The sequence below is a fragment of the Leptodactylus fuscus genome, chromosome 9, assembly GCF_031893055.1.
Source record: "Leptodactylus fuscus isolate aLepFus1 chromosome 9, aLepFus1.hap2, whole genome shotgun sequence".
Taxonomy (NCBI): Eukaryota; Metazoa; Chordata; class Amphibia; order Anura; family Leptodactylidae; genus Leptodactylus; species Leptodactylus fuscus.
Window position 1 is genome coordinate 42,405,189 of NC_134273.1, and position 137,815 is coordinate 42,543,003.

At 44.0% G+C, this 137,815-nt stretch overlaps 4 protein-coding genes across 4 annotated transcripts; 3 read left to right on the plus strand and 1 right to left on the minus strand.

Moving 5' to 3' along the window:
- The first annotated feature begins 712 nt into the window (after positions 1-712).
- LOC142218274 (arf-GAP with dual PH domain-containing protein 1-like) lies at positions 713-44,150 on the plus strand. The gene is made up of 11 exons (XM_075286861.1): positions 713-967; positions 6,430-6,560; positions 16,799-16,890; positions 19,242-19,324; positions 24,194-24,306; positions 26,788-26,934; positions 27,575-27,658; positions 28,322-28,384; positions 29,693-29,764; positions 30,580-30,808; positions 43,923-44,150. Exons 1-11 carry the CDS (start codon positions 877-879, stop codon positions 43,949-43,951), a joined length of 1,134 nt encoding a protein of 377 aa, XP_075142962.1. The 5' UTR covers positions 713-876; the 3' UTR covers positions 43,952-44,150.
- Positions 44,151-44,239: 89 nt separating this feature from the next.
- On the plus strand, positions 44,240-45,621 carry LOC142217841 (urotensin-2 receptor-like). The gene has a single exon (XM_075286161.1). It carries the CDS (start codon positions 44,647-44,649, stop codon positions 45,619-45,621), a length of 975 nt encoding a protein of 324 aa, XP_075142262.1. The 5' UTR covers positions 44,240-44,646.
- A 10,123-nt stretch (positions 45,622-55,744) lies between these two features.
- Positions 55,745-61,894, plus strand: RPS19BP1 (ribosomal protein S19 binding protein 1). Its single transcript, XM_075286229.1, has 4 exons — positions 55,745-55,874; positions 57,505-57,672; positions 60,282-60,379; positions 61,504-61,894. Exons 1-4 carry the CDS (start codon positions 55,820-55,822, stop codon positions 61,633-61,635), a joined length of 453 nt encoding a protein of 150 aa, XP_075142330.1. The 5' UTR covers positions 55,745-55,819; the 3' UTR covers positions 61,636-61,894.
- A 23,010-nt stretch (positions 61,895-84,904) lies between these two features.
- On the minus strand, positions 84,905-88,535 carry ATF4 (activating transcription factor 4). Its single transcript, XM_075287009.1, has 3 exons — positions 88,266-88,535; positions 87,429-87,728; positions 84,905-85,832 (listed from the first exon to the last, which is right to left on the minus strand). Exons 2-3 carry the CDS (start codon positions 87,634-87,636, stop codon positions 85,009-85,011), a joined length of 1,032 nt encoding a protein of 343 aa, XP_075143110.1. The 5' UTR covers positions 87,637-87,728; positions 88,266-88,535; the 3' UTR covers positions 84,905-85,008.
- Positions 88,536-137,815: the final 49,280 nt, after the last annotated feature.

Sequence of the window (137,815 nt, forward strand, 5' to 3'; positions counted from 1 at the left end):
CTGCCTCCACCATCTCCAGTTCTTTACACAATTTAATAGGCACTCCTCCCTTGATTCTGGCACAGGGTTTTTTTTGTACACTACACCATTCCTGAGCAATTACTGCAGTTAGTATTGGAGCCTGATATGTTAATTAGGCTCTGTACTGTCAAGTGGGTGGTCTCAGTCAGAGGCAGACACGGGGGTGTAAGTTTGAGCATTGCCACTATCTGCCTCTGATTGGAGAGACCACCCACATAACAGTAGTGAGACTAAATAGCATATCAAGCCCCAAAACTAACAGCACTAACCCCCCAGGAATGATGGGGGTTAGAAAATACATTCCAACTGAACCAGAATTAGCGATGCAGCGTCTATTATAGGATGTAAATAATTAGAGTTGGTGAAAGGTCCTCTTTAAGTATTAACTTAATATTAAGCCAATTGTGTAAGTTATATGTTATCTGTACACATAGATGTATTATTAGTGACACTGAATGAACATATAATGACATTATAGAGAATAGTGTATCATTTATAGGTGCGAGTGCAGAGTGTGTACAAGTCCTGGCGAATACTGTGTGGCCTCCTTCATGTGTCTAGAGAGACTGAAATGTTGAAAAACAGGTTTACTAATTAAAAACTCCCTCCCCCTTTCCTGCACTCTGTATAAGAGGTTGGATCTTACTTATACATATGGTACTAGTCACCTCGCCCTGTGAGGAGGACATAGACAGGCTTGTTTTCGACACTCTAGAACCCGGACGTAGATAAGCTTTGGCTGCAAGTCTGTACTTGGGCACCTGGGCAGTGCATGGCTATCACATCTGCCATATAAAAATTCCTGTGTAGGAGTGTCACTTTAATCTGAGACTTTGAAATACACCTTCCAATAGAATGTCTGGGGAACAGGACTGGAACAAGAAGTCAGTCAAGATTTTGTCAAAGAAGGACGGAAATTCTAAATGTGCTGACTGCGGAGAACCAGGTGAGAGAAAATGAAAGAAGAGATTGGTGTGAGCAGGACAAGAGGGCAAGTGAGGAGATAATGGAAGGGAGAAGATGAGAGAAGGTCATTCTCTGTGTCCTGTGCTATAAATTGTGGCATTGTTCTTTAGCTTTGTCAGTGTTGTGGAAGTTTTAACCATAAGGTATAAACAATGGCTCTTATCTGATATCTGAACTGTACCTGACTGGGTAGGAGCTGTAAACTTTTGTCTTGTCCAACCCTGCTAAACTTTTTGTAATGGTCCAAGTCAGCGACAAGTCATTTTCTTAATGTACGTGATTAGAGGTAATAGGAAGGTGCTGACATATTGCTCAACATCCTGCTACATCACCTCAGTACACTTCATAGTGACTTAGACCTTATTTACACTTCTGTAACACGACTATGTCTGGAGGTTGTAGATCTGGTGCTAAAAACAAGATCAGATCCTAACAAGAGAATTTAAAAAAAAAATTTTGGAGGAGAAAGGTTTAGGTCTATATATAGCTTAGAGCAGATTTACATTGTTATGAGGGACAGGTCGGGGACAGCCGGCACTGTAGATCTCGGCAGGTTAGCTGCCAGAGAGTCTAAGGCTGCTTACGGATTGTGATCACCACTGGGACCCCCGCCAAGCTAAAGAAATGTACCCCTGTTCTGACCGGAGCACCTGGTCATACAGCACACGTTACTTCGTTCAACTGAAAGGGGACTGCTAGACATATCACTGCCTCCCTTGCTGAGATATCACTGTTCTGTCGATATACAAATGAGCTGTTTGGTGTAACGAAGACGTTGCTGTTGCTCCAAAGAGTTGAGCGTGATTGACTTTACTGTTCCAAAGATATCTTGACAACAGAGGCACCAACTCACATGGGGAAACACACTGTTTGATTCAGGTGACCCTAACCTATCTATCTGCAGGGTGGGGTTAATATGCTGGGATCTGGTGACAGACTCTCTTAACCATCGGACCACCAATAGAGTATTTATGTCCAGTTGTGGCTCTCGTGTTCCACAAAATCATTCAGCTGCAGAAATGGGGATCCTGCTGTTACTACAGGTGGAGCTCCCCTAAAGAAGGCAGGGAGGGTTTATTAACATTCCTAATAGTAAACAAAATGAATCCCAAAGGAAGAAGAGCTATGACTAATAAAAAAAAAAATAATAAAAATTGATGGCAAAGATAAAACTAGTAATTATTGGTATGCATTAAACTAAATACTAGTTTTATCTGCACTAGCTAGTAATGGAAAAAAGAAGCAACATGACCATTCTTGCCATGGAATCCGTGGCTCAATCCGCTACGATATCTGTGGCGCAACACTCTCCTGCCAGCTAGGCCCATTCATTCGGGCCTAATCCGGAGCAGAATACCACGACTGGAGGCGGACTCTGCGTCAACATACGGTCTAAAAATCCCCATCTGAACTTACCCATGCACAATGTGGGGCCTTACCATTAGGCTAAAGCCCCATGTTGCGAAACCGGTATAATATGGGCAGAAAGTCCACAGAGGAAAACTCTATGAAAACACAATGAAAAACGATGTGAAAAAATCTGCAATCTGCAGTTCTGCAGCGTTTTTTGTTCGTGTTTCTTGCAGCATTTTGCTGAGTGAACATAACAATGTTTAAACTTATAGAGTAATAAAAGTTAAATATTTCTGCATATCTAAATAATTAAAAATGTTGCAAAGATTTTCTCTAACCATCTTAGTAGTGACAGTCTGTTGTCTTGATAGGTTGCCAATGCATACCTCCCAACTTTTGAAAAACAGAAAGAGGGATAAAATGTGCAGCTTGTAGTGCGCGCTGAAGTAGATTTAGCTCCACCCACTTTTACACTGATTGCCCATTCTCATTCATTTTTCATGTGCCCCCACACAATATAATCCTCCTACAGTCACCCGTAAATTATATGTCCCCACATTATAATGTCCCCTTCCAAGTGCCCCACAGTATTAAAGGGGTTGGCCACTTTCAGACCAATATTGATAAACAAATGTACAATAAAAAGATATACAATTTTACAATATACTTTCTGTATCAGTTCCTCACGGTTTTCTAGATCTCTGCCTGCTGTCATTCATTCCATTACTTCTAGAGGATAAAACTCTGACCATGGTCATGTGATTTACCGTCCAGGGTCATGTGATGAGCACACAGGTGCCGCTCGTTATAGTCACAGCACAATAATCAGACATCTGCCTGGTAATCAGCTGTGCACCTGTGGGCTCATCACATGACCATGGACCGTAAGTCACATGACCATGGACAGAGTTTTATCCTCTAGAAGTAACAGAATGAATGACAGCAAGCCGAGATCTAGAAAACCGTGAGGAATTGATACAGAAAGTATATTGGAAAACGGTATATCTTTTTATTGTACATTTGTTTGTCAATATTGGTCTGAAAGTGGCCAACCCCTTTAAATCCCTTTCCAGGTTCCCCAGTTTAAACTGGGGGAAACTAGAGGGGACATGAAACTGGAGTAGCTGGAGGAGGACATTAAACAGTGGTGGTAGTTGGAGGGGGTGCAATAAATTAATGGCAGCTGGAGAGAGACATGAACTGGGGGTAACTAGATCCCCCTCCAGCTACTCCCACGGTTTAATGTTCTCCTCCAGTTACCTCCATTGTTTAATATCCCCCTCCAGTTGTCCCCATTTTATTGTCCCTCTTAATCCCCCCAGTTTAATTGCCACCTTCATCTGTCCCAAGTTTAATTTTCCACTTTCATCTGCCCCGTTTAATATCCCCCTTCATCTGCCCCCAGTTTAATGTCCCCCCTCCGTGTCTGCCCATGTATAAAGTCCCCCATCCATCTCTGCCCCAGTTTCATGTGCCCCCTCCGCCTCTGCCCCAGTATAATTCCCCCTCTCTCTGCCCCCAGTATAATGTACCCAATCCATCTCTGCCCCCAGTATAATGTCCCCCCTCCATCTCTTCCCCCAGTATAACATTCCCCTTCCATCTCTGCTCCCAGTATAATGTCCCCCTTCTATTTCTGCCGCCAGTATAATGCTCACCTTTCATCTCTACCCCTAGTATAATGTCCCCCCTCCATCTCTTCCCCCAGTATAACATTCCCCTTCCATCTCTGCTCCCAGTATAATGTTCCCCCTTCTATTTCTGCCGCCAGTATAATGCTCACCTTTCATCTCTACCCCTAGTATAATGTCCCCCCTCCATCTCTACCCCCAGTATAATGTCTCCCCTCCATCTCTTCCCCCAGTATAACGTTCCCCTTCTATCTCTGCCCCCAGTATAATGTTGTCCTTCCATCTCTGCCCCCAGTATAATGTTCCCCATCCATCTCTGCCACCAGTATAATGTACTCCGGATGCAGATGAGTTGAAACCGGGACATACATCCCGCCGACCGGGACTGCGGGACTTGACCCTGAATCTTTGAATGTCCTGCAGAATCCGGGACGGTTGGAACGTATGCCAATAGATACGATCATGAATGTAGAAAGTTTTAAAAGATAAGGCTATCACCTCTAAGGCTGGGTTCACACCAGTGCTGCAACTCAGTTCAGGGACTCTGCTCCTCTCTGTGCTTGAAAAAATGCGGAGAGAAAAGGGCTGCAAGCAGTGCCTTTCTTTCCACATTTTTCTCCCTTTTCGGGCAGAAACACGGCAGACCCCATTATAGTCTATGGGTTTTGAAAAGGCAACGGAATGACTGATGCATGTGGAGTCTCCATATGTATTTGCCTCTAATGTTTAAGACCATAGAAAAACTTTCTTCAAACTTGTTTGTTTATTGTTTCAATGGATGAAAAAGTGCCGCAGGCACTTCCGCCTTTTTTAATATTAGAATGAATGCAGACAGGTTCAGATAAAGGGTGCTCTGTCTGTTTCATTATGTCTGCTTTTTAGTCCATTGTTTTGATCACCTGATGGATCATAACAATAGACTTGAACGAAAGTAGTGTGAACCTAGCCTAAGAAAACCTGTTTAAGGTCAGGGCTCCATGGGTCGGAAACACCGCGATTTGCCTGTGGTGGAGAAGCTGTGGAAAAAATCGCTGTGTTTTACAGTAATGCAAAGTGGATGAGATTCTAGCAAATCCCATGCACACTTTGCGGTAAAAACCGCGGTGCAGACATGCCGCAATTTCCAAAACCGGTGCAGTTTTGGAAATCGCAGCATGTCAGTTATATCTACAGAAACGCTGTCAGTTTCCCCATAGGTATAACTGTGACAGAAAGTCTGCAGAAGAAAACTCCACAAACTTTCTGTTTAAAGTGCTGCAGGAAGAACCGCCATGCATTCCCACTGCAGTTTTTCCCACAGTGCTTTATTGCTGCGGGTCATCCCATGAGGCCTTAGCCTAAGGCTGAAGCCCCATGTGGTGTAAATACTGCAGTTTGGCCTTTTACTGTCCCTGCAAAGTGGATGTGAATCCCATCCACGCATTACAGAAAAATACCGGCAGCGGAAATGCTGTGATTTCCAAAACTGTTGCGCTATTAAAAATCGCAGCATGTGAATGATACCTATGGAAATGCTGGCGTTTTCCTTATAGGTTTAATTAAAGCAGAAAGTCCGCAGAGGAAAACTCTTTGGACTTTCTGTGAAAAGTGATGCGGGAAAAACAATCATGCATTTCCACCGCGCTTTTTTCTACAGCGCTTTTTCACTGTGGCCCGCTACATTTCACCTTAGCTTAGCTAAAAGAAATTGACTTATATCAGTCCAGATACTACTTTTATATGGCAGATCATTTTATTTAAGTTTCAGTGGAATATAGGGTTTAAAGAAGACCTTTCATTTCATCTAAGAGAAGTTGTGTTATATGGCGTTGCAAAGCTAACAGTGCGCTGAATTCAGTTTTGCCATCTCTCTCCCACAGTTCCAGACACATGATGATGTTGAGCTGTGAGGCCAGCCCATCTGACCGAGTGGTGATACTGGTAGCCAAAACTAATGGCACAATATCTCTGGAACCAGGGCAGATCCTGGAAAAAATGAAAATGCGCTGAAATGAGTGCAACACTATATAACACTACATATCTTAGAAGACATAAATGGTCCTCTTTAAGGGATATGATACTATAATATGATAGTAATACTTTAATACTTTAATATGATATGATACTATATAAAACCACCTGTATTTTGTTTTGATATTTAATAGAGATGAGCGAGTACTGTTCGGATCAGCCGATCCGAACAGCACGCACGCATTGAAATGAATGGAAGCACCTGCTATTTCCGCTTTGACGCCGGCCGGCTGCTTAACCCCCCCCGCGTGCCGGCTACGTCCATTCATTTCAATGCGTGCGTGCTGTTCGGATCGGCTGATCCGAACAGTACTCGCTCATCTCTAGTATTTAACGCTTGGTTTGACATGGAATAGTGACTGAGGCCTGATCTAGCATTTTTTCTTTGAGTGCTACATATAGTAATAAAACTCTATTAATCATCTTTTTTTTTTTTTTTTTATTTAAGACCCGCAATGGGCCTCCTATACTTTGGGTGTCTTTGTGTGTGTGACCTGTTGTGGAATTCACCGGAACCTCTCCGAAATCAGTAAAGTCAAGTCATTGACTATGGCCAAATGGGAAGAGGACCAGATTCAGGTATTCTTCCTTCATGTAACTTCTTCCTTACTACTTTATTATAGTCCTGGTTATTCAAAGTATTCTGAGGGACCTTGGATACAAATATATTAACATGATCATTTGTAAGGGGTAGTTGCTAGATTCCTGTTTAAGAATTAATGCATAGCATATTGTTTGAACATAAGACTTTATTTCCAGTACAGAATGGCACAAACACTTGATGGTTTCAAACACTTGGAGTAGCCCAATGATCTTAGTGGTTGCAGATCACACTTGCCAGTTGAACTCCTGGGTCCCAATGCAAAACGGACCACCCACTTATCATGTGCTGTCTATAATACTGGTATCTTCTTATGTTGTAGAGAGGACTTTGGGGCTCCTGAGTCTACTGGACCCAAGAGCAATTGTCACCTCTGCACCCCCTATAGCTACGGCCCTGCTACTAACACTAAATCCTTGCAGAATTGAATTCAAGTCCAATTCTGAGCCGTTCTCTACCAGGGTCTGAAGACCTGGTGCCACCCTCAACTGCAAGTGTTAAAAAGTCACCCATCTATCTGCATGACACATGTACAGTTTGAGACCTGTCCCTTTTAGCAAAGGGTACCAGCTCTTTAACTTCACACAGGTCACGAGCACCACTTTAATGTAACATGAATTAACTCACTTAGAGTGCAACAAGCAACACTGAAAGTTTTTCCTTGACATGGCCAGGGGGATACTCTCTGAACACTATGTTTATCTCCCAAGTACCATTTGGGCTTGTACTCTGCCTCTCAATCTAATCAGTCCACTAGTTTCTAAGGACTGGAAAAACAGACCACTTCCCAGGTTAAAAGGCAGCCAATTTCATCCCTTCTGTAAGTCACTAAATCTTTCACTCAGAGTGTAAGACTCACACAGCCAACATTGACCCCACTAAGACGCCTCAGAGTGGGTAAAGTCTCAAACAACCCACACAGTTGAAGATATGGCTTCCCAGGAGCATACAGTCTACAAGACACTTTCCACAACCAGCACTCCAACTTTCAATCTGGATTTACTGCTCAGTACTCTTTGTTTACTGAGTCAGATGGCATGATCCACAAACACAAAAGGATAATAAAAGAGGCCATAATAACTGAAATCCTCTTTAATTTGTCTTTACTTCACACCCCCTCCCGGAAATCCTGCCCAGAATGAATGGTCAGCCAGTTCTTCATGTGGGTCAGCGAGGTGAACTGACCTATGGTACGATATGGCGACCCAGCTTCTTGATACTCTGGCGCCTTGACTTTGTATCTGCATTCATGTTATATTTGATTCCTGTTGTGTGATCTACTGTGTGATCTGAAATATACTAAGTAGATATGAAAAACAGTATTGGAAATAACTGCCCAATCCCCAGGTGGCATTGATTCCCACACCTACCATAGTATGGATCCCCTCACCAACCGCACTTCAGACTGTCCATTCTCATCTTTTGCACCTGTTACAGAAGAGGAAGTCTCCCAGCTTTCTTTATCTCACCCTACAACCTGCAGTAGTGACCCCTTCCCCTCACACCTTCTCCAATCTGTCGCCTGCTGTCATGACTTACTTTACTAAAATATTTAACCTCTCTCTCTCTTCTGGAATATTCCCATCCTCTTTCAAGCATGCTGTTATAACCCTGCTACTGAAAAAACCCTCCCTGGACCCGTCCTGTGCTGCTATCAACCCGTCTCTAACCTCCCCTTCATCTCTAAACTCTTGGAACGCCTGGTCTATTGTCGTTTAATACGCTATCTCTCTGCTAACTCTCTGCTTGACCCCTTACAATCTGGTTTTCATGCTCTGCACTCTACTAAAACGGCCCTCCAAAAGTCTGCAATGATCTCCTAACGGCTAAATCTAATGGTGACTTGTCTCTTCTTATTCTTCTGGACCTCTCTACAGCTTTTGACCATCAACTCCTCCTCACTATGCTCCGCTCAGTAGGCCTCAACGACACTGCGCTCTCCTGGTTCTCCTCTTATCTCTCAGACCAAACTTTCAGTGTATCATTTGCAGGTTCTGTTTCTTCCCCTCTTTCCTTTGCTGTTGGGGTTCATCAGGGCTCGGTCCTAGGCCCCCTGCTCTTCTCTCTCTACACAGCCCCCATTGGACAAACCATCACCAGATTTGGCTTCCGGTACCATCTTTATGCTGGTGACACCCAATTATACACATCTTACCATGACATCACCCCTGCACTAATACAGAACATCAGCGACTGTCTCTCTTCTGTCTCAAATATCATGTCTTCGCTCTATCTGAAACGAAGTCTCTCTAAGACTGAACTACTACTGTTTCCACCATCTAATCCAGTGGTTCTCAACCTTTCTAATGCCGTGACCCCGCAATACAGTTCCTCATGTTGCGGTGACCCCAAACCAAAAAATAATTTTGGTCGCTACTTCATAACTGTAAAGGCTAGTTCACACAGGGGGTGGTATAGCGGATTAATAGCGGATTTAGGCACTAAGAGTGACGCAGGGCGCCGCAATCACTCTCGGGTCAAAACACGCTTGCCACGACTGTCACGGCTTCCCCCCCGGAGTCGGCTCAAATTAACGGGCCGACTTCGGAGGTTGCGTACGCCAGGCGGACGCCATGGCTCACCGAGACGCGGAATCCGCCTGAAGGGCAGCCTGCTTTTTTTTTCCCGTGAGCGGCAGCATGCCGCTCACGCAAAAAACAAGCCTGGCGGTCTAAATAGACCTCCATTGTGAGGGGGCGGATTATGACATGGATTTCGCGGCATAATCTGCCCCCTCTGTGCCCGTGTAAATGGGCCTTAATTTTGCTACAATTATGATTCGGAATTTAAATACCTGATATGCATTATGTATTCTGAAACACCCCCCCATCTTGCTCACACACAGACTGAACCCCTCTATCATTCTCACACACAGTCTGAACCCCACTATTATGCTCGCACACAGCCTGAACCCCCCTATCATGCTCACATACAGCCTGAACCCCCCATTATGCTCACACAGCCTGAACCCCACTATCATGCTCACACACAGCCTGAACCCCACTATCATGCTCACACACAGCCTGAACCCCACTATCATGCTCACACACAGCCTGAACCCCACTATCATACTCACACACAGCCTGAACCCCACTATCATACTCACACACAGCCTGAACCCCACTATCATGCTCACACACAGCCTGAACCCCACTATCATGCTCACACACAGCCTGAACCCCCCTATCATGCTCATACACAGCCTGAACCCCTCTATCATACTCGCACACAGCCTGAACCCCTCTATCATACTCACACACAGCCTGAACCCCACTATCATGCTCACATACACAGCCTGAACCCCACTATCAGACTCACACACAGCCTGAACCCCTCTATCATACTCGCACACAGCCTGAACCCCTCTATCATACTCGCACACAGCCTGAACCCCTCTATCATACTCGCACACAGCCTGTACCCCTCTATCATACTCACACACAGCCTGTACCCCACTATCATGCTCACATACACAGCCTGAACCCCACTATCATGCTCACATACACAGCCTGAACCCCACTATCATGCTCACACACAGCCTGAACCCCACTATCATGCTCATACACAGCCTGAACCCCACTATTATGCTCACATACACAGCCTAAACCCCACTATCATGCTCACATACACAGCGTGAACCCCACTATCATGCTCACACACAGTGTGAACCCCACTATCATGCTCACATACACAGCGTGAACCCCACTATTATGCTCACACACAGCGTGAACCCCACTATCATGCTCACACACAGCCTGAACCCCACTATCATGCTCACATACACAGTCTGAACCCCACTATCATGCTCATACACAGTCTGAACCCCACTATCATGCTCACCTACACAGCCTGAACCCCACTATCATGCTCATACACAACCTGAACCCCACTATCATGCTCACACACAGCCTGAACCCCACTATCATGCTCACATACACAGCCTGAACCCCACTATCATGCTCACATACACAGCCTGAACCCCACTATCATGCTCACATACACAGCCTGAACCCCACTATCATGCTCACATACACAGCCTGAACCCCACTATCATGCTCACATACACAGCCTGAACCCCACTATCATACTCACATACACAGCCTGAACCCCACTATTATGCTCACACACAGCCTGAACCCCACTATCATGCTCATACACAACCTGAACCCCACTATCATGCTTGCACACAGCCTGAACCCCACTATCATGCTCACATACACAGCCTGAACCCCACTATCATGCTCACACACAGCCTGAACCCCACTATCATGCTCACATACACAGCCTGAACCCCACTATTATGCTCACATACAGCCTGAACACCCCCCCCCCATCTTGCTCACACACAGCCTGCACCTCCTCCTCCCTTCCCCCCCCCCTCACACACACACTCTCCATCTTACCTTCTAGTCTCCATTCACTGCAGCTGGCTCTTCCTGTGTAACTCGGCACTGTACTGAATAGCTCCGCCCACAGAGTCCGATCACATGGTCGTGACATCATTTCAGGTCCTTCAGCCCACTAGGATCTTCCCTGCTGTGGACAGTAGCGCGGCTTCTCAGCTGCTAAAGCCATCGGAAATATGTATTTTCCGATGGCTTTAGGCGACCCCTGTGTTTTGGTCGTTCGACCCCCGCCGGGGTCGCGACCCACAGGTTGAGAACCGCTGATCTAATCGATCTGTCCCTGACATATCCATTGCAGTCTCAGGCCTTACTATAACTCCTAGGCAGTATGCCCGCTGCCTCGGGGTCATGTTTGACTCAGACCTTTCCTTCACCCCCCTTATTGAATCACTCGCACGATCATGTCACCTCCACTTCAAAAACATTTCCAGAATACGCCCTTTCCTTACCAGAGATACATTAAAGACATTTTTTGTCTCTCTGATTCATTCTCGCCTTGACTACTGTAACTCCTTACTAATCGGTCTTCCCCTTACTAAACTCTCCCCTCTACAATCTATTCTGAATGCAGCGGCCAGGCTCATCTATCAGGCTAGATGCTACAGTGATGCCTCTGGTCTGTGCCAGTCGCTACATTGGCTGCGTATTCATTATAGAATAAAATATAAAGTTATCATCCTCATCCACAAGGCTCTCCATAATGCCGCACCTCCATACATCTCCTCCCTCATCTCTGTCTACCGCCCAACCCGTGCTCTCCGTTCACTTAATGACCTAACACTTACATCCTCTATTATCAGAACCTCCCACGCTCATATATAAGACTTCTCCCGAGTTGCACCACTTCTCTGGAATGCTCTATCCCGGACAACCAGATTAACTCCCAATTTCTACAGTTTCAAGCACAAACTAAAGACACATCTTTTCAGACAGGCCTATCACAATTCCTAATGTAAACTCTTCTGTACCATAATTAGAATCCCCAAAATCTAACCCTCCTCTGTTCCAGCTCCCACATTTCCCCACATGATTTGATGCCATTTCAGGCTATCTTTATATGTCCAAGCACCATCCACATGTTAAAGGACATGACAAGTTGTATGTTTGTATAATGACAGTAACCTCTATTACAAAATTGTCTGACCACTGTATAAGCAATACCGCACCTGCTACCTCTTGTGTCACCCCCTCTACCTCATAGATTGTAAACTCTTGCGAGCAGGGCCCTCAGTCCCATTGTGTGAAATAACTTTCTTTGTAATGTATCTCTCTGTCTGTATTTGAACCCTACAAATTGTACAGCGCTGCAGAATATGTTGGCGCTATATACAGTGTTGTCCAAAAGTATTGGCACCCCTGCAATTCTGTCAGATAATACTCATTTTCTTCCAGAAAATGATTACAATCACAAATTCTTTGGTATTATTATCTTCATTTAATTCGTCTTCAATGGAAAACCACAAAAAGAATTGTCAAAAAGCCAAATTGGACATAATTCCACAGCAAACATAAAAAAGGGGGTGGACAAAAGTATTGGCACTGTTTGAAAAATCATGTTATGCTTCTCTAATTTGTGTAATTAACAGCACCTGTTACTTACCTGAGGCACCTAACAGGTGGTGGCAATAACTAAATCACACTTGCAGCCAGTTGAAATGGATTAAAGTTGACTCAACCTCTGTCCTGTGTCCTTGTGTGTACCATATTGAGCATGGAGAAAAGAAAGAAGACCAAAGAACTGTCTGAGGACTTGAGAAGCAAAATTTTGAGGAAGCATAAGCAATCTCAAGGCTATGAGTCCATCTCCAAAGACATGAATGTTCCTGTGTCTACCGTGCGCAGTGTCATCAAGAAGTGTAAAGCCCATGGCACTGTGGCTAACCTCCCTAGATGTGGACGGAAAAGAAAAATTGACAAGAGATTTCAACGCAAGATCGTGCGGATGGTGGATAAAGAACCTCGAATAACATCCAATCAAGTTCAAGCTGCCCTGCAGTGCGAGGGTACAACAGTGTCACCCCGTACTATCCATCGGCATCTGAATGAAAAGGGACTGTATGGTAGGAGACCCAGGAAGACCCCACTTCTTACCCAGAGACATAAAAAAGCCAGGTTGGAGTTTGCCAAAACTTACCTGAGAAAGCCAAAAACGTTTTGGAAGAATGTTCTCTGGTCAGATGAGACAAAAGTAGGAAAAGGCATCAACATAGAGTTTACAGGGAAAAAAAAAAAAAGAGGCCTTCAAAGAAAAGAACTCGGTCCCTACAGTCAGACATGGCGGAGGTTCCCTGATGTTTTGGGGTTGCTTTGCTGCCTCTGGCACTGGACTGTTTGACCGTGTGCATGGCATTATGAAGTCTGAAGACTACCAACAAATTTTGCAGCATAATGTAGGGCCCAGTGTGAGAAAGCTGGGTCTCCCTCAGAGGTCATGGGTGTTCCAGCAGGACAATGACCCAAAACACACTTCAAAAAGCACTAGAAAATGGTTTGAGAGAAAGCACTGGAGACTTTTAAAGTGGCCAGCAATGAGTCCAGACCTGAATCCCATAGAACACCTGTGGAGAGATCTCCTGATGGCAGTTTGGAGAAGGCCTCCTTCACATCTCAGGGACATGGAGCAGTTTGCCAAAGAAGAATGGTCTAAAATTCCAGCAGAGCATTGTAAGAAACTCATTGATGGTTACCGGAAGCGGTTGTTCGCAGTTATTGTGTCTAAAGATTGTGCTACTAAGTATTAGGCTGAGGGGGCCAATACTTTTGTCCGGCCCATCTTTGGAGTTTTGTGTAAAATGATCAATTATTTGACTTTTTTTTCATTCTCTTTTGTGTTTTTTCATTTCAAGCAAAATAAATGAAGATATTAATACCAAAGACTTTTGTGCTTGCAATCATTTTCTGGAAGAAACTGAGTATTATCTGACAGAATTGAAGGGGTGCCAATACATTTGGCCAACACTGTAAATAAAATTAATTCATTCATTATTGCAGGCCTGGAAACAAAGCAAAATGTAGAACTAAAGGTTAAACGTTTAAAGCAAAGCAAGCATACAGAGATATATTTGCAGTGTGCAGTTCTTGTTTGATAAAGGTGATTAGTGACATTATACAGCATATTTTAGAGGGCAATAGTTTGGGAGTATTAAATACATGGGTGTACCTGAACAAACTTTGGATTTATTGTTAAGAAAGTTAATGGATTTTTTCCTATGTTGGTGTTTTTCTGTATGTGGGCATATGGTACCTGCTCTATGGTTAGACTATTTGCTATACTACACTTTTTGCAGCACTAATAATTGATTTGAAAGGGATTCTCTTACTGGTGACCTATCCTCAGATTGGTGGGGTCTGACTTATTCTACAACTTATTCACTATCTTGTAGATTAGGGTTAAAGGGGTTTTCCAGGCTAAAACTATTGATGACTTCTCCTAAAGATAGTTAATCAATATCATATTGGTAAGAGTCCGACACCCAGCATCCCCACCGATCAGCTTTTCTCAGCAGCTGACAGAGAATGAAGCAGGAAGCAGACAGCTCTGTTCTCTGTGTAGTGGCCAGAGCAAGGTACTGTAGATCTGCTTCCATTGACTTAAAGGGATTCTACCATTAAAACCTTTTCTTTTTTTTGCGGATAAGACATCGGAATAGCATATAGAAAGGCTATTCGTCTCTTACCTTTAGATGTGGTCTCCGCTGCACCATTCCTTAGAAATACCGTTTTTTACCGGTATGCTAATGAGTTCTCTGCAGCAATGAGGGCGGGCCCCTGCGCTCAAATGGCAATGGGGGTGTCCCCACTGCTGCCCGAGAACAGGCTCCAGCGACGCCTTCTTCAGCTGCATCCTCCCCTTCTCTGTCTTCTTCCTTCTTTGTCAGCTCTGACGCCTTGCGCAGTCTTCGAAAATATGGCCGCCGGCCAGCATGTGCAGTCAGCTCTACCAGTGTCTCGCAGGTGTCAGAGCTGACGAAGAAGGAAGACGACAGAGAAGGGGAGGATGCAGCTGAAGAAGAAGGCGTCGTTGGAGCCTGTTCTCGGGCAGCAGTGGGGATGCTCCTATCGCCGTTTGAGCACTGGGCCCTCCCTCATTGCAGCGGAGAACTCATTAGCATACCGGTAAAAAACGACATTTCTAAGGAACAGTGCGGTGGAGACCACGTCTAAAGGTAAGAGACGAATAGCCTTTCTAAAGGATATTCCGATGTCTAAAGCACACAAAACAGCGTTTTAGTGGTAGAATCCCTTTAAAGCATTCCATCAGTTATAAACAACTTTTCATAAATGAATAGTACAGGTGAAAATAAGAAGCTTTGTAATAATCTTATTAAAGAAATATATTTTCTTCTCCACTTTTCATGTAGTTAATATTTCCATATTAGTCTATGCAGAGAGAATTGGGTAGAAAAGGCACTCAAATAATTACTGATGTTATACTCTGCTAGTCCTTGCTTTTTTAACACTGCTAGGTTGTAGATAATAGGCTGCTAGTACACAAAATGAGGCAATAAACCAATTTTAATAGGAGCTAGGCTGCAGTAACTCAGTTCTACCACTACATAGAGAACAGAGCTGTCTACTTCCTGTTCCATTCTCTGTGTATTAGCTGATGAGAACAGCTAATTCATGGGAGTGGCAGGCATTGGATCATTGGACCAATCTGATATTGATAACCTATTCTTGGGATAGGTCACTTACTGTGGAAAACACCTTTAAGTTTCTGGAGTGGGAGAAACCATTTGAATCTACAATTTATGGCATAAGTCAATTTGGCATAAAAAGGAAATAAATTCTTCTGGCTCTCATATCACTTTTTTCATCCTTTGCTCTATGAACTTTAATGTTTACAAAAAATATGTTTTGTGTTGTTGCTCAACAATTTCCTAAGCACATTATTCACCAAATATATGACAAATATACCTGGAAACATCATGCTTTTGATTACTGTAAGAAAAGAAGTGATATTTTGCTGCATACATACTACTTATGGGGGCATGTTGTTCTAACTCATCAAATTGTAATGTTCCTTATTCTGATCCTCTGACCGTATGTGACAATGGACTCCCAATGGTAGCGTCAACCTAAGTGTTTTAGAATCTAATATTACCCAAATATACTCCAAATACTTTTTTTGCTATTTTGTAGGTGTTTACACAAATCAAAATTCTGATGAAAAAAGAAATTCACCAAAAAAATGTTCTCATTTCTCATTTTCCATGAACTCAGCTTTTATATCAGCCCTGTATTTTTTAACCTGTACAATATGTTGTGTGAACATGGAGACAAACATACCTCATGCAATTTTTTACTATTCATTGAAAAGAATGGAGCAGTTTAATGAAACATCCGCGTCGGAGTCTCTGATGGACCAGAACAACGGACAGTCCAGCACAGATGTGAACTTAGCCTAAAAGAAAAACTGCATTTGTTCTATGTGGCAACCAATCACAGCAAAGATTTTATTTTCTGCTTTGCTATCGCTGGAGATCACAGTTTTCTCTTTGGTGACATTCATGTCATATTTTTAGCATCAGTTTAACAGATCCATTTAATATACGCTAAAAATCAATGCAAATAGTCCGCCATTTTTCATAGTATAGTATACTACACTTCTGTGTAAAACAGAAAAAATTCTAGCAATGGACGGCCCTTAGTTTGCATCTATTATTAGATTGAGTTAAACGGTTCCCATAAACAGGTGCTTAAAAATGTGAGGTGAATGGCCGAATACATAACATTCTAGTTATATGGTTATATTCCTTTACATACTTTTGACTGTTTTGTTTTAATAACTTCCTTTATTTAACCCTTAGTTTCTTGACCAGCATGGCAATGATGCAGCTAAAGCTAAATATGAAGCTTATGTACCCATCTATTATTACAGACCCACACATGCGGACTGCCAGTAAGCACATTTAGCTAAATATCTTTCCATCACTTTCTTTCTTTCAGCTTATCTTAAAGGGGTTCTCCAGGATAACCTGAAAACCTGCTGGTGGACAGGGTGATATAAAACTAAGGCCGAGTTCACAGGGGGTATTTTGGACCGGAATTTGATGCGGAGGCCGCCTCAGGTTCCGGTCCAAAATATGGGTAGCCGCAACTGGATGTCGGTGCAGTGTACCAGCATCCAGTCGCGGCACTCTGATCCGGATTAGGCCCAAATGAATGGGCCTAGTCGGGAGTGTCTTCAGGCGGACTCGCGAGGGGACTCCGCCTGAAGAATGAGCAAGTCCCTTCTTTATATGGGGAGCCGAAACAAACGGCTCCCGGAAAAAAAGAACTGACCGGCTCCCATTGATTTTAATGTGAGCCGTCTTTTTGGTCAGGATTTTGAGGCGGATTCGGCCTCAAAATCCAGACCAAAATACCCTGTGTGAACTTAGCCTAAGGAAGAAGTTATACATGCCTGTCCCTAGTCCTCCATTCAGGGTGTCCCTTGGAGGAAAGTGGTGAAGCTCCTATGACCACTGCTGCCAATCACTGACATCAGCAATCACATGTTGACACATGTGACCACTGAGGCCAGTGACTGGAGCCTCAGCACTTCTAGCCAGGCATCACCTGGCACCAGAGGTTTATCCGTCCTCTTCTGCGGATAGGTATTAATGGCACTGTATACCTGCACATTTAAGGGGGTTTTCTGAGAGTCAAATGTTGATGGCCAGTCTTTAGTATAGGACATCATTATCTGATCGATAGGAACCTCAACAAATAAACTGCCAGAAGCAGAAGTTTCACTTCGCAGGCTAGTGTCATCATATTTATTCATCACACGGCCTGTTTGCTGCTCAGTCTCATTGACATGAATAGGACTGAGCTGCTTGTACGCAGTAAAAAGAACTCTCTTGCGAGTAGGGCCCTCAATCCTATTGTGCGAATTGACTATTTCTTTGTAATGTAGCTTTTTTCTCTGTACTTAAACCCTACAATTTGTAAAGTGTTGCAGAACATGTTGGCACTATATAAATAAAATGTATTATTATTATTATTATTATAATAAGAGTGTAGTTCTCATCTGAATGCCGCAGTCTCAGATGTCGCGTGAACTCTCGTGACCTGTTCTCAATGCTTAACTCTCAGGAAACCCCTTTAATAAATAGCTCAGGTATCCTATAGGTTATAAGGGGCATGTACTCTAGGATATTCACTAGATTTAAGATAGCGTGTATGGCTCTGTTACCTTAGGTTCACATTAACGTCTGGGTTTCCGTCCTTCGGGACCACTTGGGGACCCGAAAATCAGAAAAGCTATCTGCTTAATAAGTGGTTACCCGTAGAAACCCGCATTCCCCATAGACTATAGTGATGTCCACCATGTTTCCGCCAATTTTATACTGAAATTAGAGGAAAGAAAAGTCCTGCTTGGTGGAGAGAAAAGCCCCTGAACGCTGACCCTAGTGCCACTTGGGTACATGGGTGTGTTTGTACACTTGCACTGTATATATATATTGTGCTTTTCAGCACTGTATATATGGTAGTAATGTGGTGAATGCTTTTTTGTATTATATGATAGTGCCCATGAGCCCCTTGCTGGTATTATTTACGCATAGGCTATATAGCACTTTTATGTGCTATACCTCTTTGATGATGCTATAGATGTCTCCTGAGGCTGCATTCACACTACGTAACGCCAGCGTGTATCACAGCCGTACACGCCGGCGCTACAGCAGGGCTGCCGTACACTTCCCATTCATTTCTATGGGAGCCGGCATACAAGCGCTCCCCATAGAAATGAATGGGCTGCTTCTTTCACTGCGAGCAGTCCCATTGAAGTGAATGGGATGTGCCGGCGTGTACGGCACGGCATGAGCAGAGCTTGCCGTATACGCCGGTACTTCCCATTCACTTCAATGGGACTGCTCGCAGTGAAAGAAGCAGCCCATTCATTTCTATGGGGAGCGCTCGTATGCCGGCTCCCATAGAAATGAATGGGAAGTGTCCGGCAGCCCTGCTGTAACGCCGGCGTGTACGACTGTGATACACGCTGGTGTTACTCAGTGTGAATGCAGCCTCTCTTTTCTGTGGATAAATAGAGTATTTGTCACTTGATGACACCGTGTCTTAATCCTGCCATATTTTTGTACAGCATTGCCTGTGGATCGCTGATCCCTATCACTGACGCAGGCTGTGCTGCATTTACCGAGCAGGAAAAACATTTATTTTCTGACTTTACTTCCCTGTGCTTTCCATAGTGTTGTGCATTCTTGTTCTGTACTGCTAACACTTCATATATATTTTGTGTTTTCTTTGCAGTGTCTTGCGAGAACAATGGATCCGGGCCAAGTATGAACGCAAACAATTTATGAAAAAGGAAGGCTCGGATGGCTTTTCTGGCGGTATGGAAATTTGTGAACATTGGAAACCACAGTATTGCTTTATCAATATTTATTTATATTACAACATACCTGTAGCTATTAAAGCCTTTTTCTCCACACTTCGGCTCCGTTCCCACAGAGTAACGTGCCGCTCATTTAGACACGTAAACATGTGTCAGAGTAAGGCGCTTCAAAACAGATCCCATTGACTTCAATGGGTGGCGGCTTACGTGCGCTAGACATTGAAATAAATGGGTTATACAGCCTCCCATTGATTTCAATATGTAGCGCGCATAAGCTGGCACCCATTGAAATCAATGGGATCTGTTTTGAAGCGCCTCACTCTGACACGTGTTTATGTGTCTAAATGATCGGTGCGTTACTCCTTGGGAACGGAGCCTTAGGGTTCACCAGTCATTCACTTGTATATTTGCTTTATGCGGTTTGTTGAAGCCACCACGCCTTTTAAACTCTATGTGGTGCAGAAAGCCAAATATTTGTAGTGTCGTGTGCTTCAACAGAACCTTCCTGTTACTAAAGGGAGTGCTTTATGGATTAACACAATTTTAGCAACTTCATAGTATATCAATAGTTATCCTACTAATATTATAAATGTGAAAGTCTGGATGTTTGTGTGTTTGTTCCTCAATCATGCAAATATGGCTGAACGGATTTAAATGAAATTTGGCACATTGGCACTTGGCATTTTGTTCACATACTATATTAAACTGCTCTTGCAACAGCTTTTCTCAGGTTCTGATAAAGCCAGTTCTGTTATCTCTCTACGTAAACTGTCAGCTAACCCTCAGGCTGGTCTTACACGGCCATAATAATTTTACGGTCCGCAAGTTGCTGATCAAGTTGCGGACCACAGTTGCGGCCTGGCCACACCACAGATAAAATATACAGTGGTGTAAGAGGCCGCATTTAATATAATGTGTCTGCAAATGGTCCGCAATTGAAAACCCGCAATTGCTGTCTTACATTACGGCCGTGTAAGACCAGCCTCAGTGGATTGTGTACATGCATTTGCATATTATCTGATCTGCTCCAGGCAGTGCTGACAAACTGGATGTGAAAACGCCTTTAATCCAAATTTAAACATGCCCGGAAAAAGAAAATCTAATTTGTTGCAAAATTCTAAAACAACGACAGCTGTGAAGGTAGCCATGAGTCAACAGAGTTCTCCTCAAGCGGAGCTGAGGGTGATCATCGGCGCAAACAACATGCTCATTATATGGTTTCCCAGCGAGCTTCTGAGATGCCAGAAAAATCATGGGCACAGTGCAAGATATGAGTTCAGAGGCAGGCCAGCTTGACAGCTGCCGGAGCAGGCAGATCATCAACGCCAACAACACTCTCATTATATGGCATCCCAGCGAGCTGCTGAGATGCCGGAACAATCACAGGCACGGTGTGAGGAAGCACGGTGTGAAGAACAAGTTCAGCAGTAGGACAGCTTAAGAGCTGTTGACACGCTGGAGCAGGCAAACCATCGATGGCAGCAATTTGCTGAATATAGGTGGATCATCGACACCAACAACACGCAGACAAAGTCGCGGGCAGAGGCTAGTAACTTTATATAGTGCCAAAATATTCCGCAGCATTTTACAAATCAGAGGGTACAGACAGTACACAGACAGTGAACAGACAGTATCTGACATTACAATGTAAGAAAGAAGTTAACATATCAAACAATAGGAGTGAGGGTCCTGTTCGCAGGAGCTTACAATCTATGAGGAAATAAGGGGACACAAGAGGTAAGAGGGCTTGTGTAGTACAATGGTCCAGCCATCTTTTAATAAATTTGGTCATATAATTGAAGCTGTACAAGCTGTCAGCAGCTGGTATCTATGAATACACAGATACAGCTTCTGAGGAATAGAGTAGGAATGATAACTTAGGATAAGAAATGTTAGTGTAGTCTGCGGGAGTGTAGTAGAATGTGATCAGGCCATATGATAAGCCTGCCTAGACAGATATGATTTTAGGGCATTTTTGAAGCTGCTGTAACTAGGTATTAATCTGATTGTCTGGAGTAAAGTGTTCCAGAGCACCGCTGCAGCTCAAGAAAAGTCTTGGGAGACGGGAGTGGGAAATTCAGATAACAGAGGATGCAAGTCTAAGGGGTTTGGCAGAATGGAGAGGACAGTAAGGCTGGTAAACAGTGACCAGGGAAGAGAAGAAGAGAGGTGTAGCGCTGTGGGCGGAATAGAATATGTGTCTATATTGATCAGATGCTCCATTTTTAAAGGAGACTTGTAATAATGATGATGACCCATCATCAATATAATAATCACAGGATTCAACCATTCTGCTGTTGGAAGAATCTATTTCATTGAGGATCACTGTGCCTTCATTTAACCAAACACTGTGCCATAGATTGTATAGAGGCTGTGCTTGGTATTGCAGCTTAACCTGTTTAATTTGAATGGAATATGGATATGGATATGATGTCACCGGCCTTTAAAGTTTAAATGGCACTCAACCAAACACTGCTACCGATTCATGCAGCTGAACTGTGTGAGCCTCAGGTATTGGACCCCCACGAATCAGATATTCAAGACCTGTCCTAAACGTAGGTCATCAACTTTACTACCCTACTCTAAGAAAACCCCTTTAGGCTGAGGCCTCACATTTCAGAAATGCAGCTTTTTTTTTGTGATTTTGCTGCGTTTTTTGAGCCAAAGCCAAGAATGGCTACAGAAGGAATGGGAAATATATAAGAAGTTCTGACATTTCTCCCTTCTGCTCAATACACTCCTGGCTTTGGCTCAAAGAACAGCAGAAAAATCTGCAATAAAAAAGCTGCGTTTACGCAATGTGGGACCCCTTAAGACTGGGGCCCCACATGGCGTAAATGCAACGTTTTACAGTCTCTGCAAAGCGAATCCCATCTACATATAGCAAAAAAATATGTGCAAGGGACACGCCGTGATTTTCAAAACCATTGCGGTTTTGGAAATCGCATCATGTCAATTATACGCTCCCTTTAGATGTAATGGAAGCAAAGTCCACAGAGAAAACCCCTGTAGACTTTCTGTGAAAAGCGCTGCAGGAAAAACTGCAATGCCTCAAGAAGACCTTTCATCAGGGGCGGATCCAGGGCCGGGCGAGCTGGGCAACCGCCCGGGGCCCCGCGCTCAGCGGGGCCCTGCGGCCCGGCCCTAACAAAATGGTCCCGATCAGCCTCGGCATAGTCGGGCAAGTGCCGGGGCCCACAGAGCCTCTGGGGGCCCCAAGGCACTTGCCTGTCACGATTTCAGCTCATCGGCGTCCGTCCGCCGATGAGCCGAATACATACGCGATGCAGGAGCTGTGAGATCAGCTCCTGCTTTAAAGCTCCGGCCCAGCTTGCGTGTGTAGGCGCGATGACGTCATCACATCACGCTTACACATGCAAGCCGGGCCGCAGCCGGGCCGCAACATAATGAAGGGGGCCAATGAAACTGGGGGGTAAATGAAGGGGAGGGGGGGAACGGCATGACACTGGGGAAGATGAAGGGGGTGGGGAGAGAACGGCATGAAACTGGGGACAAAGGTGGAGGGGGCCCAAAGAAACTGGGGGGCAAATGAAGGGGAGGGGGGAACAGCATGACACTGGGGCAGATGGAGGGGGGAGAACAGCATGACACTGGGGCAGATGAAGGGGCGAGAACAGCATGACACTGGGGCAGATGGAGGGGGAGAACGGCATGGCATTGGGACAGATAGAGGGGGAGAGAACAGCATGACACTGGGGCAGATGGAGGGGGGAGAACGGCATGACACTGGGGCAAATGGAGGGGGGGAGAACAGCATGACACTGGGGCAGATGAAGGGGGGGAGAATGGCATGACACTGTGGCAAATGAAGGGGGGGAGAACGGCATGACACTGAGGCAGATGAAGGGGGGAGAATAGCATGACACTGGGGTGGATGGAGGGGGGAGAACAGCATGACACTGGGGCAGATGAAGGGGCGAGAACGGCATGACACTAGGGCAAATGAAGGGGGAGAGAACGGCATGACACTGAGGCAGATGAAGGGGGGGGATAGCATGACACTGGGGCAGATGAAGGGGGGGAGAATGGCATGACACGAGCAGATGAAGGGGTGGAGAATGGTATGACACTGGGGCAGAGACGGGGGGGGACATGAAACTGTGGGCAGATAAAGGGAGAGAATGGCATGAAACTGGGGACAGAGATAGGGGGGGGGACATGAAAGTAGGGGTAGATGAAGGGTGTATATGAAAATGGGGAGAGATGGAGGGGGGACATATAATTTACGGGTGACTGTAGGAGGATTATACTGTGTGGAATCACATGAAAAATTAATGAGAATGGGCGGAGTCAACATAAAAGTGGGCAGGGCCTAATTTGCTGCGGCGCGCTGCGCGTAGGGCCCCGCCAAAGTCAATTGCCCAGGGCCCCGCAAACCCTGGATCCGCCACTGCCTTTCATGTCCTCAGGGATGTGTAGTATTATATATCAGCGCACTGTCAGTTTCCCGGTATACACCCCAGTGCTGTTAGTTTCAGCACTGATATCTGTCCACCGTCAGAAAGGCAAGTCTTAGAGCTAGTAGAGAGATATTGATGCTAAAACTAACGGCACAGATATCTCCCGTATCGGAGCACATACTTGGAAAGCTGTCATTGTGCTGAATTCAGTGCACTTTTAGTGTTCTAGCTGTATATAATACTGCACATATCTGAGGACATGAAAGATCCTCTTTAAAAATGCAGCTGTAGAATAGAAACCTATGCAGTTTACATCTTTGGTTAGTAATGTGAAGTGAAATACTCAATGAAATCTGCCTGTAGAATGTTCTCTGTACATCCACCACTAGATGTCAGAAGTCTCTCTCTCTATATGTAAATGTATCTTTTTTTTATTTTTGTTTTAGGTGTTAAGGAAGGAATCTTATTCAAGAGAGGAAGAGATAATGGACAGTATTTAGCAAGGAAGTTTGTCCTGACAGAGATGGATGGCAACTTGAAATATTTTATAAAGTCCGATGTAAGTATTGAGAAGCGAAGAAGTGAACAGAATTTCCTGCTGTATCATCCTATTAATATTATAAATGTGAAAGTTTGTGAGTTTGGATGTTTGTGGGTTTGTGTGTTTGGATGTTTAGATGTTTGTTCCTCAATCACGCAAAACCTGCGCGACCGATTTGGCTGAAAGTTTCCACAAACATAGTTAATACACCCGATTGCGCAATAGGCTACTTTTCGTCCCAACAGCGCACATACGTTTGTGCCAGGACCCCCACAAAACCCAAACTCACACCACCATCTCTGCAATCTCACACACTTTGGACCATAGCAAGCCCCAAAATTCCTATTGCCCTCTACAGCCTAGCCCCTAACCCCACACAATCACATATACATATACTTTACCACTTTGCCCCTCCCCTTAACGATACTCCAGGAGGCTCTCTTTAACGCTCCGGAGCAGCCATGTTTGCCGACCCCCACCGCTCTGACAATCCGCGACACCGCCCACCCATGTCAATACCCCTAGGAAGTCTAATAAATGCAAAAAAAAAAGTTTAAAAAAAAGTAAAAAAATATATAAAAACAAATAAAAAGGATTAAAAATTCAAATCACCCCCCTTTCCCTAGAACACATATAAAAGTAGTTAAAAACTGTGAAACACATACATTTTAGGTATCCCCGCGTCCGAAATCGCCCGCTCTATAAAGCTATACAAATATTTTTCCTGTTCAGTAAACGCCGTAGCGGGAAAAATGCTCAAAAGTGCCAAACCGCCGTTTTTTCACTCTTTTGATTCTGATAAAAATTTTAATAAAAAGTGATCAAAGTAATAACATTTCCCGAAAATGGTAGAACTAAAAAGTACACCCGACCCCACAAAAAAAAAAGCCCTATACATCCCCGTACACGCACGTATAAAAAAGTTACGCCTGTCGGAATATGACGACTTTTCAAAAAAAAATGTTTTAACACAGTTTTGGATTTTTTTAAGGGGTCAAAATGTAAATAAAACCATATAAATTTGGTATCCCCAGCATCATAACGAAACACAGAATACAGGGGACATGTCATTTTGGTTGCACAGTGCACGCCGTAAAACCAAAGCCCCTAAGAAAGTCGCAGTAATGCATTTTTTTGTCAAATCCACCCCATTCAGAATTTTTTCCCTGCTTCCCAGTACATTATATAGAATAAATAATGGTGGCATCATGAAGAAAAATTTGTCCCAAGAAAAATTAAGACCTCATATGACTCTGGGAGCGGAGAAATAAAAAAGTTATGGGGTTTAGAAGGAGGGGAGTCAGAAAAACCAAAATCAAAAAATGCTATCGACGGGAAAGGGTTAACTTTAAATACTTCTGTCCCAAAGTCACTATGTAAAGTTTCTCACAACACCGTATATATAGCAGCTCAAATACAAATTAACTTCAACACAAAAGTCTCACGTATTCTCTGAATTACAGCAACAACAAGATACAAACTTACATTTCATATCCCAGACCTTATACACAGTACGAAAACCTTACCCGCGCCTGTATATACCCACTTGTACAATCACCGCAGACGAAGTCGCGGGTACCAGCTAGTCTCTAATAATGTGAACCTGGAAGTCACACATATAAGACAATGGAGACTGAAATGCTTTCATGCAAATCTCTGTTTCAGCTTCAATAGTCTACAGCTCTGTTAATAAAATTGCCTTTAGCTTCTATGTATTTTCTAAATCATAGATTCATATTGTTCATATTTAGATACCAATAATGTTATAGCAGTACAGATATATACACAACTTTCCTGAGGCCTGGTTCACATCTGCGTTCGGTATTCCACTTGAGGACACCCCCCATCCCCGAACGGAACACCGAACGCTTTAAAAAGCAGTTAGCAAAAAAAAAGCACATGGACCACATAGACTATAATGAAGTCCGTTTGTCTTCTGCGCTGTGTCCAAACGAATCATGCGGAGAGAAAAGTGCTATAATGGAGTCCGTGTGTTTTCCTTGATTTTCCTTCAAACCATCAAGGAATAAAGGGACATAAATACATTTTCCATTTGCAGAGTGGGAAATCTCATTAATAGCTAATTATTATTGCTTTTAAAACACTATTAAATCCGGGTTTAGTATCTATTAAAGGGACTAAAAGCTTATTGGATAGGTTAATACTTTGTAGCTACCTAAGACTAAGTTTACATTTACATCTCCAAAATTGGTGGAGAAAAAGTCCATGCAAAGAGGACTTTTTCCTCCACCTGTTTCAGTTTTAAAATGCCACTTGACTGACCCCACTCTAGTCCCAGATTCCGTATTTTAGTGGTATACCTCTCCATTGGGGAAGATGCAGACTCTGAAGTCCATGACACCACCTAAACTATGTGTCTATTTTGTTAGGGAAAACAACAGCGACAGCTGTGACCCTGCCTCAACAGAAATTGGCTATTTGTGTATAATGTGTCGTGTTGTTCTTACTGTTTAGTTCCTACTATCCTTTCTATTTCAGTCAAAGGAACCAAAGGCTGTAATTAAAATTGACAGTATTAATGCCACGTTCCAGCCAGAGAAGATGAAACACAACCACGGCTTACAGATCACATATGTCAAAGACAACAAAGCAAGAAACTTATTTGTCTACCATAATGATGGGAAGGTGAGGTGAAGCTGAACTGTTGTTTGATTTGATATAACCAGCAGTAGTAGGGTTAACCTGGTATACATGTCCTGTTTCTCCTTTATTATACTTTAGGGTCAGTGCACACTGAGTTTTTTGGCGCTGATTTTGACGCTGAATCCGCCTCAAAATCGGCCTCCAAAAAAGCCTCCCAATTGGGAGGTAAAAAAAAAAAAAATGCAGCGAAACCTGTACCAAAAAAGTCAGCTTTTCCAAAATTTGGGGCCTCAGTCAAAAATGATACAATGGCTTGGAAAACTGTGTAGCACCACCCTCATGGGGTTTACTGGTTTAGAAATGTGTCAGTACAGACAACTGGAACGTCCACTTGTCCTTTTTAAAGGACATATGTAGGGCTCATACAGCATAATTTTGCTGAAAGAGCCCCTTGGCTCCATTTACACTGAGATGACATTGTAGGGGAAGTAAATACTTGCTGTTAGCTAAGGGTGCATTCACATGGCTGACAGTGCGCTCAATTCAGTACTTATATTTCCCATTCCCTTTGTAGCTAATTCCTCACTTTCGCTCAAACCGCACTAAAATCTGCAACAAAAAAAGCTACGTTCCCGCAATGTGAGGCCTCAGCCTAAATAACTCTCATTTTTTAATCTCATAGGAAATCGTCAGTTGGTTTAACGCCATCCGTGCTGCTCAATTTCACTACATGAAAGTTGCATTTCCCACAGCAAATGACAAAGAGGTAAGCAGATGCGAGATTGGAAGATCTTTATTTAAGAGGCCATAAAATAAGATATGCTTGTATGCCCTTAAATAACCAAGTTAATGTGTAGAATAATGCAGCACAATCTTACAGTACAGGAATTTATTATCACCCCAACAAAGCTTAAAGAGATTGGTCACTTTCAGACCGGTATTGAGAGACAAATATTATTGTTTGTATAATGAAATGTTATAGTGTATCAATGTACTTCTGCTATCAATTCCTCATGATTTTCTGGATCTCTGCTTGCTCCAAGTGGATAAAATCAGACCATGGTCATGTGATATACGGACCATGGTCATGTGATATACGGTCCATGGTCATGTGATGGACACTATCTTGCCTTCCATAGAAAACAATGGGAGGCAGAATCACAGCGGAAACTGGTCCTGATTTTGAAGTGGACCAAAGGTTCAGGAGATTTTCCAGACATATCAGGTCAACATGTACAGCAGGATTAAAACAAGAAAGATTAAAAACCACGCATTTCATGAGTCACTGTGTCCTTTTCAGAAGAGCATGTCCAAAATGAAAAGGAAAGCTTACATAGTTACAGTGGCCAAGGCAGCCATTTGGAAATGAACTGATGTAACTGATAACGTAATGGATTCAAGATTTTCCAATAAATTTTTTATTATCTAGATTTTAAGACGTTTGCCTAAGAATTTCTTGAAAGAAGGATTTATGGAAAAGACCGGACCAAAGGTAGGTGAAAATAATGGGGCATATCGTATTATCAAACCTACAGAGGAAACTACTGTGAAGATGCTGGGATACCGTATTAGCCAGAAAGGTCTATGTGATGTAAAATACTCCGGGTCACATTTACTAATACCATCTAAGTGTAACATTAGACGACAAAGTTTTACAGATTTATCACAGTGACTGATGCTGGATGATCAATCTGGTGCATTGTTAGACTGTCAGATTACATCACCTAGTGAAACTATGGCTAAAACAATCAATATGTCTCTAGTAGATCTGAGATGGCAGGTTCTTCTCTGTTGGCATTTGGTCCCATATGTAACCTGACGCTTAACACCTTTAGCAGGAGTGCCCTCTGGTACAGCGATTCTGGATATGGCTGTGCCATTTGAATCAGTTGCAAGTGTTAATCTAGCTAAAAATGGTTTGGCAGTAATCTCCCCTTATTGCCCCAGTACCCAAAGAGGGTACTAGGACACTGATATACTTTATCTTTCTAGAAGTCGATAGTCCATAGCAAGGACTTTATATTTCATTGATGGATTTCAACTTGGTAAAAAATAATCTACAATAAATGATGGTGAATGATCAATTGACTAGTATCATAACTGACTCTAAAGCTAGATTTGATACAATATATAGACCCCAGGGATCAGCTATTCACAGGGGTCTACCTAGAAGCTACATGTTTGCAGTCTCCTTCTACTGTGGCTTGACTTGCGTGGGAATCATCTCTTCCTTCTCCCCTCTATTTTAGTGCCTAATATTATTGCCTGAATTACTTATTGTAGTGTATAAAGGACAATCTGAAAAGCACAGATATATTATTCTAAAGCTGGGTAAATGTATGAGATAAATATCAATGAACAGCTATTTTTGACAATTCCTGAATGTTCATGTTTATTTCAATAGAGAGTGGGCAATAAACTTCTGCCAGTGGGTTCGGCCCTTAGTACTGGATTCTTGAAATCTACACACTTGATCCTTCATTCCCACAATACAAGCCTTTACAGAGACTCCTAGACATTAGACCATTGACCTGTTCTGGGGAAATTAGTGGGTTCAGCTGTCTAATATCTATGGAAAGCTGAGAATGGTGACCAGGTTTACCTTTCTTAATTGACTCAGTCCTAGCAAAATATCTAGTGATACTAACATTAGTCCTAAATCCAGCCATAAACGCCCATTATGTGTTCCATATTGAACAGCAACCCTAAGTATAGCCACTCACAAAAAAATAGTACTTTGTATTGTAATTTTTAACTACTAGGTTATTGTACATGTAAAACCATTGTATTTTCTTTACAGCCTACTGATGCTTTTAAGAAGAGATGGTTCACCCTAGATCACCGGAGATTAATGTACTTCAAAGACCCCCTGGTAATTTCTAATATAACGAGATATACATGTAGAATGATATATACAGTATAACGTAAAAATAGCTCACAAACAAAAAAAATGTTGGTTTATCTTATTGTCACCAGCTGTTGCACACCTGCACCTACTACATAGGAGACCATAGAAATAATGCCAAACAGTACTAATACACTGTACTAGCACTGCACATACACCAAAAACTGATACACCCAACTTCACTGCACATGAGCCGATACTAGAAGACAACACCACATGGAAGGGATTTTGCATGGGTTTGAGAAAGCATACTCTGTCGTCAGGGAATGTCATTGAAACTAGACTGTGTGAGTTTAGGGCATGACCACCGAGGGTCTCCACCTTCTTGACCACAAGCGAGGTGATTAGCATACAGCCCATCCAGACATTAATGTCATTAACCCCACCCCCAGAAAAGAGGTCCTCTAGCAGTTTGCTTGAATGAAACAATGGACATGTAGGTCTGTTGTGCTCCATTTAGATTTATGCCATAGAAAGCTAAATAATAACTGAAATATGCTCACAGACTTGAATGGAGCACAATAGACATGCATAGCCTTTGTAATATTCAAGCAAACAGCTACGGGGCCCCTGCTCTGGAGATCAGGGGGGTTCCAGTGGTTGAATCCCAACTGATCTAACACTCTCAGGATAGGGAATATGTCATCATTGGTACAACCCCTTAAACAGAGCATTTCCAATAAGTGCACATTATTAGAGAATTGCTATTTGTAAATACAAACTTTATTGACTTTGCAAATCCAGGATCAGGGCTAACCAGTTTGTCCCTATTACTATTTCAGGATGCTTTTGCTAAAGGTGAGGTGTTTTTGGGAAGTAGTGAGAACGGCTATGAAGTCAAGGCTGAGAATGTCCCAAACTCATACAGCAATATCTGGAATTATGGAATATCTATTAATACTCCTGAACGTACTTACCTATTTACCTGCGAGAGTGAGCAAGAACGGGAAAGTTGGCTAAATGTGTTCAAGAAAGTTATCAGTATACCCATGACTGTGCGAGAGTATGCAGGTAAAATGTCTGTCGTTTCTTTTAAAGATGAACCTTCACCACCTTCTCCATCCCTTTGTATCCTTCAATAGGGGTCACTCATTTATTTATTTAGCTTATTTGTATAGCGCCATCATGTTCCACAGCACTTTATAGACATTGCAGTCACTGTCCTATATAGGGCTCACAATCTAGATTCCCTATCAGCAGGAAACCCACAGAGAACATACAAACTCCTTGCAGATGTTGTTCTTGTGCAACACGAACATGGCATCAAGGGAAAATCAAACATGGTAGAAAGTTATACATAATAAATTCCCTCTGTATGAGTCAGATATGAAAAGCATAATCCTACAACCACATATAGAGACTACAACAAAACCAAGAAGAAATGGAAGGAGTACTCAGCATTTATCCTATTAATATTATAAATGTGAAAGTTTGTGAGTTTGTGGGTTTGTGTGTTTGGATGTTTGCATGTTCGGATGTTTGTTCCTCAATCACGGAAAAACCGCTCCACCGATTTGGCTGAAATTTTCCACAAACATAGTTAATACACCCGATTAAACAATAGGCTACTTTTCGTCACAATAGCGCACATACGTTTGTGCCAGGACCCCCACAAAACCCAAACTCACACCACCATCTCTGCAATCTCACACACTTTGGACCATAGCAAGCCACAACATTCCTATTGCCCTCTACAGCCTCGCCCCTAACCCCACACAATCTCATATACAGATACTTCACCACTTTGCCCCTCACCTTAACAATACTCCAGGAGGTTCTCTTTAACGCTCCGGAGCAGCCATGTTTGCCGACCCCCACCACTCTGACAATCCGCGACACCGCCCACCCATGTCAATACCCCTAGGAGGTCTAATAAATGCAAAAAAAAAGTTTAAAAAAAGTAAAAAAAAAAATAAATAAATAAATAAAAAGGATAAAAAATTCAAATCACCCCCCCTTTCCCTAGAACACATATAAAAGTAGTTAAAAACTGTGAAACACATACATGTTAGGTATCCGCGTGTCCTAAATCGCCCGCTCTACAAAGATATACAAATATTTTTCCTGTTCGGTAAACGCCGTAGCGGTAAAAATGGTCAAAAGTGCCAAACCGCCGTTTTTTCACTGTTTTGATTCTGCTAAAAATTTGAATAAAAAGTGATCAAAGCAATAACATTTCCCGAAAATGGTAGAACTACAAAGTACACCCGACCCCGCAAAAAAAGACGCCCTATACATCCCCGTACACGCATGTATAAAAAAATTACGGCTGTCAGAATATGCCGACTTTTCAAAAAAAATTTTAACACAGTTTTGGATTTTTTTTAAGGGGTCAAAATGTAAATAAAACCATATAAATTTGGTATCCCCAGCATCGTAACAAAACACAGAATACAGGGGACATGTCATTGTGGTTGCACAGTGAACGCCGTAAAACCAAAGCCCGTAAGAAAGTCGCAGAAATGCATTTTTTCTTCAAATCCACCCCATTCTGAATTTTTTCCCTGCTTCCCAGTAAAATTATTATATAGAATAAATAATGGAAGCATCAGGAAGAAAAATTTGTCCCAGGAAAAATTAAGACCTCATATGGCTCTGGGAGCGGAGAAATAAAAAAGTTATGGGGTTTAGAAGGAGGGGAGTCAAAAACGAAAATCAAAAAATGCCATCGGCAGGAAAGGGTTAACTTCAAATACTTCTGTCCCAAAGTCACTATGTAAAGTTTCTCACAACACTGTATATCAGCTCAAATACAAAGTAACTTCAACACAAAAGTCTCACGTATTCTCTGAATTACAGCAAAAACAAGATACAAACTTACATTTCATATCCCATACCTTATACACACTACGAAAACCTTACCCGCGCCTGTATATACCCACTGCTACAATCACCGCAGACGAAGTCGCGGGTACCAGCTAGTGAACATATAAAATGGTAATTTTTTTATTAAATATCATAGAAAATAAATAGACAATGAAGGACAAATACCATCAGACAAGAGGGTCTGAACTGCAGGTAAATATAGATTTAGTAGTGTGGTATGTTTTAACCCCTTAGCGACCTTTGACGTAACTGTAAGTCATGGGTCGCATGGGGATGTATGGAGCGAGCGCACACGCTGAGCACACTCCATACAGAGCAGATGCCGGCTGTATCATACAGCCAGGACCTGCCACTAACAGCAGCGGTCGGTGCCCGAGCCGATCGCTGCTGTTAACCCTTTACACACTGCGGTCAAACGTGACCGCAGTGTGTAAACGGCGCGGGCGGCACGGGCGCCGCCATGTTTCGCCGATTTTTTTTTAAAAGTATCAAAACATTTCAAATACTATATAAATTTGGTATCACCGCGTTCGTACTGACACGTAGAACACAGGTAACATGTCATTTGTACCAAACAGTGAACGCTGTAAAAATTAAACCCATAAGAAAATGGCGCAAATGCATTTTTTCTCCAATTGCACCTCATTCTGAATTTTTTTCCAGCTTCCCAGTACATTGCACAGCATATTGAATGGTGCCATTACAAAGTACAATTTGTCCCGCAAACAATAAGCCATCATGTGACTCTGTGAACTGAAAAATGAAAAAGTTATGGCTCTTGAAATGTGAGGAGGGAAAAACGAAAATGCGAAACCAAAAAATGGCCTGGTCCTTAAGGGGTTAAATAGGATGAATTAAATAGTACAGTACCGAAGACAAAGACCAAAGATACTAAGATTATACATATAGTGCTGCAACAAATAAGGGCAATATCATAATAAGAAACAATCAGGCTATAGATATTCAAGGGTAGTCACTAAGACTGGTACAAAAAGGGATCTATAAATCAATAATACAAAGAAGGGAATCAGTATTCCATCTCCGTAATGTGCAACACAATGTAAAGCATATTACAAAATAAATAATTTAAATACACATAAAGTGCATCAAGATGAATCCATCCCAAACCAGTGCAGGGACAATCTGCTATACACAAGATGTATGAACAAACTGTACATATCAAGACCATGTAAGAGCAGCATGCTCTGTGCAAACAAATGGAAAGTGAGATACAGATATATAAAGACTCCAGGAAGATAAGGTCCAGTAAAATAAACAAATTGCAGCAGCATGTATACAAAGTAATGTCTATAACAGAAGGTGTAGTCACTAGAGATGAGCGAACAGTGTTCTATCGAACTCATGTTCGATCGGATATTAGGCTGTTCGGCATGTTCGAATCGAATCGAACACCGCGTGGTAAAGTGCGCCATTACTCGATTCCCCTCCCACCTTCCCTGGCGCCTTTTTTGCTCCAATAACAGCGCAGGGTAGGTGGGACAGGAACTACGACACCGGTGACGTTGAAAAAAGTAGGCAAAACCCATTGGCTGCCGAAAACATGTGACCTCTAATTTAAAAGAACAGCGACGCCCAGCTTCGCGTCATTCTGAGCTTGCAATTCACCGGGGACGGAGGTTTCCGTCCAGTTAGCTAGGGGTTAGATTCTGGGTAGGCAGGGACAGGCTAGGATAGGAAGGAGAAGACAACCAACAGCTCTTATAAGAGCTAAATTCCAGGGAGAAGCTTGTCAGTGTAACGTGGCACTGACGGGCTCAATCGCCGCAACCCAGCTTTCCCAGGATCCTGAATGGAATACACTGTCAGTGTATTCCCGTATACCCGATATATACCCCGATACCCGTTCCAACGGTGTGCCCCCCCACCTTCACCCCAGAAATACCCTGCAAGTCCCCTAGCAATAGAATTGGGGCTATATACACCCACAATTTTTACTACTGGTATACAGTGCCATTGTCTGACTGGGAATTCAAAGAATATATTGGGAATACAAATACCCTCATTTCTTGCTACTGCCATATAGTGCCAGTGTCTGACTGGGAATTCAAAGAATATATTGGGGTTACGTGCACCCACAATTTTTACTACTGGTATACAGTGCCATTGTCTGACTGGGAATTCAAAGAATATATTGGGAATACAAATACCCTCATTTCTTGCTACTGCCATATAGTGCCAGTGTCTGACTGGGAATTCAAAGAATATATTGGGGTTACGTGCACCCACAATTTTTACTACTGGTATACAGTGCCATTGTCTGACTGGGAATTCAAAGAATATATTGGGGTTATAAATACCCTCATTTCTTGCTACTGCCATATAGTGCCAGTTTCTGACTGGTAATTCAAAGAATATATTGGGGTTACGTGCACCCACAATTTTTACTACTGGTATACAGTGCCATTGTCTGACTGGGAATTCAAAGAATATATTGGGGTTATAAATACCCTCATTTCTTGCTACTGCCATATAGTGCCAGTTTCTGACTGGTAATTCAAAGAATATATTGGGGTTACGTGCACCCACAATTTTTACTACTGGTATACAGTGCCATTGTCTGACTGGGAATTCAAAGAATATATTGGGGTTATAAATACCCTCATTTCTTGCTACTGCCATATAGTGCCATTGTCTGACTGGGAATTCAAAGAATATATTGGGGTTACGTGCACCCACAATTTTTACTACTGGTATACAGTGCCATTGTCTGACTGGGAATTCAAAGAGTATATTGGGAATACAAATACCCTCATTTCTTGCTACTGCCATATAGTGCCAGTTTCTGACTGGGAATTCAAAGAATATATTGGGGTTACGTGCACCCACAATTTTTACTACTGGTATACAGTGCCATTGTCTGACTGGGAATTCAAAGAATATATTGGGGTTACGTGCACCCACAATTTTTACTACTGGTATACAGTGCCATTGTCTGACTGGGAATTCAAAGAGTATATTGGGAATACAAATACCCTCATTTCTTGCTACTGCCATATAGTGCCAGTGTCTGACTGGTAATTCAAAGAATATATTGGGGTTACGTGCACCCACAATTTTTACTACTGGTATACAGTGCCATTGTCTGACTGGGAATTCAAAGAGTATATTGGGAATACAAATACCCTCATTTCTTGCTACTGCCATATAGTGCCAGTGTCTGACTGGTAATTCAAAGAATATATTGGGGTTACGTGCACCCACAATTTTTACTACTGGTATACAGTGCCATTGTCTGACTGGGAATTCAAAGAATATATTGGGGTTATAAATACCCTCATTTCTTGCTACTGCCATATAGTGCCAGTTTCTGACTGGTAATTCAAAGAATATATTGGGGTTACGTGCACCCACAATTTTTACTACTGGTATACAGTGCCATTGTCTGACTGGGAATTCAAAGAGTATATTGGGAATACAAATACCCTCATTTCTTGCTACTGCCATATAGTGCCAGTGTCTGACTGGGAATTCAAAGAATATATTGGGGTTACGTGCACCCACAATTTTTACTACTGGTATACAGTGCCAATTTCTAACTAGGAATTCAAAATGCGCAAGGCTCCCGGAAAGGGACGTGGACGAGGCCGTGGGCGAGGTCGGGGGAATGGTTCTGGGGAGCAAGGTAGCAGTGAAGCCACAGGGCGTCCCGTGCCTACTCCTGTGGGGCAGCAAGCATTGCGCCACTCCACAGTGCCAGGGTTGCTTGCCACATTAACTAAACTGCAGGGTACAAACCTTAGTAGGCCCGAGAACCAGGAACAGGTCTTGCAATGGCTGTCAGAGAACGCTTACAGCACATTGTCCAGCAGCCAGTCAGACTCTGCCTCCTCTCCTCCTATTACCCAACAGTCTTGTCTTCCTTCCTCCCAAAATTCCGAAGCTTTACAGAACAATAACCCAAACTGTCCCTGCTCCCCAGAGCTGTTCTCCGCTCCTTTCATTGTCCCTCAACCTGCCTCTCCACGTCACGATTCCACGAACCTAACAGAGGAGCATCTGTGTCCAGATGCTCAAACACTAGAGTCTCCTCCATCTCCGTTCGATTTGGTGGTGGATGACCAGCAACCCACCCTCATCGACGATGATGTGACGCAGTTGCCGTCAGGGCATCCAGTTGACCGGCGCATTGTGCGGGAGGAGGAGATGAGACAGGAGTTGGAAGAGGAAGTGGTGGATGATGAGGACACTGACCCGACCTGGACAGGGGGGATGTCAAGCGGGGAAAGTAGTGTGGATGTTGAGGCAGGTGCAGCACCAAAAAGGGTAGCTAGAGGCAGAGGCAGAGGTCAGCAGCTTAGGCGAAGCCAGGCCACACCCGGAATCTCCCAAGATGTTCCAGTTCGTACCCAGCCCCGAAAAACTCCCACCTCGAGGGCACGTTTCTCGAAGATGTGGAGTTTTTTCAAGGAATGCGCCGAGGACAGATATAGTGTTGTCTGCACAATTTGCCTCTCGAAATTGATTAGGGGCTCTGAGAAGAGCAACCTGTCCACCACTTCAATGCGCCGTCATTTGGAATCCAAGCACTGGAATCAGTGGCAGGCAGCAACGGCAGGACAAAGGCCGCCTGCCGTTCACGCCACTGCCACTGCCTCTGCCACTGCCTCTGCCACTGCCACTGCTGACTGTGCTGGCGATGCACTCCAGAGGACGAGCCAGGACACCACTTCATCTGCCTCCGCCACTTTGTTGACTTCTACCTCATCCTCCCCTGGTCCTGTCTTATCTCCTTCTCCTGCACCATCAAAGGCACCATCAGGCGTTTCTTTACAACAACCCACCATCTCTCAGACATTGGAGCGGCGGCAGAAATACACTGCTAACCACCCACACGCGCAAGCCTTGAACGCCAACATCGCTAAACTGCTGGCCCAGGAGATGTTGGCGTTCCGGCTTGTTGAAACTCCCGCCTTCCTGGACCTGATGGCAACTGCGGCACCTCGCTATGCCGTCCCTAGCCGTCACTACTTCTTCCAGTGTGCCGTCCCCGCCTTGCACCAGCACGTGTCACTCAACATCAGGCGGGCCCTTAGTTCCGCGCTTTGCACAAAGGTCCACTTGACCACCGACGCGTGGACAAGTGCATGCGGACAGGGACGCTACATTTCACTGACGGCACACTGGGTGAATGTAGTTGAGGCTGGGACTGCTTCCCAAACTGGCCCGGTGTACCTCGTCTCCCCGCCTAACATTCCTGGCAGGGACACGAGAAGAACACCCCCCTCCTCCTCCTCCTCTACCGCCTCCTCCTCCGCCACCGCCTCCTCCTCCGCCACCGCCTCCTCCTCCGCTGTTAGATTGACCCCAGCTACGAGTTGGAAACGTTGCAGCACTGGCGTTGGTAGACGTCAGCAGGCTGTGCTGAAGCTGATCAGCTTGGGGGACAGACAGCACACTGCCTCCGAGGTGAGGGATGCCCTCCTCGATGAGACGGCAATATGGTTTGAGCCGCTGCACCTGGGCCCAGGCATGGTCGTTTGTGATAACGGCCGGAACCTGGTAGCAGCTCTGGAGCTTGCTGGACTCCAACATGTTCCATGCCTGGCCCACGTCTTCAACCTAGTGGTGCAACGTTTCCTAAAGAGCTACCCCAATGTTCCAGAGCTACTGGTGAAAGTGCGGCGCATGTGCGCCCACTTTCGCAAGTCAACAGTAGCCGCTGCTAGCTTAAAATCTCTCCAGCAACGCCTGCATGTGTCACAACACCGGCTTTTGTGCGACGTCCCCACACGCTGGAACTCAACGTTTCAGATGTTGAATAGAGTGGTTGAGCAGCAGAGACCTTTGATGGAATACCAGCTACAAAACCCTAGGGTGCCACAAAGTCAGCTGCCTCAGTTTCACATCCATGAGTGGCCATGGATGAGAGACCTTTGTGACATCCTACGGGTCTTTGAGGAGTCCACAAGGAGGGTGAGCTCTGAGGATGCGATGGTGAGCCTTACAATCCCGCTCTTGTGTGTTCTGAGAGAATCCCTGATTGACATCAGGGATAACTCAGATCACACAGAGGAGTTAGGGATAGCATCCGATCCGTCACAGCTGGAGAGTAGGTCCACACATCTGTCCACTTCACTGCGTTTAATGGAGGAGGAGGAGGAGGAGGAGGAGGAAGAAGAGTTGTCCGATGATGTGATGGTGATACAGGAGGCTTCCGGGCAACTTCGAATCGTCCCATTGTTGCAGCGCGGATGGGTAGACATGGAGGATGAGGAGGAAATGGAGATTGAACTTTCCGGTGGGGCCAGAGGAGTCATGCCAACTAACACTGTGGCAGACATGGCTGAGTTCATGTTGGGGTGCTTTACAACCGACAAGCGTATTGTCAAAATCATGGAGGACAACCAGTACTGGATCTTTGCTATCCTTGACCCCCGGTATAAAAACAACATCTCGTCTTTTATTCCGGTAGAGGGGAGGGCCAATCGCATCAATGCTTGCCACAGGCAATTGGTGCAGAATATGATGGAGATGTTTCCAGCATGTGACGTTGGCGGCAGGGAGGGCAGTTCCTCCAGTAGGCAACCAAGTTCTCACCGGTCCACACAAACGAGGGGCACACTGTCTAAGGTCTGGGACACCTTGATGGCACCCCCTCGCCAAAGTGCCGCCACGGAGGGTCCTAGTGTCACCAGGCGTGAGAAGTATAGGCGCATGTTGCGGGAATACCTTTCCGACCACAGCCCTGTCCTCTCCGACCCCTCTGCGCCCTACACGTATTGGGTGTCGAAGTTGGACCTGTGGCTTGAACTTGCCCTATATGCCTTGGAGGTGCTGTCCTGTCCTGCCGCCAGCGTCCTATCTGAGAGGGTGTTCAGTGCAGCCGGTGGCATCATCACTGACAAGCGCACCCGTCTGTCAGCTGAGAGTGCCGACCGGCTCACTTTGATAAAAATGAACCACCACTGGGTAGAGCCGTCATTTTTGTGCCCACCTGTGTAAAGCACCCCAACATGAAACTCCATGTCTGTACTCAACCTCTCCAATTCCTCCGCATCCTCATACTCATCCACCATAAGCGTTGCACAATTCTGCTAATACTAGGCTCCCTCCACCCTGATTTCCCCCAACTCTGCTGGTTAGAGGCTCCCTCCACCCTGATTTCCACCAACTCTGCTGGTTAGAGGCTCCCTCCACCATGAATTTGCCCAAACTGGGCTGTTTAGAGGCTCCCTCCACCATGAATTTGCCCAAACTGGGCTGTTTAGAGGCTCCCTCCACCATGAATTGGTCCAAACTGGGTTTTTTAGAGGCTCCCTCCACCATGAATTGGTCCAAACTGGGCTGGTTAGAGGCTCCCTCCACCATGAATTTGCCCAAACTGGGCTGTTTAGAGGCTCCCTCCACCATGAATTGGTCCAAACTGGGCTGGTTAGAGGCTCCCTCCACCATTAATTGGTCCAAACTGGGCTGGTTAGAGGCTCCCTCCACCATTAATTGGTCCAAACTGGGCTGGTTAGAGGCTCCCTCCACCATGAATTGGTCCAAACTGGGGTTTTTAGAGGCTCCCTCCACCATGAATTGGTCCAAACTTGGCTGTTTAGAGGCTCCCTCCACCATGAATTGGTCCAAACTGGGCTGGTTAGAGGCTCCCTCCACCATTAATTGGTCCAAACTGGGCTGGTTAGAGGCTCCCTCCACCATGAATTTGCCCAAACTGGGCTGTTTAGAGGCTCCCTCCACCATGAATTTGCCCAAACTGGGCTGTTTAGAGGCTCCCTCCACCATGAATTGGTCCAAACTGGGTTTTTTAGAGGCTCCCTCCACCATGAATTGGTCCAAACTGGGCTGGTTAGAGGCTCCCTCCACCATTAATTGGTCCAAACTGGGGTGGTTAGAGGCTCCCTCCACCATTAATTGGTCCAAACTGGGCTGGTTAGAGGCTCCCTCCACCATTAATTGGTCCAAACTGGGCTGGTTAGAGGCTCCCTCCACCATTAATTGGTCCAAACTGGGCTGTTTAGAGGCTCCCTCCACCATTAATTGGTCCAAACTGGGCTGGTTAGAGGCTCCCTCCACCATGAATTTGCCCAAACTGGGCTGTTTAGAGGCTCCCTCCACCATGAATTGGTCCAAACTGGGTTTTTTAGAGGCTCCCTCCACCATGAATTTGCCCAAACTGGGCTGGTTAGAGGCTCCCTCCACCATGAATTGGTCCAAGCTGGGTTTTTTAGAGGCTCCCTCCACCATGAATTTGCCCAAACTGGGCTGGTTAGAGGCTCCCTCCACCATGAATTGGTCCAAGCTGGGTTTTTTAGAGGCTCCCTCCACCATGAATTTGCCCAAACTGGGCTGGTTAGAGGCTCCCTCCACCATGAATTGGTCCAAACTGGGCTGGTTAGAGGCTCCCTCCACCATGAATTTGCCCAAACTGGGCTGTTTAGAGGCTCCCTCCACCATTAATTGGTCCAAACTGGGCTGGTTAGAGGCTTCCTCCACCATGAATTTGCCCAAACTGGGCTGTTTAGAGGCTCCCTCCACCATGAATTGGTCCAAACTGGGTTTTTTAGAGGCTCCCTCCACCATGAATTTGCCCAAACTGGGCTGTTTAGAGGCTCCCTCCACCATGAATTGGTCCAAACTGGGCTGGTTAGAGGCTCCCTCCACCATGAATTGGTCTTAACTGGGCTGGTTAGAGGCTCCCTCCACCATTAATTGGTCCAAACTGGGCTGGTTAGAGGCTCCCTCCACCATGAATTGGTCCAAACTGGGTTTTTTAGAGGCTCCCTCCACCATGAATTTGCCCAAACTGGGCTGTTTAGAGGCTCCCTCCACCATGAATTGGTCCAAACTGGGCTGGTTAGAGGCTCCCTCCACCATTAATTGGTCCAAACTGGGCTGGTTAGAGGCTCCCTCCACCATGAATTGGTCCAAACTGGGCTGGTTAGAGGCTCCCTCCACCATGAATTTGCCCAAACTGGGCTGTTTAGAGGCTCCCTCCACCATTAATTGGTCCAAACTGGGCTGGTTAGAGGCTCCCTCCACCATGAATTTGCCCAAACTGGGCTGTTTAGAGGCTCCCTCCACCATGAATTGGTCCAAACTGGGTTTTTTAGAGGCTCCCTCCACCATTAATTGGTCCAAACTGGGCTGGTTAGAGGCTCCCTCCACCATGAATTGGTCCAAACTGGGCTGGTTAGAGGCTCCCTCCACCATGAATTTGCCCAAACTGGGCTGTTTAGAGGCTCCCTCCACCATTAATTGGTCCAAACTGGGCTGGTTAGAGGCTCCCTCCACCATGAATTTGCCCAAACTGGGCTGTTTAGAGGCTCCCTCCACCATGAATTGGTCCAAACTGGGTTTTTTAGAGGCTCCCTCCACCATGAATTGGTCCAAACTGGGCTGGTTAGAGGCTCCCTCCACCATGAATTTCCCAAAACTTGGCTGTTTAGAGGCTCCCTCCACCATGAATTGGTCCAAACTGGGCTGGTTAGAGGCTCCCTCCACCATTAATTGGTCCAAACTGGGCTGGTTAGAGGCTCCCTCCACCATGAATTGGTCCAAACTGGGTTTTTTAGAGGCTCCCTCCACCATGAATTTGCCCAAACTGGGCTGTTTAGAGGCTCCCTCCACCATGAATTGGTCCAAACTGGGCTGGTTAGAGGCTCCCTCCACCATTAATTGGTCCAAACTGGGCTGGTTAGAGGCTCCCTCCACCATTAATTGGTCCAAACTGGGCTGGTTAGAGGCTCCCTCCACCATGAATTTGCCCAAACTGGGCTGGTTAGAGGCTCCCTCCACCATGAATTGGTCCAAACTGGGTTTTTTAGAGGCTCCCTCCACCATGAATTTGCCCAAACTGGGCTGGTTAGAGGCTCCCTCCACCATGAATTGGTCCAAACTGGGGTTTTTAGAGGCTCCCTCCACCATGAATTTGCCCAAACTGGGGTGTTTAGAGGCTCCCTCCACCATGAATTTGCCCAAACTCTGCTGGTTAGAGGCTCAATCCACCCTGATTTTCAAAACAAATGTTGGTGCCAACCTCAACTTACTACAAGGGCCAAATTCACTGCTGGTGACAAGCTCTCCTCACTGCAAGTGCCAAATACACATGTTTCAAGGTGTTTTCCTACTGTCAGAGAGGTGGTATTGAGTGTGTAAAGTGTGTAGTTGTTAGGCTGTGATGTTGGGGTAATAGAGGGTCTTTGGTGTGTTAGATGCCCCCAGACATGCTTCCCCTGCTGTCCCAGTGTCATTCCAGAGGTGTTGGCATCATTTCCTGGGGTGTCATAGTGGACTTGGTGACCCTCCAGACACGGATTTGGGTTTCCCCCTTAACGAGTATCTGTTCCCCATAGACTATAATGGGGTTCGAAACCCGTTCGAACACACGAACATTGAGCGGCTGTTCGAATCGAATTTCGAACCTCGAACATTTTAGTGTTCGCTCATCTCTAGTAGTCACCTATAGTTATACACTGAATTAGGCACCAATGTAAAGATAAGGTACAAAAGTAATCATTCCCATGATGTTAAGTAACGTGAACACCTGCCAAGGACAGATCCTCACCTTCCCCAGATGTTGTCCTTGGCAAGATTCAACCCCTGGACTCCAGCGCCGCAAGGTTATAGTGCTAACCACTGGGCCCATAACTTCACTGATTCCAACAAATTTGACATTTTTTCTGAAGCCCCTACCATTCCGGAGCAATCAATTGTGTTAGTTTCCACACAATAATCATTCCAATTGTCTAGTGAGCGGTCCCTCTCTATCTCCTCTAGTTGAAGACCGCCAACCTGACAAAAGGGAGCATAATTGTGCTTGCTTAAAGAGGACCTTTCATGTCCTCGGGCACATGTTTTATATACCGCTAGAAAGCCAACAGTGTGTTGAATTCAGAACACTGTCGGCTTTCCAGTTATGTGCCCCAGGGCTGGAGATAACGGTGCATTTACCGATACCTCTTAACTGTCAGATGGGCGTTTCTGACAGTCTAGCCAGCCAATTGTTTTGACCTGGATGATTCTGCTGAATTCTTTACTGTATATGTTCAGAGCAGGCATTGGCAATTTTTTCAGGTTTAGCAAAAAAAAAAAAAAAAAGAAGCACATCCTGCAGGACTCTTACCATGAAAACAAGAGATGGGCCCAATGATGTGTGTAAGATCTGGCTCAACGTCTTGGCATCTAAACATGACCTTTGATTTTTCGAGTCCGTCACAGTGATGCCTGGATATAATCAGAGCTCTGTTATATATTGTAACTATATGTCCTTCCATGTCTATAGGTTTATTAGTCCTTCACTAAATTCATTTTCATTTTTCTTCTTTTTTTCTAGTCGAGGCTCAGTTTAAACACCGTTCCTAACACAAGAAATCCTCCGATTCTTTAAGTTTCTCCGTGTAAACATTCCAGCCCTTCAGACACTGGACTGCTATATTCGCCATGTACCGTATTTCAGCATGTTGTTGAACATAAGTCTGTTTTATCGTATAGTAAATCCTCTTTTAACTACGTGCCAGGCAATGTTTGCACTGCCTATTAAACCATTTCCAAGAAAAAGTAACCCATGTAGTCTTTCAGTTTTTTTTCTATTTTGTTAAAAATTGCCTCCAGAGATTCCGAAATTTGTGCAACATCCACGTTGGATAGACATATGGATCAGTATCACTGTTTAGATGGAGCCCACAGATTGTCATGAAGCAAGGAAGGGGCGGAGAGCAGGGCGGCATCTAGAAGACCACGTAAATCTCACCACATGCTCACTCTATACACCTCTGTGTGAAGGAAGTTTTTGGTTTTATGTCCAAGCTGCTAGATGGGCTGATGAAGAATGTGAAGGTAGAAACCTGGAAGGAAGCGTTGTGGAAATAACTTCTGAGATTGTCTGCTGGTAAAGATCACTCTCTTGGGTTTAATTTCATAGGACGGAAAGCTAGAACTGATACAGGAGATCAGTGGGAGATGATGACTTATGGACCAAATCATTCATTTACATTGTGAAGAATACAATAGACTCTTGAGACAAGATCCTACCTGTCTATCCAGTTTCATGTGTGAACATGAGAATGGACGTACAAGACGAAGGCAACATATCTATGGAATCTCCAGGCTCCGGGGAGGAGGTTCTGGTTACGTCCTCTTTGAGTGCGGTACTTGCTGTCATGTTTCTCCTAGGGATGGCTGGAAACCTATATGTATTGGTGATTACTGTCTTATGTCAGAGACCTGTAGGCTCTATGTGTGTCCATGTGGTGAATCTTGCATTGGCAGATCTTTTATATCTATCGACCATTCCTTTTGTAGTCAGCACATACCTGGCCAGAAACTGGTACTTTGGGGATATTGGTTGCAGACTTCTTCTCAGTATGGACTTGTTCACCATGCATGCCAGCATATATACCCTTACTGCAATGAGTTTAGAGAGACACCAGGTGATAGTGCAACCTTTAAAGGCTCGTATTTCCCAGTGCTATCGAAAGCTGACAAGCTTGACAATCTGGCTTATATCCTTTCTCCTCACCTTGCCCATGATGTGCATGATGCGATTACAGGACAGCCAAAATGGCTCAGGTAAGAAAATCTGCTTTCCTACATGGACACCCGAGTCATTCCGACACTACCTGACAGTCCTATTCTTTACAAGCATTCTGGGTCCTGGTCTGATCATATTATACCTCTATTCCTGCCTTGCAAGGGCATACTGGATGTCTGGACAAGAACTTCGACGGTCAAGCCGGAAACTAAATCAGTGTGTTATGTTCCGCATATTTACAATCATCATTGTATATTGGGCCTGTTTTGTTCCTTTCTGGGCATGGCAGTTGGCAAAATCATATCAATGTGAATTTTTAGGACTGGCACCATCTGCTCAGATTTACCTGAACTTTGGAGTTACCTGCTTAACCTATGCCAACAGTTGTGTAAATCCTCTCCTATATACGTTGTTGACGCGTAACTATAAGGAGTATGTAACCAAACGGATGCGCGAAGCCAATACGGACATGCAGAAAAGACTCTGGGGAGATAAATCCTAGGACTATCATCTAGATGAAGGAAATATAATCTGATGATATTATGGAAGCTATCGATCAGGACTATATTGTAATTTGTATTCCCCAAAGCAGACAACTGGGCTTTTGTTTTGTATGGCCATTGCATGCCCTGTGATGTTGTAACCTAAAAAGTCTGAGAGTTCAGACAGAATTTCACAGATGTTTCTGAAATATTTGCAGATAACTTGTCATTGGCCAGCACAAGAAGACTGTAAAATGTATACTTCACAGCAGCCTGTAATCTGTATGTGCTGGCAGAGGTTCATGTCAATGTACAGTATATGTAGTTAACCCCTTAGTTAGTGTTATATATTAGTGGTTACCATTAGAAGCGATATAAAATCTGTATGCTGCTTTATAAGTGAAATAACATGTTGATAATTTGCAGACATATGTAACACTTATTAACCAACTTTATTGTAGTGTAAGTAAATGGTTAAATAAACTCTGCAATCATTTACTTAGCACAATCTCAGTGTATCATATCAAGATATGTGAGTGATACAGTGAGTGATGGCTGCTCCCAGGGCGGCTGAGGATAAGGACTGACGCTATTCTCATGGTGGTTTTCCATAATGTTCAATGTTATACACCAAAAATCTCCTTCAGACGCTTAACATGTGTGCTTTTGGGTTGTCCCATCATAAGGATCCTATCTATACTGTTTGTTAATGTGAATGTAAGACTTTTCCTAAATACATTGCTTCAGCAAAACTGCTTTGTTTGTCCACTATATTACTTTACTAGCTGGTACCTGCGACTTCGTCTGCGGTGATTGTAGAAGTGGGTATATACAGGCATGGGTAAGGTTTTCGTAATGTGTATAAGGTATGGGGTATGAAATGTAACTTTGTATCTTGTTTTTGCTGTAATTCAGAGAATACGTGAGACTTTTGTGTTAAAGTTAATTTGTATTTGAGCTGCTATACGGTGTTGTGAGAAACTTTACATAGTGACTTTGGGACAGAGGTATTTGAAGTTAACCCTTTCCCGCCGATGGCATTTTTTGATTTTCGTTTTTGACTCCCCTCCTTCTAAACCCCATAACTTTTTTATTTCTCCGCTCCCAGAGCCATATGAGGTCTTAATTTTTGCGGGACAAATTTTTCTTCATGATGCCACCATTAATTATTCTATATAATGTACTGGGAAGCAGGGAAAAAATTCAGAATGGGGTGGATTTGAAGAAAAAATGCATTTCTGCGACTTTCTTACGGGCTTTGGTTTTATGGCGTTCACTGTGCAACCAAAATGACATGTCCCCTGTATTCTGTGTTTCGTTACGATTCCGGGGATACCAAATTTATATGGTTTTATTTACATTTTGACCCCTTAAAAAAAATCCAAAACTGTGTTAAAAATTTTTTTGAAAAGTCGGCATATTCTGACAGCCGTAATTTTTTTATACATGCGTGTACGGGGATGTATAGGGCGTCTTTTTTTGCGGGGTCGGGTGTACTTTGTAGTTCTACCATTTTCGGGAAATGTTATTGCTTTGATCACTTTTTATTCAAATTTTTATCAGAATCAAAACAGTGAAAAAATGGCGGTTTGGCACTTTTGACCATTTTTCCCGCTACGGCGTTTACCAAACAGGAAAAATATTTGTATATCTTTGTAGAGCGGGCGATTTCGGACGTGGGGATACCTAACATGTATGTGTTTCACAGTTTTTAACTACTTTTATATGTGTTCTAGGGAAAGGGGGGGGATTTGAATTTTTAATCCTTTTTATTTATTTTTTTATATTTTTTTTACTTTTTTTAAACTTTTTTTATGCATTTATTAGACCGCCTAGGGGTATTGACATGGGTGGGCGGTGTCGCGGACTGTCAGAGCGGTGGGGGTCGGCAAACATGGCTGCTCCGGAGCGTTATAGAGAGCCTCCTGGAGTATCGGTAAGGTGAGGGGCAAAGTGGTAAAGTATATGTATATGAGATTGTGTGGGGTTAGGGGCGAGGCTGTAGAGGGCAATATGAATTTTGTGGCTTGCTATGGTCCAAAGTGTGTGAGATTGCAGAGATGGTGGTGTGAGTTTGGGTTTTGTGGGGGTCCTGGCACAAACGTATGTGCGCTATTGTGACGAAAAGTAGCCTATTGTTTAATCGGGTGTATTAACTATGTTTGTGGAAAATTTCAGCCAAATTGGTGGAACGGTTTTTCCGTGATTGAGGAACAAACATCCGAACATGCAAACATCCAAACACACAAACCCACAAACTCACAAACATTCACATTTATAATATTAATAGGATTCATTTTTTTGGGACACATCCCTTGACTTATCTAGTCCTAAGTCAAGAGATGTATCTGCTGCTCTGAGGGGGGAGGGGCTAAGTGCACAGGAGCGAGCCTGGAGGGGGGGGTAGTTTACCCTTTGGGGGGAAGGGGCCGCCAATACAGACCCAGCATCCGCTGTTATAGAGAGGTGGATGCCGGGGACGGTTAGACGCCAGCACAGATGCCTGCAACATCACTATGCTTCTGTCCTGCATGAAGCCAGCAGCGGCAGAAGCGATACTGCTATTTCGGGGCGGGGGGCCGAGGAGCGGAATAACAGCATCGCTTCTGCCGCTGCTGGCTTCATGCAGGACAGAAGCATAGCGATGTTGCAGGCATTTGTGCTGGCGTCTACACTTCCCAGCATCCGCCTCTCTATTACAGCGGATGCCGGGTCTGTATTCACATATGCAAAGCCAAGCGGCGAGATGCCGCTGGCCCTGCGTGCGCGCTTATAGACCAGTCTAGCCTTCACAATGCGAATACAGACCCGGCACCCGCTGTAATAGAGAGAGGCGGATGTCGGGTCTGTATTCGCATTGTGAAGGCTAGACTGGTCTATGAGTGCGAACGCAGGGCCAGCGGCATCTCGCCACTTGGCTTTGCATATGTGACCCCGCCCACCAATGATGCAACAAAGCCGGAAGACAGAAGATTTTACAACAACGAAGACTGGTGAGTATGCGACGTGGGAATACCCCTTTAAGGCTGATAATCCTCTTAATGCTTTTCTTTTTAACTGTATGATAAAATACAGCACACTGTGCACTCCTATGTAGTGGGCCACTGCAAAAACGTATATGCTGTACTGTATACTTTTTAACATTAGTGGATGGCTATGGGCAAATGTATGATACTGTCTGACTACTCAGTGGCACATATCAAAGCTTGTACCATTGGTTTATTTGTCTTGGGGTCCATTCACAGCTAGGAGAAAAAGTAACGGTAACCCATTGAAGTCAATGGAAGGCTTTTTTTCAGTGCTGAATATGACTCAGATTCCACACCAAATTCCGCGCACTGCACCAGCATCCACTTAAGCACTCCGCTCCAGATTAGGCCCAATAAATGGGCCTAGTCGGGAGGAAGGAGTGTCTTCAAGCCGATTCGTGAGGCAACTCCGTCTGAAGAATGAACATGTCCATTCTTTTTCCCAGGAGTCGGAACAAACGGCTCACGGAAAAAAAACCTGACCGGCTCCCATTGATTTCAATGGGAGCCGTCTTTTGGTCAGGATTTTGAGGCAGATATGGCTTCAAAATCCTGACCAAAATACCCCGTGTGAACTTAAAGGGGTATTCTCATGTCGCATACTCACCAGTCTTTGCTGCTGTAAAATCTTCTGTCTTCCTGCTTTGTTGCGTCATTGGTGGGCGGGGTTACATATGCAAAGCCAGCAGCGAGATGCCACTGGCCCTGCGTGTGCACTCATAGATGGTGAGACCAGTCAGTTCTCCAGCCTTCACAATGCCAATACAGACCCAGCATCCGCTGTAATAGAGAGGCGGATGCCGGGGAGGGTTAGACGCCGGCACAGGTGCCTGCAACATCGCTACGTTCCTGCTCTGCATGAAGCCAGCAGCGGCAGGAGTGATGCTGCTATTCCGCTCCTCCGCCTCTGACTTTTGACCAGATAAGTCAAGGGCTGTGTCAACAAAGAAATGAATAAAGTAAGATACTGGACAAACAAAGCAGTTTTGCTGAAGCAATGTATTTAGGAAAAGTCTTACATTCACATTAACAAGCAGTGTAGATAGGATCCTTGTGATGGGACAACCCCTTTAACCTTAGAGGTTCTGTTAGGAGTCTCCACAGCAGATTCCATCAAAAATCAAAGTCCTGCATGTTGTCCTGGCGTTGTTGACATAATGTGGGTCTATTTCAATTGTAAAATGGGATTAGCTTCAAGAAACCTACCCTCTTAAGGCAGAATTATGTGTACAACATCTGCAAAGGTTACTTTACTTCTTGCACAATGCAATATACATATATATATTGTGACAGGACCAGGGGAAAAGTGGTAAAAGGAGTATACATTTCTCCCAGGTTCCTGTCATACACAATCTAGGTGCAGCGGAGCAAAGCTGCGTTCCTTGCTGGTGGGTCTTACCAAAACCCTGGTAAAGGTCTGGCTGCTGGAGCAGGAAGTATTGGTGTCTCTACTCCATTCAGCCACTCCAGGTTTTGGGATATGTGGGGTTAAATCCTTGCTATCCAGAATTATGTGTATAAAAGGGCAGTCAGCCCATAGATATATGGCTCGCTCTGCTCCTGGGAAACTATTTGTGAGTAATATGGCTGTATTTTGGTGTTTAGGGAGCTGTGCAGAAGGCCCAGCTCTCATAGTTAGGATACCTGCTGTTGACGGCTAGGATTTTATTTTGTATTGTTTCTGTGTAATTTTGCCTGGGAAATTCCTAATAAAACTGGTTGTGGCCAGTTGCACCATATTCTGCTGGATTGGACTTTCATTTTTGTGCAAAAAAGTGCTCATCTATCTGAGGAGACGACGATCTCTGAACTAATCCCGTTACAATATATAGGCATAATAAACTGCAGTACATGTAAATTGTGTATTACAGCAGTGATTCAGCCCTCTAGTAATGAAGTGCCCATAAAATAAACTGTTTTAAAAAAATAAACATATGTGTCATGCCAAAATTTTGTACAACCCACAACGCGAACAAACTGAATAAAAATCCATTAAAATTTGCATGTACCCCAAAACTCACTCCCAACCATAAAAAACAAGCCGTTATGCTTGGTTCACACATCAGTATGCCACCTGTTCATTTGAATTCAGTTTGAGACTAAAAACGGACTGATGCACATACTGATTGTATACTGACATGTATAATAAATGTCCTTATCTCTACTCTGTTTACAATTTTCTACTTTTAATCCCCTTATCTGTCCTCTAGGGGGCGGACAGTGTTTGCTATCAGCATAAAAAGGTGTCAGTATACAATCAGTGTGTGCATCAGTCCGTTTTTAGTCTCAAACTGTCTCAACGGACGGATGACATACTGATGTGTGAACCAAGCCGTTACAAAGGTGGCTTTTCAAAAATCTGTTGCACAAGTAGTAACCTAAAAACATACATACAGGTTATTGTTGTAACCATAGTGACCTGCAGAATAAAATTAAGAAACAATTAGAAACTAAATTGCAATATTTTTCCCATACTCCCAGAAAGAGTTAATAAAGTTAATCAATAAATGCTCTGTATGACAAATACAACTCATCCTGCAAAAAAAAAAACAAAAACAAAAAAAAAACTCTCATGTAGCTACGTCAACTGAAAAATAAAGGTTGAGAAGGGGTTAAGAAGTCAGGCACATGTGTTAGCAGGACTAAATAGTCCAGGTATTCAACCTACTGTATAACTGAGAAGAAGAATGCAGGAGATTCAGGAGATCTAGTACAAGGAACAGCAGACTATTTGCAGCATTGTAGCAAAACATTTGTTTTCAGGGGTTTTTTATTCTCTAAAGAAACTTTGAAAAAATGAGATCTAGAATCAGATTGTTTGCTGCTCTGCTTCTCCTCTGTATTAGTTTTCATAAATCTCCTCACTTTTTAAGTATCTTCTCCAGTGGATGCATTTGAGGGGTACCTGAGTTTTTAATCTAAAATTGAAATATGTGTGGGGTCTTATTGTCAGTTTGTTATATGGCTAGATAAGCCTTCATACATGGTGTCCTAATAGTTTTTCTACTGCTAATAGCTCCAGTATGGCTGCAGTATATTTTACATTTCTGTCTCAGGCTGTGGGAGGGTACAATAAAGATGTAGAGGCATAGACAGTACACTTATATCATCCAGAGGCATAGACAGTACACGTATGTCATCCAGAGGCATAGACCGTACACGTATATCATCCAGAGGCATAGACAGCACACATATGTCATCCATGGGACGAATATGCAAATCTGTCTTCCATGATGTCATTAGTATCATCCAGGGGCATAGACAGCACACTTATGTCATCCATGGACAAGAAAGGTGTTTTACACTATGCTTTAGTGTCTGATAATAATAAGAAAAAAACAGATTTGGGCCTCTTGCAGACGATCGGGGGTGAGATCAGTGTGCTATCTGAGTTTTTCGAGGATAGCATAGAGACCTCATTCATTTGTATGGGCACATGTGCACAACCATGATTTCCACGGATCAGTGTGTAGGTCGAAAATCACTGCCGCAAAATATAGATCCAGGTCCTTTTCTATTCAGTGCTTGCGGAATGAACTTTTCCATAGAAGCCTATGGGAGACGAAAAACCTAGGACAGCACACTGATGTACTCAGTGTGTCATCAATGTGCTGGCCGTTTTTGCGGCGAACAAGCTAAAGCGTCCTTAGATGTCTCCTGTGGGGTTTTTTGGTGGATCTGCAAACTAGGATCACACACTGAGGACATAGTGATGGTACACTGTCCAGTTTTCCGGACATATGGCACTGATGCTGAAGAAGCGCTGAAGACACTCTGTCCGCAAAAGAAGGGACATTGATTACTAGTTTGCTGACTGATAAATGCACATGGTCATCTGCATGCGGCCTTAGGCTAAGACCCTACATAGTGGGCCACAGCAGAAAAATGTTGTACAAAAAAAACACACTGGCAACGCTTCATGGTTTTTCTGGCAGCGCATTTCTCAGAAAGTCCACAGAGGTTTCCTCTTCTCTGGACTTTCTGCTTCGACTATTCCTAAAGGGAAACCACTGGCGTTTCTGTGGGTATAATTGGCATGTTGTGATATCTAAAACTGCAACAGTTTTGGAAATTGCAGTATGTCCTCTGCATGTATTTTTCCACAATGTGTGAATGGGATTCACTAGAATCCCATCCACTTTGCAGAGACTGTAAAACACCACTTTTTCTTCCGTGGCCAAACCGCAGCGTTTATATCTGCGTCCATTTTCTTCTGATCTTAGTACCTGCATTTAGCAGATGCTATAAAAGTGTTGTAAATGGTCCTTAAGGCTGAACTCACACACATTGTTTTACTGTTCTGTTTCTTTCAGAATACAGCATGCTCAGGGTATGACATTTTTGTAAATGGTCCCTAAGGCTGAACTCACACACATTGTTTTACTGTTCTGTTTCTTTCAGAGTACAGCATGCTCAGGGTATGACATTTTTTGGGCTGCATAATTCACACTAGGCTCACACTAGGAGCGCCATGGTCTCCATTGTTCAGGTCTGTTAGGGGGACTGAACCACAGAGAAGAGGACCACTACATCAGCGGCTACAAACTGAGCTTGGCAGATCCCATTGACTACAACGGGCTCTGCCGGGTGTCCATTGTATTTAAACAGAAAACGGCTGGACTTTCTTCTCCACTCACTTGACACAGTGCCGTATTATTTGTTGGTGCACATGTATATGTAGCCTTAGGGGGCGCTCACACTAGCGCCTGCTGTTTGTCCATCATAAATCTGCCAAAATTGCAGAAAAACAGATTGGGAACGGTTTGAAAATGGTCCGTATAAAAACCCATTCACTCCAATGGGTTTTTAAAGCAATCCACAGGTGTCCGCTTGCAGCCTCTCCGCCATGAATCCGCTTTTATTGGAGGAACACAAAGTCCTGCATGTTTGACTTTGTGTCCATCCAAAAAAAGCGGATTCACGGCAGAGAAGCTGCAAACAGACACCTGCATATTGCTTTAAAAACCCATTGAAGTGAATGAAGTGAGTGAACGTATACTCAGTGTGAATGCACCCTTAGCAGGAATAGATGCTGAAGAAATACAAGGGTGATTAGCTCCCTCTTGTGGCAGCTCTATGCAGCACTATTAGATTATGGATCAATTTACTGCTTTCCTTAGGTGGTGAGGAACGTGACAGGTTTACATAGAAAGAAAAACATGGAGTATCCAAAGTGCCTGCAACTAAGGTTTGTAGGAAAATAAGAAAGATGGTGCAAATGCAAATACTACAGGAGAGATTTACTACGCTCACTGTGGTTCAATCTGTGCCAAAAATCTGGCATACAAGCTTTGCGCCTGATTTATTGCATTTTTTGTTGTTGTAGATTTTTATGTGGTTTATTGGAACAAAGCCAGGAATGGCTGCGAAAGAAATAGGAAAAACAAAGGAAGCGCTTAAGCCCGGTTCACATCTGCATTCGGGTTTCCGTTTGCGGAGTCCGCTTGGGGGCCCCCTGAACAGAAACCTATACCTATAGTGGTCAGACATGAACAAGGCATATGGTGGGGAACGCACACTGCAACGTTCAAGGCAATCCCCCAGAATGAAATTTGTGGCTGCAATCTGTTCCCCTATTGAAGGCTGCCCAGCTTGTCCTTAGTATAGTTCTAATCTACAGCTGAACTGAATGGAGTTACAATATACTACAATGCATTAACACTGCAGGATATGGTTCTACTGATCGGACACCCTAAGAAGTCTTAAAAAAATAAATAAAAAACAACCAGCATCCAAAAATGCCCAAGCTACAAACTTATAAAAATAATTTTTCCCATACGGTGAATGTCGTCGCAGAAAGATGGCTGAACCACAATTTTTTTTATAGCCTTCCCAAAAAATGTAATAAACAGCAATCAATACAACAGACATTCCCCAAAATGGAAACAAAAAAAAGAGAGTACATCTAGACCTGCACAAAACAAGCCTCATGGAATTCAGATTTTTATTTTTCAAAGTTTTACATTTTTGTAAAGGTATTAAAACATAACAAAAGGTATATAAATGCGGTATCACAGTGATCGGACTGCCCTGTAACCTGCACAATAAATACCAGAAAAACAAAAACCATCAGAAAATGGTGCATTTTTTTCTACTTCCAGCCCATTCTGAAGTTTTCCAGCTTCCAAGTACTAAATATTAAATACCGCTATGAAGTATAGTCTGTCCCATAAAAACCAAGCCCACATACAGCTCCGTGAAATGGCTCAGGCTAGGTTCACACTAGTGTCACCTGTTCTGTACTAGCAGGTACAGCCATCATTTTAAACCTGAAATTGGTGGAGAAGAAAAAATCCTTAGTGCGGGATTTTTTACTACGCATATTTCATACGGACACTACAACGAAGTCTCTGGTGAACGTGGCCTTACAGTATATAGGCCACTTCATCTGGTGTTTGTACATGACCTTCCATCTTACTTGTGTTAGCTTATATTGATAATGAAGCTAAACTCTTTCAAAGAACAGACAGGCCAGTATAGCTATGGCTGGCTGCATTACACCGCCATATTGTGCTGTGTGTACAGACCGGCCAGTATAGCTATGGCTGGCTGCATTACACCGCCATATTGTGCTGTGTGAACAGACCGGCCAGTATAGCTACGGCTGGCTACATTACACCGCCATATTGTGCTGTGTGTACAGACAGGCCAGTATAGCTATGGCTGGCTGCATTACACCGCCATATTGTGCTGTGTGAACAGACCGGCCAGTATAGCTATGGCTGGCTGCATTACACCGCCATATTGTGCTGTGTGAACAGACCGGCCAGTATAGCTACGGCTGGCTACATTACACCGCCATATTGTGCTGTGTGTACAGACAGGCCAGTATAGCTACGGCTGGCTGCATTACACCGCCATATTGTGCTGTGTGTACAGACAGGCCAGTATAGCTATGGCTGGCTGCATTACACCGCCATATTGTGCTGTGTGTACAGACAGGCCAGTATAGCTATGGCTGGCTACATTACGCCGCCATATTCTGCTGTGTGTGTGTGAATTGACCGCTGGTTTCTTCCACTATTATCGCCATCTAGTGGCCGGCCATATTACTTCTCTATGGTACCAGGACGCTGCCGCTTGTGGACGGAAGTGCGTCACGTGATGCCGGAAGTTGTAGGTGACCGGTGTTGGAGCGGCTTCGGGAAACTACACGTGTGAACTGCAGCGATCTGCAAACGGAGGAAACATGTCCGCCGCGCTGCTCAGGAAGGGGCTGGAGCTCCTGGCCTCTGAATCCAGTGGTGAGGGTCGTTTGTGTGTGTGTAACAGCAATTGATCTGCGACTTGTGAAACTACATATCCCAGCATGCCTTGTTGCTCGTACGCTGCTAGAGCATTCTGAGAGTTGTAGTGCTACAGCTGATGGTTAGATATTATCTCTGCTGTTCAGTGTATGCCGCCTTATGCAGGATTGGGAAGTGCAGCCTGGTGAGCTGTCCTATACAGGGAGTCTGTCTGGGAGAGCAGTGGACTGGAGATGGGCGTCACAGAGATATCTATTGTTGGAGGGGGGGGGGTGTAGATCATCACTAAATGATCTGTGGGTGTTTAGTGGCTTCAGAGCTTGTACATGGCCGTGACCTCTTCACTGTTTCTGTGGCACATTGTCTGTTATAAACAGTGGCGTAACTAGGAATGGCTGGGCCCCGTGGCGAACTTTTGACATGGCCCCCCCAACCGGCGCCGAAGACCTCGACCGACCCCCTCCTACGCATTTCTGCGCGTTCTATTATGCCTCATAGTGGCCCCTCCACACAGTATTATGCCCCATAGTGGCCCCTGCACACAGTATTATCCACCATAGGGGCCCCTGCACACAGTATTATCCCCCATAGTGGACACCCATAAACAATTATTATACTCTGGGGTCTTTTCAGACCCCAGAGTATAATAATCTGAGACCCAGGGGGGAGAAAAACATAAAAAACTACTGTTACTTACCTGTCTCCGGCTCCTACACGGTCTTCTCCACTGCCTTTCCTCTGCCGTCCTTGTTTAATGACATCTGACGTCACATGACCTGGGACACAGGCCGGGTTCATGTGATGTCAGAAAGGACCTCAGGCAGGATCGTGACGAGGTAAGTAACATGTTTTTTATGTTCTCTAACCTCTCCCAGTCCACCGATCATTATACTTGGGGGTCTGCAAAGACCCCCGAGTATAATGATAGCAGCGGTAGCGGCTGTCACCAGGCCCCCAATGTACTGGGCCCTGTGGCAGCCGCCTCCGCTGCTATGGCGGTAGTTACGCCACTGGTTATGGACATAGTCTCGTCACACAGAAGTGGATAGGAATTACCTCACATGACTGCCATGATACAGATGCTGTGCAGTGTGACCAGTAAACGGATGACAGCGCTCACATGAGTGTCACACGACAGATGTCAGATCACCAATCAGTTCTTATTGATGACCTATCCTGACGCTAGATTGTCAATAAAAACAAGTTCATCGCCAATGGCGATACCATTGCAAGTGCTGGGAGATGCCCCCAATATGTAGTACCCACAGCCCTCTGCAGAGATTTTCCCAGCTCTGCTATAAGAGATGGCTCAGGAGACTGCACTGAGGGAAGGGCCTTAGAAGCATTCAGTCAGAGAGCTCAGGGGACTGAGCGTGTTGGGACCACCAGGGACATAGAAACATGGATTTCTTGGTCATCCAGCCTGTATTGACCATCTCCCTGTATATGTTGATACTACTCTAGTCATCCTGTATATAGCTCTGTCAGTGGTATTGAGGAGGCAATAATGTCATTCCCACTAATTTTATGATTTATAGGATGGAGTTAAATCAATGCTGTCATTTTGTCCATATCCTGCATGTTGTCCTCATCTTCACCCTGTTACATCACTTTTTACCTTACACAGGCAGTAACTTGTCGGGTTTAAAGAAAAGACCAGGAAACAAGAATCCACAGGTAACCTTAAGTAGCCACAAGACAGGAATGAAGAAACAGCGCCGAAGACTGAAGCAGCAAGGACAACCCCAAAACCAGAGAGCGTCAGCCAAAAACCGAGTGATCAGATCAGCAGTAGGTGAGAGCCCCGAGCTGTATTCAGTGTGCTGCCTATTTCTTGTGGTTCTGTACTTACAGTAATGATTGTTGTGAGTTGGAGAGACCATTCAGATCATGTTTTTTTTCCAGTCTCGCAGATACATTGAACAGAGCAGCTATAAATCGTATCTAGCAGCAAAGCTATGGAGTGTATTGTTAAAGGGACTTTCTGAATTAAAAATATGTGACCTATTGTAAGGATAGGTCATCAATACAAGGTCCAAAGGGATTCAACACCTGACACCCCCACCAATCAGCGGTTATCAGCAGTTCATATATAGAGAATGGATCAAGAGACAGGGAGCCATGTTCTCAGTATAGTGGCCAGACCATTGTACTGCAGATCAGCTCCAATTAAAACTTCTATGTCCATTTTGCCGGGGATCACCGACACCCGGAGCAAGCTCTGGGGCCGGCCTTCTTTTGGCATGACAGCCGGGAACCTTGTGAAGGCTCCCAGGCCTGTCTGGAATGATTTTTTTATTGCAGTCTACTCTATTTAGCCTGCAATAGAAATGACATGTTTTTGCAAAGTATTACCATAGTAATACATTGCATTAGTGATCATACCCCCTGGGGTTCAAGACCCCCTTAGGGGTTTAATAAATGCGTAAAAAAAATTAATAAATTAAAAGTTCTAATTACCCCTCCTTTCCTTAGAACACATATAAAAGTACTTAAATACTGTGAAACACACGTTAGGTATCACTGTGTCTGAAAACACCCGTTCTACAAATCTATAAAAATATTTTTCCCATACGGTATACGCTGTAGCAGGGAAAAAAAAATCAAAAGTACCAAACTGCTGTTTTTTTCATAGTTTTGTCTGTGATAAAAATTTGAATCAAAAGTGATCAAAGCAATAGCTATTCCCCAAAATGGTAGAACTGAAAAGTACATCTGGCCCGGCAAAAAAAGACGCCCTATGCAATCCCCTTAGGGCTAGTTCACACAGGGCAAGAAGGCGCAGATTTTGAGCGGAATCCACCTTCTCACAATAGAGTCCTATGTAAACCGCTAGCATTCTTTTTTCCGCTATCGTTTTTTTTCCCGCGTGCAAAAAAAGGAGCGACATGACCTTTCTTCAGGCGGATTCCGCCTGCAAAAACCAACGGGAGGTGGAAAAACCACTAGCGGTTTTGGACGCGGTTTTTGGCAAAAAGTGTTTTTTTCAAGGTCCATGCATTGTGCTGGAGGAAAAAAAACCAAAACTAAAAACGCCTCAAAAAACGCTCCTCATGTTAAAAAAAATAAATAAACGCTTTAAAAAACCTTTTCCTAATTCCTGAAGCGGATTTTTTCCTGACCAAATTCCTCGACACCTAACTACGTGTGACCTTGCCCTTACATGGAAGTAAAAAAAAGTTTCGGGTGTCAAAATATGGTGACTTTGACGCTAGGTTCACACCTGCGTTCAGCCTTCCGTTCTGTGCTTTCTGTCTTCTGCATGCCAGAAGACGCAAAGCACAGATCGGGTCTGGCCGTGAGCGGCGGTGAGCAATTTTTTAATCCGGACACAGAGTACTGCATGTCCGACTCTGTGTCCGGATTATAAAACCCGGTTTTGCGGCGGAGAGCGCAAAACGCTCACTGCTGCTCACGGCCGGACAGCTTTCTCACCCATTCAAATGAATGGGTGAGAGACTCCTGCAGGTTTCCATATCCTGCCTCTGTTTTATACAGGAAACGGAAACCTGCAGAACGGACACCTGGTCGCAGATGTGAACGAGCCCTTAGAAAAAAAAAAATCTGGCACAGTTTTGGATTTTTGTTAAGGGATTAAAATGTAAATAAGACTATATAAATTTGGTATCCTCGGAATTGTACCAAAACATAGAATATAGGTGACATGTCATTTTGGCTGCACAGTGAACGCCATAAACAACGGAGCCCGTAGGGAAGTTGCACAAATGCATTTTTTCTTCAAATCCACCCCATTCTGAATTTTTTCCAGCTTCCCAGTACATTGTACGGAATAATTAATGAAGAACAATTTGTCCTGCAAACATTAAGACCTCATATGACTCTGAGAGTGGAAAAATAGAAAAAGTTGTTGGTTTGGAAGGGGGGGAGGAGGCAAAAACGAAAATTGAAAAATGCCTGCGGTGGGAGGGGGTTAAGGGGATTTTTCGCCTCAACAACTTATTTTATACTGAAGTAAAGTCAATCGACTTAAAGGGGTTGTACAGGATAAAGTACAAATTCTACACTGATTTAAAGACCCTCACCCTGCTCAATTTCTAAATTACCGTACTTACTTTAGCAAAAATATATATTTACCCATATCTTTGGGGTGGTCCTGTGACTGCCCCAGGCACATTTCCTGATTATCTGGTGATGTTACGTTTCCAGGAACGAAAGGTCACCATTATTACTCCACCCAATCATACTTACCTGGCTTTGCCCGGAAAACCCCTTTAATACCACAGTCAGGTTTCAGAAAGCCCTTGATCAGCGGTTACAACTGGGAGGGCACTCTGACTGCCTCAGCAGGTTTCGGGTCCCTCAGACTGTTCTGTTAAACTTTTGTTTGCAAGTTAATGTGACAGAATGTGTAAGTTGTATTATTGATCTTTTTTACTATTACAGAGGAGTATAAGAAACAGAAGTCACAGGATCATCTTGAGCAGAACCTCAAATACATGCTTGGATCACGAACTGTTGCACGTAAATTCTCATGCAGCAAGGTGAGCTAACCGTAAAAAGTCATGTGTTTAGATGTTGTGCACATTTACTAGTAAACTGCATACGTGTTTAACCCTTTCAGGAGCAAGGCTTTCAGATGCCTGAATCTTCACAGCAAATTTTGACTGTTTGGAAAGACACATTCTTATAGTGGTTATCCACGTTTGCACTGCCCACTTGCCATACAAAGTATAGCAGTAGGTTTTGGCAGCACTGCCCCATTGAAGTCCCTGCGGGAGAACACTGCAGTACCTACACCTGGATGTAAACAATACTGGGAGCTGCACTGTCTAGGTACAGGTGATCTGTTGGGGTTCCAGGTGTAAGACCCCTGTGAATCTAACATTGATGGGCAGTCAGTTGTAGAAACTAGATAACTTATTTAGTCCAGGGCCTCACATTGCAGAAACGCAGCGTTTGACAGTACCTGCAAAGTGGATGGCTAATCCCATCTACACATTGCAGGAAAATATCCACAGTGGAAATGCGGCGATGTCAAAAAATTTCGGTTTCTCTAGGTATAATAGGGACAGAGAGTCCTGGGTTCAAATCCTGCCTGGGGCAACATCTGCGAGGAGTTTGTATGGTCTCCCCGTGTTTGCGTGGATTTCCTCCCGCACTCCAAAGACATACTGATAGGGATGGGAGGAGGGAGTCCACAGAGGAAAACTCTGGCACTGTTTAATCCTCTCACACTCCTGTGTACGGTATATACCAAATATGTGTACTTCGCTGATATGCATAGCTCAGCTCATTCCTTAGAACAATCACTATTTATTTTTGGTGTCAGTAAGTCTGTGTCTGGTATTGCAGCTTAGCCTTCAAAACTGAACTGCAGTATCTTACGTAGGGCTGAACGTGTTTGTGTTACTATGTCGAGTAACATGTTTTATTGAAGGACCGCTGTGCAGATCAGTGGACTACCACCCAGCACCCTGACCTGCCCCATCCCATCGATGAGTTGCATGTTCTTGTAATGTAATGCAGTTGTAATGTTGTTCATGTCATGTCTTATCTATATTTAGGAAGAAAGGCCTATACACACATATATATATATATATATATATATATATATATATATATCATCCTTTCAGTATTCAACATGGTTTATATTTATTTCCTACAGATTCTAACTCAGCACTGTGGACGGAAAGCAAAAGACCAACCTATAACGAAGAAAAAGAAGGTCAAAGAACAGTCTGTATTTACAGACCAGGACTTCCAAAAGTTTCAGAAAGAGTATTTTGGAACAAGATAGCAGAGAGGCTGCAGCGTCACCCCTGGGCACATTTATTCCTTTGTGGTCTATGGCTTGGTTTTGTTATGTTGCTAAAATAATATCAACTAAAATCTGCAGTGGAGAGCAGCAAGGCAATGTGTACGGACACTTATGTGGATACATTGGACTGTATTTCTCTGTAATATGATAAAACTGTATATAATTTGTGATATAAAAGTGTGGGAGGTAGAAAAAGCATATGTTACTATAGAAAGAGTGCCAAAAGCAATAAAAAGCATAGAAGGAAAGAAGATAGGAAACTTGATTTTCACATTACATTAGACAAAGACCACTACTTTATTAACCACTTCAGTACTGGGCTATTTTCCCTGGTTCAGAACCGGACACTTTTTTGTTTTTTTTTACATGTGATTTTAAGGGCTAGAATAATTTATTTTTCGCTCAGGTTATTCAAATAATTTTTGTGCCTTTTTTTCGGTGACACATAGAGCTTTATTGTTCTGGTATTTATGGCATGTTTTTTTGGCTGTTCCTCAATGGGAGGCAGAGATCGCAGCAGGATATGGGAAAAAAAAAATCATCGTCCTGCTCGCTCTTGCTACAAATTCCATGGTCTGGGAGTCCCTGCCAATTAGACCTATTCAATATGGCGGTGGACAATGAAGAGGAATTTCTCTTCATTTTCTGCTGTGTGAACCTAGCCTAAGGCCCATTCATGTCAAGAGAATTTATGTCAAGAATTCTGCATCATGTCACACACTGATAAAGCCTAAAAATGGGAATAATCAGCTGAGTGTCTTGTTCTGCGGCAAGATCTAACAGAATGCCTATGTGTGCAGTGTCCTGCTTTTATCTCTGTCTCCCATTGTATTCAGGAAACAATCTGTCTCAAAAGTAGCCCCAAATTCCTTTCTGAATTTTTTTTTTTCTTTGTAACCAAAGCCAGCAGAAGTATATGAAGAATTGATTCCTTTATCCCATTCATTGTACCCATTCCTTTTGAAATTACTGTTGGCCCAAAAATGTGGCAAAACCTGCACCAAAATTGCAGTGTGTGTCTCTAGCCTTAGGCCGGGACCTTACAGGCTGGAAACACCGCGATTTCCCGTGGCGGAAATGTTACGGGAAAAATTGCGGCATTTTACAGTAACTGCAAAGTGGATGGGATTCATGTGAATACCATGCCCACTTTGCATTTAAAACTGCAATGTGGACATGCTGCGATTTCCATAACTGGCATGGTTTAGGAAATTGCAGCATGTCAATTATATCTACAGAAACGCTGGCGGCTTTCTCATAGATATATAATAGGAACAGAAAGTCCTCGGAGGAAAACTCTGCAAACTTTCTGTTTAAAGTGTTGCAGGAAGAACCGTGATGTGTTCCCACCGCTGTCTTTCCCTGCAGCACTTTAGTGGGGGGCCTTAGGGTAAGGGTAGGGCCTCACTAGCTGCTTTTTTGGTTACTGATTTTGCAACAGTTTGTTTAGATGGATATTTCCCATTCCTTTTCAAGCTTTTCCGCAGTGTGAGAACATAGGCCTCCTTCACACAACTGTACAGTACACTTGATACTCAATTGCCGATCCACAGTTGTGGATCAAAGCAGAGACACATGTATCCCTATAGACCAGGGGTAGGGAACCTTCGGCTCTCCAGCTGCTGTTAAACTACAACTCCCATCATGCTCCATTCACTTCCATGGGAGTTCCAAGAACAGCAGAGCAAGTATGCATGCTGGGAGTTATAGTTTTGCAACAGCTGGAGAGCCGTACGTTCCCTACCCCTGCTATAGACCCATACACACCACTGTTGTTTTGTTTTGGAGCTGTGATCTATACAAGGTCTAGAAATTATGAAGCATGTTTATTTTTTCCCACATTTGCAGCACATACACGTGTAGGGGATCATAGAAGTCTTTTGCTGATCTGTGATTGTGGATGACATCACAATCACATTGTTTTTTTGTAGATCAGTGTTTGTGAACACTAAAAACCACAGTTGTGTAAAGGAGGCCGAAATGTGCTGAGCTGCATCTAAGCTTTAACCCTTTTACTGCCAAAGGTCTATCTTATATATCCTGACCGAGAGGTACATCAGTAGCCAAGAATGTATGAAAATTATAGCATGTTAAAGGGATTGTCCAGAATAAACCGTTTTTGGCAAGGAGGCCAGAGAAGGCGTGGGAACAAAGAAGAAAAAAACCCCACATACTCTGCTGTCCCTGGTGCTGTGGGGTCTCCCACCGCAGTCCCATCCTGCTGCTCCTGGGGTCTTATTCTGGCGCTGCATCTGATCACTGAGGCCAATCATCTGCCTAAGGAAAGGACACGAGACTTCACGAGTGACATATGTGAGTGACGTCCTGGTTCCTTTACTTAGGCTGCTTTAATTTCACCTGCTAAATTTTACCTATAGACTTTGGGAATGGCAAAAATACAAACCGCAGGATGTGTGGAGCGTATAACTTTCTGCTTGGGTCACACGTTTTAGCACCTGATATCACTTCTTCAAATGAAAAATGATTCAGAACTGCATGTCTGTATATGGGCAGAAGCTACAAAGCTCAACCAATTCACAAAAAGCTAGTGAGTGTTGTGCAAGTAAATATGTAACAATCTCTATATTACACAATAGTGGTCGTTTTATAATATCATTTATTTTGGTAATTTTTCTCTAACTCCACCCAAAACTGTCCCCAATCCAACTCCTTAGCCCTGCTATTTTCACTGAATATATGGATATATTTAAGGTTATTTTTTTTGTACTTGGCAATAATATAAAAAAATTGTCCTGGCTACCACAGGTGCAAAATATTTTTTTTAAAAAAATCCCTGGAAGCATAAGGGTTAAAGGGAACCTGTGAGAAGGATTATCTATGCTAAACCACCACCACTAGCTGTTGGATTGGTTAATAGGCTTACTAATGGTGTCCTTATGTGGCAAGTGGAAAAAGGATTTATTCCATTGGTGCTTGCACTGTTTCCTACTTGCCTTGCAGCAGTCACAGTGTTGGAGGGGCTCTGGGGGGGTCACCCAATTTGGAGTAACATTCCTAAGGATATCAATCACAGGTTTGGGGTTAGGACACTCAGATTCACCATGCAAGCTTCAGAAGTAGAATCAGTGGTGCAGGTGCTTCATTTATGATGCCCTGGGATGATGGGCCTATATTGAGATGATTTACCTATGGGCAGTAAGTCATGCTAGTTTGGGCCAGGCTTGACTTCGCTTCAGAACTTCTCCACCCCTATGGCTTCAGCTTGGTAAGCAGTGTACGACACGTGCAGCTATTATGGTGCGTTTCTGACACTTTTCTACAGATAGTGATGGCGGATTACAGTGGATAAACATTCTGATATGTTCCCTTTTAAGAATTTACAACTGAGGCGCATTTATAGTTTTCTGCCACATGATGGCAGCAACACAATCAATTTTGTAACGTAAAAAAATAAATTTTAATAATTGGATTGTCTCTCACCCCTCTGCTGCCCCAAAATATCTAAATATTGTGTTGACACATACAAACTTATGTTTCCATACTATGCCACATATTTCAGGCCTGCATCCAGTGTGGACTATACATATAAGACTATGTTCACATCTGGGTGACGTTTCCATTAAGGGACTGTCGGTCTGTCTGAAATCTGCAGATGAAAAGTCCTGCATGCACGCCTTCTTTGTTCGCCGCTTTCAGTTTAAAAACAATGGGATCTGGGGCTCTGTATGTGACTGCAATTTTAGCGGTTCCCTTGTCTGTTGTTCTGGTCCTCTGACAGAACAGAACAACGGACAGCTAATGCTAGTGAGAACTTAGTGTCACGGTATATTCACACTACTGTTACTGTCATCCCTCCATTTATGTCTATAATCCATTCACTCTAATGTAAACAATTAGATGCTTTCTTTGCATTGGCGGATACACTGGAGGGTAACGCTGTAGGATCTTTATAAAGGACAGCTGTGATTCCAGGGCATTGCATCCACTACATGGCTGTTGTATATTACCACTGTGAATTCTGCCACTGCTAACTCGCTGTTAGAGCCTGTACACACAATATGGCACTGATTCTGACACGTAAACTCGTGTCAGAGTCAGCGCTTCAAAACAGGATCCCATTGACTTCAATAGGTTCCGTTTAACGCGCATAACACATTGAAATCAATGGATTAAAAAGCCTCCCATTGATCTCAATATGTTACGCATGTTAAACGGAACCCATTGAAGTCAATGAGATTCTGTTTTGAGTGCTGACTCACACGAGTTTACGTGTCAGAATCAGCGCCGCGTTACATTGTGTGCACGGTCCCTTAGGTTGCCTCCCCAGCCTGAGACAGGCAATTTAAGTGTTTTTTTTAGTGTAGTAGCTGCTATGTTTGGCCACATTCACACACCACAGTATTTTGGTCACTATTTTATATCAAAACCATGTATGGAGCAAATACAGGGAAAAAGGTGTAATGGAAAGATTTACATGTCTTCTGGGTTTGTCTTGCAAATACTGATCCAACCAGATTTCTGTTGTATGCTATAAAGTGGCCTTACTGAGCGCCCTGGTGTATACTGCTTGTCTGATAATGAGAATACACAGACCTAGTTCACCTTTAACCTACAAAGCAGATGAAGCCTGTTCACATGAGGCTATAGAACATTATATATGTACACGCATCAGATGCCACCATAGTTTTCTACAATTGAATATGTCATGCCCTACAATATTATAATATAACCTCAGATAATTTTATTTTTGTTGAATTAGGAACAAACCCATTGTTTGTACTCTCCTCTATCACTCAGCCTTTAGAGGGAACCTTTTTACACTCCAGAGCACATATTACAAAGTAATAAGGGGGTGGAGAACACTGTAATGTGATCCAGGGAAATTACCAAAACCCCCAGAGGAAAATAACCCAAATCTCATGCGGCAAAATAGGCTATGACTTTATCACACAGCCAGGTCTGTGAAGGGTTGAACACAATGGCCATATGACGGATCTTCCTCACTAGTGTGTGGTTTTCTTAGCATTACAATCTGCACGTTTCTATATTCCTGCATAGAACAGATTGTGTCTGATGTGTTGTGTAGTTCTCATTTTGATCACTAGCCTCGGCCCGCGACTTTGTCTGCGGGTTGTTGGTGTCTATGATCGACCTATATTCAGCAAATTGCTGCCGGCGATGGTTTGCCTGCTCCGGCATTTCGGCAGCTCTTAAGCTGTCCTGCTGCTGAACTTGTTCTTCACACCGTGCCTATGATTGTTCCAGCATCTCAGCATCTCGCTGGGACGCCATATAATGACAGTGTTGTTGGTATTGATGATCTGCCTGCTCAAGCGTTTCGACAGCTGTGAAGCTGGCCTGTCGCTGAAAGCATTCCTCGCGCTGTGCCTGGGATTGTTCCGGCAGCTCACTGGGAAGCCATATAATGAGTGTGTTGTTGGTGTTGATGTTCAGCATGCTCCGGCGTTTCGGCAACTCTCAAGCAGGCCTGCCGTTGAACTCGTTCCTCACACTGTGCCCGTGATTGTTGCGGCATCTCAGCAAGTCGCTGGGACGCCATATAATGAGCGTGTTGTTGGCGTTGATGATCCGCCTGCTCCGGCGTTTCAGCAGCTCTCCAGTTGGCCTGGCACTGAAGTTGTTCTTTGCACCGTGCCTGTAATTGTTCCGGCATCTCAGCAGCTCGCTGCAATGCCATATAATGAGTGTGTTGTTGGCGTCGATGATCCCCCTCAGCTCCACTTCAGGAGAACTCTGACTTCTGGCTTCCTTCATAGCTCTGGTTGTTTGCGAAAAATTAGATTTTCTTTTTTCAGGCATGTTTAAAATTGACAAACTCCCAATTTGGATTAAAGGTGTTTGCTCATGTCAGTTTGTCTGAATTGCCTTCAGATCAGACAATATGCAAATGTATGTACACTGAGGGTCAGTGTGTGTTTACACAGAGAGATAACAGACCTGGCTGAGATAAGGTGCTGCAGCAGCAGTGTAAAATAGTATAAGACCATAAATTCATAAGTCATGAAGCCATGTCATTTACTGGGATAAAAAGTAGCCTGTTAATCAAGGTTACAATCTATCTATTTGCCAAATTTCATCCAAATCCGTTCAGCCGTCTTTGCGGAGGAACAAACACACAAACTTGGATGGAGGATTACCATGGCAGTAGCATGGGGCATATGTCTATTTACAGATGACTATATAATATGTGTGGGTGTATGTGAACTGGGGGAAGCGCTGGTTCCTGGCACAGTGTTGCACCACAATCGCGGAGGGGTTTTGTAATTGTGCGGTGTTCTTTCCGGTCAGACACACACAGAGCACACGGGCAGGGACTTTATATACTTTGCATATGTTCCTTTGGTAGATATTTCCTATGCAGTAGTTTTCCAGTCTTGCACAACTACAAGCTCTTCCTGCCATGTGCTCAATATGTTCATATCCCTGGTAGTGAAATGGAAAGCTACACATTTACACTGGATTCTCTACTTTTACATTTTCTATATATTTTGTGTACACCCAAAATTATGGCATAAAGTTTCCCCTCCTCCTTGGAAAATGGAACTGGGAAAGAAAAACTGGAAAGGAGACCACCTGGTTGATATTAGCCCAAGAGGGCATCTTAGGGTTAAACCCAGCAAGCAGACAGCAGCAAACCAAAAGGAAGCATACTATGGTATCGCCCTATAAGAGACAACCATTGTCTAAGGGAGGGGTGCTCACACTTCTTCAGCATGTGAGCTACTTCCTAAACTGATTAAGGCAAAAGATCTACTACCCACTTCTGGTGGGTGGGGCCAGGTCTGTGGGCGGGGCCGGGCAGGCCTGTGGGAGGGACATGTCTGTGGGTGGGGTCGGCATGGAGCGTGAGAGCAGGAGACTGTGGCCGCCCAGGGATCCCCGGTGTCTGCTTTTTCATAGCGCAGGCTGAGAGTTATCTCTGGACACTGGTAGGCTGGGGCTGCAGCAGCCCCGCCTGCCAATGTCCGGAGATGACTCTCAGCCTGCACTGTGAAGAAGCACCACCCCGACTCCCTCCATCCCTAAGAGCGGGGAGCGTGTCATCCCTCGGAGCTGCTGCTTCCCGGCCTGCAAGTGTCCGGAGTGCTTGTTCACAGCGCAGGCTGAGAGTCGACTCTCAGCCTGCACTGTGAACAAGCAGACACCAGGGATCCCTGGCTGCATCCCGCGCTCGACCCATACGTCCTTCGCGATCGACCGGTAGATCACGATCGACGTATTGGGCACCCCTGGTCTAAGGGAGGAAAGGTTAAACAGGTAGGGAGGAGAGACCATACTTCCCGATAAAACCTATATATGCAAATTCTTTTAGAGATCCTTAACAATGGGGTACTTAACACCGTTACAGCGGTAAAGAGAATATCCTTAAAACTAGGCTGGTAGTGCAATCCAGCCATACAGGAAGTAGGCCCAAAAAAGTATAACAGAAAAAAGGGTCCCCCGGGAAACAGGACCAGCAAAAAGGTTTATGGAGCCTGAAGTGACATCACTTTCCTTGGCTCCGAAGCATAAGCTCTGCTGTAGTGCTCCGCAAGGCCAAAAGCTACACAGGGGCTGTGATCTGATAAGGGCAGGCAACGGCCACTGACACAGAGCGCAGCAGAGAGAAGAAGGAAGCCTCAGGAGTAAATGCTCCCAAGGAAAAGGGATGTACAACTTAAGAAGAGAAAACTACTAAAAAGAGGTTAACCCTCAAAATCGTTTTAGGAAAAAAAATGGGAGGAAAAAAAGACTAAGATCAGTAAGTAAATAGGGCCCGTTACCAGCTGGAATAACTCCAGCCGGTAGCGGCCTATTAAGAAAAAAACGCGGCGGTAGTGGCTGTCCCCCTAATGTCCCGGGCCCTGTGGCAGCCGCCTCTGCTGCTTCTGCGGTAGTTACGCCACTGGCCTGACACTCTGCACTCCTGCCGATCAGTTGACTGAAGAGGACACAGCTTTTTAACTAGTGGCTGTACTTAGTATAGAAGATCAGCTTGATTCATGTCTATGGGATTGATTTGCAGTGAGCTACAAATATTACAGAGCTGTGTGGGCTTGCCATAGCCTCTTTAGTCAACTGTTCTGTGTGCCTCGATTCAGACCCTCACTAATCTGATTCTCATAGACAGCAAGTAAAATAGTTGATTGCAGTAACTACTGCTATTTGGTACATGTGCCTTTTGCACTTAAATAACACGTTTGTAATTTTTATGTTAGATTCAAACTAGCGTTCAGGTCTCCGTTATTTGGGTCTGAATGGGGACCCAAAAGATGTAGAGCCTGTCCGCTTAAAAAGCAGTTAGACTATAATGTGGTCTGCCTGGTTTCTGGGTTTTATACTGAAACCGGTGGAGAGAACAGTTCTCCTTACAGGACTTTTTTTCCTGCCGATTTTAGGCGGAATCTGCAGCGGAGTTTCTTTCAGAGACCCCAGTGCAGATGTGACCCAGCCTTATTTGTGCATGTTCATTGCAGTTGCATCAGAGATGCCATTATTATATTTTTACACACAAGGCTGTTATAATACAATTGTTGTCTCAGTAGCACTACTAGAGAGCAGTGCTTATCTTTGCTATTTATATAGTAGAGTATTTGTAATTTCACATGCAGGGGTGAGTCTGTACGATATGTGCCAATGGCTTAGCTATAGGGGTCCCAGCTGCGACTGGGCCATGAAGACCGGGCCCCCTCTTCATACACTGTATGCTACAGTAAGGTAGTTCTACCAGAATCCTGAAGATACACCAACAGGACAACCCGCACAGAAACCCATACGCTCATTCATGCAGCCTGGTGTTGTCATTTCTGGCATCCATGGAGGTGACGGGTGAAGATGAGCAGGGCCACATTTCCTCTCATCTGCTTGTACTCACTATGTCTGCTGTTCAGTTACAGCCCAGTCAGTAATGAGTGTGTATATAAGTAAGAAGTTGGGGCATCCCTATAGTTATCTTCCTGTTCCTAATCCATGGAGACTGTAGAGCCCAGAGGAGCTCCCATGTATAATAATGCTGCCCCAGGTGTTCATGCCCTAGACTTGGCTGCTGCGAGACATAATGACTCTCTAATCCACAGGGAGCTCAACTGAGGGTTAAATCAGGTGTCACAGCTGAAAAACACAGAAGTGCGTATATCCACAAAATAACTCTTTCTTTATCTGTCTACCCATTAGTTAGGCATCTCAACAAGTACAGTGGCCATAGCGGCTGCATTGGGCCCTCAGCCTTAGGGGAACCTGGGCCCTGTGCTTTCTTTTTTTAAATACTCCATTACCTGTTGGATTACTACTTACTGATCCCTGCTCTTGCCCACGGCTGCTTCCGCTTCCATCCAATATCATATTGCTAATACTGAACAGCACCAGGATTTTGCTGACACTATTCAGCATCTGCATAGGACCTGCTTGAGGTGAAAAGGGAAGTGGAGGAAGCCGTGTGCAGGAGCGAGGACCGGTAAGCAGTACCATAGCACTGAGAATATTTGTAGGGTGGCGATTTCATTTGGTCCAAAACAGAACTGCTATTATTATTATTATAATACTCTGCGGTCTCTTCAGACCCCAGATATAATGATCAGAGGTCAAGGGGAGGTGAAGAAACATAACTAACAGTATTACTCACCTCTCCTGGGCTCCGGCTCAGGTCTTTTGGCCTCTTATATAACGTCAGAGAACACAGAGTCCTGTGATTGGGCCTCAGTGATCACATGAGTTAAGCTGGCGTCATAATGCATCATGACACCATCGTGACTACTGAGGCCTAATCACAAGGCTGATAGACCTGCACCAATCTCAGGAGCGGTGAGTAACACATGATTAATCACATCCTCTGGGCCTACGCTGATTATACTTTAGGGTCTTAAAAATGAGAAACTTTGTAATGAACGCCATATTAACACTGTTTACTGTTTGGTTGTTATTTACTGTGAAAACCCCCCAAACATATAGGACATCTGTTTTATGTTTGTCTTGTCCCTTGTAGCATCTCCCTAGTCTGGGCCAAGTTTTGCCGAGGGCAGCTCAGGTTAAAATAGGGGGTGTGCAGCATCCTGGAGTAGCTGCTGTTTTCTTGTGTTTGTCTTTTGTGCCTCCAGGTTGTGTTGGTTTGTCCCGTCTTATATGTTCTATGTTATATATGTAATTTGTGTATAAATTCCCATGTTATTTTCCCCCTTTGCAGTTCAAACTGCTGACTTGGTTCAGACCTGGCCAATCACAGGCCACTGGGAGGGGTTGTGAGGAGATTAGAGTCTCCTAGGTGGCAGTTGAGTCTCAGTCTAGTGTTGGCAGCCATCTTGTAGAGCTCAGGGACTAGCAGCCTGACCTCTGTGGGGAGAGAAAGCCAAGACTGGGTTCCAACTGTCACCAGCACGGCCTCTAGGAGGAGTATTCATCACCCCAGGCTCATCCAGAGACAGTGATATACCTATCTAGTATCAAGGCTAGTAAGATAATCAATAATGGCCACAAAAATATAAACTGTACAAAAATATACTTTATTTATTAGCTGCGTGAGCAGAAAAAGAATTTGTTTTAAAATCAATTAAAACATAGGGACTAATATGGGACATTATATTGTGCGGAGGGGCCGCTATGGGATATTATACTGCATGGAGCGGCCAATGTGAGACATTATTTTTAAAGGGGTTGTCCAGGAATTGGACAAACTTCAGAGAGGTATGGGGAAAATGTTGGCCTAAAGTCTCTATAAGGGGTATTCCCATAACTCTTGTTCTGCAGCCTGCATGCTCTGTGCTCTCTTCACTTCCAGGATTTCTCGGCACATTGGTGGGCGGGGTTTCACTTGCTCTGCTATCTGCTATGTTTGCAGTCAGTAATGAGGGATTGGTTGTAAATGCATTACCACAGTATAAAGCTGATGTGGAAACTGATGTAGCAGAGCTAGATTTCAGTCAGCTTGCATTACATACAGAGGTACCGGACTCCTTATCTCAGTCCGTATCAGCCAAATTCAATTAAACCGGATGATAAATGGAAAAGCTGAAGATAGACAGCACAGTAATGCCGGAGCTCTCACCTCCGCCCTCCCCTATCTGAGGAGCTCCATTGCTTGTCAGACCCTCCATCCCCCCCTGAGAGCAGGCAGCTACCTCACTTGGGAAATGAGCAGATAAGCCTAGTGGCCATAGAAACGCAGTGTCAACAATGAAGTGAATAAATTAAGATAGCGGCCAAACAAAGCAGTTGTGAAAAAGCAATGTATTTAGGAAAAGTCTTAAATCCACATAAACTAGCAGTATAGATAGGATGCTTTTCATGGGACAACCCCTTTAATGGGGATCAGTCAAGGGGGCATTTACTCTGTGGAGGCCAATAAAGGGGGTAGTATGTAATGTGGGGTGCCTGTGTGTGAGCCAATAAAGGGACCGTTATACTGTTTGGGGGCCAATAAAAAGGCATGTTATACTGTATGGTGAGTGGGGGATTCCACAACACCATGTTTGGTGAAAACCAAATACAGTTTATCAGCATAAACACTTCATGCCAGATGTCAAGCAAGGTGGTGAAGAGAGAAGGTTTTGGCTTATTTTGCAGTCACAGGACCTGGGCACTTTAAGTTCACCATGAACATTTCTGTATACTAAAGTATTCTAGAGTCAAATATGAGGGCATCCACAGCTAAAGGTTGGCTGAAACAGAGTCATGCAAGAGGACAAAGATCCCAAGAACATCAGCAAAACTACAACTGAATTGATGAAAAATAAAAGAATCAAGATATACAAGACATGCTGTGTCAGACCCTCAACAAAGCAGTGCATGAATGACTGCCCACAAACCTCAGTAAACAGAAGCAACATCCCACCTACAGTTCCCGGGGCCACAGCACACAGAAGCACAGTAGTGAGCAGATGCAGGGAGTGGACGCCAACTGATTTACCACTATATTCAACTCGTGTGTTTTCAACTCACTGCTCAAGAAAATAATGGGAACACTGAACACATCCTAGATCTGAATGAATGAAATATTCTTATTGAATACTTTGTTCTGTAGAAAGTTGAATGTGATGACAACAAAATCACACAAAGTTCTTCAATGGAAATCAAATTTATTAACCAATGGAAGCCTGGATTTGGAGTCACCCCCAAAATTAAAGTGGAAAAACACACTACAGGCTGATCCAATTTTGATGTAATGCCCTTAAAACGTCAAAATGAGGCTCAGTAGTGTGTGTGGCCTCCACGTGCCTGTATGACCTCCCTACAACGCCTGGACATGCTCCTGATGAGGTTGCGGATGGTCTCCTGAGGGATCTCTTTCCAGACCTGAACTAAAGCATCTGCCAACTCCTAGATAGTCTGTGGTGCAACATGACGTTGGTGGATGGAGTGAGACATGATGTGCTGAATAGGATTCAGGTCTGGGGAACAGGCGGGCCAGTCCATAGCTTCAATGCCTTCATCTTGCAGGAACTGCTGACACACTCCAGCCAGTCTGGCATTGTCCTGCATTAGGAGGAACCCAGGGCCAACCACACCAGTATATGGTCTCACAAGGGGTCTGAGGATCTTATCTTGGTACCTAATTGCAGTCAGGCTACCTCTGACGAGCACATGAAGGGCTGTGCGGCCCTCCAAAGAAATTCCACTCCACACCATTACTGACCCACTGCCAAACTGGTTATGCTGAAGGATGTTGCAGGCAGCAGATCGCTCTCCATGGCGTCTCCAGACATGACAATGTCACGTTGTACCATAGACTGTCTAGGAGTTGGCAGATGCTTTAATCCAGGTCTGGGAGGAGATCCCTCAGCAGTCCATCTGCAACCTCATTAACATATATATATATATATATATATATATATATATATATATATATATATATATATATATATATACTGTCTACTGATAAGTATTTGGACACCTGTGGTAGAATAGAAAACAACATTTATTCATATTTCATAGTTGGTAGAGCCTCGAAGGTACAGCCTTAAAGAGGACCTTTCACATCCTCAGGGCACCACTAGAAAGCTTTCCCGATCTGTGCCCCTGCTGAAGAGCTATCGGTGACGTTACCATCGCTCTTCAGTGTGAGAAGGGCGTTTCTGCTGTACCTGTACATACTGCACCTCCATCATGGCCTAAGCCTACTGCATCACCACCTGCTGTCTTGAACACCATCATCATCTCGGGGGTCATCATTTCCATCGATGGTCACTCTGCAACACCTACCATGGCTGCACCACATGTGGAACAGCCAGTTTACAAATGCAGCATGAACCCTACTGGGCCATGGAAAAGAACTAGGCCTGTGTACAGCAGCCTGAGGAAACCTGTTACTGCACCAACTTCCACTCCAGCCTCTTCCCCCAAGTCACCAGGACCTTCACCTGCAGAGGCTGAGAAGTGAGCAGCTCACCCTCAGGTTTTGTGCTTGGACACTTTCGTACCTGTGCCTCAGGTGGCAGGTTTGTTCTTTATTCAACAGAAACCAATTGATACACTGATTACTGTTTAGTTGTTATTTACTCACATTATTATTCACAAGGCTGATAGACCTGCACCAATCTCAGGAGCGGTGAGTAACACATGATTAATCACATCCTCTGGGCCTACGCTGATTATACTTTAGGGTCTTAAAATTGAGAAACTTTGTAATGAACGCCATATTAACACTGTTTACTGTTTGGTTGTTATTTACTGTGAAAACCCCCCAAACATATAGGACATCTGTTTTATGTTTGTCTTGTCCCTTGTAGCATCTCCCTAGTCTGGGCCAAGTTTTGCCGAGGGCGGCTCAGGTTAAAATAGGGGGTGTGCAGCATCCTGGAGTAGCTGCTGTTTTCTTGTGTTTGTCTTTTGTGCCTCCAGGTTGTGTTGGTTTGTCCCATCTTATATGTTCTATGTAATTTGTGTATAAAGTCCCATGTTATTTCCCCCCTTTGCAGTTCAAACTGCTGACTTGGTTCAGTCCTGGCCAATCACAGGCCACTGGGTTGTGAGGAGATTAGAGTCTCCTAGGTGGCAGTTGAGTCTCAGTCTAGTGTTGGCAGCCATCTTGTACAGCTCAGGGACTAGCAGCCTGACCTGTGGGGAGAGAAAGCCAAGACTGGGTTCCAACTGTCACCAGCACGGCCTCTAGGAGGAGGAATATTCATCACCCCAGGCTCATCCAGAGACAGTCATATACCTATCTAGTATCAAGGCTAGTAAGATAATCAATAATGGCCACAAAAATATAAACTGTACAAAAATATACTTTATTTATTAGCTACGTGAGCAGAAAAAGAATTTGTTTTAAAATCAATTACAAACATAGAAAATCATACATAAGAGTCACAGTGAGAAGAGCACAAAGAGTAATCATGATACACACATATACCATAGAGGGGTCAGAGGAGCTGAAGTGTGTACTCTTATATTTCACCAAATATATATAAGTACAGGGGCGTAACTACCGCCGTAGCAGCAGAGGCAGCTGCCACAGGGCCCGGGACATTAGGGGGCCGGCGACAGCCGCTACCGCTGCGTTTTTTTTTTTTTTTTAATAGGCCGTTACCGTCTGGGGTTACTCCAGCCGGTAACGGGCCCTACTTACTTACCGATCCTGGCAGGACCAGGATGTACGTTTTGTTTCGCACCCTACTCATCCAGAGACAGGGAATATACTCCAGCATCTCTGAGAGACAGTTGCCAGCTATGCCAGGAGGATCAACGGAGGAACTGACAAGAGGTACGCAGTTGGTCCTAGCTTCCAGGTAACCAAAACCCTGTCAGCAACTCCTTGCCTGTCTAGAAACCCCATCTCATTAAAGAGGGATTAGCACGGGAGGAGGAGTAGTGGTGGACTTTTATTTAAGAGCCTGTGACATCCCTGGGTGGCCTCCTCCCACAAGGCAGTGGGCCTGAACTGCAATTGATACCCCATCTGCAAAGTTGCTGGCGCTGCCAGTTGGATACAGTTGAGAATAAACAGTTTCTTAGTTCACTGCAACTCTGGATTCCCTGAGTTATTTGCCTGCATCACCATCAGGGCCCTCCTGAACAACACCACACCGGCTCAGTGTAGAGAGGTGCCCTCTCCAACTAGAAGTGACCTGAGGGTAACAAGATCACTATCACCACCATCAGGTAGTGCTGCAGGACACCCCCCCCCCCCTTCCTCGACTGTGTCCGGCCCTGGGGAGGGATTGGAGTGTGTGAGTAGTGTCCCTGGCCTAGCAGGTGGCACAGCCAGTGTCATCTTTACTCTCACTCTCTGGTCTCCTCCACTGGGTTGCGGCATTTGCACCTCCTAAAGCCCTGTGCACATGACTGAGTGTGCATCCGATGTGGGGCCGAGTTTGCAGCAGAATGCACTCAGAGTGCCATCCGAGTTCATTCCACGATGCATTCACATCTTTAGGGGCTTCTGATCTGTTCCTTTCCTTAGACTAGGCCAACAGTATTAGATGTACAGTGGGGTCTAACAGCCAGTACCGCAGCAGATCTGCAGTTCAGGGATATCGTGGCTCCTATTAATGTTTACTTGCCAGCAGCTGCTCACTCACTGTACCCTGTGCAGCAGCAGGTTTAGGTCCTGCAATGCTGTCTTGTAGACTCCAATGGGACATCACTGCAGTGCTTAAACCCAGCACGACACATCCTAAGCATAATGCATCATAGAAAGGTGGAAAACCCCTTCCAGCTATTGCTCTATGTAATGAGCAGTTCTGTTCAACTGTTTGGCACACTGTTACATATTTTCGGAAGCATGCAAAATTTCCCTGTCCAGTAGGATTGAGCCTATTGATGTGAATTAAGACTTGGAGTTTCTTGGAGTTACATATCAGTGATCTAAGGATAGGTCATCAATATCTGATCGGTGGGAGTCCAACACCCGGAACCACCACAGATCAGCTGTTAGAAGAGGTGACAGCATCCAGGCAAGTGAGAATTGCGGCCTCTTCACTAAATACCATTGAATAAGGGCTTTGCTTGGTATTGAAGCTCAGTCCCATTAACTTGAATGGGACTAAGCTGCAAACAGGCCACGTGATGAATGTATGTGACATCACTGTGCTGCCCTGAGCAGTTGATCCGAAGGAAGTGCCTGGGTGTTGGACCTGTACTGATCAGAAATTGATACCACTCCCATCTCCGAGCATGGCAAAGCAATGTTAATGCTGTACTACATCACAAAAGGCTCTACATGAAATGACATTACCCTTTAACTTAATGCAGGGCACACAGTGACTAACTATTCAGGTCCACATGACCCAGATAAGCAAACAACAATACATCTTTAGTTGGCTTTCATTAAGCAATTGGAAGCTTCATCTGTTCTCCCGGCAGATAAGGTCTCTTGAGCGTCATGTGTTCTGCAATATTAACCAGTTGAGTTATGCAAGTGTTTGTAGCATTAACAGTAATACAGTGTGACATGTCACATAACAAGTTCAGCTGGATATTTTGGGAATAAACCCAAGGGCATTTGTATTGCCAGGAAAAAAGACTGATAAAGTAAGGCCGAGAATTGTACTTTACTCTAAACAAACCCTAGCTGGATACTTGCCCAATGTCAATTCCAAAGTACCTGTAACTAAAGTGGAAAGAAAATGTTACACATACATTAGGGAAAACGGTTCAGCTCACCGATGAGTTTCTAAATAGTATTTGTGTCTCCAAATAATTCCAAAACATTGTGAAATATATCATTTATATAAGCTGGCCCTTAGCAGGTTTAGGTACTTAGACAAGCCTAATATTGTCTGTCTAGTCTTGGCAAAACTGTATATATAGTTATACGCTTGTCAGGTTGATACAGCAATGAATAATGGAGAATCGTCTGCATTGGTGGCATGGATGTAGAGACACAAGAGTGTACATACAGACATTCATAATATGTTTATGAGGACACCCCTCCACTTACAAAACTAGACTTTGTGAATGATGATTTCTGCTTCCTTAAAGTAATTGTAATTAATGATCTATGCTTACGATAGGTTATCATTGTCAGATGAATCATTCTGAGCAGACAGATCTATCCCCTGTGTAGCGGCTGTGCCAGGTTATCACAGAACACCTTTTATTCAAAAGATTGGGATGCGCCAGCCACTATATAGTGGATGGAGCTGTCTGCTTCCAGCTCTGAACACTGTGTAGTACCAGAAAAGTGAAAGTTTTTATTTTTTTATTTTAAAAACACATATTAACTTTACCTGCAGAAACACAAAGTTATATGGGATGGGGAAGGCCGTAAGATATATAAGGAGTTACTCAGCCTTTTCAAACTGGTCAATATCAATATTAGATCGGCGTGGAGCTGATTCCTGGCACCTCCACATATTAATGCTACAATCCAATCAGGGGCACAAAAATTATGTGCAAGTCAGTATGATAACCTGATATTTATTTCATAGATCTTCTTTCTTAGCTGCTTTTTAGCTCCATTTCATTTGGGCATTGCTGTGCCAGTTTAGCTACTATGCTAGGGTGTCTGATATAGTCTGAGACCTATCTCCTGCTATAGGCTGAACCTGTAATCATAGACAAGAAGTGAGTCCCCGCAGGCACTGAGGCTAAACTGTCACAGGTCGCAGAGCTCAGCCAGAAGAAAATAACTAGCAGGTAATTGTACCCCATGCATATACTAATATTAGAGATGGGTGAACCTTTCTTTATTATAAAGTTGGATAAAGCAATCCTCCCATTCATTTCTGTCTGAACTTCTTCAGATAGAAGCAGAAATTAAATTATTATATTCTGGGGTCTCTTCAAACCCTAGTGTAGCAGAGTCCCACATTTATATTCACCTTCTCTCATCTTTTTTAGGGCCTCCTCTTGGTGTCTGGAACTCTCTCTCAGTGATGTAATGTACCCAGCTGGCCATTGTGACCAAATAAGATAAGATCATCCTTTAATAGTCCCACAGTGGGGAAATTTCAGAATAACAGGCGTCAGTGGTGACATCAAGCATGAGACATCTCCAGGAGAGTGCCAGACACCATGAGGAGTCCCAAAAGAAGTGAGGGAAGGTGAGGAAAAATTAAAAAAAAAAAAAAAAAAAGAAAGAAAATCACCACCCCTGTGCCTCCGCCTATTACACTCTGGAGTCTGAAGAAACCCAAGAGTATAATAATTTACTGTAATGCATGTCGCGGCGGCCATTTTAGTTTGTCTGAGATGAATCCCAAATTTGGTATACTGTATTTGGATCAAACTTTGTGCCAAAGCAGTTTGCCCATCGCTAACTAATATACATATCATTTTTGAGCTTGCAACTAAAGGATCATTTTAAGTGCAGAGTGTTGTAAATTTGTGTTGCGTTCACAAAGTAGAATATTCCTTCAACGGTTTCACTTCTTGTGCTTCTCAGTTTAAAGGAATTCTGACAAGGGCAAACATTGATTCAGGAGACCCTGACCTACCTCCCTACCTGTGGAACTGGGTTGATATGCTGGGATCTGGTAACAGACTCCCTTCAAGATGCTGACAATGATTTCTATCATTTCACCTGTATAAAGCTACACTTAACTCCGACTAATAGTGTGGAAAAGGGGAATGTAATTGAAGTATTTTGCTAATCTGTAGTAAATGGCCTAGAAACAATTCCCTACTGTCATGGTGATCACTTCAGACATCATAAGGCTTTGTTTGTTCAGAGCAAACACCTATTAGGAAAATTTGTGAGACCAGTTAGACAAATCTCTAGCGCTCCATTTCTCTATATATCAATTTATAGCACACACAAGGGAGAAGTTAATAGTTAAAGTGCAACTCCCACTTTTTTTTGTAACCATTTTTGTAATATACTTTATTATCCTATCTAACTTCCCTTTTATTTTAAAACAGGTTGTAACGTTCTCCTGAGCAACACTCTGTAACTAGGGAAAGTCTGTACATACATGAATTATAAACATGTAGAGCTGAAGTAGTTACCAAAGGGGTCTAGCTAGCTAGAAAAGAATTAGAGATATCACTAGTTATAAAATAAAGCCAGGAATGTGATTTTTATCGGCACATTAAGTTCATATTCCCAGCTATATTTTTAATTACGGTAGACATATCTCAGGTTATAATATAGCTAGTACATCAATCTTGGCAGTACATGAAAGCTGAAATTCTAATTTTTCAAGATGTTATAAACTGGAGATTCCGCCATTTGAAGTGACCATCCCATCCCAATAATAATAAATAATAATAATAATAATAATAATAGGGAGTTACACTTTAAGGGTATATTCACACGCCAGAAAATGGATTCCGCGTGTGAATATATTGAGCGGCTATCCATGACAGAATGCCAATGCAGTGCACCGGCATCCTGTCACGGCATTCCGCTCCGGATTAGGCCCGAAGAATAGGCCTAATTGGGAGTCTTCCCTAATCGGAATCTGCGGGAAGAAGGGGCATGTCGCTACTAGCTAGTGGAAAAAAGAAGTGAGCGGCTCCCATTAAAGTCAATGTGAGCCATTTTTGTCAGCAGATTTTGAGGTGGATTCCGAGTCAAAAATCTGCTGCCAAAAAACTCTGTATGAACTAGCCCTTAGGCTAAACTGGTGTTTTCAGTAGATATATGTGCATGTCACCCAAAGCATTGAAGTTTACCTTTGCAGAGTGCAGTTGGGTGCTGGAACGGATTCACAAAAAAATTTTAAAAAAATTGCCTTTTCTTCAACAAAGCAGATGAAATACAGTAGATAGAAACAGATGCCCATCTGCACCAAAACAGATTGTTTTCACATTATAAAGTACAAAGAAAATAAGCAGCATGACCTGCTGTTCTAGCACACAACTTATAAGCAAGTAATGCTCAGTAGTCTTTTAGGCTAAAGCCCCATGTTGCTGGCCACAGTGAAAAAGTGTGATACGCGGTTATCACATTGAAAGCAATAGGGAAACAAGCCTCCCATTGATTTCAATGGGGGAGCGTTCGTATGCCGGCACCCATTCAAGTGAATGGGAGCTGGTTTTTACGCGCTCATTCTGAACGACTTTTACGTTCATAATAGGCTCCCCGGCTTGTCTGCAGTGATTTTCTTTTGCAGGCTGCTCTATGCAGCCTGTAAAAGAAATGATGATTTTTTGCAATGTATTGCAATGCATTAGCATTGTAATGCATTGCATTAGTGATCAGACCCCCTGGGGTTCAAGACCCCTAGGGGGTCTAATAAATGCGAACATATAAAAATAAAAAAAAAATAAAAAAATTCAAAAGTATAAAAAATTCAAATCACCCCCCTTTCCCTAGAACATATATAAAAGAAGTTAAATACTGTGAAACACATACATGTTAGGTATCCCTGTGTCCGAAAACGCCCGCTCTACAAATCTATAAAAATAGTTTTCCCGTACGGTAAACGCCATAGCAGGAAAAAGAGTCAAAAGAGCCAAACTGCCATTTTTTCACTGTTTTGTTCTGATAAAAATTTTAATAAAAAGTGATCAAAGCAATAGTAATTCCCTAAAATGGTATAGCTAAAAAGTACACCCACCCCACAAAAAAAGACACCCTATGGATTTTTTTTAAGGGGTTAAAATGTAAATAAAATCATATAAATTTGGTATCCCCAGAATCGTACCGAAACATAGAATACAGATGACATGTCATTTTGGCTGCACAGTGAATGCCGTAAAACCGAAGCCCATAAGAAAGTGACAGAAATGCATTTTTTCTTAAAATCCATCCCATTCTGAATTTTTTTTCCAGCTTCCCAATACATTGTACGGAATAAATTATGGCGGCATCATGAAGAACAATTTGTCATGCAAAGATTAAGACCTCATATGGCTCTGGGAGTGGAGAAATAAAAAAGTTATGGGGTTTCGAAGAAGGGGAGTCAAAAACGAAAATCGAAATATGACGTTGGCGGGAAGGGGTTAAACGGTCCTTTTTACACATGTGGTCAAGGCATGGGTGCCACACACATTACAGCTATATTCCAGACCACACCTGAACATGCCATTGTCCCAAGTGCCAAGTATTGGTAGAGCGCAGCAATTACTCTTAAAAACTCAGAGGTACGCAAAATACTTCTATGATGGCTAAGGAGCAAAGTTCACTTATACTGTGGATTGTAAATTCATCTGAGCAGTGCTCCAACCTAATGTTTCATCTGCAACTGAAACACTATGCACCACTAATGGAACATTAAATAACAAAAAAAAAAAAAAGAAATTCCCACATAGGCCAGGCTCCATTGTCAAGAAGATTTAGGCGTCAACCATCATATTCATGAAATGTGGCCAAGAACAACACTGCCAAACGTGTGTAACCAGCGTTCCATACAAACTCCTCCTTGCTGAGAAGGAATGTTGGATTTGGCCTCAGGCTCTAGCAATCATATGTTTACCATGGAAAACCATCTTTAAGGGTGGGTTCACACCAGCGCCCAATCTCCGTTTTGCAGGTTTCCGTTTCCTGCCCGAGAAACTGGACAGGAGACGGAAACCTGCAGTCACTTTTCAAACTCATTCATCTGAATGGGTTTGGAAAGTGTCCGGCCGTGAGCGTTTTGAGCTCTCCGCGGTGAAATGTTGGTTTTTTTAACCAGACACAAAGTTGGACATGCAGGACTTTGTGTCCGGTTAAAAAAACTGGTTTTGCCGTGGAGAGCACAGAAGGCTCACAGGCGCTCACGGCCTGCCGGGTTTCCATCTTCTGTCAGCAGAAGACGGAAACCTGAAAATGGAGATCGGGCGCAGGTGTGAACCCGCCCTATGGGTCCATTCACATGGAGAAAAATGGTAAGGAATTTGGTGTGGAATTTCAGCACTGAAAAAAAAGCCTCTCTGCTTACTTGCATAGAAATAAAAAGTAGGTTTTTCATCAAAATTAAGTGTCCATTCTACATCCTCGAGCACTGTGCACACAGCTGATCGGCTTCCTTCTCCATTCATTAAACGGTTCTGCTCCTCACTAGAAATGCTTGTCTGCATTAGATACCTCTCAGTCCTCACACGTACAACTCTATGGAGTAAGAAGGGGTTGAGCAGAATTTACCTGCCGCCTGGTTAATTTATTTATTGCCTCATTCTTGTACTAGCAGCCTCTTATCTACAACCTAGATAAAAAGGCAAGTAGCAACAGAGTGTGAGGAGTAGTTCACACGGAGTAAACGCACGCTCATTTTGGCAAAATACATGTGTAAAGAATACACGTGTAAAAATAAGACTCCCATTGACTTCAATTACATTTTACATGTGTATTTTGCCTTTTTTTTTACACGTGTAAAAAAATGTCATTGAAGTCAATGGGAGTCTTATTTTTACACATGTATTTTGCCAAAAGGAGCACGCGTTTACTCTGTGAACAACCTCTAATAGCACCATTTGTGTCTTTTCTACGCCTTCTCTCTTCATTAACTAACATGGAGAAAGTAACTGCCTGAAAAGTGGTGAAGAATAGATATATTACGAAATTTCACATGCCAGTATGTTTCTATACGTAATGGTTTTGGATACAGCCAAGAGAAATCTACAACTGTAAATTACATGCACACAATGAAGAATGTCAATTTACTGTAATGTCAGCCGTTTGCACCAAAAACTGTTGCTTGAGCTTTGCAGCACATTAAAGGGGTTGGCCACTTTCTGACCAATATTGACAAACAAATGTACAATAAAAAGATATACAATTTTCCAATATACTTTCTGTATCCATTCCTCATGGTCATGGTAGATTTCGGCTTGCTGTCATTCATTGTTACTTCTAGACTCATCACATGACCATGGACCGTAAATCACATGACCATGGTCAGACTTTTATCCTCTAGAAGTATCAGAATGAATGACAGCAAGCCGAAATCCAGAAAACTGTGAGGAATTGATATAGAAAGTATATTGGAAAATTGTATATCTTTTTATCGTGCATTTGTTTGTCAATATTGGTCCGAAAGTGGCCAACCCCTTTAAGGCCTCACACACATGCTAATGTACTGTTTTGCATGGCTAGCATTCTGATCCATTCATTTCTATGGACCCACACACGACCAGGCTCCAGTATATGAGGCCCATGACCCTAGGTCAAAACGCTGGACAGTGAATGGGGCCATGGAGGAACATGAATTTCATCCATCTACAGTCTGTGTAAAGTAATCTCAGCCTGGCGACACAGCGCACATCACCTTATTAATGTTTTAGACATGTTCTGAGAATTAACCTACAACAGGTAGGTGTAGCATACCAAAAAGAATGTGTTAGTAAGGGAAGGGGGCAGAGTACTAAACTCTTATAATAGGCCAATTGCCCTTTCACATTGTTAGTATAGTGTACACCTAATACACCATCCCAGTTTAGTGTATGTTTTGGTGAAAGCCTGAAGAATAAAAACAGCACCAAGACATGATACATTTAACTAGAAAATAATTTATTAAAGTAGACATTTGCACAACACTAAAACCACATAACCTATATGTACAACATGCACAACGCTCCCAACCTCCACCCAACTTAGGAACTGTTTGCTCGTTTGCTTTTGGCCTTGCGGACTTCTTCTATTAGGTCTTTTAGATACTGGATCTCTTTTGCTAAAGAATCTGCCTTTTCTTTAAGGATGTCATTTTTTGATTCCAGTTCTCTGCACTCTGAAGATATTGCATCTTGTTCTGCTCTCTTCTTCTGCCGGTAGCGAGTGGCTGCTGTTTTGTTCTGCTCCATTTTCTTCTTTTTCTTGTCTACTTTGGGTTGCCCTACAGTTTTTACCTTTGCCGAGACTTCTCTATCCTTTGAGGGAAGATCATAGGGTTTGGGTCTCTCAGAAACAGGGGATGAGGGGGAGGACTGAACACTACTAGGGTATTCAAGACTAGATGTGGGACTGTGCTGGGGAGATTCCAGATATGATGGGCTCATATATATGCCACTGTCGTTATCTGAGGAATCCTCCTTCTCACACTTTACAGTTTCCAAGGTATATGCAGCTGAGGACCTTTTATCCTCCTCGGCAACATCTACCTCACTGCCTACATCTAAGATAAAGGAATGGTCTGGGCTGGAGACTTCAGACTTTATTGAATTTGGACTCATAGGGGCCACCTGATCTGCCTCCAGTGAAGGTCTAACAAGAGAGATTTTGTCTGGTGTTGGCACGTATTGACCAAACACCACTGGGAGAGGTGGGTCCTCTAGGAGATCACACGAGTCATCCAACGTGGCCATGAGCTCATCTGGAGAGACGGTGGATTCCAGATCTTCCATCCCAAGCAGGGAATCAAAATCAAACTCCTTCAGGTCCATCTTTTCCACCATCCAATCCATGCCGGAGAAGGCATCCCCTGGAAACAAAAGAGATTTCAGTCTCAGTTGAACTTATGGGTTGCGTTTTATTTCACTTTAAGGCTGAAGCTCCACACCAAAGCAGTGTTTTCACAAAGTGGAGGGGACTCTAGGTAATCCCATCCACACATTGCATAAAAATCCAAAAGTGGAAAAGCAGAGTTTTCAAAAACTCACATTGATGAAAATCGCACCATGTCAATTATACCTGCAGAAATGTTGGCGTTTGCCATATAGGTATAATAGGGGCAGTAAGTCCAGAGGAAACCTCAGCAAAATTGCATTTCCACAGTGGTTTTTGCTGAACTTCATTATGTAGGCCTTATCCTAAAGTGGTTGTACCATGATCAACCCCCCAAATACACACTTAAGCATTTTATCTGAGCCCCACAAGAATGGGTTTCCAGGTTGCTCTTTGGACAGATTGTCAGAAACGGTAAAGTACTGTTTTAGGCTAAGTTCAGACGGAGTATTTTGAATTGGAATCTGAGGCTGCGTCAGGTTCCGGTCCAAAATACGGGGTAGCTGCGTCTGAATGCCGACGCAGTACACTGGCATCCAGTCACGGTACTGCAATCCGGATTAGGCCCAAATGAATGGGCCTAGTCAGAAGCGTCTTCAGGCGGATTCGCGAGGCGCAATCTGCCTAAAGAATGAGCACGTCCATTCTTTTTTTTTCCAGGAGCCGGAACAAACGGCTCCTGGAAAAAAAAACTAAAACCTGACCGGCTCCCATTGATTTCAATGGGAGCTGTCTTTTAGGTCAGGATTTTGAGGCAAATATGGCCTCAAAATCCTGACCAAAAAACTTGTTAGGGTCAAATTCTCTATCCAAATGGACAAAGCTTTTTCTTGACACAACCATTTTAAAGAGGACCTTTCACCACCTCTACATATTTAATAGCTGCTCTACCAATTCCAGCACAGTTGCAATTTTCTCTCTAGCCCGGACTGTTCCTGAGCAATCAGTACAGTTAATTTTAGCCCCCAATATACTATTTAGGCTGTGAGCGGTGTCTGACATAAGCACACAAGGTGTGCAGTTCTGACGCTTACTGCCTCATTCACACTCACTGCCTGACATTAGAGTCTTAATAGCACATCAGACACCAAAACTATAGTTTGTTGCTCAGGCATGGAGGAAGCTAAACAGAAAATTCCAACTGTGCCAAAAATCAGTGGAGCTCCATCTATTAACAGATGTAAGACCCTGGTGAAGTAGTGTCATCTTTAAATGACCTCATAATAATAAGTATGTTATAAAATCATGTTTGATATGTCAGTGTAGCAGGAAAATCCTGGCTTTACTAGTAAAGGATTCAATGAATTCCTATATCTTAAAGATTACATCAACATGGAAAAGTCCAATTCTTATGTCTATCAGTGATGTCAGTAGTTTCATGTTTGACCACTGCCACTACATCATCTCTAGCTTTCCCAGTCCATTCATATATCAGCTTTATATTAACATCTAGATAGAAAAGTTCCAAATGGGTATAAAAAAAAAAATCCCCTTTCTGGAATTCTGTCGTCATATAAAGGTCAACCATCACTCATTTGCCTTTCTCATATTCATCTATAACCTTCATCCTTACCCTGGAAACTGCCAAGAGATTCCTCCAGAGGCAGCAGATCGGAGACGCCATTCTTAGCCTTATCGCTGGACAACCCATGCAATGGGAGGTACCCGGGGACCTCGATGCAGTCATCCAAGAGACCCAAACCTTCCTCAGCCGCCAAAAACGACTGGTTGAAGGGGGACAAAAAGTCCCCCAACAACATCTCTTCGCTCAAAAGGCTCATCTTTTTCAGGTACCAGAGCTTTCAGGTAGAAAGTGGATTTTGAGCTTTCTTTCTTGTATACAGCAATGCTGCTGTGGGATACCTTGGGAAGCCTGTGAAAGAGAGAAAAATACATAAACGTAGGTGAGGAGAACCATATTGACCAGCCAGCCCTGTCTCCTCTCCTCAGGCTGACAGCTGCGGCTTCCTCATGCCCATATATGGTAACTTCCCCTACGGCCACTCCCAGCCCACACGAGGACAGAGGCGCTCGGCAGCCATTTCATAGCTCAGCCATCTGCTTGCTCCCGCCGCCATTTTATAATAACACACGCAACATACGAGATGCCGCTCAGCTCTCATCCAGATAATCCATCTTTTTACTATGTGAGCCCCTGCCCCAGACCCCCGGCTCACTAGGCGCGCACAGCCCTCCATATAACCCGCCATCTGCTGTAATGTGAGCCTCCCAGGAGCCTACAGCCGAGCTCCGCAGAGAACAAGCCCGCAGCTGTCTCACTACAGCCCAATTTGGAAGCGACATCCCGAGGGGAAAGCTCACGGGAGACACGAGACACGCTAGTATTCTCAGATAAAGAAAGCCGTCCTAGCTCCCCACACTGACATGACACACACTGCCGAGTACTTACGCCATGATGGTGCAGATGCCTGGTGCTGCCAGCGCCGCTGGGTGCTGCTGCCTTGCACTGGCCTGGGGAGGGGGATGCCGCTGGCCGCTGCTGCCGCTATACAGCCATGGCTGGTGGCTGTGGTCCGCGCTGTTGGAGTGTTACAGGTCGAGCTCGTCACACAGTATACCAAAGGAATTCAACGAAGTTTATGACGGAGGAATGTACCGCGCTACACTATCTACGTCTTCTCCTTCATTACACCTGCAGACTGACGTGGCCGGAGCCGCGATCTTTCGCTATATACGGGCGCAGTGCTAAAAGTCATATCCCTCCGCCGGTATCATAGTGATTGTATTCCTCCGCACTACATTCCTGGAATTAGTGGGCGTGTCCTGCCGCGAGGCTTTATTTATGTCAGCAGCCGGAAGTCTGTTATAAATAGTGAGCGCAGGCCTGTGTGTCATGTATGTATGAATGTATGTATGAATGTATGTTAGTTACATGTGTGGCTGTCTGGGTATAATCTACATATTAAAAAATAAAGTCATTTCACAATAATTCTTAGTAAATTAATCACAAAACAATATTTAGCAGGAATATTCTGTATAAATTGGACTCCGGTTTATGGTTGAGCATCAATCACATAAATACATCACAGGATGAAAATCAAATGCACACCCCCTGCCAAAGAATAGTTGTGTATAAGGCCGGGGCTCCACGGGCCAGAAACGCTGCAGAAAACCGTGGAGTTTTACAGTACAGGCAAAGCGGATGGGATTCAAGCAATGCCCATGCCCTCTGCAGTAAAAACCAGCATGCGGACTCGCCCGATTTCCAAAATCGGAGCGTGAATTTTGGAAATCGCAGAATGTCAATTATATCTACGGAAAAGCTGGTAGTTTCCCCATAAATATAATTGTAACAGAAAGTCCACGGAAGAAAACTGCAAACTTTCTGTCTAAAGTGCTGCGGGAAGAATGGCGATGTGTTGCCATTGCGTTTTTTCCCGCAGAGCTTTATTGCTGTGGGTCATCCTGTGAGGCCTTAGTCTAAGGGCCCCTTCACACGGCATAAGCGCGCCGCTCATTTAGACGCGTATACACGTGTCCGAGCGCGGCGCTTCAAAACAGAGACCATTGATTTTAAAGGGAAGAGTGAGTATATCGGCATATACGCACGCTTCCCATTGAAATCAATGGGTTCTGTTTTCAAGCGCCGCGCTCGGACACGTGTATACGCGTCTAAATGAGTGGTGCGCTTACGCCGTGTGAAGGGGCCCTAACACACAGTTTTGGGCTTTTCCCACTAACAGCCAGGGAGATGCAGGGACTGTCCAAGGGCCCGTTCACATGGAGTAAACGCGCATGTATTTTGGCAAAATACACGTGTAAAAATAAGACTCCCATTGACTTCAGTGACATTTTTTACACATATAAAATGTCATTGAAGTCGAGCGGAGTCTTATTTTTATACATGTATTTTTACCAAAATACATGCGCATTTACTCCATGTGAACGGGCCCAAACACTGCGTTTTTGCTGCGGTGTTTCCACCATGTGTGGCCCCAGTCTGTTTTATTACGAGAGGTTTCAGGCAAATTTATTGTATAAACTATTGTGGTATGGCCAAGTCCACCAGTGACACTACACTGCAGTGACAGACACCAATTCACTTCTCACCATTACATTGGGGTGACATGCAGGCGATGACTGTGACCTTTCATTGTAGTGCCAGGTTTATACAGATGACTAGTAATGACCTGGGATCAGCTCCAGGTTGTAGAAGAAGCCCAGCATGAAGTTTCACTCCTGTACATACACTTTGCCCCACATCTCGCAATGATCATTTTAACAACCTTCCATTTACACAGCCAACCTTTGTCTCCTGACCTAAATAACAAAGCCAAGTGTACCAAATGTGAGGGTCGCACAAAAATCTATTTTTCTTGTCTTTTCAAAAGGTTCAGATTTACACCGATGTTCCTGTTTATTAGACTGTAACTTTTATAATGACAAAAGGGAACACGAGATAAAGCACGGCAAAATGGAAGAACATTGATACAGACACGAGGCCTGACACATACATGGACACACATATAATTCCAACAAAAACATATTGGGGTATGTTCACATGGGATGTACACGCAGTGGATTAGCATTTGCAAACTTGCCACTGACTAGTGTGCTGCATTGTACAGTCTTATCCACATGCTGTACAAAACAATAGCAGTTAGACAATGCAGAGTGACCTGTGGTGCAGGTTGTTTGATAGCATCCAGAGTTTTGCTACAGGTTTTCAGCAGCCGTTTGTGCTGCACAAAAACCCCCCCCCCACCTAATTTCAGTTTTTTTTCCACAGTGGAATTTGGGACTTTTCCGTTGTGGGAAAGCAGAAGACATTCCCAATTTTCACATCCTACGTGTGCTAGCCGTATGTACTCTATTATTAGTGACAGTCACAGGTCGCCTACATTTACCCATTTGGTGGCCATCTTTAGTTAGATGCCATTCTGTCCTTGGAAGAAACACAAATGATACAATAGATAGATAGATAGATAGATAGATGATAGATAGATAGATAGATAGATAGATAGATAGATAGATAGATAGATAGATAGATAGATTAGATAGATTAGATAGATAGATAGATAGATAGATAGATAGATAGATAGATAGATAGATAGATAGATATGTTTAGTTACAGACATAAACACTGTTACCAAGCACTGTGCAGAGATCGGGATGTCCCAACGTCCCATTGCAGCAGTTCAGGTAAGGATTTGGGTCGGATTATCAGGGGGAATCTGTGAAAGACATAAACAGACACCGGTTAGGAGTATAATGGGTGAGTACTGAAGGGTCACCTGGAACAGAGGCACACACTCTTAGGTTAAGGCTCCATTTTTCTGTTGCAGATTTTTTTTTTTTTTTTTTTGAGCCAAAGTCAAGAGTGGCTTGAAAAGGAATAGGAAATATATAGGAAACTCTTAAACTTCTCTCTTATACCAAATCCACTCCTGGCTTTGGGTAAAAAAAAACAAAAAAAACAAAACATCAAAACCTTCAACAAATATAAGCAGCTTTTTCCCAATATGGGGGTCAGTTTTAGGTTTTGGAGCTAATAAACAAAAGTTGTGCTGTAACTATGCATGAGGCTACTATAAAATGTTCTACAGTGCTCCCAGCTTTAGGGTGTGTTCACACAGCAATTTCTAAAATGTATTCTAAACACTTTTGTTATGCGCTGAAATACACAACAAAGACACCTAGAGACAGTTTCCCATTGATCTAAATGGGAGATAAGCATCACTGTTCATACAACTGAAAAGACCCTGAGCCGGTACAGACTGAGCACCCACAGCCTGGAGACGGGGCGACACAGGCAGACGTACAAGCCACGGGAGAACAGACTGTGCCAGCACTGTGACCAGGGGGCCCTAGAAGACGAGACCCACTTCCTGCTACACTGCACCAAATACTCAGCTGTGAGGGCCGTCTACTTCCAAAGACTCTCTGCCCACATCCCAGGCATCATATCTGCAGACAAGAAGAGAAAACTCTACATCCTGCTGGGAGAAGAGGAGTCCACTGTGGAGATCGCTGCCCAATATGTGTCCACCTACCACCAACTGAGGGGAGGATGGAACCCTATGGCCTCTTATACCCCCTAATCACCCCCAGACATTTCTGCCCCCCCCCCCCAATTACCCATTCACCACCAGACATTTCTGCTCCCCCCCCCCAATTACCCATTCACCCCCAGATATTTCTGCCCCCCCCCCCAATTACCCACTCCCAACGCCCTGCCCGCTATACCAACCATTCCCTCTGGCACCAATAAAGCTCTCCCGACTTGCATTAATCTGATTGGATGATGAGAAGAGGAAATTCTACATCCTACTGGGAGAAGAGGAGTCCACTGTGGAGATCACTGCCCAATACGTGTCCACCTGCCACCAACTAACAGAAAGATGAGACCCCGAAGACTATTATACCCCAAATCACCCCCCCCCCCCCCACCCTTTATTTGCTTTGGCAATGCCAAATATCTATTCGGCCGTGCCAATAAAGCTTCTTTGATTGATATTAAAAGTGTTTTATATACCTGAACACTCCAAGTATGCTTGTTTACTATTCAATATGTATATTGCAGGTGTTTATACAGCTGAAAATGCTCCTGCAAAAAAGTAATACACAAAAAACTTCCCTGAGTTCAGACGCCTCCAACAAAGGGCTGCTCTGTGGTGCTATGTATGATACCATATGAATTCACACATGGGGAGGTTCAGCAAGACTGCAGAATCTTACCTCAAAACCCCACTTACATAAGGCCACCAATGATCCCAAGATGATACAGTATAGTCATGCTGTCTTTGGGCTAGTTCACACGTGAACTGCCCGCGCAGGTTTTGACACAGAGAGAGACGCAGCGAGCCGCGTCTCTCTCTTGTCAAAACCCGCCCGCCGCGACCATTGCTGTCGCGGTTTAACCCTCTGCTGTCGGCTCAAATGAATGAGCCGACATAGGAGGGAGCTGCCGGGGGCGGAAGCCGCGCGGCTGAGCCTGCGCGGCTTCCGCCTGAAGAAAGGACATGTCCTTTCTTTTCTCCGCTAGCAGCAGCTCGCCGCTAGCGGAGAACAGAAGCCCGGCGGTCTCCATAGACCACCATTATAAGGGGAGGTTTTGGACGCAAAATCCGCTGTCAAAAACCTCCCCTTATACTCACGTGTGAACTAGCCCTTTGGTAGCGGCATGCAGACAGGGTTTTAATAACAAGTCACCACATTATCAACTTGTTCTTGGAATTTCTACATTATACCCTAAAAATCAGATGAGAAGATCGTACACGACAGTGAGCATCGGCCATGTGATGGACATTTTGTAAAACACAGAGGAAGTTTATCAGCCCATGTACGCCAGGTTTTTTTTACATAGATGTAGGGTGTAATTGTGACACATCTTTGGCTCTGTCTTGCCCCAAACATCCACCACATAATTCATTATTTCCCTTGCTCACCACCTTTAGCAAATGTTATAAGGGTAGAGAGCAAGGTGGGCTGGGGAGACCTCTACCCCACAAATTTATTATAACTTACCCCCCAAAAAGAATAATAAGTTACATAGAAAAGCTGTGCAAGTTCCTAACTAACACATATAACACACCATTCTAGTGCACCTAATTTATTAAGAAGTTGGAGCTCCTTAACAATACAGGTGCACCTTGCGTCAGTCAGGGACTTTTTTTTTTTTTTTAAGGCTGGTGTAGTAATACTAGTCTTAACAAATCCATCACAAACAAATCACGTCTGGTTTCTTAAAGAGGACCTCTCACCATCTCCAACAAGTCCCCTTGTTTATATCAATTAACCCCTTAAGGACCAGGCCATTTTTTGGTTTCGCATTTTCGTTTTTCCCTCCTCACATTTCAAGAGCCATAACTTTTTCATTTTTCAGTTCACAGAGTCACATGATGGCTTATTGTTTGCGGGACAAATTGTACTTTGTAATGGCATCATTCAATATGCTGTGCAATGTACTGGGAAGCTGGAAAAAAATTCAGAATGAGGTGCAATTGGAGAAAAAATGCATTTGCGCCATTTTCTTATGGGTTTAATTTTTACAGCGTTCACTGTTTGGTACAAATGACATGTTACCTGTGTTCTACGTGTCAGTACGAACGCAGTGATACCAAATTTATATAGTATTTGAAATGTTTTGATACTTTTAAAAAAATGATAAACTTTGCAAAATAGAAAAAAAATTTTGTGTCATCATGTTCTAACACCTGTAACTTTTTCATATTTCCATGTATGGAGCTGGTTGTGGTGTCTTTTTATGCGGGACAAGATGACGTTTCTATTGATACCATTTGGGGAAAGATCTGATGGTTTGATCACTTTTTATTCAATTTTTTATAGGAGGCAAAGTGTTGAAAAAAACGCTTTTTGGCTGTTTTTATTTTTTTTGCCGCTACGCCGTTCGCAGTACGGGATAAATGTTTTAATATTCTAATAGTTCGGGCATTTTGGAGCGCGGGGATACCTAATATGTTTATGTTTAATGTTCTTTAATTACTTTTATAGCTAATCTAGGGAAAGGGGGGTGATTTGAACTTTTATATTTTTTTTATTTTTTTAATACTTTTAAAAACTTTTTTTTTTCTTCTGTTACATTTATGATCAGACCCCTTAGGTACCTTGAAACCTAGGGGGTCTGATCGCTCATACTATTCACTGCAATACTACAGTACTGCAGTGAATAGCAGAATCCCAGCACTTCTATTAGACGATGCCTCTGGCATCGTCTAATAGATCTCATGCAGAGACAAGCCTGGAAGCCTTCAATAGGCTTCCGGCTGTCATAGCAACCGATCACCGCCCTCATGTGACGTTCAGGAGGGCGGCGATCGGGGAAACATGGCGGCGCCCATGCCGCCTGCGCTGTTTACACGCTGCGGTCGCGTTTGACCGCAGTGTGTAAAGGGTTAACAGCAGCGATCGGCTCGGGCACCGACCGCTGCTGTTATTGGCAGGTCCTGGCTGTATTATACAGCCGGCATCTGCCGTGTATGGAGCGAGCTCAGCGTGTGAGCTCGCTCCATACATCCCCATGCGACCCATGACGTACAGTTACGTCAAGGGTCGCTAAGGGGTGAGTCGCTGCTCCACTGATTTTATTGTAGTTGGAATTTTCTCTCTAGCCCCCACTGTTCCTGAGCAAATACTGCTGTTACTTTTGGTGCCTGATATACTATTTAGGCTCTCTACTGTCAGGCTAAGTTCACACATAGCTTTTTGATCAGGATTTTGAGGCCATATCCGCCTCAAAATTCTGACCAAAAAGTCGCCTCCCATTGAAATCAATGGGAGCCGCTCAGGTCTATTTTCAAGGAGCTGTTTCTTCCAGCTCCTGGAAAAAAAGAAGCGAGATGCTCGTTCTTCAGGCCGTTTTGTCTCAAGATTTGGCCAGAAGACACTCCCTCCTCCGGACTAGGCCCCTTCATTGGGCCTAATCCGGAGTGGAGTGCGTGGCTAGATGCCGATGTAGTGCACCGGCTTTCAGTCGCAGCTACCTGGCTTCTGGTCCAGAACCTGAGGCGTCTTCCATCTCAGGTTCCGGACCAATAAACTCTGTCTGAACTTACACTTCAGGAGGGCGGTGTCAGGCTGGAACAGACAAGGGGTGTGATTCTGAACTCTGACACTAGCTGCCTCTGATTGGAGCTCTGAATCACAATCCCCTGCCTCACATTACAGAGTTTAGGCAGCACACCAGACATCAAAACTACCTGTGCTTGTTGCACAGAATCGGTAAGAGCTAGAGAGAAAACTCCAACTGTGCTGGAATCAGTGGGCGACTATTCACAAATATGAAAAATTAGAAATGGTGGAAGTGGTGAAAGGTCCTCTATAATAGTTTATTTTAACAGAATGTCAAAAATAGTCTTATTTTCCATTGTTCGAGATCTGTCAACACTCAAGTCTATGAGGGATCCGTGAAAACAGGCGTCCCGTGGATGCAAAATGGTTATTGCAACCATTTTTCACTGCATGAAATTTTAGCTTACCCTATAGTCACATCACACTTTTTTTTTTTTTAACCTTGTTACACAGCCGCATTAACTCCACTGCATGTGAATATAGGCTATAAGTGATTCAAGAAAACCAGTGCTCCTTGAATGCAAGACAAATGTGAATAATGTACATACACCTTGGTCTTGTGACTGTAGGCTCAGGTGCTTACGGCGCCCTGTCAAACATCATTGTTTATATATGGAGACAGAGTTTCTAGATGTAGTGAGCAGCCATAGAATATTTACTATGAATATATTTACATTGCATGGTGGAATCAGTTTCCCTTTATATTTCTGAGGCAGGTAAAAAAAAAACAAAAAAAAAACCAAACATATAATTCAAGTATTTTATAATAGGGTTTCTAACATGCAATTCAGTGTATTTTTTCAATAGAAAAGGCTTTGGGAAAATGTCAAAACAAAAAAATGCCATACATAGACCAGACTGAGAAAACACATAAAAAACACAACAAAATAAAAACAAAACGGTTTGTATAGAATTTCATAATTATACATCGCCTAAATGTGTTTTAGTTAGAAAATAAATAGTTTCTTGGAAGAAAAACTCAGCATTTCCAGAAAACGTCTTCAACTATCACGTAAAAGCCCAGAATGTCGCCATGTTATATTTATGTAATATTACAGCTCCTGGAATATGAAGTAACCAGCCCAGTCACTGCCCTCTCGCTTCCCTCTTTAGTAACAGTTTAACTTAAGAGGAACCATAAAGAAGAAGTCCTGCCCTAGGCCCCGCCATAGCGCTCACTACAAAGGCTTGCTCACATCCTAGTAACAGCCGTAGCGGCCGCGTGTATTATGAGAAAGCACGCGGCTCTGACGTCAGGCGGGAAAAATAACCGTGAACAAAGCGAGCGCCCGGCCTTTAGTTCTCCAGATCAGGCGCCGAGCGCGTGGACACTTGCAGGTGATTGGTTGGCAAGGACGGCGCCCAGAACATTGCTGCTCTGTGATTGGCTAGAGTCTGGTGAGCCTCCGTGATCACGCAGAGCGCACACAGCACAAAGGCGCGTCCTGTATTCGCTACAGCTGAGGGGGGAGGGGAATGTTTGGCTGTGAGGAAATTCCTGTCGGGCCGGCTCAGCTGTGCAGTGTCTGTGCTGAGAGACCTCATGAATCATAACACACACACAAGCCATGTATAATCTTCATGTACAGCTTGGAAACATATTATTAAATAGACTTAGCTTCAGCGTTTCATAAATAGACTCCAGGGCGACTTCAAGTGTAATAAAAGAACAGTTTATGTTAGTCAATGCAGGGGGTGGAGAAAAAATAAAATACACTTTTGTTTTCTTCAAAGAGATAGGGTTCAGTCACTTCAACGAGGCCCAGCTTCAATACCAGCAGCCCATGGACCAGGGTAGTCTAGGAGGGATGGGAGAAGTATGTGTATAAGGGACTGTTACATCACAGATGTGTTTCGGGGCATACTGCACTTATGTCATCTCCAAGAAACAGATCCGTTTGTATGGGCGCCTTCACACGATGTAATGCTCTGCTCATTATGTCCATTTTACATGTGTAAAAATACACGTGTAAAATGTAGTAAGCCATTGAGTGTAATGGCTTACACGCAAAAATACACGCGTAAGACATTGCACTCAATGGCTTACTACATTTTACACGTGTATTTTTACACGTGTAAAATGGACAAAATGAGCAGTGTGAAGGCGCCCTAATTACATGGGCTTTCTCTGCCTAGAAAATCCACATCATATATCCTCCCCCTGTAGTCTTCCCAGAATGAACACAATCTGGAGCCCTGGATTCAGCATCATAATTAAGATTGTCATTAAGATAAGGCTTGGTTCACACTCTGCTGCAGATTCCCTTAAGACTGAAGCCCCACATTACAAACCTGGAGTTTTACAGTCCCTGCAAAGTGGCAAATGAAATCCCATCCACGCATTGCAGAAAAATGCCCAAAGCAGAAATGCTGCAATTTCCAAAACCGTTATGTCTTGGGATATTGCAGCATGTCACTTATACCTACAGACACACTGGTGGTTTCCGTTTATGTGTAATTGAAGCAGAAAGTCTGTAGAGGAAAACTCTGCGGTCGTTCTGTGAAAAGCGTTGCGGGAAAAGCCATGATGCGTTTCTGCTGTAGTTTTTTCCATAGCTGTCTTAATTGCAGCCCGCTATGTGGGGCCATAGCCTAAAATTGGCACATAGAAATATCCTGTACAGAGGACTTTTCTCTCCATTTATTTTACTATAAAACCAGTGAAAACCTGGTCTGACTCCATTATAGTTTATGGGGTCCTCAGGCTTTTAGCAGTAGGTTCTCCATTTTTTCAGTCTCCTTGCAGACCTGAAAGACGGAGAGATGAATGCTAGCGTGAACTTACAGGACAGTAATCTTGAGGTGAGGAAAAGACCCTCAACATCATAGTTTACATCACAGTGAATCCAGGTCTGCACACAGTGTTCAGTCTGGGAAATTAACAAAGCACAAAAGACTCATGTCTGTGAGGGAGCCATGAAATAGGATTCCCCTTGGGTGTGTCTTTTGTTGTGAGTGCAGGGCACTATCGTGTGATTGTAACATTATTCTAGTAATATAACCGCATTACTGACTGACCGCTGGGGATCATGTGGCTGAAGGTCATGGTTTCCTATTTTATTGATAAGAATGGAATGCAAAAAAATGAATCATCCTTGCAATGTAGTATTATCATTTACTATAATCTGCTTCTGTTTGTAGCATAATATGAACACATTGTTCTAGGTATGGTAATAACACTAGTAGCCAAAATAGTATCAGATGTCATAGCACTAGGTATATCCCTTCTCTACGATATCTCTCTCTTCTGCTTAGTGACAGACATGCTTGTGACCTTAACCAGTGTAAGAGAATACAATGGTACAACAAAATTCATATGTAATTGCAAAGCAACAAACAGATTCTGACATGGTAATGTCTTTTATGGTAATTTTTCATTGTGGAAAAAGAAAAAACCCAAGGAATTGTACTTACAAACTGTCCTCATTAAAAATCCAGTTCACATTCTTGATAGCCCCCCTTCTTGATGAGCTATATTTTGGTGTGGATTCCTCCCTCAGCAAGTACATATAATACCTGTTTCATGTTGTTAATCTCCATGATACAATGTATGAGGATTAAAGAGGACCTTTCATGGTTTGGGGCACGGGCAGTTCTATATACTGCTGGAAAGCCGACAGTACGCTGAATTCAGCGCACTATCGGCTTTCCCGATCTGTGCCCTGGGTAAAGAGCTTTCGTGCCGATACCGTAGCTCTTTACAGTCAGAAGGGCGTTCCTGACAGTCTCTGGAGCAGTGCCTATCGCGCTATACAGTGTGAGCGGGGAGGAACGCACCCTCCCTCTGCTCACAGTGCTCGTCCATAGACGAGTATTATCAGGAGGGGAGGGGGCGTTCCTCACCGCTCACACAGCACAGCGCGATAGGCGCTGCTGTGAAGAAGGACGTACCTGACTGACTGTCAGGAACGCCCTTCTGACTGTAACGAGCTACGGTACCAGGACTGATAGCTCTTGATGAATTCAGCGCACTGTCAGCTTTCCAGCAGTATATAGAACTGCCTGTGCCCCGGACCGTAAAAGGTCCTCTTTAAGCCTGTGAGGCTCTATATATCTCAGTTGGGATTCACACCAGGGCTCAGTTTCCATTCAGGGAATCCATCCCCAGTCCGCTTGAAAAATTCAGAGAGAAAAGTCTCCACATTTTTCAGATGGAAACCCCGTGGCCCCATTATAGTCTTTCTAAGCAGATTTGGTTTCCGTTTTTTGGGTCACAGGTATGAACCTAGTGTCAGTCTAATACAGTTTACTACATATGTCAGGGAATTCTCACAACTGATATGCCTAATATATGGATCCAACATATTTTACTGCAGTTATCTATATGGGAAAGTATAGACGTGTCTGTCACGGAGCAAAGGTATACGTCTTCCTCCGGATGGTCTTTTGAATCAACACGGACGCAAGAGGTCGGGAGACAACAGCAATTTATTGTAATCCACAAAGTTAGTAGCCGGCAGCGGTCACATCAACCGTAATAACAATAAGTCCACAGAAGTCACAATCCAATGATAACTTTGGTTCCTTGGTCCTGTAACTATATCCTGGCTCTCTGCAGAGCTGTGCACAGGCCGGCTAACACATACTAACTCCAGCTACAACTATATACTAAAACTGTTACACCTATATCTGTGGGTGGGAAGGGCTGAGTCACAGATCCTTCCCCCCTCACCTATACCAAGGAGAGCAGACTCCCTGTCTACTATGGACAATGCACCATCCAACATCTTCTTGGAGACACTGATCAGATTATCTCCACCCATTGTCCTCACTGGTCCTCACTAGTTAGAGGTATTTGCATACAATGTGCTAACACACTAGACCCCAATCAGCCAACTACACACTGATGTTTACAACAGGTTAGAGAATACATTCCACATGAAATATATATTACACATTGCCTATTGCCGGACTCTAACCATCCCGTGACAACCCCTCCCCCTCTCAAAACATGTGCATGACACAATTGGCCTACACAGGTAAATTGGGGAATGCACATCAGTCTCTATAGCTCATATGTCCTCCTGCCGGGATAACCCATCTGCGTTCTGGTGTTGGTTCCCTCGGCGGTACTGAATGGTAAAGTTGTAGGTTTGAAGGGCTGGCATCTGGCAGAAAATCCGGTCGATCCATGTTGGCGTCTCTCTGAGCTTGGCTTCGGGTCACTGCTCCCACAAAGTGGCACTGTAGATTTCCAACATCGTTGCCTAACAGAACATCGGCCGGCAGCCCGCTCATCACACCAATTGTGCATCGTTTTGGTCCATAACCATAGTCGAGTTCCACGGTAGCTTTAGGAATACGTCTTTGAGTACCCCCTGCCAACTTGATAGAAATGCCAGGGCCCTCCTCTAGGGCCTCGGGTCGCACAACTCGGGGGTCCGCTACCGTTAGGAAAGCTCCCGAGTCCCGGAATCCAACAACTGTTCGGCCATCCAGTAGGACCTCCTGCAAGTGCTTCCTCTGAAGGTTTGCGGGATGTGTGGCGGAAGGCTGAATCCCATAGACCCCTGGAGGTGGAACAGATGGGTCATTCATGGAGTCATCTGGAAATGGGGCCAAACTTTCTGTCCTAGGGGTGGTTCCCAGGTAGTGAATAGGCCGGGATGCCACGGTGGCCCGTGCCCCCATGTTAGCAGGGCAACTAGCTTGCAAATGTCCAGGCCGCCCGCACCCAAAACATCTGCGCTCTAGCATTCTTCCAGTGGGTCGTTGTCTAGGGACAGGGTTGTTCATAGCTGGAGGCCGATGGGCTGGGGCAGGGGTAGAGGGGGAATTGTAATCCTGAGGCCGGACACGAAAGGTGGGTGGCTGGCTGAAGGGTGTCTGGCGGACTGTAGTAGTTTTCCGCTCCTCTGCAAACAACCTCTTCCACTGCGGCTTGATGGTCAGGCCCTCATCTGCAAGAGAAGCAGCTTGCTCAACTGTGGCTGGGTTCCGTTCCAGCACCCACTCACGGATCTCAGCGGGGCACTGGGAAAAGAACTGTTCCTTAAGTATGACTTGGAGGATCTTATCGACTGTGACAGCCTCCTCTCCTTCTAGCCAGCGCTTGCATGCTTGCTTCAACTTGTGGGCGAACATGTGGAAGGAGCTTCCCCCATTGTAAGACAAAGAGCGGAACTGAACTCGGTAGGTCTCTGGAGTGACTGCATAATACTTCTGTACCGCTCTTTTAATGGCCTCATAGTCCCGCTGATCACTAGGGTCCATAGCTCTGAGAGCTTCCGCAGCCCCATCTCGTAGGTGCCCCACCAGATACCGGACCCAATCCTTCTCTGGGACTTCCATCAGGTGGCACTGGTGTTCGAAGTCCTGAAAATATCCATCAACATCCCCAGCCGCTTCATCAAAGGTCTTGAAGTGTTTATGGGAGACATATGGTGGTTCTCTCACTGTTGGGCTGGGGGTCGGCGTTTGATTATAATTCCTCGTAGTTATCTCAGCCATTCGCCTTTCATGCGCCATTCTTTCCTTTTCATGCGCCATTCTCTGTTCCTCCTTCTCCGTTTCCTGAGCCCTCTGTAATGCTCTACTCCTTTGCTCTGCAGTTGCTCCTAGCCCCAGCACTGCCAATTCCTCCTCATACAAAACAACCCATCTGCTCTTTTGGGTCTGTACCTGCCACTCCCGTATCTCTCCAGTCTCCTGGGGGCAGCCCTCCTCATGGTCGCTTTGCAGGGTCATCTCCTCCAGTGCCTCGATCAGTTGATCTTTCGTTCTTCCCTGGTAACTCAGGTTTAGTTCCCGGGCCCTTACTTGTAGACTTGCCATAGTCCAGTTCCTGTATTCTGAGGTTGTGGCTCCATTAATCGCTGAGCTGCTGTAGTCCATCTCGCTGTCCGCTGTTGATCCCACCGCTGCCAACCAGTTGTCACGGAGCAAAGGTATACGTCTTCCTCCGGATGGTCTTTTGAATCAACACGGACGCAAGAGGTCGGGAGACAACAGCAATTTATTGTAATCCACAAAGTTAGTAGCCGGCAGCGGTCACATCAACCGTAATAACAATAAGTCCACAGAAGTCACAATCCAATGATAACTTTGGTTCCTTGGTCCTGTAACTATATCCTGGCTCTCTGCAGAGCTGTGCACAGGCCGGCTAACACATACTAACTCCAGCTACAACTATATACTAAAACTGTTACACCTATATCTGTGGGTGGGAAGGGCTGAGTCACAGATCCTTCCCCCCTCACCTATACCAAGGAGAGCAGACTCCCTGTCTACTATGGACAATGCACCATCCAACATCTTCTTGGAGACACTGATCAGATTATCTCCACCCATTGTCCTCACTGGTCCTCACTAGTTAGAGGTATTTGCATACAATGTGCTAACACACTAGACCCCAATCAGCCAACTACACACTGATGTTTACAACAGGTTAGAGAATACATTCCACATGAAATATATATTACACATTGCCTATTGCCGGACTCTAACCATCCCGTGACAGTGTCTATAAAGCAAAAATGGGGATTCCAATGCACAATTTTCCATTAAAAAGTTTGTCAAAAGCGTACATTTTAGGTATATTTTAAGTGGATACAGGCTACTTTAGGGCTGTAGACTATGGGGGGGGGGGGGAGGGGGACAACAGCACTGGTGGTGTCACATGCAACTCAGGCTAAAGTCCAGAAGAGATATGTGGCCTCCACTGCATCGCAAATGGTGGCATGGAGTGAAATGGCGATTATTTTAATTGTTTTTGTTTGGTTTGACTATACTAATGCGGACATCTGGGGAAGTATTATTATTATTGGGACACTATGGGGGAGCATTATTTGTTAGGCACAATTATTCAGGTTAGTTCACATGGTGGAAATGTTTTCTGCCGTGTGGCTTTTTCGCATGGCTAGCCATGACGGTATTTCGATGCAGTGCATCAGCATCCCGCCGCAGCATCCTGCTCTGGATTAGCACCGGATGAATGGGCCTTATCAGGAGGAAGTCTCGAGCCCAGATGCCTCGGCTGACTCAGCTGTGGAATCCACGTGAAGATTGGGCATGGCGCATTTTTTTTCGCCAGCTGAAAAAAATTACTAGTTGAAAAAACTGCTAGTAACTCCCTTTGAAATGAATGGGAGGTGTATTTTGCAGTGTATTCTGCATCAAAATCCACCTGCAAAAACTCTGTATGAACATACCCTTGAGAGTGCTGTGTGACACTGAGTTGGCAGCACAGCAGGCACAGTACAGGGCGCAGCAGCAGGGTGACACTCTATTGTATGGTTGAACAATGCTTGTTGTTAGTGCATCCTCTATTTACACAAGATGGTGTGCCGCTGGCAGACAATTATGTTTATATCAATGGAGAAACAAGTTTAATTGACAATTGTTGGCATTGGGCGAGTGATCGGAAACAACCATGTTCTCCTGATCACTGGCACACGTGAAAGGGCCATGGCCTGGCAACTTCTTTTACATCTGAGAGGTCCTCTTTCTGCGCTGTGATACAATACAATTATTGGTACATATATAATGTAAAATCAAGAAATGTATTGAGCTAAAGCTCTACATAGCAAGCCACCGCCAAAAAACACACCAAAAACCACTTTTCACAAAAAGTCCAAAGAGCTTTCCTCTGCTGACTTTCTGCTTCTATCTTAACTATAGAAAATCCCAGGGTTTCCGCAGATATAACTGACATGCTGCGATTTGCATTTCTGCTGCAGATTGTGTTCTGCAATGTGTGGATGGGATTAGCCAGAACTTCTGCCTTGAGTTTGTATTTTCTTCCCATGTTTATGTGAGTTTCCTCTGGTTTCTACGTTGGCTACAGGAAATGTTGACAATGTAGAGCCCGGAAGAATATGTAAGTGTTATACAACCAACAAGAAATAGAAATATAATGTATATAGTGGCCACTATTATTTTAACAGTGTATGGTAGTAGTATTGGGCGGCTAAAACGATACTACTACAGTATTTAGGGACTAAATACTTTACTTGACTTCTGTTATTTTGATGTTAGGGATTAAACATGATTCAGATTTTGCTTAGCGTATGTTCACATCTGCGTCATTTCAGATGTTCTCCAGGCCGCGGGGACAAAAAGAACAGATTTAATAATAAAATGGATCTGTCAAATGATGGACAGCAACGGATCATAAGGGGCTCCACTGACTGTAGTTGGGTTACTTTTTTCCCTGCTATAGTTGAACATAAAAGTCGGGCTTGCTGGACGATTTCAGACGTCACTTATGTGAATGTAACCTAAGGCTTACCTGAAATCTATCCTCAGTTTGGCAAACTTCACAAGGGGTCACAATTTGTAGCGGGCCTTGGATTATAACATTCTTATACACTGGTGTCGAGAGTTACTCTTTGAAGACTAAAAACTTGTTCAGGCTAAGGCCCCACGGGCCATAATCGCAGCGCTAAAGCACTGCGGAAAGAACTGCGGAGTGAACGCATTGCGTTTTTTTCTGCAGCGCTTTTAAGAGAAAATTCACAGAGTTTTCCTCTGTGGACTTTCTCTTAACATTATATCTACGGGAAAGCCGCCGGCGTTTCTGTAGATATAATTGACATGCTGCGATTTGCAAATCCGCAATGGCTTTGCAAATCGCAGCTTGTCCGCGCTGCAATATTTTCCGCAAAGTGGGGATGGGATTCGCATGAATCCCATCCCCTTTGCTTGCATTGTACAACGCCGCAATTTTTCCCACAGTGTTGCCGCTGTGGGCAAATCACTGCGTTTACGTCCCGTGGGGCCCCGGCCTCAAACATTGTTTGCCCTCCATATAACAGTTGTCAGAAGAAGCTAGGAGCAGTCCCTGATGCTAACTATACACATTCTTTACATTACAACCTTCAGGGCTGACCTGCATAGTTTTTCTGCCTGTTACTATCTTAGGCAGTGGGGAAAATTTATTTTTTTTAATCTTCAGGAAAAATTCAGTCAGGATTCGCTATAGGATCAGCTTGTTCTTGTTAAATATTAGTAAACACAATTTCCAATGTACAGCAAGCTCCCACTGGCGTGGGAAAAGCTGCTGTGGGGATCCTAAGATTGAGATCCCTGTCTATCTACAGTAAAATTGATGTCTCACAGCCTGATTAAGGAAATGGTGCAAAACTTCACACTACAAAGATGGTACGTCAGTCTTTACACCAGCTATCCAGGAACACCCTGCATGAGACATTTCTTGAACCGGGTGTAAGGAGGAATAGCATTCTTTCTTTTATCACTAGTTCAGGCCTAATGTGTCCTAATGTTCATCAGTCGCATCACTGAACATATTTCTTAAAGTGATATTTTAGTAATCAGACAAACTATAAAGGCATACTACTACCTAGCACAGTACTTTGGGGGTGATACAGAGCGCATTAGAGCATGGCATACATTACATGGCAATGCCATACAAATGACTATGAGACAAAAATGTTAACCAGGTGGCACTAACACTGCAACGGTGACTCACAGCAACAACAAGGCCAGGACTAACCTGCAACTCCTTCACTTTTCTTAGTGAATGGAGTTGCATTGCAACCCCATCATGCCACGAACGCAACTTCAAATTGCAAAAAAAATACAAGAAATGTTCAACTTGAAGTCACAATGGTGGCACTCTCAGGGTCACTATGAGATTCCATTCCCTAACATGAGTGAAGGAGCCAATCTTGTTTTCACATTGGAAGGTGCAGCCAAATTTACTGTGCATCCCTAGCAACAAAGATGCACTCACTGTCATGTCATATACATGAGACATCAGTGCAGTTTTAGGAATGGGAGGCAGGTAATAATGTGATGACCCCCAGAATTATTCTACTGGTTGGCCCTAGGCAGCTGAGTCTGACACTGTCCAATATCTTCTTACAAGAAATTGCGCTACATTAGCATACCTCCCAACCATCCCTCATTCAGCAGGACAGTTCTGAATTCTGGGTTCAGTAGGAGGTATAAGCCGACCCGAATATAAGCTGAGGCCCCTAATTTTACCACAAAAAACTGGGAAAACTTATTGACTCGAGTATAAGCCGAGGGGGAGAAATGCAGCAGCTACTGGAAAATTTCAAAAATTAAAATGGTCAAAGTTTTTGGGCATAGTAGGTGCTGGGAAAGGGGAGGGGGTGTTTTGGTTGTCTGTCTGCCCCTTCCCTGAGCTTGAGGACTGGGTTTTTCCCCCCACTTGGAATTCAGCCTGGCTGAATATAGGGTATCTGCAGTGCTCCTATTAACCCCTCTCCGACGGAAGAGGAACATGGCAGATACCCTATATTCTGTAGTCCGGGCACTGTCAGACACAGGGATACCTAATGTGTATTCTAGGGAAAGGAGTGATTTACAACATTTAATTTTTTAACCCCACCCCCACCCCACCCCTCCTAAAAATATAAAATAATTTTTTTTTTGCTGACTCGAGTATAAGCCGAGGGAGGCTTTTTCATCGCAAAAACTGTGCTGAAAAATTCAGCTTATACTCGAGTATATACGGTATGTCCCAGTTTTAACTCCACTGCGTCGCAGATCAGTTGGATACAATGGTGAGGCAGGGAGCTAGATCACCAATCACCCTAAGGAGTACAGTTATACTTGTGTAAAATAGAATAGCCTATTAGATTATTCTGGGCATATTGATTTCAATGGAATACTTCATTTTCCCCCTTGTGTTATTGTCAGGGAATATGTTTTCCTAGATTATGAGTAATAGAGAAGAGTCCCAAGTAGAACAAAGAGGTCCTTATGACCTAGTCTCCCAGTAGGAGACCATCCTTACATTATTAAACCAAAAAAAAAGCAAGTCGCCACCTCCCACTTTCGTGAAATAAATGTTCTGTGACCACAATGCAAAAGCAAATAAAGAGGCAGCAACAGTCTGCAGGTATAAATATATGAAAACTCTGAATTAAAGGATTATTTTAATTGATATTACTGCTATAAACAATTTACATATTAAAGCTTAAATATTACAACACAGGTGTCCACATATGGACTAGACACTGCATGTTTTATGCACAGATAAGTAACGCCTTACTGCCCTGGGCAGATTGTTTTATTACTGAAACTCACAAGTGGAAACAAGCAGAAGTCTGAGAGTAGATGACATCCTGTATATACATTTGGTGAAAGGGCATATATCTGCAGACTAGAGGCCTATGGGTACTGCACAATGTATGGCCACATCCATTTTATTTATTAACAGACAGATATGTCTCATGTAGGTAGGTAAAAGATCCTAAAAAATTAGAGCTGGAGTTTTTTCGTGGGTTTGGTGAACAGTTGGGCGAGGCATTAGTCATCATATCTACACTTTTCCGTTCCCCGTAATCTTTACTGTGAGTTCATGAGAAGATAGCTGTAAAATGCGTGAGTCATGTCTTTCTCATAACCTGAAAGCTTAAAGTTGGAGCCAGGCCAAATAGAACAGCCACAGTTATGTCTGCACTGCACCACACAATGAGAAAGTCTTAGGGTCCATTCACACGGAGTAAACGCGCGCTCATTTTGGCAAAATACACGTGTAAAGAATACACGTGTAAAAATAAGACTCCCATTGACTTCAATTACATTTTTTACACGTGAAAAAAAAACGTGCCAAAAGTGCATCAAAAAACGTGTTGCCTTTTTTTGGTCGTTTTTACACATGTACAAAATGTCATTGAAGTAAATGGGAGTCTTAGGGCCCGTTCACACAGAGTAAACGCGCGTGTATTTTGGCAAAATACACGTGTAAAAATAAGACTCCCATTGACTTCAATGACATTTTTTTACACGTGTAAAAAAACACCTCAAAATACACCTCAAAATACACGTGTAAAATGTCATTGAAGTCAATAGGAGTCTTATTTTTACACGTGTATTTTGCCAAAATACACGCGTTTTTACTCCGTATGAATGGACCCTTAGAAACAGAGTAAAAAGCTGTGTGCCAGACATGTGACCCAGTGACACAAGGGGGGACCATGGTGGGATCAGTGGGTAGTCTTCTGCGCTTCTGAAACTATACCCCTTACTCCTTCAGCGTAAAATTGTTAATGGCCGCAATCTCTGACATTCTGAAAGGGGAAGCACTCATTTTTGTGGCCATCCATTTCCCATTCATGTCAAATAAAAAAAGAGAAGAGGAAAGTATTGTGTTTTAGCTGGTTCTTGGTTATCGTATATACTCGAGTATAAGCTGAGTTTTTCAGCACAGTTTTTGTGCTGAAAAAGTCCGCCTCAGCTTATTCTCAGGTCATTACGGTAATTCAGCAATATTATAGTTACAGACCCAGCATCCGGACCTGGCATACAGACACCGGGACGGGTGCCGGGCCGCAGCATCGCCACGCTCAGAGCGGTCACTATACCAACCGGCACCTCTGCTGTAACTTTTACAGCGGTAATGTCAGAGCTCCCTGCAATCATGCCTGCAATCAGAGATTGCAGGCATGATCTAGGACATCTCCGCTGTAAGTGTTACAGCGGAGATGCTCTACGATGTCCCGGTATGAGGGGTCCAGGCAAGTGCGGCCATGCTGCTGGAGTGAGGAGGGAGCGGGTGCGACTGCGCTCTCAAGTGCGATCCTTTAGATAGGAACTGCGGCCGGCCGCCGGCAGAAGCGTTTCTGCCGGGGATTCCCCTCTGCGCTCCTGCGCGGCCGGCTGCAGTTCTCCATCAGGTCTGGCCGGCTGGGGATTCCGCTCAGAGCTCTTGCCCTCAGAGCTCCTGTAAAGGCTCCCCAGGCCGGCAGTGCTTCTCTTTTGCAGGCTGCTCTATGCATCAACATACTGTAGAGTTTACAGGAAAAAAAAAAAGGCCTTCAAAGAAAAGAACACGGTCCCTACAGTCAAACATGGCGGAGGTTCCCTGATGTTTTGGGGTTGCTTTGCTGCCTCTGGCACTGGACTGCTTGACCGTGTGCATGGCATTATGAAGTCTGAAGACTACCAACAAATTTTGCAGCATAATGTAGGGCCCAGTGTGAGAAAGCTGGGTCTCCCTCAGAGGTCATGGGTCTTCCAGCAGGACAATGACCCAAAACACACTTCAGGTCAGCACTAGAAAATGGTTTGAGAGAAAGCACTGGAGACTTGTAAAGTGGCCAGCAATGAGTCCAGACCTGAATCCCATAGAACACCTGTGGAGAGATCTCTTGATGGCAGTTTGGAGAAGGCCCCCTTCACATCTCAGGGACCTGGAGCAGTTTGCCAAAGAAGAATGGTCTAAAATTCCAGCAGAGCCTTGTAAGAAACTCATTGATGGTTCCTGGGAGCGATTGTTCGCAGTTATTTTGTCTAAAGGTTGTGCTACCAAGTATTAGGCTGAGGGTGCCAATACTTTTGTCCGGCCCATTTTTGGAGTTTTGTGTAAAATGATCAATGATTTGACTTTTTTTTTTTTCATTCTCTTTTGTGTTTTTTCATTGCAAGCAAAATAAATGAAGATATTAATACCAAAGAGTTTGTGCTTGCAATAATTTTCTGGAAGAAACTGAGTATTATCTAACAGAATTGCAGGGGTGCCATTACTTTTGGCCAACACTGTACTCGAGTATATACGGTAACTTAGTAACACATTTGGTGACGGTTGTTCCCTTCTCCCTAAACATTGGATGTTGGATACACTAACATTGTGTCTTGTGCTGTTTATAAGCTCCTTACTGGTCTCCAAGCAGCAACCGAAACACTACTATAACAGCCAAGTAATGAAAACTCTACAATAGTGGATTACTAATGTACACTGTACAAACTATTAATGGCAAAGGTATAGATATGTAAAATAAAACTTAACTTTTAATAGTGTATTATAAAACCACATATAAGTTATATAAAATCAGTGATAGAAAAAATGTGCTGTGTATCCTCAATTTAAATACACAGAAAGACTGTTCATTCAATTGTAAGGTCAATTCTGTATATTGTAAGGTCAGTTCTGTATATGGTAAGGTCAATTCTATATATGGTAAGGTCAATTCTGTATATTGTAAGGTACTACAGTGCATGTGAAGTTATGCGGCATTAGAGAAAGTAGTAAAACTGTCTCCTGGAGAAAGCAGTAACACTGTCTCCACTGCAGAGTTGTCTGATTCCACTTTGTATTGGAGTAGAGTGAGTGTCACAGGTATAGGATACTAATCACACAAAGGAGAATTTATAGGCCTATTAACAGCATTATCTGGCAGTGCAACTGTCAGAGGATAAATTCACACTCTGATAGCTAATAGAGATGAGCGAACAGTGTTCTATCGAACTCATGTTCGATCGGATATTAGGCTGTTCGGCATGTTCGAATCGAATCGAACACCGCGTGGTAAAGTGCGCCATTACTCGATTCCCCTCCCACCTTCCCTGGCGCCTTTTTTGCTCCAATAACAGCGCAGGGTAGGTGGGACAGGAACTACGACACCGGTGACGTTGAAAAAAGTAGGCAAAACCCATTGGCTGCCGAAAACATGTGACCTCTAATTTAAAAGAACAGCGCCGCCCAGCTTCGCGTCATTCTGAGCTTGCAATTCACCGAGGACGGAGGTTTCCGTCCAGTTAGCTAGGGGTTAGATTCTGGGTAGGCAGGGACAGGCTAGGATAGGAAGGAGAAGACAACCAACAGCTCTTATAAGAGCTAAATTCCAGGGAGAAGCTTGTCAGTGTAACGTGGCACTGACGGGCTCAATCGCTGCAACCCAGCTTTCCCAGGATCCTGAATGGAATACACTGTCAGTGTATTCCCGTATACCCGATATATACCCCCGATACCCGTTCCAACGGTGTGCCCCCCCACCTTCACCCCAGAAATACCCTGCAAGTCCCCTAGCAATAGAATTGGGGCTATATACACCCACTATTTTTGCTACTGCCATATAGTGCCATTGTCTCACTGGGAATTCAAAGAATATATTGGGCTTACATATAACTTCAATTCCAGGGAGAAGCTTGTCAGTGTAACGTGGCACTGACGGGCTCAATCGCCGCAACCCAGCTTTCCCAGGATCCTGAATGGAACACACTGACAGTGTATTCCCGTATACCCCATATATACACCCCAAATCCCCGTTCCAACGGTGTGCCCCCCCACCTTCACCTCAGAAATACCCTGCAAGTCCCCTAGCAATAGAATTGGGGCTATATACACCCACAATTTTTGCTACTGGTATACAGTGCCATTGTCTCACTGGGAATTCAAAGAATATATGGGGGTTATGTGCACCCACAATTTTTAATACTGCTATACAGTGCCATTGTCTGACTGGGAATTCAAAGAATATATGGGGGTTATGTGCACCCACAATTTTTAATACTGGTATATAGTGCCATTGTCTGACTGGGAATTCAAAGAATATATGGGGGTTACGTGCACCCACAATTTTTAATACTGGTATACAGTGCCATTGTCTGACTGGGAATTCAAAGAATATATTGGGGTGACGTGCACCCACAATTTTTGCTACTGCTATACAGTTCCATTGTCTCACTGGGAATTCAAAGAATATATGGGGGTTATGTGCACCCACAATTTTTAATACTGGTATACAGTGCCATTGTCTGACTGGGAATTCAAAGAATATATGGGGGTTACGTGCACCCACAATTTTTAATACTGGTATACAGTGCCATTGTCTGACTGGGAATTCAAAGAATATATGGGGGTTATGTGCACCCACAATTTTTAATACTGGTATACAGTGCCATTGTTTGACTGGGAATTCAAAGAATATATGGGGGTTACGTGCACCCACAATTTTTAATACTGCTATACAGTTCCTTTGTCTCACTGGGAATTCAAAGAATATATGGGGGTTATGTGCACCCACAATTTTTAATACTGGTATACAGTGCCATTGTTTGACTGGGAATTCAAAGAATATATGGGGGTTACGTGCACCCACAATTTTTAATACTGCTATACAGTTCCTTTGTCTCACTGGGAATTCAAAGAATATATGGGGGTTATGTGCACCCACAATTTTTAATACTGGTATACAGTGCCATTGTTTGACTGGGAATTCAAAGAATATATGGGGGTTACGTGCACCCACAATTTTTAATACTGCTATACAGTTCCTTTGTCTCACTGGGAATTCAAAGAATATATGGGGGTTATGTGCACCCACAATTTTTAATACTGGTATACAGTGCCATTGTCTGACTGGGAATTCAAAGAATATATGGGGGTTATGTGCACCCACAATTTTTAATACTGGTATACAGTGCCATTGTCTGACTGGGAATTCAAAGAATATATGGGGGTTACGTGCACCCACAATTTTTAATACTGCTATACAGTTCCTTTGTCTCACTGGGAATTCAAAGAATATATGGGGGTTATGTGCACCCACAATTTTTAATACTGGTATACAGTGCCATTGTCTGACTGGGAATTCAAAGAATATATGGGGGTTATGTGCACCCACAATTTTTAATACTGGTATACAGTGCCATTGTCTGACTGGGAATTCAAAGAATATATGGGGGTTATGTGCACCCACAATTTTTACTACTGGTATACAGTGCCATTGTCTAACTGGGAATTCAAAGAATATATTGGGGTGACGTGCACCCACAATTTTTGCTACTGCTATACAGTTCCATTGTCTCACTGGGAATTCAAAGAATATATGGGGGTTATGTGCACCCACAATTTTTAATACTGGTATACAGTGCCATTGTCTGACTGGGAATTCAAAGAATATATGGGGGTTATGTGCACCCACAATTTTTAATACTGGTATATAGTGCCATTGTCTGACTGGGAATTCAAAGAATATATGGGGGTTACGTGCACCCACAATTTTTAATACTGGTATACAGTGCCATTGTCTGACTGGGAATTCAAAGAATATATGGGGGTTACGTGCACCCACAATTTTTAATACTGGTATACAGTGCCATTGTCTGACTGGGAATTCAAAGAATATATGGGGGTTATGTGCACCCACAATTTTTAATACTGGTATACAGTGCCATTGTTTGACTGGGAATTCAAAGAATATATGGGGGTTACGTGCACCCACAATTTTTAATACTGCTATACAGTTCCTTTGTCTCACTGGGAATTCAAAGAATATCTGGGGGTTATGTGCACCCACAATTTTTAATACTGGTATACAGTGCCATTGTCTGACTGGGAATTCAAAGAATATATGGGGGTTATGTGCACCCACAATTTTTAATACTGGTATACAGTGCCATTGTCTGACTGGGAATTCAAAGAATATATGGGGGTTACGTGCACCCACAATTTTTAATACTGGTATACAGTGCCATTGTCTGACTGGGAATTCAAAGAATATATGGGGGTTATGTGCACCCACAATTTTTAATACTGGTATACAGTGCCATTGTTTGACTGGGAATTCAAAGAATATATGGGGGTTACGTGCACCCACAATTTTTAATACTGCTATACAGTTCCTTTGTCTGACTGGGAATTCAAAGAATATATGGGGGTTATGTGCACCCACAATTTTTAATACTGGTATACAGTGCCATTGTCTGACTGGGAATTCAAAGAATATATGGGGGTTATGTGCACCCACAATTTTTAATACTGGTATACAGTGCCATTGTTTGACTGGGAATTCAAAGAATATATGGGGGTTACGTGCACCCACAATTTTTAATACTGCTATACAGTTCCTTTGTCTCACTGGGAATTCAAAGAATATATGGGGGTTATGTGCACCCACAATTTTTAATACTGGTATACAGTGCCATTGTCTGACTGGGAATTCAAAGAATATATGGGGGTTATGTGCACCCACAATTTTTAATACTGGTATACAGTGCCATTGTCTGACTGGGAATTCAAAGAATATATGGGGGTTATGTGCACCCACAATTTTTACTACTGGTATACAGTGCCATTGTCTAACTGGGAATTCAAAGAATATATTGGGGTGACGTGCACCCACAATTTTTGCTACTGCTATACAGTTCCATTGTCTCACTGGGAATTCAAAGAATATATGGGGGTTATGTGCACCCACAATTTTTACTACTGGTATACAGTGCCATTGTCTAACTGGGAATTCAAAGAATATATTGGGGTGACGTGCACCCACAATTTTTGCTACTGCTATACAGTTCCATTGTCTCACTGGGAATTCAAAGAATATATGGGGGTTATGTGCACCCACAATTTTTAATACTGGTATACAGTGCCATTGTCTGACTGGGAATTCAAAGAATATATGGGGGTTACGTGCACCCACAATTTTTAATACTGGTATACAGTGCCATTGTCTGACTGGGAATTCAAAGAATATATGGGGGTTATGTGCACCCACAATTTTTAATACTGGTATACAGTGCCATTGTTTGACTGGGAATTCAAAGAATATATGGGGGTTACGTGCACCCACAATTTTTAATACTGCTATACAGTTCCTTTGTCTGACTGGGAATTCAAAGAATATATGGGGGTTATGTGCACCCACAATTTTTAATACTGGTATACAGTGCCATTGTCTGACTGGGAATTCAAAGAATATATGGGGGTTACGTGCACCCACAATTTTTAATACTGGTATACAGTGCCATTGTCTGACTGGGAATTCAAAGAATATATGGGGGTTATGTGCACCCACAATTTTTAATACTGGTATACAGTGCCATTGTTTGACTGGGAATTCAAAGAATATATGGGGGTTACGTGCACCCACAATTTTTAATACTGCTATACAGTTCCTTTGTCTGACTGGGAATTCAAAGAATATATGGGGGTTATGTGCACCCACAATTTTTAATACTGGTATACAGTGCCATTGTCTGACTGGGAATTCAAAGAATATATGGGGGTTATGTGCACCCACAATTTTTAATACTGGTATACAGTGCCATTGTTTGACTGGGAATTCAAAGAATATATGGGGGTTATGTGCACCCACAATTTTTAATACTGGTATACAGTGCCATTGTCTGACTGGGAATTCAAAGAATATATGGGGGTTATGTGCACCCACAATTTTTAATACTGGTATACAGTGCCATTGTCTGACTGGGAATTCAAAGAATATATGGGGGTTATGTGCACCCACAATTTTTACTACTGGTATACAGTGCCATTGTCTAACTGGGAATTCAAAGAATATATTGGGGTTATGTGCACCCACAATTTTTAATACTGGTATACAGTGCCATTGTCTGACTGGGAATTCAAAGAATATATGGGGGTTACGTGCACCCACAATTTTTGCTACTGCTATACAGTTCCATTGTCTCACTGGGAATTCAAAGAATATATGGGGGTTATGTGCACCCACAATTTTTAATACTGGTATACAGTGCCATTGTCTGACTGGGAATTCAAAGAATATATGGGGGTTATGTGCACCCACAATTTTTAATACTGGTATATAGTGCCATTGTCTGACTGGGAATTCAAAGAATATATGGGGGTTACGTGCACCCACAATTTTTAATACTGGTATACAGTGCCATTGTCTGACTGGGAATTCAAAGAATATATGGGGGTTACGTGCACCCACAATTTTTAATACTGGTATACAGTGCCATTGTCTGACTGGGAATTCAAAGAATATATGGGGGTTATGTGCACCCACAATTTTTAATACTGGTATACAGTGCCATTGTTTGACTGGGAATTCAAAGAATATATGGGGGTTACGTGCACCCACAATTTTTAATACTGCTATACAGTTCCTTTGTCTCACTGGGAATTCAAAGAATATATGGGGGTTATGTGCACCCACAATTTTTAATACTGGTATACAGTGCCATTGTCTGACTGGGAATTCAAAGAATATATGGGGGTTATGTGCACCCACAATTTTTAATACTGGTATACAGTGCCATTGTCTGACTGGGAATTCAAAGAATATATGGGGGTTACGTGCACCCACAATTTTTAATACTGGTATACAGTGCCATTGTCTGACTGGGAATTCAAAGAATATATGGGGGTTATGTGCACCCACAATTTTTAATACTGGTATACAGTGCCATTGTCTGACTGGGAATTCAAAGAATATATGGGGGTTATGTGCACCCACAATTTTTAATACTGGTATACAGTGCCATTGTTTGACTGGGAATTCAAAGAATATATGGGGGTTACGTGCACCCACAATTTTTAATACTGCTATACAGTTCCTTTGTCTCACTGGGAATTCAAAGAATATATGGGGGTTATGTGCACCCACAATTTTTAATACTGGTATACAGTGCCATTGTCTGACTGGGAATTCAAAGAATATATGGGGGTTATGTGCACCCACAATTTTTAATACTGGTATACAGTGCCATTGTTTGACTGGGAATTCAAAGAATATATGGGGGTTACGTGCACCCACAATTTTTAATACTGCTATACAGTTCCTTTGTCTGACTGGGAATTCAAAGAATATATGGGGGTTATGTGCACCCACAATTTTTAATACTGGTATACAGTGCCATTGTCTGACTGGGAATTCAAAGAATATATGGGGGTTATGTGCACCCACAATTTTTAATACTGGTATACAGTGCCATTGTCTGACTGGGAATTCAAAGAATATATGGGGGTTATGTGCACCCACAATTTTTAATACTGGTATACAGTGCCATTGTCTCACTGGGAATTCCACAAATAATTTGGGGATTCATTCACCCTACATCTCAGGCTCTTGCCATATTCACCCAGGTTGTCAGTGCTGCACCAGCTCGTTCCCAGACAGCTCGGCCCGAAAAACGCGTTACCTATATAGAGGATTTGGACAATGAAGACAACATGTTCTAAATCTAATGTCTGCACCTTCTCCAGAATTAAAATAAAGGCAGCGTTTAACTTTCAAATAGCACTACACAAAGGAAGAGCTTATCAGCTTGTCTCATGACATGCTACTGAAAAGTTTCATTTGTGTATCTTAATGTAAATATAGTTGTATAAGCTTTTTGGGTTTTAGGCACTGCCAAGTTATTTATTACCACCCACTCCCTTATAATGATGATGACGCCAAAGTCACTGTGGGTGTTCAGAGCTCACAGCTTTGGGTGACATTTGTCTTGCTCTCTGTCGGTACCAGCTGTCTTTTTGGATACCGTAAAGTTATGTTGACTTTATTAACAGCTATAGAAGCTTTAGCCAGGTTGTGACGGTGTGTAACCCTAACAACACTAAGTGGGATACACATTAATAGTCAGTCTATGTACGCTAAACGTATCACTGAAGTAATTTTTTTTCCCTCTCCCCTAATATAAGAAAGGAACAGACATTAGACCTAGACCGGGGTTCGAGGCTTGAAAAAATCCAGTATTATTTGTTCTTCATGATGTGAAATATGTGTTGAAAAGCAACCCAAGATGAAGTCAGCCATGTGTGCCAGTGTGTTACTTGGCATGCCTTTGCTGGCCCCAACTGTAAGGGTCACTCTCCATTTCCTCCATTTTCCACTCCCCTTCACACCATTTGTGGTGAAGCAATGGGATGCACTGAAGTGCACCCTCTAGCCTCGTGTGGGATAGGGACATCAGATGCCACTCCAACCCCCTCGTCTTCCTCCGCCAGCCAACGGTGCGAAGATGAGAGGAGTGTGCTCTGAATGTTTTCTGCCTAGCAGAGGCTAGTTCTCACTTACGAAAATGGCCCCACTTTGACCTGTATATCAGGCACAATGGTGTAGGTTTCAAAGAAACATGGCACCAACAAGTTGGAAAACGTGGGCCATGCGTGGACCGTGTTTGAGTCTGGCAAGCTCCAGATCTGCTACCAGGTTCCAGCCATTATCACAGGCGCAAAAATGCCAGGCCCCAGGTGTAGCAGGGAAAAAAAAATGCCATCTCAGCCAGGATGGCATCCCTGACCTCGGAGGCACTGTGCTGTCTGTCCCCCAAGCTGATCAGTTTCAGCACGGCCTACTGACATCTCCCCATGCCAGTGTTACAGTGTTTTCCGCTAGTAGCTGGGGTGGAGGTTGCAGCTTCGTAGGGTTTCAGTCTACTCCTGCCATGAATTTTGGCCTGGGAGAGGAGATAGGCCACCCCAGTTTGCACCCGGGGAACAGACTCCACCACATTCACCCTGCCTGTCATTAAAGATAAGCACTGCAGCATCCCTGACCACAGGCGCTTGTCCATGTGTCGGTGGTCAAGTGGACCTTGCAGCAAAGCGCAGAGCTCTGGGCCCGACTGATGTTATGGGACACATGCAGGCGCAAGGCAGAGACAGCACACCAAGAGAAGTAGTAACGGCTAGGCCCAGCATAGGGAGGTGCCCCAGCTGCCATCTGCTGACGGAAGGCCTGGGTCTCCAGAAGCATAAACAAACACCAACATCTCCAGGGCCAGCAGTTTATCGATGAGGCTGTTACAGGCTTGGGCATGGGGGTGGGTTGTATTGTACTTCTGCCTGCAATGAAAAGCTTGGGAAATGTGGAGTGGCTGGGAAGAGGCGCATGATGGTGCAGGCCAAAAGGGCGCATGAGGGTGAACTCCCCAATGTGTCAGAGATAGGTGTGTAGGTGTCCTTGCATCATATACTTGCACCATATTTGGCTTTGGAAGTTAATTTTGTGCCAAAAAGTGGTTAAGACAGCGATCCCTCAGCTACTCCCGTTACACTGTCTATTGAAGTTACCATCTGTGGAAGTGGACCACCATTTCTAAGATCCCAAAGGAAGCAGGCAAGAGATGTGCAGTTCAGAAAAAAAGATGAGAAAATAAGTTTAGGCTGTAGAGCACAGAGGGATCGGAGAGGACAGAGCTGGTGTCGGCCAGGTATTCCCACAACATGCGCCTATACTTGTCCCTCCTGGTGACACTAGGCCCCTGAGTGGCAGTAATTTGTCCAGGGGGGCCATTAACGTGTTCCAGACCTAGGAATAAGTCTTCCAACAGGGTAGAGTTTTGCATGCCTTTGCTTCTACCCACTGTTTTTGCTGCTTAGCTTCCCTCCACATCTACTCTGCTTTCACCCCTAAACATCACCCCAGTTTATGCCTTTGCTTCTACCCAGGTTTTTTGTTGATTTAGCTTCCCTCTACATCTACACTGCTTTAGCCCCTAGACATCACCCCTGTCCATGTGGGGTCGGTGGCCTCGTCATCCACCAACTCCTCTTCCAATTGCGCACTGCCCCCTTACTGCAAACCGCACATGACCACAGCTTGCCTTGATGGCAACTGTGTCTCATGATCCCCACTTAGGTCCAGACAAGTCGGTGGCGGGTCCAAAACCCCAAAATTGGAAGGAAATGGCAGATGCTGCAGTATTTCTAACACCTGTTCCTGGTGCTCGGGCCTGGTCTGTGTTGTACCCTGCACCCTGCTTAACGCATCTGCCATATCCGAAGTTGTGCTGAGCGCATGCTAATGTTTCGTGTCCAGTGCAATGGATGGGATGGGATTTCACATAAGTCTGCCACCCATGGCCACTCATGGTTGAGCAACTGAGGGAGTTGACTTTGACGAACCCGAGGGTTTTGGAGTTGGAACTACATCAAAGGTCTGTGCTGCTCACACACTCTGCTCAACACATGATATGTTTAGTGCCAGCAGTGTGGAGACGTCGCACAACAGCCGTTGTTCCAGCAGGTACAGGCGTTGTAGGAGTGCATAGAGGCTAGCAGCGGCAACTATACACTTTAAAAACTATCCGCACAAGCGCCACACTTTCACCAGTAGCTCAGGAACATTGGGGTACCTTTTTCAAAAGATTAGCAGCAATGAGTTAAAAACGTGGCCCAGGCATGGAATATGTTGCAGGCTGCCAAGCTACAGAGCCAATCCCAGGTTACGGCCATTATCACACATGACAACATGCCTGGGCCCAGGTGCAGTGGCAAAAACCACATTGCCGTCTCATCGAGGATGGCATGACTCACTTTGTAGGCAGTGTGCTGTCTGGCCCCCAAGCTGATGAGCTTCAGCACGGCCCGCTGACGTCTCCCCACACCAGTGTTGCAGCGTTTCCAGCTCGTAGCTGGGGTCAATTTAACAGCGGAGGAGGGTGGTGTTTCAGCCCTCCTCCCAGGAATGTTGTGTGGGGAGACAAGTCAGGCCACCACATTTTGCGACCCGGTCCACGCCTCAACTACATTCAACCACTGTGCCCAAATTGAAAGGTAGCGTCCCTGTCCGCATGCACTTGTCCATTCGTAACTGGTCACATGGAACTTTAGGGCTAAGCGCTGAATTTAGGGACCGCCTCATGTTTGGGGGAAAGTGCTGGTGTGGACGGCACAGTGCGGTGGCGCAGTAGACACTCTGCCCAAAAAGGGCAGAGTGTCCCCCAGCCGGGATTCCAACATCTCCTGGGCCAGATTTCTTGAGATGAGGCCGTTGAAGCCTTGGGCATGTGGGTGGGTTGCGCTGTACTTTAGCATGAAATGAAAGGCTTGGGAGATGGGGAGTTGCTGGGAAGAGGCGCATGATGGCGCGGGCAAAAGGAGAAATGGCAGGAAAAGGTGAGGATAAGGGTGAACTCCCCAAAGTGTCAGAGGCAGATGTGGAGGTGTCCTGGCTCCTGGTCTGGACTGCAGCGCCAGCCCTGTCAACAGTGGAAGAGGCAGTGGCCGCCAGGCCAAACGACGATTATCCTGCGCTTGCTCTCACCCACTGAGCCCAGGGCTTGCCTTCCAAATGATGGCACCCGCAAGAGGTGGTGAGATTCCTCTCCGCAGATCTCCAAACCATCTTGGACTTGCAAATTGCACTAAATTTGTCATGTAACTGACATGTATATGATGAGTCTATCCATTGTCTGTTCATTTTGGTGAAAGTCAGCCTGTCAGCTGACAGACAGCTGTGCTTGTCAGTGATGATGTCACCGGCTGCTCGTACCCCCAGTTTTTGCTGCTTAGCTTGCCTCCACATCCACACTGCTTTTGCCCCTACACATCACCCCTATCCATGCCTGTGCCTCTAGCCATAAGTCTGCCACCCATGGAAACTCATGGTGCAGAAAGTGAGGGAGCTGACTCTGAGGAACCCTTGGGTTTTGTAGCTGGTACTCCATCAAAGGTCTCTGCTGCTCACACACCCTGCTGAACATACGGTATCTAGGGTTAGAGCGTGTGGTGACCTCGCACAACAGTAGGTGCTTCAGGCAGATGTAGGCCTTGCTGGAGTGTATTGCGGCTAGCTCCAGGTACTGTAGACTTGGGAAAGTGGGTGTCCAAGTGCCGCACTTTCACCCTTAGCTCAGCTAATTTGGGGTATGTTTTTAAAAATCATTGCACCACTACATTGAACATGTGGGCCAGGCATGGAACGTGTTGGAGGCTGGCAAGCTCCAGAGCCCTCCAACAAGCTAAAAAACCTGGCCCCAGGGGCAGCGGGGATAAACAAATTGCCATCTCATCCAGGATGGCATCCCTGACCTCAGAGGCAGTGTGCTGTCCGTCTCCCAAGCTGATGAGCTTCAGCCCAGCCTGCTGACGTCTCCCCACACCAGTGTTGCAGCGTTTTCAGCTCGTAGCTGGGGTAAATCTAACAGCGGAGGAGGAGGAGGGTGGTGTTTCAGCCCTCCTCCCAGGAATGTTTTGTGGGGAAACAAGTCAGGAAAATTCTTGAAACGGGAGAGTTTTGCATCTTTGCCCTTGCTGCCTATGGACATCCCTTTGCCTCTAGCCACCATTTTCCCTGCTTTGCTTGCCTCCAAATCCACACTGCTTTTGCCCCTAGACATCACCCCAGTCCATGCCTTAGCTTGTACCCCCAGTTTTTCCTGCTTAGCTTGCCTCCACATCCACACTGCTTTTGCCCCTAGACATCACCCCAGTCCATGCCTTAGCTTGTACCCCCAGTTTTTCCTGCTTAGCTTGCCTCCACATCCACACTGCTTTTGCCCCTAGACATCACCCCAGTCCATGCCTTAGCTTGTACCCCCAGTTTTTCCTGCTTAGCTTGCCTCCACATCCACACTGCTTTTGCCCCTAGACATCACCCCAGTCCATGCCTTAGCTTGTATCCCCAGTTTTTCCTGCTTAGCTTGCCTCCACATCCACACTGCTTTTGCCCCTAGACATCACCCCAGTCCATGCCTTAGCTTGTACCCCCAGTTTTTCCTGCTTAGCTTGCCTCCACATCCACACTGCTTTTGCCCCTAGACATCATCCCTATCCATGCCTCTTCCCCTAGCCATAACTCTGCCACCCCTGGAAACTCATGGTGCAGAAACTTTGGTTGCTGACTTTGAGGAACCCTTGGGTTTTGTAGATGGAACTCCATCAAAGGTCTGTGCAGCTCACACACCCTGCTCAAGATATGGTATTGTAGGGTTTCAGCGTGTGTGAATGACGGACAACAGCCTGTGTTTGGACAGATGTAGGCCTTGCTAGAGTGTTTTTAGGCTAGCAGCGACTCCTGTGCACTTGCAAAAGTGGGCGCACAAGCGCCGCATTTTCAACAGTAGCTTCGGTACATTTGGGTATGTTTTTAAAAAACTTTGCACCACTAGGTTAGACGTGGGCCAAACATGGAACGTGTTGGAGGCTGGCAAGCTCCAGAGCCGCTACCAGGTTCCAGCCATTATCACAGGCGTAAAAATGCCAGGCCCCAGGTGTAGCAGGGAAAAAAAAATGCCATCTCAGCCAGGATGGCATCCCTGACCTCGGAGGCACTGTGCTGTCTGTCCCCCAAGCTGATGAGCTTCAGCACCGCCTGCTGACGTCTCCCCACACCAGTGTTTTAGCGTTTGCCGCTAGTAGCTGTGGTGGAGGTTGCAGCGTCGTAGGGTTTCAGTCTACTCCTGCCATGAATTTTGGCCTGGGAGAGGAGATAGGCCACCCCAGTTTGCACCCGGGGAACAGACTCCACCACATTCACCCTGCCTGTCATTAAAGATAAGCACTGCAGCATCCCTGACCACAGGCGCTTGTCCAAGTGTCGGTGGTCAAGTGGACCTTGCAGCAAAGCGCGGAACTAAGGGCCCACCTGATGTTGAGTGACACGTGCTGGTGCAAGGCGGGGACGCCACACCGGGAGAAGTTGAGACGGCTAGGGACGGCATAGTGAGGTGCCACAGTTGCCATCAGGTCCGGGAAGGCGGGAGTTTCAACAAGCCGGAACGCCAACCTCTCCTGGGCCAGCAGTTTAGCGATGTTGGCGTTCTAGGCTTGCGTGGGTGGGTGGTTAGCGGTGTATTTCTGCCGGCGCTCCAATGTCTGAGAGATGGTGGGTTGTTGTAAAGAAGCGCCTGATGGTGCCTTTGATGGTGCAGGAGAAGGAGATAAGACAGAAACAGGGGAGGATGAGGGAGAAGTCAACAAAGTGGCGGAGGCAGATGAAGTGATGTCCTGGCTCGTCCTCTGGAGTGCATCGCCAGCACTGTGAGCAGAGGCAGTGGCATGAACGGCGGGCGACGTTTGTCCTGCCGTTGCTGCCTGCCACTGATTCCATTGCTTGGATTCCAAATGACGGTGCATTGAAGTGGTGGACAGGTTGCTCTTCTCAGGGCCCCTACTCGATTTCGAGAGGCAAATTGTGTAGACGACACTATATCTGTCCTCGGCGCATTCCTTGAAAAAACTCTACACCTTCAAGAAACGTGCCCTCGATGGGGGAGTTTTTCTGGGCTGGGTACAAAAGGGAACATCTTCGGACATTCCGGGTCTGGCCTGGCTTCGGCAAAGCAGCTGACCTCTGCCTCTGGACATGTCTCTGCCTCTAGCTACCCTTTTTGGTGCTGCACCTGCCTCAACATCCACACTACTTTCCCAGCTTGACATCTGCCTTGTCCAGGTGGGGTCGGTGTCCTCGTCGTCCACCACCTCCTCTTCCAACTCCTGTCTCGCCTCCTCCTCCTGCACAATGCGCATGTCAACTGGCTGCCCTGACAGCAACTGCGTCTCATCGTCGTCGATGAGGGTGGGTTGCTGGTCATCCGCCACCAAATCGACCGGAGATGGAATGGAGGAGACTCTAGTGTTTGAGCATCTGGACACAGATACTCGTCTGTTAGGTCCGTGGAATCGCGAAATGGAGGGGCAGGTTGCGGTACAGTCAAAGGAAGGGAGAACAGCTCTGGGGAGCAGGGACAGTTGGGGTTATTGTTCTGAGAAGATTGGGAATTTTGGGTGGAAGGAGGACAAGACTGTTGGGTAAGAGGAGGTAGAGGCTGACTGGCTGGTGGACAATGTGCTTTAAGCGTTATCCGACAGCCATTGCAAGACCTGTTCCTGGTTCTCGGGCCTACTAATCTTTGTACCATTCAGCCTAGTTAATGTGGAACTTTTGTGCAAAGCGCAGAACTTAGGGCCCGCCTGATGTTAAGGGACACACGCTGGTACAAGGCTCAACTCACCCTAAGTGCCAAAAACACTGCTGGTGCAAGGCTCTACTCATGCCAAGGGCCTCAATCTCTGCTGGTAGCTCAGCTTAAGGTCATGTAACTTTGTTTGGAAGGGCTCATGTTAAGGGCTAGAAAAGTGAATTTTGGAAGGTCTTACCACATCACACACACACACACACACACACACACACACACACACACACACACACACTCACTCAAAATGACAGTTAAGGGTGAGGGCTTTTGGAATTCCCATTGCCTATTCCATTTGTGGTTGTCATGGGGAACGTGATTTAAAGGGGTGGTTGTTACTGTTTGTTGAGCTTAAATTGGGGTTTGTGTCCATCCATTTGGGGAGTAAAGAAGGTTTCCAGGTATTTTCCCACTTTGATAGAGGTTTTTTTGAATGTGGAAAGTGTGTAGTTGTTAGGCAGTGATGTTGGGGTAATAGAGGGTCTTTGGTGTGTTAGATGCCCCCAGGCATGCTTCCCCTGCTGTCCCAGTGTCATTCCAGAGGTGTTGGCATCATTTCCTGGGGTGTCATAGTGGACTTGGTGACCCTCCAGACACGGATTTGGGTTTCCCCCTTAACGAGTATCTGTTCCCCATAGACTATAATGGGGTTCGAAACCCGTTCGAACACACGAACATTGAGCGGCTGTTCGAATCGAATTTCGAACCTCGAACATTTTAGTGTTCGCTCATCTCTAATAGCTAACACTCAGGGTCCATTCACACAGAGGAAAATGGTAAGGAATTTGAGTGCTGAAAAAAAAGCCTTCCATGAACTTCAATGGGTTCTTTTTCTGCTATACAGAATCCACAAAAGAAAATAATTATGCCATATTCAATTGTAATCCAGAGGTATTTTGTGTGTCAGGAAGTATTTTTTCGCTATAGATATTGCTTCTATGGGAGAAAATGATAACATTTATACTTTCTGGCTTATACCATAGTCCAACAGACATGTAAGTTAAACTGATGGATCCCGGCTTACGCGCGTAACACATTGAAATCAATGGGTTACAAAGCCTCCCATTGATTTCAATGTGTAGCGCGTGTAAGCTGGCACCCATTGAAGTCAGTGGGATCTGTTTTTTATGCTGCTCACTTTGAACGAGTTTACGTTCAGAATGAGTGGAGTGTAAACTCTGTGTGAAGGCTCCCTTAGAGTGCATTCACACTTGTGCCCAATGTCCACCCTGTGCCATTCCACAGGGTTTCCGTTCTCAGCCCTGGAGAAACTGGACAGTTTCCCGGTGGTCAGCTTTAAAATACCTTCATTTCAATGTGTTTTTAAACGTGACTGCCGGTGTCCGCCTGTGGCCGCTCCGCAGTGAAACTGTTCTTTTCGGCCAGACACAAAGTCCTGCATTTCTACTGTGCCTGAATCAGGTGAACTGCCATAAACATCTCAAAAATTGTGAAAAAAATGCTGTACTTTATTAAATTTAACACATTAAAAATACACAATAATAAATGTACAGGGGATAGTACAAACCATATAATACATGGAGGTTAAGTTGTGATACTGCATCAAAGGCTGTAGGTGTAACTCTTATTACATATATATATCAGATGTTATGGTATAACTGTGCGTCTGAACAGCACTTCATTAGTTTAAACGTGGTTTACATAGAGTATATACACATAAACAGAATTAAGGTCTTGCAGGGTTACATTTATCTATAAGTAGACCTCCATGTACATGAACGCTCCCCGACGCGTGTTTCGCCACTACCGTGGCTTCATCAGGGGGAAAAAAGATGATGTGGCCATGAGGTTTGTATGGAGAATATATAGGGTCATGCTTAATAAGCAAATTGAGGCAGCTGATAGTATTGGAAAAAGCTGGTGAAGACATGTGGAAAACGTGCATACCTTTTGCCTCTTGTTTGTGCCAGTGATCGCGTCACCCATCCCAGACGTAATGTCCGAAAATGAGCGCACTGCGCATGCGCCCGAATGCGTCTCTCGCGAGATTTCGGCACGTTTACAATAGTGATGCATAAGTATTGCCTATTTGTTTGTACGGGATAAAACTAATACATTACGCATACGTGAAGAGAAAGACTATAAAGGCAACGTGAAGATAAAAAGCGTCGGCAGCTGAATATTACATAAGTGTATATTTATGCAACAATATTTTTCAAAATGAATGCCATATTTCCATCATATATATATAATAATATATAATATAATAATAATTATTCGGACTTTGTGTCCGGCCGCAAAAACTGGTTTGCAGGCGGAGAGGCCGCAGACTGGCTCCAGCGGTCACCTTTAAAAAACGATTCAAATGAATGGGTTTTGAAGCTGACCACCGGGAAGCCGTCCCTTATCCAGTTTCTCCGGGGCTGAGGACTGACACCGGGCGCAAGTGTGAACGCCCCCTTAGCGATAACATCTGAATATGTGTAGCAGCAGCTTCTGCACACACTGATCACTAGAAATGTGGGACTTCAGGTAAGTAATATTTTAATCCCTACAAATGAAATAAATGTAAAAAATAAGCCGTATTTATGTCTAAAAAAAAATCTGTGACACGTCAGGCTAGCAGGATGGAACTTGTTATGATAAGACTAAGGATTTAAGATTAGCCTGCTTAGGCCCATTAAAGGGCATAGTGATTTCTCCATAATCTCCTAGACAGATTTACTTAGTTCATGGAGTTGGATAAATGTAACAGAGACATTTCTACGACAAAAGACACATCCATTCAGTTCAGGCTGCACATCACTCACAAAGACAAGGAGGGTAGGTCTAGATAAAATGGAGTGTAGAAACAAGGATAAGATACAAAGCAAATGATTTTGCAAGAAATTCACATTTTCACAGCAGATGAAACACATGTAAGATATCAGTTAAGTTGTGGGTGAGGTAAAGCTTACAGAAGCATTTTCTAGCTAGAGATGGTTTCCTCGAAAGCTCTGGTGTGCAGCCAGTAGCGTCAGATAAAGTCACACAGAATGGAGACCAGGCCCCTTGCATCAACTGCTCTTGTAAAAATGTTTCATTGTTGCTGCTTAATTGCTTCAAATTAAAAAAAAATATGATGGCTATTTGTGGTATTACGTATTATGTGTTTTGTTAATTGCTTAAAAACCTCAAAACTGGTCTCCAGGGCATCGAGCATTCTTAACTAATACTCTAATGAATTATGACAAGTTTACAGAAATTGGACTTCTTCTGCTAGAAAAATGTGAATCTACTTAATCAGTGAAATAATATGGTAAAACTTGTAATTTAATGGCCCTATTAGACAGGGCGATCTTATAGGCATTTATCGGGAACAAATGCTTGTACAAGTGTTCATTCTCAATAAACAGCTTGTCTAATAGGGTCGGCAGTGACCCAAAGAACAAGACTTTGCTCATTGGCTGATCTGCTGATTTCAAAAAGAAAAATATCATTTTCCAAAAACAACACTTTACTCTGTCTAATAAGGACTGTACTGCTAACGAACAATGAGAGTATATGCCGGGGAAATGATCGCTTTAACATGTCTTCTGCATGGGCCTGTGGACTCAAACGGTGCAGAAAGAGAACTGATCACCATGTTTTGTAGCTCTTGTTATGAAAAATCTATTCATCTAATACCACACATAAAAAGAAAGGACTCCATCCCCCCAAAAAATATACAAAATATATAAGCTTTATTAATAAATAATACAGTTAAAAACATGAGGTGAGGACAACAGGACAACCCCAGGACAGACCAAAACCAAAATAGCCATACAATTTTATGCTTCCAATCCATTTAGGATAATAATGGGCTGTTGTAAGGCCAGCACGAGCAGGTGCCAGGGCCTTGAGCACTTGGAGGGGCCCACTGAGGGTCTACAATGAATATTTCTATCTACAGGGTGGGCCACAACTATAGATACACTCAGGTGGGCCATAAGTATGGATACACCCAGATATGGATACACCCAAGCTCTCCGGATCTCACTCCCTTGGACTTCTATCTCTGGGGCCATTTGAAGGCTATGGTGTACTCCATGAAGATCCAGGATGTGGGGCACCTGAAACAACGGATACAGGATACAACGATAATGAATAAAGCTACATTAAAAATGAGCACACCATTGTTTTTCTTGTGCAATTCCCCATGACCCCCTTCCCATTGAAAAAAGTAAAGTTGAATCCAAAATGATGGGTTTGCAGATGGCCGCCATGGGCGTCACCCTGCCTCAAATGTTTCCCCCTCCCATATACTAATATGCCCAAAACAGTAAGGTGATATCAGCAACCACTGCCATTTTATCTAGGAGTATTCATACTTAAGGCCCACCCTGTATACAGTTGAAAGTGCTCATTACTAGAGATGAGTGAGTACTGTTCGGATCAGCCGATCCGAACAGCACGCTCTATAGAAATGAATGGATGCACCTGGTACTTCCGCTTTGACGTTGGCTGGCCACTTAACCCCCGCGTGCCGGCTACGTCCATTCATTTCTATGCGAGCGTGCTGTTCGGATGGGCTGATCCGAACAGTACTCGCTCATCTCTACTTATTACATAGTAAGGGGCCGGACTCTCCACCCTCTTCATTACTGCAGCGCTCACAGGGTTATGTCTGAAGCTGAAGTAAGGAAGGGGCAGGGAGTGTGGGAGGCTATGCGCTGTAAGTCATGCTAAAGTCTGTAAGCACCAATTGCTCACCCTAAGAGCCATTATATTGTGTTTGAAGGTGCAGAAGGGTCCATAATGCCAAATGTTGGGGCAGAAAGGATGATTATTTATTTTGAGGGAGGCACTATACATGTATGGGTGTAGAAGGGTCTACTATACCATGTAAACAGGGGTCATTATAGCGTGCGTGGTGTCACAAAGGGGCCATTATTCTGTATGGGGGTGATTATACTTCTATGCTACAGACTTGTCATCAACAATCTGTGGATGAGATTTTAAACAGTTGTGTCCACATTCTGTAATAGAAACCACAGCGGTATTAAACCACAAAAAGTCAGTTATAGCCGCAGGTCTCAGCTGTGGATTTCTACATTTGCAATGCAAAGATGAAATCTATGGAAGACCTGTAGTGTTTCCAGACTACTCAAGATCAGGCGATTTGGTGCGGCAGCTTTTAGAGGAACACACTGAAGAAGCATGTGTTGTGCCACAAGGCACCCAGTGAGGCTCAGTAACCCAAAGTCCAACACAAACCTGGAGCCAACCCTGCCTGGGGTTCTAACTAGTCACATGTCAATGATATAATGTAGTCCACAATACCCAGTGCACAGCCAAATAACACAAACAATACAAAAGAGGGATTTTGCATTATTGTTTGTGGAATGAAAAGTTGTCCAATTTTCCAAAAGTCTTCCCGCATCAATTCCTTATGGTTTGCTAAATCTCTGCTTGCTGTCATTCTTTATTTACTTACAGTGTATAAAAATCAGTCCATGGTCATGTGATGAACACTGAGGTGCACATTAATTAGATATCTGCCTTGTAACGAGCCGTGTGCTCATCACATGACCATGGACTGATTTTTATACACTGGCAGTAAGCAGAATGAGTGACAGTATGCAGAAAGCTAGAAATCTGTGAGAAACTGATACAGAAAGTATATTGGAAAATTGTATATCTTTTTATTATACAAACAACAACATTTATTTGCTGAAAGTAGAAAAACCCTTTAACAGCGATTGAGTCCCCTGTGGGATGCCGCCAGGGGGGTATTTACTATTAGAGATGAGCGAACACTATTCGAAACAGCCGTTTAGAATAGCACGTTCCCATAGAAATGAATGGATGTAGCCGGCACGCGGGGGGGTTAAGCGGCCGCTTCCATTAATTTCTATGGGAGCGTGCTATTCGAAACGGCTGTTTCGAATAGTGTTCGCTCATCTCTATTTACTATCTAATCTTCTCTAGTGTTCTCATATAAACAAGTTGCAAATTTTGCCACTGTGTCATAGTTGCACAAATATTTCTTTTTGTTGTTATATGGTTCTCTTTACAAACGTGACAAGATAAAGGCCCCTCCTTAATAAATTGACTGGCATATGAAATACCAGTTCTAGTAAATCCCCCCCAAAGGGTTGTCCTATCACAGACAAGGCTAAGAAACCCTGGTGATGGCAATTGATGTGGCTAACTAAATAATACTGTAGAGAATACAGAGGAGACAAAGTTACACTAGGTTCACACTAGTGTTTGGCTGTTTGTTGTTCGGGTCCACATGGAGACTCAAAAGATTGAGAGGCTGTTAAAAAGTGGTTATCCAAAGACACCCATAGATTATATCGGGTCCACTAGGTGTCCATTGGGTTTTTGCTGGTTTTATACTGAAACCTGTAAGGAGTTTAGGCTAAATCTGCGGTGGAATCTTCTACAGAGACTCCAACATAGATGTGAACCCAACCTTAAGAAGACTTTCTTGGCACCAATGTTTCTACCACCATTTCATTGTCAGCTTGTCTGACCCATAGGGCAAAGCTTGATATCAAAGCAGAGCTTAAAAATTGTTCCTCGTGGTTAGGAGTAAACGTTCCAGTTGTACAGTTATGTTTACCACTGTCCAAGAAAAATATATCTGGGGAATATATATGTACCATATATTTCCAACAATACTATTTCCTTTAGTAACTATAGCTGTAATGTGAGAAATAGTTTTTCATAAATGACACCTTCTCAACAAGGTTCCAACTGAGGCTAAGGCTTCATGTATGGAAACGCAGGGGAAAAAAACACAGCAGAAACACATTGTGCGTTTTCGAGGTTTTTTGCTCATATTATACCTATAGGGAAATGACAGCATTTCCACAGATATAATTGACATGCTCTGATCTCCATAAACGCAAGGGTTTTTGAAAACGCAGCTTTTACGCTGCTGATTTTTTTCTGTAATGTGCGGATGGGTTTAGTCATTCACTTTGCAGGTACTGTAACATGCAGCATTTTTTTACTGCCGCATTTCTGCAATGGCAAAAACTCTTTGTTTTCGCAACGTGAGGCTTCAACCTGAAGGAAACAAAAAACAAAATGCTTGTTGTTATATGGCCAAACCTCTCTGCCTATGGCTATGGCAATGACGTAGTGCATGCAATTGATCTTACTATCTACTGACGTCACAAGTGTTAGAATAAAACAGGTTTATGCAAAAATCTTTGGGTTTTTTTCCTACTAGAGTCAATACATATAATTTTCTCATTACTGTTCTGAGGTAAAGGAGGGAACACAATCTGACCTTTTACATACGTAAGAATTATCAACTAAGAGGAAAACAATCAGAAGTGCTTGGAAAGATAAATATGAATCTTAGGTCTAAGCGGCACCTGTTTATATACTCAGCGAATATGTAAAGATGACGAAGATTAGAAGGCCAAAAACAGCAGACCAGTTAAATCAGGGCCTGCTATTATTCACAATAGATAAAGGTTATACAAGGTAAAGGGATTATATTTCTTTAACCTCTTCCTGCCATGCACATTTTGTATTTTTGGGTTTTCCTTTTTATGCCCTCTGTTTACAAAAGCCTCAACATTTGTATTGCTCTATTACATAGCTATATGAAGACGTGTTTCTTGCAGAATAACTTGTACTTTCTAAGCCATTCCAAAAAACAGCTAGCCGCGACTGGATGCCGGTGCAGTGTATGCGGACTTTGAGGCGTAGGCCGCCTCAGAATCCTGTCCAAAAAACATCTAGCCGCGACTGGATACCTGTGCAGTGTATGCGGCATTCCGCTCCGGATTAGGCCCAAATGAATGGGCCTAGTTGGAGGGAGTATTGCGCCGCGGAATCTGCGGCAAGAAAGGGCAGGTCACTTCTTTTTTCCGCGCGTGGGAACAAACTGGTGTTTTTTTGAGCCAAACTCTGACGTGGATTCCAGGCCCAAAAATCCAGCCCAAAAAACCCAGTGTGAACCCAACCTGATATGAATGGGGCAGAATTAGGAAAAAATGCCATTGTTTCACTTTCACTGTGAGGGAAAAAACACATGGAGATTATTCATTATTATGTCTAAAAGAAAACCTCTTTGCTGCCAATGGCAACCAATCATAGCACAGCTTTCATTTTGTATTTTGTTTTTGAAAAATACAACTGTGCTATGATTGGTTGCTATGGACACTGTAAACAGTTTTTCTATTAGGCAGTTTGAAAAACTTGCCTTCATGTGGTCGGAAACACTACCAAAAAAAATGCGGTGTCTTACAGTCACTGCAAAGGAGACTCTGCCACAGAATCCGCTTAAAATCAGCGGAGAAAAAAGTCCTGGAAGGAGGTTTCAGTATAAAACTGGCAGATCCCATGTAGTCTATGGGGTCCACGAGTAACCGCTTTTTAAACAGACAGGGTCTCCGTCTTTCGGGTCTCCATGTAGACCCGAACGCTAGTGTGAACCTAATGTAGGCCAGAACTGAATATAAGAGGCTGGATAAGAATAAGTGTCTCCTTCATATGGGACACAAAAGCAAACAGATTTTCTTTGTGTGGCCTCTGTTATATTCACTTTAGCCTGTTTGATGAGCATAAGGCAGTGTATAAAGGGAAGGGGATTCTTCAGGTGGTTAAATGTACTTAATATTGTGGAAATATTTCCCAATATGTGAAAAAGAATTGAATTACACCACACGCCACAGGCGAGTGGGATATACATAGGTGCCTACTGCACAAAAGCATAGTGGAAAGAAATGTATAACAGTAGCCTTAAGACACACAGCATTTTTTCAGTCACATTTTGTTATATTAGCATTAGCAGCCAGTCAGTTGTGAGAGTTTTTTCAATATCTGACAGACATTTTTTTATTTGATGAAATTGCGCCATCTAGTGTTTCCAAGAAAATTAAAAGCCTCTTGTCACATTTCTCCTAATTGTACTAGGTTCACACCTGTGTTCGGGTTTCCGTTTGGTGGTGTACTTGAGGACCCCACGGACGAAAACCTCATCCACTTAAATGGAGACCACACCATATTGGAGTCCGCCCGGTTTCCTACCAAAAGGGGTGCAAAATGTGGAGAGAAAAGTACCACTTGCAGCGCTTTTCTTTCCGTATTTTTTAAGTGGGTTCAGGGACGGAAACCCCCAACAGACTTCAAATGCTGGTGTGAACCCAGCTTCAGAATATTTACTACTGCTCGGGCATCTTTAAGATTTTTTAAAAAAAAAATAAATAAGGGAATTATCCAATACATTTGTCATTGTGTTTTTAAAAGGCACAAATATCAGTAACAGTATTAAGCTGTACTATAGTATGGGTCATATTGGAGACTGCAGTAACTTTTAGGCCGGGGCCCCACGGGACGTAAACACTCCGATCTCTGCTGCGGGAAAAATTGCGGCGTTTTACAGTGCAAAGGGGATAGGATTCGTGCAAATCCCATGCCCACTTTGCGGAAGAAATCGCAGCGCGGACACGCTGCGATTTGCAAAGCCGTTGCCGCTTTGCAAATCACAGCATGTCAATTATATCTACGGAAACGCCAGCGGCTTTCTCGTAGATATAATGTTAAGAGAAAGTCCGTAGAGGAAAACTCTGTGAACTTTCTTTTAAAAGCGCTGCGGAAAGAACCGCAATGCGTTCACGCCGCGGTTCTTTCCGCAGCGCTTTAGCGCTGCGATTACAGCTCGTGGGGCCTTAGCCTTAGGGGTCCTTTATATGGTCGTACTCTTCATCCACAATAGCAGACCACATTTGTGGATCAAAGTAGTATCTCATGTAGGTTTATGGGAAACCCCTTTAACCCTTCCCAACACTTGCTGTGATAGTACGGTGTATGTCAGGTCTTAAGATGTATTATACACCGGAGACATAGCAGCAATTTAAATGCAGACGTTACCTCTGCTAATGTCTTGGTCAAATATCGATGAGGTGCCATCTTCTATGGGTGCCACCATTTTGGGAGCATCGCAGTCCCCAGAATATAGCCAACATGTAACTTTGGCTGTACATTAAACACCATAAAAACAAAAGCTATGTAGTTTTTCCACTACATTCCGATCCCCCCCCAGCTTTCCAGTACATTGTAAGGAATATTAAATGGTATCATTGCAAAGTATAATTTGTCATGCAAAAAATAAGCCCTCATATGGCTCTGTGACCATAAAAAAAAGCTATGGCTTTTGGAAAGTGGGGAGGGGCTTAAGGACATGGATAAGATTTTTTTTTTTATATGGTAGCAGAGGCCCTTTTGGACAGACTACATACAGTATACTATCCTGCAGGCTGCCCCAGTTGCATAGAATGTACTGCAGGATAAACGTTCTTTGCCATAATGTATATGCTGTAATTCACAGAGCTCATATGAATATGCCCTATGGGCTTGAGAAATTCTGTTTGTGGAGCTGTAATTCTGCACACATACTGAATAAATCACCATACCGGTTTCAATAAGTAGTCCAATGTAGCATTCCTTCTTCATTTTAGGCCTTATGCACTCAACCAAGTATGTGCTGATATTTTACTTTTTTAACGGAAGGCACTCGCATCAAACTCAAGAGTCATCTCAGTGTGTTCCATGATTTATTAATTTTTATAGGTGTATTTAGTCCTGTTCCGATATCCCGGAAGAAGATAGGACATGCTCTATCAGATCAGAATGGTGCATGGAAACGGTCATGTGCATGGGGCCTTCATTTTTGTTTAATTTCTGCAATTTGTATCTTTATGAACGTCTATCTCCATTATAGTAGTATTGGACAGAGTAACCTTCATTATGTATGCCGTGGGACATGAAATGGTTGTGGTCATGTGATAGACACAACACAGGTGCACGGCTTTCATATTGGTACTATAACCCCTATTTTCTCATGAAGTACAGACTCTACACGCCAGTCGTTATCATCACCATTTATTGTTTATATCACTTATTGAACACTCTCTCCAGGAAATAAAATAAAACATGCACATTCTAGGCTCTCAAACCATTTCATCGATAAATACATGAAGATACCTGGTAAAACACAAAGGGGAGAACAATGACCAACACCACATGGCTTATCACACGCATTTCCATCACGAAGAGTTGCATAATCATGGTCACAAGTGTGTACACAAGTTTCCAGCTGTCCGACCTCTACGGTTGTGAAATTTAAGTGTAAACTTGATGTTCTTCCAGTGCAGAGAATACACTTATCAAATCCACATTTGTGTTATAGCAATGGAAGAACAAGTGAAAGAGTTAACATCTGATGCTGAAATATCAGAGACATTTGGGGATAAAGAAGAGGCACAACATGGGTATGTAGGCAGCAAAAAATAAAAATGGTGAAACGCAGAGCAGCCTACTTACAGCACAGACCAGTATAAAGCTGGACCAAAAGCTGTCACTGTCACTACAGACTAGACATGATGCTAACAAATCTGATCAAGATCATTCATCCCTAGGTAAATGTACCTGAAATAAGCACAAAAATAGGTATGCTACGTAATCTGGGTTTCCTTCATGTAGGCAGCATTAAAGAAGTTGTCCAACAGGGAAGCAGTTTTTTTGGAAACAGGCTTAGAATGGGTTAAAAAAAGAAACCATCTGCACCTAACCAATCCCCCAGCATTCCCTCCCACCAGCGGTCTCTACTTCTTGGTCCCTTCTCATCGCACAGCAAATATCCCTTCATCCAATCAATGCCCAAAGAGAAGACCAACCTCAGCCAGCAATTGGATCTTTGGCCATTTCCACAGATTCAAAAACATTTTTTCCCCTCTCTGGACAACCCCTATAACAGGTATATTATCCAAGACCTAATATCAATGACCTATCCTTAGTCAGTCTGCTTTTGGTTCCATTAACTGTACAGAAAAAAGCTGATCAGTGTGGGAGCTAGGTGACAAACCGATCCTAAGGGTCAGTCATTAATATCAGATCTTGGATAACACTTAATACAATAATGGCATTATTAAACAATTTCTGCAGCTTTATGGAGGGAATGGATCCTATTCTGGCCATCTTTCCTTCATGATGAAGGCCAGGTGTCTCTAGTAAATGTGATATTACATAGAAAATTCATGGTAGAGATTTCTAGGCAGACCAGCAGCTCTTCTGATGCAATCAGATCCTCAGTTGTTTCTTATTAGAGCTTGATACTAAATGTTCACAAACCAATAATATGAAGTGTCTTGCAAAGGAGGAACTGAGGATATTTGTAAGGTAAATACGTAAGGGCTTTCCTGTTATTCTGTATGAATGAGCTGACCACTGGGTCTTACCAGTCACCTTGTCAGAGGAGTGTAACTATAGCCTGATGCAGTCAACACCCAGTTGTCAATTTATTCATACATTTCTAAAGAGGAATAAAAGTTCTGCTAAAAAAAAAAAAAAGCTCCAGAATTATTTCATGAAAAATCTAAAAAAAAAAAAAAAAAAAACAGTCAGAGCAGAGGATAACAGACGATAAGACGTCTCCTGTCACAATCAGACCATGCGTTATAATGAGTTTACTAGGTAACTATGGGGGTAAGGCCTCATGTACACAATTCCCATCACACAGCCATTTTAGACCGCTTTGGGGCAAATTCATTATATCTAGTACACCAGTTTCTTGGATTACAAAGCATGAAGAGTCACTTTAAAAACAAAAAAAAAAAAAAAAAAAGAGGTTTCAATTTATGCTGCCCTCACAATTTCCAAAGAGGGGACAAGGCGAGGGGCAGTGCTGACGGTCCTGACAGATTTATCACCCTTTACAGTCAGTTTCATAGAATAAAGGATACCTATAGTCTGTCATCTATAAATGAGGCGTATATTTCCCCTGGCCTCAGTGGATATCATACATGACTCCCATCAATTTTAATGGCTATTCACTTGTCTGGTTTTAAGATGGTCTGTTTTCCTGGACCTTCGAAAAAAAAATAGGACATTTTTACAGATCCAACAATAGACTTAAATCTATGAGAGATCTGTGCAAACAGATGATAACCCCGACATATTTTGTGTAGAGCCAGTGCTTAGAATTGTAACTCGGCCCTATTCATGTGAATGAAACTGAGCTGCAAACAGCCCACGTGACGAATGTATGGGATGTCACTGGCCTGTGAAGTGGAAGCAACACTCACCCAAGCCCCAAAGTCACCTTGAGCAGCTGATCTGTGGAGCTCCAATGAGTCGAACCTAAACTGATCAGATATTGATGACCTATGCTAAGAACAGGTCATCAATATTAAACTTTCAGGAAAACCCCTTTAAATGGCCTTATATGCATCTTAGAAGTCTGTAGTGACTGAATTGGACTCTGCTGACGACAATTCACTTTTTCCAGGATTTTCATTTTGTTTTTCTGCTTGGGTCTAGTTGTTCTCTAACAGC

Bases quoted from the DNA above. Each gene is read 5' to 3' on its own strand.
- LOC142218274 (XM_075286861.1), top strand. From the start codon at position 877: ATGTCTGGGGAACAGGACTGGAACAAGAAGTCAGTCAAGATTTTGTCA. The intron at 19,325-24,193 runs GTATGGAAATTT...TTTTTGTTTTAG, and splicing joins CTCGGATGGCTTTTCTGGCG to GTGTTAAGGAAGGAATCTTA. The intron at 28,385-29,692 runs GTAGGTGAAAAT...TTTTCTTTACAG, and splicing joins TGGAAAAGACCGGACCAAAG to CCTACTGATGCTTTTAAGAA.
- LOC142217841 (XM_075286161.1), top strand. From the start codon at position 44,647: ATGAGAATGGACGTACAAGACGAAGGCAACATATCTATGGAATCTCCA.
- RPS19BP1 (XM_075286229.1), top strand. From the start codon at position 55,820: ATGTCCGCCGCGCTGCTCAGGAAGGGGCTGGAGCTCCTGGCCTCTGAA. The intron at 55,875-57,504 runs GTGAGGGTCGTT...TACCTTACACAG, and splicing joins CCTGGCCTCTGAATCCAGTG to GCAGTAACTTGTCGGGTTTA. The intron at 60,380-61,503 runs GTGAGCTAACCG...TATTTCCTACAG, and splicing joins GTAAATTCTCATGCAGCAAG to ATTCTAACTCAGCACTGTGG.
- ATF4 (XM_075287009.1), bottom strand. From the start codon at position 87,636: ATGAGCCTTTTGAGCGAAGAGATGTTGTTGGGGGACTTTTTGTCCCCC. The intron at 85,833-87,428 runs GTAAGGATGAAG...TTTTGTTTCCAG, and splicing joins ATCTCTTGGCAGTTTCCAGG to GGGATGCCTTCTCCGGCATG.